The 138,992-nt window shown below is 35.4% G+C and overlaps 14 protein-coding genes and 1 long non-coding RNA gene across 24 annotated transcripts; 7 read left to right on the forward strand and 8 right to left on the reverse strand.

Annotated features, from left to right (window-relative positions):
* Positions 1–4,218: 4,218 nt before the first annotated feature.
* LOC133873425 (G-type lectin S-receptor-like serine/threonine-protein kinase At1g34300) lies at positions 4,219–6,772 on the reverse strand. Its single transcript, XM_062311129.1, has 3 exons — positions 6,568–6,772; positions 5,520–5,881; positions 4,219–4,686 (listed from the first exon to the last, which is right to left on the reverse strand). Exons 1-3 carry the CDS (start codon positions 6,770–6,772, stop codon positions 4,219–4,221), a joined length of 1,035 nt encoding a protein of 344 aa, XP_062167113.1.
* A 15,834-nt stretch (positions 6,773–22,606) lies between these two features.
* LOC133873427 (G-type lectin S-receptor-like serine/threonine-protein kinase LECRK1) lies at positions 22,607–24,040 on the reverse strand. Its single transcript, XM_062311130.1, has one exon. It carries the CDS (start codon positions 24,038–24,040, stop codon positions 22,607–22,609), a length of 1,434 nt encoding a protein of 477 aa, XP_062167114.1.
* Positions 24,041–29,839: 5,799 nt separating this feature from the next.
* Positions 29,840–63,615, reverse strand: LOC133873983 (F-box/LRR-repeat protein At2g42720-like). Of its 8 annotated transcripts, none has more exons than XR_009901190.1 (6): positions 63,116–63,614; positions 61,973–62,121; positions 58,719–59,738; positions 56,965–57,184; positions 55,143–55,321; positions 29,840–29,974 (listed from the first exon to the last, which is right to left on the reverse strand). XR_009901190.1 is itself a non-coding variant. In XM_062311794.1 (6 exons), the coding sequence occupies exons 4-5, from the start codon at positions 59,721–59,723 to the stop codon at positions 56,984–56,986; spliced, it is 1,206 nt and encodes a 401-aa protein (XP_062167778.1). In that variant the 5' UTR covers positions 59,724–59,738; positions 61,973–62,121; positions 63,116–63,283; positions 63,403–63,614; the 3' UTR covers positions 55,136–55,321; positions 56,965–56,983. The 8 variants fall into 8 exon arrangements, 6 of the variants coding, with proteins under 6 accessions (XP_062167778.1, XP_062167779.1, XP_062167780.1 ...); XR_009901191.1 differs by lacking the exon at positions 29,840–29,974 and adding an exon at positions 55,843–55,897 and having other exon boundaries at positions 55,136–55,321; positions 63,116–63,615; XM_062311794.1 differs by lacking the exon at positions 29,840–29,974 and having other exon boundaries at positions 55,136–55,321; positions 63,116–63,283; positions 63,403–63,614.
* LOC133873428 (F-box/LRR-repeat protein At4g14103-like) lies at positions 31,765–34,121 on the reverse strand. Its single transcript, XM_062311131.1, has 3 exons — positions 33,636–34,121; positions 33,113–33,202; positions 31,765–31,965 (listed from the first exon to the last, which is right to left on the reverse strand). Exons 1-3 carry the CDS (start codon positions 34,119–34,121, stop codon positions 31,765–31,767), a joined length of 777 nt encoding a protein of 258 aa, XP_062167115.1.
* LOC133873789 (uncharacterized) lies at positions 37,127–41,331 on the forward strand. Its single transcript, XM_062311554.1, has 5 exons — positions 37,127–37,347; positions 39,391–39,824; positions 39,920–40,022; positions 40,177–40,643; positions 40,713–41,331. The coding sequence occupies exons 2-5, from the start codon at positions 39,393–39,395 to the stop codon at positions 40,953–40,955; spliced, it is 1,245 nt and encodes a 414-aa protein (XP_062167538.1). The 5' UTR covers positions 37,127–37,347; positions 39,391–39,392; the 3' UTR covers positions 40,956–41,331.
* Positions 47,065–47,805, reverse strand: LOC133873429 (F-box/LRR-repeat protein 25-like). Its single transcript, XM_062311133.1, has one exon. The coding sequence runs from the start codon at positions 47,803–47,805 to the stop codon at positions 47,065–47,067; it is 741 nt and encodes a 246-aa protein (XP_062167117.1).
* Positions 63,616–63,713: 98 nt separating the features above from the next.
* Positions 63,714–70,020, forward strand: LOC133873430 (uncharacterized). Its single transcript, XM_062311134.1, has 7 exons — positions 63,714–63,934; positions 65,525–65,840; positions 65,917–66,019; positions 66,138–66,482; positions 67,586–67,680; positions 67,748–67,892; positions 69,890–70,020. The coding sequence occupies exons 2-7, from the start codon at positions 65,550–65,552 to the stop codon at positions 70,018–70,020; spliced, it is 1,110 nt and encodes a 369-aa protein (XP_062167118.1). The 5' UTR covers positions 63,714–63,934; positions 65,525–65,549.
* Positions 70,021–71,260: 1,240 nt separating this feature from the next.
* On the reverse strand, positions 71,261–75,307 carry LOC133873147 (ferritin-3, chloroplastic-like). The gene is made up of 8 exons (XM_062310876.1): positions 74,837–75,307; positions 73,582–73,665; positions 73,434–73,494; positions 73,203–73,290; positions 72,327–72,388; positions 72,162–72,227; positions 71,653–71,716; positions 71,261–71,554 (listed from the first exon to the last, which is right to left on the reverse strand). Exons 1-8 carry the CDS (start codon positions 75,193–75,195, stop codon positions 71,502–71,504), a joined length of 837 nt encoding a protein of 278 aa, XP_062166860.1. The 5' UTR covers positions 75,196–75,307; the 3' UTR covers positions 71,261–71,501.
* Positions 75,308–80,488: 5,181 nt separating this feature from the next.
* Positions 80,489–83,642, forward strand: LOC133872384 (uncharacterized). The gene is made up of 2 exons (XM_062309883.1): positions 80,489–81,392; positions 83,174–83,642. Exons 1-2 carry the CDS (start codon positions 80,619–80,621, stop codon positions 83,369–83,371), a joined length of 972 nt encoding a protein of 323 aa, XP_062165867.1. The 5' UTR covers positions 80,489–80,618; the 3' UTR covers positions 83,372–83,642.
* A 1,210-nt stretch (positions 83,643–84,852) lies between these two features.
* LOC133873665 (uncharacterized protein At5g01610-like) lies at positions 84,853–88,305 on the reverse strand. The gene is made up of 3 exons (XM_062311403.1): positions 88,089–88,305; positions 85,750–85,804; positions 84,853–85,395 (listed from the first exon to the last, which is right to left on the reverse strand). The coding sequence occupies exons 1-3, from the start codon at positions 88,173–88,175 to the stop codon at positions 85,025–85,027; spliced, it is 513 nt and encodes a 170-aa protein (XP_062167387.1). The 5' UTR covers positions 88,176–88,305; the 3' UTR covers positions 84,853–85,024.
* A 6,819-nt stretch (positions 88,306–95,124) lies between these two features.
* Positions 95,125–96,232, forward strand: LOC133872816 (abscisic acid receptor PYL4-like). Its single transcript, XM_062310431.1, has one exon. The coding sequence runs from the start codon at positions 95,396–95,398 to the stop codon at positions 96,032–96,034; it is 639 nt and encodes a 212-aa protein (XP_062166415.1). The 5' UTR covers positions 95,125–95,395; the 3' UTR covers positions 96,035–96,232.
* Positions 96,233–104,508: 8,276 nt separating this feature from the next.
* Positions 104,509–107,823, forward strand: LOC133872817 (protein trichome birefringence-like 34). The gene is made up of 5 exons (XM_062310432.1): positions 104,509–104,990; positions 105,124–105,295; positions 105,874–106,070; positions 106,569–106,730; positions 107,438–107,823. Exons 1-5 carry the CDS (start codon positions 104,650–104,652, stop codon positions 107,778–107,780), a joined length of 1,215 nt encoding a protein of 404 aa, XP_062166416.1. The 5' UTR covers positions 104,509–104,649; the 3' UTR covers positions 107,781–107,823.
* A 2,096-nt stretch (positions 107,824–109,919) lies between these two features.
* Positions 109,920–113,111, forward strand: LOC133874308 (protein trichome birefringence-like 35). The gene is made up of 6 exons (XM_062312203.1): positions 109,920–110,263; positions 110,427–110,706; positions 110,910–111,081; positions 111,575–111,771; positions 111,862–112,014; positions 112,584–113,111. The coding sequence occupies exons 1-6, from the start codon at positions 110,071–110,073 to the stop codon at positions 112,912–112,914; spliced, it is 1,326 nt and encodes a 441-aa protein (XP_062168187.1). The 5' UTR covers positions 109,920–110,070; the 3' UTR covers positions 112,915–113,111.
* A 1,287-nt stretch (positions 113,112–114,398) lies between these two features.
* On the reverse strand, positions 114,399–121,761 carry LOC133872230 (protein BREAST CANCER SUSCEPTIBILITY 2 homolog B-like). 3 transcript variants are annotated; one of them, XM_062309679.1, is made up of 20 exons: positions 121,566–121,761; positions 121,336–121,470; positions 119,784–120,833; positions 119,576–119,700; positions 119,301–119,434; positions 118,858–118,980; positions 118,580–118,777; positions 118,416–118,497; positions 118,262–118,312; positions 118,089–118,164; positions 117,836–117,947; positions 117,676–117,747; positions 117,128–117,323; positions 116,868–117,050; positions 116,442–116,584; positions 116,302–116,364; positions 115,975–116,185; positions 115,125–115,292; positions 114,943–115,029; positions 114,399–114,839 (listed from the first exon to the last, which is right to left on the reverse strand). In XM_062309679.1, exons 1-19 carry the CDS (start codon positions 121,714–121,716, stop codon positions 114,973–114,975), a joined length of 3,330 nt encoding a protein of 1,109 aa, XP_062165663.1. In that variant the 5' UTR covers positions 121,717–121,761; the 3' UTR covers positions 114,399–114,839; positions 114,943–114,972. The 3 variants fall into 3 exon arrangements, with proteins under 3 accessions (XP_062165663.1, XP_062165662.1, XP_062165664.1); XM_062309678.1 differs by having other exon boundaries at positions 119,301–119,455; XM_062309680.1 differs by lacking the exons at positions 114,399–114,839; positions 114,943–115,029; positions 115,125–115,292 and having other exon boundaries at positions 116,025–116,185; positions 116,442–116,517; positions 119,301–119,455.
* Positions 121,762–137,372: 15,611 nt separating this feature from the next.
* On the forward strand, positions 137,373–137,843 carry LOC133872389 (uncharacterized). The gene is made up of 2 exons (XR_009901013.1): positions 137,373–137,606; positions 137,718–137,843. It is a non-coding gene; the product is annotated as an uncharacterized LOC133872389 (long non-coding RNA).
* Positions 137,844–138,992: the final 1,149 nt, after the last annotated feature.

The raw sequence follows: 138,992 nt of genomic DNA on the forward strand, positions 1-138,992 counted from the left end.
CTCTGCTGCTCCTCAGATTCCCTGCCAGATATGTGGCAAACTCAACCATCTCGCACTAGATTGCTTCCATAGGATGGACTACTCCTTCCAAGGAAGACGACCTCCTTCTCAGCTACAAGCCATGGTAGCTCAATCCAACTTAGCCTATGAAGACCAAGAATGGTATGCAGACAGTGCTGCCAATGCTCACATCACCCATGACTTGGAGAATCTTCATATTCAGCAACCTTTCCAGCACACTGATGCCGTTGGAGTTGGAAATGGCACTGCCCTTGCTATAGCAAACTCTGGTTCTACTACTCTTCACTCCTCTCACACTAAATTTCACCTCAACAATCTGTTGCACTGTCCCCAAGCTGCTGCTAATCTTGTTTCCATTCAGCGATTTTGTCTTGACAATGCTTGTTATTTCATCTTAAATGCCACTCATTATTACATCATTGATTTGCAGACTCAAACAATTCTGCTGGAAGGGAAGAGTGAGAATGGCATGTACCCTCTTCGGCTTGGGAGAAAGTCTCATGAAGGCAGCAAAGGCTTCACAGCTTTGTTAGGAATAAAAGCCAACTCCTTAGTGTGGCATTTGAGATTAGGACACCCCTCCTCTGAAATTGTAACCCGAGTGATTAAAGAAAATAAGTTGCCTTTTTCTTCTCTTGAATTGAATAAAAGCTCTCCTGATTTGCATACAATTATATGTGCCTCTTGTCAATTGGGAAAGGGAAAGAAACAGCCTTTTCTTGCATCTAATCGAGTCTCTGAATTTCCCCTTCAACTTATCCACACTGACCTATGGACCTCTCCCATTCCTTCTATGACTGGTTTCAAATATTATGTAGCTTTTATTGATGATTACTCAAGGTTTACCTGGATTTATCCTCTGCACCATAAGTCAGAAACATTTGACATCTTCACTAAATTCAAACTTTTAGTAGAAAACCAGTTCTCTAGCAAAATCAAACAGTTACAATCCGATGGAGGAGGTGAATATACCTCCCTCCAATTCCAGCAATTCTTAACTCAGCATGGTATCAATTTCAGAAAATCCTGTCCTTATACCTCTCCTCAAAATGGTCTAGCCGAGAGAAAGCTCAGACACATACTAGAAACTGGACTGACTCTCTTAGCCCATGCCCATCTTTCAAATCAGTATTGGGTCGATGCATTCTTCACTGCTGTGTACACCATTAATAGGCTCCCCACTGCTGTCCTCAATCATATCTCTCCCTATGAGAAGCTGTACCATACACCACCAAACTATCAAAAGTTCAAAGTTTTTGGCTGCCCCTGTTATCCTTTATTGCGCCCCTATGGCCTTCACAAATTAGATTTTCGATCCAAACCCTGTATGTTTCTAGGATATCAATATGCAGGTTATAAATGTCTGGACCCCGTGACAAACAAAGCTTACCTCTCTCGCCATGTTGTGTTTGATGAGACTTCCTTCCCTGCCAAGGATCCGGCTGCCTCACTTCTACCTTCTCAACTCTCTTCTCAAGGTAAATCTGCTACTTCACTTATTTCTCCATCATTGTTACCAACTGTCTTATTACCTGCTACTGCCTTGCCTAACACGATCTCTAACCCATCTCCTGTTCCCTCACTGCCAGCCCCGTCCACTACCTCAAGTCCCTTACCAATCACCATCACTTCTACCAGCAGCTCATCCTTTCCTGATCCACTACTTCCTGTCTCTCCTCCCAATTCCCCACCCTCTGCCTCTCCCCCTATCCTCTCTTCCTTACCTGAGACTACCTCTCATTCTCTTTGTTCCCATGCTTCCGATTCTGTCACCCTGCCAACAGTCCATCCTCTTCCTGCCCTTTCACAGCCATCCTCTCCTTTAGCTACCTCTCAGAATGCTCCCCCTCTTTCATCTCATCCTATGACTACTCGATCTCATACCGGGTCCCTCAAGCCCACCCAATTCCCCGATTTTAAACTCTACCACACCAAATATCCCTTTTTGAGCTATCATTCTCTTCTTCCTGATACTGAACCTTCCTGCTACAGCAAGGCTGCCTCTGACCCTCGATGGCAAGCTGCCATGGCTGCTGAATATGATGCTCTCCTCTCAAATGGTACCTGGACACTCTGTCCTCGCCCTGCAAATCAACATGTCATCCATAATAAGTGGGTTTACAAGATTAAAAGGAAAGCGGATGGATCGGTTGAAAGATTTAAAGCTCGACTTGTTGCCAAAGGCTTTGAACAACAAGCTGGGATTGATTACACAGAGACTTTTAGTCCTGTTATCAAACCAGCTACCATTAGACTCCTCCTTGCTTTGGCAGTCACATTTGATTGGCCCATTCGGCAACTAGATATTTCTAATGCCTTCCTTCATGGCTCCTTGAATGAAGAAGTGTATATGGAACAGCCTCAGGGCTTTGTAGCTAAGGCGAATTCTGCTCTGGTATGTCGACTTCACAAAGCTCTATATGGCCTCAAACAAGCCCCTAGAGCTTGGTACACTTGGCTGCCTCAATTCCTGTTGGACCTTGGCTTTTCTGCCTCTCTTGTGGACACCTCATTGTTCACTCACATCTCTGGTTCTATCAAGCTTTTTCTCCTTATATATGTTGATGATATCATTGTAACAGGTACTCACCCTCACCTCATTCGGTTTCTCATCACCCGCAAGCAGAGGGAGTTTCTTGTCAAGGACTTGGGACCCTTGAGTTATTTTCTGGGCATTCAAGTCGCCCGGACTTCTGCTGGCCTTCATCTATGCCAGTCTAAATATGTTGCTGAAATCCTTGCTAAGACGCGTATGACTGATGCCAAGCCTGCCATATCTCCCTGTGCTTCCGGCTCCAAACTCTCCAAGTTTGATGGTGAGCCGTTGCAGGACTTCTCTGAATACCGCAGCATCGTGGGAGCACTACAATATTGCACCTTAACTCGACCTGATATTGCTTACTCAGTGAATCGGCTTTGTCAACACCTGCATCACCCTACTTCTGTCCACTGGTCTGCTGCCAAGCGTGTCTTGCGTTTCCTCAAAGATACAGTTGATCATGGCCTCCGTTTTTCAAAAACCAACATGAACCTACATGCTTTCTGTGACTCAGACTGGGCTGGATGTCCCGATGATAGGCGCTCCACCTCCGGTTTTGCTGTGTTTCTTGGTAATTGTCTCCTCTCTTGGAGTGCCAAGAAACAACCTGTGGTGTCTCGGTCTAGCACTGAGGCCGAGTACCGGTCTCTTGCCATTGCCACGGCTGAACTATACTGGCTGTGTATGCTTTTCTGTGAACTCCATATCCCTCTCCGCACTGCTCCTGTTATTTGGTGTGACAATGTGAGTGCCCTTGCTCTTGCTTCCAATCCGGTGTATCATGCCCGCACTAAGGACATTGAGGTGGATTATCATTTTGTGCGTGAAAAGGTCCTCAACCGTGATGTTTCTCTGGCTTTCATCTCTACCGACGACCAAATTGCTGATATTTTCACTAAGGGTCTTTCTACTGCTCGATTTCATGTTCTTAAATCCAAGCTGAAGGTGGATTCTTCCCCCTTCACCTTGCGGGGGGATGTTAAACCTACTGTAGCAGCTACCACTGAGGAAGCAGCTGTCACACACCTGGCTGCTCATGAAGCAGCAATTGCACACGTAGCCCCCAAGGTGGAAGCATGCATGGCATCAGCCTTGACTACCAATAAGGCAACAACAACAGAATTGGTTGAGCACCAATCTGCTGTCACCAACTATGGAAACAATCCCTCGCTCTCTGTCAGCCTTGATGACAATATTCAGCCAGATCCTACTGAAAGTGCAGCCACCAATTATGCAGTATATCACGCAAATGTGCGTGCTCCCAAAGGCACACATGAAAGGCAAGTGGCATGCAAACAAGTCATGCAATCTGCTCAGTATGGAAATATGCAGACACAAGGCAAGCCAATATGGAGACAGCTTGCACACGGCCCTGCAGTGCTCTCTAAGCATGCGACATCACAGCCAATTCATCCCCACCAACTCATAAGGAAAACTATTGACAGAAATCAATTATGATTATGTATATCAATTCTGATTAATTTGACAATCAGAATTGAACTTACCTTTTCTGAGTTCTATGTAGATTATTATATATTGATGTAACCTTGTATAGCAAATTAATCAAGAAAACAATTCTACAATTCTTTGTTTCTTTTACCTTCCAACATAAGGAGAACCTTTTTCATTGATGGGCGGCATGAGGGCTCATTCATAATTCACCAAAGTCCAACTTTAGCCATTCTCTCCAATTGTGTCTTGTCAACCTCTTCATTATTAACTAGTTTACCTAGCTCTCCAGCCTCAAAGCATTGGTATGCCCATTGTTCAAGAATAGCTTCTTCCTTCGGAAGATTATGATCCACACTCTTTCGACAGCATATAATTTCCAAGAGCACAATTCCAAAGCTGTAAACATCTACTTTGATTGTCACGGGCAAATTTCGAAACCACTCTGGAGCAACATATCCCTTTGTCCCTCTAATGTCTGTAAAGGCTCTGCTTTGATCAACCTTCAACAACTTTGCCAATCCGAAGTCGGATATTTTTGGGACTCTGTTTTCATCCATGAGTTTGTTCTGGGGTTTTATGTCGCAATGAATGATTTGTGGCTCACACTCTTCATGGAGATAAACTAGTCCTCTCGATATATGGCAAGCGATTTCTATAGTAAAAAGATGATGTTGCTTTTTCCAAAATAGGAGAAAATTATGCGGATAAAAAAACAAAAAAAAAAACAAAAATGAGAATGGAGTTTAATTAGTTGCAATTTAATTTACCATATGATAGCATAAAAGTTTACATTTTGATTGACAGAAATAGCAGACCAACTCGTTGCGTTGGGAAAGAGGAAGTGAATGAGAAAATTGAAATAGTAGATACAATACGCTGGTTTGTATAATCAAAGGATTCTTTGATGTGTTATTTTTCCAAGCGTTTCTTAACTTATTTGTTCCAATCATTCAACTCGATCCCATGGATTAATTCTAGATAATCCAACTGGCATTTTAATTTTCCATAATAGATCGAACAGACGCCATAACATGACATCATGTGACAAGTGGTTTTGTAAGCATCTTTCCCGCAACTATTGCACTCTTTTTTTTTTTTTTTTTGGCAGTTTGTGCTTCTGTGTTTTATCCTCTCAAATGTAATATGATTTTTAAAATTTTTATTAAATTTGAAATAATTATTATTAATTTTTTTTGATTTTTTTTTAATTTTTAAAACCAACGAGAACAGAGAAACTACAATTTTTTTTTTCTTTTCTATGCGATACAAAGGGGAAGAAATTTCTAATTTAAAGGAAATTTATTGTAATTTAGTCTAATAAGTACCGAGTGTAATTTAGTCAATAGTCAATAAAAATTTATTGTTATTCTACCAACTATTAATATTTAAAAAAATCTAATACAAAAGCAAGTAATGAAACACTGATAATTATGATGTGATCCGATCGATGCTTTTTCTTGGTTTCTTTCGCCAGATTTGTATTTGTAGTGGGTGTAGATGTACCAACCTTGATAAGGGCTAAGGTTGAGTCGGTTTGATTTCTTCTCACAAATCGCAAAGGAAGCTTATGTTTTGCGCAAAGCCCGTCCTTGAACAGTGCAGCTTCACAGTCGCAGTACTCCTGCGAACATGCTTCTCCGCAATTGGCTTGGGATGGCGATTTGAGAACAGCATAAGTACTTTTATTTTCCCATACGGTGTTAGGTGCTACTGGTTCCATGGTGAAATTCCCTTTGCTGCTTTTGCAACTCTCCACAGTGGAATTCCTTCGACAGCCTGAACTCCCATCCTCCTTGTTGACCGGTTCAAATTGAGGAAGACATTTGCAACAAGCTTTTTGATCAATTAAAACACAATATCCATTATCCCCTGTAACGCCCCGCCTTTTACAAAAAGCGTAAGTAAAAATTTCGATTTTCACGTGACATTACGACCTCATCAGAATTATAAATTAACAGCGGAATATCTTTTTTTTCTTAACAATGACACATTAGAGCTGACTGAATAACCTCAATATATAAAATAATAACCTTTGTTCTGATAATATTAATACATCTCAAATAATAACATACGTGCCACAAGCGGCACTTAATAAAGTATTAGTAATACCAAAATATTATAGCATCAGGGACATATAAAAAGAGTTTGACATATGTACATGAAAGGATGAGATAACTTCACAAAAGGGTACCCAACTATAGCGTTTTTTCACTTAAAGGTACTAATGTAGCAAAACGTTCAATCGGGTGTAAGAATTTATCAAAACCATTCAATGTAGGGTATTCCGTCACCCTCCGTTCCAAATCGATGACGGAACCCAAAACACGTGCGTTTCACGTGATATACTTAAGCATTTCTTCCCTTTATGCCCCTCATAGCTCTAATAAAAAACTAAAAACAAAAACCATGCGACCTTCAACCTTTTAACTTGTATTAGAGGACGTCAACCTTCGAGACTCCAACGCCATCAGATTGGCACACATCCAGTGATCATGCTGAAGCCATCCTTGAACTCTCTCATTCCCAGCTCTTCTCGGCCTTGCCAACAAGATTACCGAACTCTGCCTTGCATTTCACCTCCCAAAGCCTCTCTCTCCAACAATGTTCTTCTTCTTCTCTGAGTCGAAGAGAATTCGTATCGAAAACCACGACTATTTCAGTTTCTCTTCTATCAGCTCCCCCAGCAAGGTCCGAAGATGCACTTTCGGATTGGGAGAGAGTGTACCTCCCCATCGACCCCGGCGTTGTCCTGCTCGACATCGCTTTCGTCCTTGACGACTTGAATCACGGTCTCTTTAATTCTTATTTGGCTTCTTTCATTTTGTTCGTGTATCTTCTTTATGACCCTGGCATAACCACATGGCTTATTGTTATTCTACCAACTTAGAGTTGCCAACTATTAATATTTAAAAAAATCTAAACATATTATGACACTAATTGGAATAAACTGAAAAAAAAATTCTCCAAATCAATTTAAATTTAAAATAAATTTGTATGCTTTTCCGGTCCACTTCTCAAAGGCGTCCTTAAAAAAACAAAAAAGAGAATCGCCACATAACTACAGTAACCGTTATTATAGTCACGTGGCCACGCGTGGTAGATGAGAAGAAGCAGCACACGTAATTAGAGTCGGAGGAAATGGTACGTGGAGGGCCCCTTGGTTTCATTTCTTCCATGCATGCACCGTCCCATTGACTCAATTGCATGACTTGGTTTCAAGCAGTAAGCATTTATCTTCATACAAGTTTTCTTCCCATTATTTTCCTGGAATAACACTTGATACTTTAAAGCATTAGCCGTCGGGAGTGCGTCGTCAATACGGGTCTTAAGCTTTTGTTTGGCAAATCTTTCTTTTAGCTCTGTTATTGTTCATCACTATTTCCAAAAAAAAAAAAATTATATTACATTTTTCACTTTTTATTATTATTTAAATAAAAAATAATAATTATAAAACAAAATATTTTCACTTTTTCATACTACTCTTTCTTTTTCTTTTTTCACATCAATTTACATCAAAACTTGATATTTACTCATTAGTCAAGGTATAAATACAATTTAAAACTTCGGTGGAAAAAAATATAAAAGTGAAGACTTTTTTTTTTTTTTTTTTTTTTTTTTTTTTTTTTTTAAAAAAAAAGTGAAGACTTAGGTACTAAAGAGGTTTTAACTACTTGTTTTTAAGCATTATATATTGTGACACCATTTATAATATAAAATAAAATCGAAAGGGCAACCGATAAAGTTGTTAAAACGTAAGGGACAAAAAGGTATTTAAACTTTTTTTTTTTAAAAAAAAAAAAAATTGATTTTTGATCTTATGCATTAGATTTGTATGAGACACATCCTTGAAGATTTTTTCTCACGTAGGCGACACCACTACCACATAGATGACACGTTAGAATAACTTGTCAGCAGTTTACAATTTGGAGGGGTTAAATTGAAGAGGGCTAAAAAAAAAAAAAAAATAATAATAATAATAAAATAAAATAAAATTAGGACGTAAATTTTTTATTTTTGAAAAAATCTATGGGACTTGGGAGGGCCAGGCCCCCCGGCCCATGGCTGGCTCCACCCCCTACTTGTCAGATCATGTTACGTTATCTTCGAGCAAATAAGTCCAGAAACGCATATATGACAGCACATTGATTGGATCCCGTGATTTGAGGAACTACCTGATTTGATTCCATGATTTGAGGAATTGCAGAATACGAATGAGATGCGGCTTGGACAGCTTAATTGGATCCCATGATTTGAGGAATTGCTGAATATGGAGGATGAGGATTGTGACGGCCTTTTTGGCATGTGACATAACATAGGAGAGGATAGGAAAAGAATTTTTAAGTTAATTAAAAGTGATATTAGAGTATTTGTAGCAGCTTTTCAACTATTTTTTAAATAAAGAAAATAAAATTACTTTTTACTTTCCTATCAAAAAATACTCCACAATAGCTTTTCTTCATTTTTTTTTATATTATTAAAATATTATTATTATTTTTTTTTACTTTTACTTTAATTAAAAGTAAGAAAAAGAAAATAAAGTAAGAGAGAGATAATATATTTTGTAAATAAACAATTAAATGGGAAGTGAATCGTGCTTCCTACCCAGGGAAACAAAAAGTTTAGGAAAACTGTTGTGGAGGGGTTTTTGTAACTTTTTTAAAATTTTCCTTAAAACTTAGGGAGTAGACTTCCTTTAGGGAAGCTGTTGTGAATACTCTAAAGTAAAAGGAGAGTGATTCTTGCACTCACAGTGCACAACATGTGCACAATACCAAGACACAATGGAGTGGGGGCCCAATGTGTATAAAAAAAGTGAAAAAAATTTTGTATTGTAGTGAATTTTTTTATTTGAATAGTAATAAAAAATTATTAATGTGATATAAAAAATGAAAAAAAAAAAATTGAAATGCTTTGATGTTGATTGCTTTTAAAAAAAGTGAAAATAAAATTGAAAATTTTTGTGTTGTTTGCCAAACAAGACGGTCATCTTGGCGACTAGCTGCATCATTGTTGCAACGGCATATTATTATCTCTAACAATATACATCTTCAAAAAAACCTACAACCAATTCAACAATATAACATTTCTTCCAATTTTCCTGAATTGTACTCTCTTTACTTTTTTTTTTTTTTTTTTTTTTTTTCAATCCAGAATTACCCAAATAAATGCTCCAAGCGAATATAGTTATATTAATCTCAAATTAACATACTTGGGAAATTGTCCACAAATATCCCATGAAGACAACAAAACGACTCATGGCTACGTACCCATTTACCCAATCCAATAATTTCAATACCATGGATGCATAAACACAGACCAGCAACGAGAAAACTATATCCTTTCGTTTGGTTGCCGAGATAAACATGGAAAAGAAAAAGGAAATGCAAAATTCAACAAAATTGTTTTATTATGATCATTTTAGCGGAGCTTTTGTTTTCTAAACCCCCACATGCTGATAAGTGATATCTAACATTCAAAATTTCATCTCAATTCCCTTCTTGCATTTAAAAAATAAAATAAAAATTATGACGGAAGCTCCTAAGACAGGGCCATTTCATGTCTTCAACTCTTGCAGGATAAACCCAGACCCATGTAACGCACCCCACCACACGGATCACCCGAACCAGTTGGTTTTGTCTTGTTTCCACCAGTAGCTCGAGGCTTGATGTACAGAGCAGCAATGCAGTGTCAACCAAACTTAGATCTAGAAGCAACAGCTCTCTTCCAATCAACTATAACTATAAACAAAACGCAAATCAATACGAAATCGCAGAGACCGAAACAAATAAACATCTTAACGCGCATAAAAAGGAACACAAATAGAAATTTATAGAACCAAACAGACCTGGCACAAAGAGGGAGAGAATGAGAGCGCGAAGTAGACCTGGAATTAAAATTGTAAAGAAAAGAAATGGTGAGGTAAATTTACTGTGAGTAATTAGGAACAATTTTTTTAAAATAAGATCTTTAATGAGTAATGTTAATATTTTTCTTGTTTGTCTTCTTTTTATCGTCTCAAAGTTGACGTGACTTTTAAAATTAACATTAGATCAAAATTCAATAGTGATTCATCCCAAAGTGAACGATAATTTTAAAAGCCACATCAATCTTAAGAGAATAAAAAAAAGACAAAAAAAATTGCTCCTAACATACTCATCTTTAATAGTTGTCTATCTCCACTTGTCCATAATGCCCATATTAGCTTCAAAAACTCCCCGTACGGATGCGCTTATTAGCAATATTCGCATCTGTATCCGCATAACGCAATTATCACCTTTAGGTATCCGCGTCCTTGCAGTTATAGCAGTTATTCAATGTGGTTATTATCCATTATCCACATATGCGGTAATGACCATTTTGAATTAGTTTCAAAATCTATATGGAAGAAGCTTAAATATTACTATATGCAAGCTTAAATAAATATATATTTTTTTTTTTGATAAAAAAAACTTTTATAGCACCAACCAATCCAAAACATCCCAACTAGTTACAAACTACACTCAGGGCAAACACGAGCAACAAGCTCTATAAGCCCTATCATCAATGAAAATCAAGAAACCATAGGCAAACAACCTGCTTAAGCTACACCAAACAAAAACTAAAAAACAACCAACCAACTAGCTAAAGGGAATATTCCAAAGCTGTACAAGCCGTAAATTCTCCTTTGTCCTCTTGAACATTCCCTTCTCCAAAATTCTCGTTTTTACTTCCCATTTAATCTTTGACAGCAAAGCTTCCTCAATTGCAATATTCTTGCTATGAAGAAGAGCGTTCCTCTGCCTCCACAAATTATACACTGCAGCTCCCAAGCACAAAATAAATTAATATTTTACTTGTTACATAATTCATTATTATCAGTTATAGAAGGTCATTGTTTCATATAGTAGTCGAGATTTGGATTACTCAAAAAAAAAAAAATGTAAAATGTAGTGAGATATATATGACTTTGAGATGATAATGAAAAAAAATTTAATATAACTTAAAGATCTTAAACTTATCAAATCTAAAACAACGCCGCTTTAGTGAATATATATATATATATATTAATATCTCTGTGTGTGTGTAAAGGGAATGTGGATGCGGTTATTAACCGCATTTGTATACCTTAAAACCGCATATGCATCCACATATGCGGATAATGGATAATAATTAGATACAAACGGTTATTATCCGCCCATATTTTCACCCCAGCATCATGCCATGCCATGCAAACCAATTCTTGGGACTTGTCTAGACTGCTTTCTACATATTTAAAGACAAATCAACCATTACAATCATTATCGTATAAATCAATAGCAGTTGGCTGAAGAAAAGGGAGTAAATCGAGAAAAAAAATAATAATAATAAAATCAGCATTTCCGTAATTTAGAGCTGGCCACAAGTCACACATTGTTTTCTGGCTTGCCATGTTGCTAGAAGGAAATGATACCGAAGTCAATGGCATCTCATTTTCGTGCCATTTAGAACTTCATATTGTTTTGCATTCCCTTTGGTTTATAAATTGAGATTGTGTTTTGTTGGCATTGCATTATAGGACATGCTAATATGCATGCATAAGGAATATTTTACATTGTCTTTTTCTTAGCCTTTTGGCTTTATGTGTCTCCTGTAATTAATGTTTGAACTTTGATGAACATTGATTCAAGTTTAAAACATGTGTCTTGTGTTAATTCCTTGAGAGCATCTTTATCAAGTTAGCTATTACAAATTTTTCTCTAAAATTTGAAAAACACCTTCAAAAAGTATGCTTCAATAAGCACTTTATTGTTTCTCTAATTTATTTCTTGTCAGAGTCTCACTATAAATTTAGCTCACAAATTGAATTCGCTATTGAGTTTTTTAACATTTTTACTTTCCGTTCGCGCCTTCCGCTTCAATTCCTATTTCTGCAACTGGGTTTGGTGGATCATTTCACCAGAGAAACCGCTGCTTTTGTAGTGGGTTGGAGCCATGGCTGCACATGGATCGGTCCAGAAATCAGAGTAACAGGTCATTCTCTCGCTTGGGCAGTTTTCGGTTTCGGGAGTAGCAAGTTATTTCCTCCAGTATTTTCTCCCTTTCCGTGCTTAATGTCTGACACTATTTCAAATATTGAGTCTTGAATAGCGGGCTAAGCTCGGATGGCTGGCCAAAATAATTGTTTGCACCTAGTTGAATTTAGAACGACTAGCTAGGCCAACTCCTTGAGGTTAATGGTGAAAACCTTTTCTTAAGTTCTACGGCGTTGCCAAAAGTTCAGTATCTTTTGACCCATTTTGTGGAAGAATGTGAAATATTCAGATTCCAACTCCCCAAGCGCCGCTCCTCGTCGGTCTGGAACATTTATTGAAATTTGACATTTTAATAGTCTCAAGAAGAATTAAATAGAGAAGAAGAGTCTTGATACATATCTAGCTCTTGTTATATATGAACTCTTACCCAAGGCTCTTCTTATTTATTAGTTTTTAGCATCATCTTTCGTATATCTCCCTACATCTTAAACCCTCCATTTTGGTCTCTCACACCCTATTTCTCACAAAAAATATAAAATAGAAAAAGCATTAGTTTCCTTACCTCTCAACGAGGGTTGGGAACTGATGCAGGAGGGTCCGAGTCTGATGAAGCTGATTTGTCAGATTGCACAATAAAGGCGCTGAATTACTTGGAGCAGGCGGATCAGCGCAAAATTGGCAAGAAATCGTAATCTGACCTAATTGGGGCAATTTCCGAGTGCGCCGCAGTAATTTGGCCATAACTTTGGCTACGTGTATCCGTTTCGCGCATATGACCCCAATTCGGAAAGCTCTCTTCGGCGCGCACATCGTGGCCACCGAGCTTTGCTCGGTGCGCCTTGTTTCGAGCCCCAAAATCCGCTGTTTTCCTTGTCAAAACCTTAATTTTAGATATTTTTTTCCATTTATGGTAACTTTTCGCTTATTGTTTTGGAGGTGATTCTGAGCCCGATTTGGACCAGATTTTCGACAGAATAATTATTTTATTATGTATTTTGTTTTATTAGGGTTTTCGGGATTTTGCTATTTTTGGCAAAAATTCTCCTAAACCTAATTTTCAGCTATTTAAGCCCGGCTTGTGGGTGTTTTTCGACAATTCATTGTTATTGATCAATTATCAAATTTCAGAGTTTTATCTCTGTTTTGGGGTGAATTTCTTGTTTCTTCCTTGCAAATTACTTACTGATTAGCCTACAGAATAATCGCTATTCTGTTCCGGCGTCAATTGGTATCAGAGCTTCAGCACCTTCCTGAGACGTGGTCTTCATCAGTTCCGATGGCTGGTGGTCGTGGTCGTGGTGGTTGTCGTGGGCAGGTTCCAAATGAGGAAGCTCCGCACCGTGATCGTAGCGTTCAGGACGTGATGATTGAAGATTTGCAGAGGCAAGTTGCAGAATTAACCCAGCGCCTTGCGGTGCAGGAATTCGGCAATCGTGAGATGGAGAACTCCGATTCCGATTCCACCTTCGACAACCCGTATCACAATCCCGTTCCAAACCGGGACCACCGTGGTCGGGAACGTCATCATGGAGCCCTCGGTTTCAAGGTAGACCTGCCCGAGTTTTCTGGCACGTTACAAGCCGAAGGTTTCGTCGATTGGTTGAACGAGATAGAGCGGATTTTTGAGTATAAGGAAGTCCCTGATCGCGACAAGGTGAAACTGGTCGCCATCAAATTAAAGGGTCGAGCATCTGCGTGGTGGGAGCAGTTGAAGCGGTCAAGAGAGAGGCAGGGCAAAGCCAAGATCACCGATTGGGAGAAGATGAAGATCAAGATGAAGAGTCACTTCCTTCCGTTCGGCTACACTCAAACCCTGTTTCAGCGACTTCACTCGTTGAGGCAAGGTATGAGATCAGTGGATGATTACACCGAGGAGTTCTATCAGTTGATCGCGCGGAATGATTTATCGGAGACAGAAGAGCAGATGGTGGCGCGGTATTTGGGAGGATTGCGACAGCCCCTACAAGATGCCCTCAGCCTACACTCGCTGTGGACTGTTTCGGAGGCCTATCAGCGTGCACTTGTCGCAGAGAAGTAGCAGAACAAGCGGCCTGTGGTCAGAAGCGATCAAGGCAACCGCCCAGTTCGGCCCCAAGAATCCCGTCCTGTCCAGCCGCCAACACAGGGTAATCCTAACCCTAATATTAAATGTTATCGATGTGGGGAACAAGGGCATAGGGCAAGTGAATGCAGGAAACCTGCCAGCCAGAAGGGCAAAAACCTCCTGCTTGAGGAAGACATGGTAGATTACACGTATGAGGAGACTGGAGATCCAGTGTATGACGAAGATGGGGATGAAGAGGTGCTGTATGGAGACGGCCAAGAGACTCTCGTCATTCGTAAGAGTCTGCTGACTCCCAAGGGGGACTTTGGAGATGATTGGTTGAGAACCAATATTTTCCATACCACTTGCACGGTGGCCGACAAGGTATGTAAGATGATCATTGATAGTGGCAGTTGCGAGAACGTAGTGTCTGATGAGGCTGTCCAGAAATTGCAATTGAAGACCGAACATCATCCTAAGCCATACAAGCTGTCGTGGCTCAGCAAAGGAAGTGAGGTAAAAGTAGATAGACGATGCATAGTATCTTTTTCTGTAGGCAAGAAGTATTTTGACAATGCTTGGTGTGATGTAGTAGCTATGGACGCTTGTCATATACTATTAGGCAGGCCTTGGCAGTACGATCGCAATGTGGTGCATGATGGCAGGAAGAATACCTATTCCCTTAGCATCAAAGGGAAGAAGATTGTGTTAGCACCTCGTCGGGATGGAGCCAATCCTACCCAAGTAGCCGATAATACTAACCTGCTTTCTTTGTCCAGGTTCTTAGTCGAAGTTGAGCGTGAAGACAGAATTTATGCGTTACTGCCTTGTGGGAATAGTGCAGTGGACGAGGCTCCAGAATTACCACCAGAAGTGCAGCGGCTGCTATCAGAATTTTCTGACCTCATGCCAGAAGATTTTCCTCCCGGACTACCACCGATGCGAGACATCCAGCATCAGATTGACCTGATTCCTGGGTCGATTTTGCCGAATAGGCCAGCCTATCGCCTCAGTCCCAAGGAAGCGGAAGAGTTGCAACGGCAAGTGGTAGAGTTGCTAGAGCGGGGCTACATCCGTGAGAGTATGAGTCCATGTGCTGTTCCTGCCCTGTTGGTACCAAAGAAAGATGGTTCATGGCGCATGTGCGTTGATAGCAGAGCCATCAACCGGATCACCGTAAAATACCGGTTCCCAATTCCTCGCTTGGATGATATGTTGGATCAATTAGCCGGTTCTCGGGTCTTCTCCAAAATTGATCTTAAAAGCGGCTACCACCAGATTAGAATAAGGCCTGGAGATGAGTGGAAGACGGCGTTCAAGACGCAGCATGGATTGTACGAGTGGTTGGTGATGCCTTTTGGGTTGTCCAATGCACCCAGTACTTTTATGAGGTTCATGCATCAGGTTTTGCGGCCTTTTATGGGGAAGTTCGTCGTGGTGTACTTCGACGATATCCTCATCTATAGTCCCACTTGGACATCACATTTTGAGCACCTCCGTGCTGTTTTCAGTACGTTGAGAACAGAACGCCTCTTCGTTAATCGAAAGAAGTGTTCTTTCTTCACTACTTCGGTAACCTTTCTTGGTTTTGTTGTATCTACTGATGGTGTCCATGCAGATCAATCCAAGATAGATGCCGTTTTGGAGTGGCCCCAGCCAAAGACCCTACACGACGTGAGGAGTTTCCATGGGTTGGCGTCCTTTTACCGCCGATTCATCAGGAATTTCAGCACCCTGATTGCTCCCATCACAGAGTGCCTCAAGGGTCGTGAGTTCCAGTGGTCTGAGGAGGCAGAGATCAGTTTCCAACTGGTCAAGCAGAAGATGACCGAGGCACCAGTTTTGGCACTCCCTGACTTTGAGAAGGTGTTCGAATTAAACTGCGACGCATCTGGAGTTGGCATTGGAGGCGTCCTCAGTCAGGAGGGGCGTCCCATAGCTTTTTTCAGTGAGAAGCTATCAGGATCAAAGAAGAATTACTCCACCTACGACCTGGAGTTTTATGCCATCGTTCAGTCTCTGAAGCATTGGCGTCACTATCTAGTCCACAAGGAGTTTATCCTTATTACCGATCATGAGGCTCTGAAGTACATCAATGGTCAACACAAGCTGAGTAGGCGACACGCCAAGTGGGTGGCATACTTACAGGAATTTACCTTTGCACTAAGGCACCAAGCGGGAAGTCTGAACCGAGTCGCAGATGCCCTGAGTCGTTGTACGATGCTTCTCACCACCATGAGTACTAGAGTCGCAGGGTTTGAAGCTTTCACTGACATGTATGCAGCAGACCCTTCCTTTGGGAAGATCATTCAGGAGGTAACAGATGGTCATCGTTCTGATTTCATTTTGCATAATGGTTATCTGTTTCGTGGGTTACAATTGTGCATTCCAGATTGTTCACTGAGGCAACAGATTATTAGTGAACTTCATAATGAGGGCCACTTCGGGCGGGACAAGACGTTGGCTCTTATCTCTTCTGACTACTATTGGCCCAAGTTAACTAGTGACGTGGCTCACTTTGTGGAGCGTTGTTATGTGTGTCAGAAGTCCAAGGGTGTCCTCACCAATGCGGGCTTGTACACCCCATTACCAGTTCCTGACGCTCCGTGGCTCGATGTCAGCATGGACTTTGTGTTGGGCTTGCCCCGTACCCAACTGACCTGCGATTCCATTTTGGTTGTGGTTGATAGGTTTTCCAAGATGGCCCATTTCGTAGCTTGCAGGAAGACCATGGATGCTGTTCGGATCGCCCATCTCTACTTTAGGGAGATTGTGCGTCTTCATGGTGTCCCTCGATCTATCACTTCAGATCGGGATACCAAATTTATTAGTAGTTTTTGGAGGAGCTTATGGGGAAAACTGGGGACAAAGTTGAACTTCAGTAGTGCCTACCACCCGCAGACAGATGGCCAGACAGAAGTGGTGAACCGGAGTTTGGGCAACCTCTTGCGGTGTTTGGCAGGGACTAAGCCAAAGCAGTGGGATTTGGCCCTACCTCAGGCAGAGTTTGCCTACAACAGGTCGAGGAGCAGGACCACAGGGATGAGCCCATTCGAGATTGTCTATGGTCAGAATCCATCCGGAGTATTGGACTTGGCTCCTGTTCCACGTGTCGGTCGCTTGAATCCTAAGGCAGATGAGCTGGCCGACCATCTTCGGGGCATCCATGAGCAGGTAAAACTGGCCATTCAGGAGAGCAATGACAAGTACAAGGCTCGAGCGGACCACCATCGTCGTCAGGTACTTTTTGATGTTGGTGATTTTGTTTGGACAGTGTTAACTCGTGATCGGTTCCCTGTTGGCGAGTATAATAAGCTTAAGGAGCGGAAGATCGGGCCCTGTGAAATATTGCAGAAGATCAATGACAACGCCTACCGGTTGCGTCTCCCCAGTCATTTGAAGACCTCTGATGTCTTTAATGTGAAGCACTTAAGTCCTTATTTTGCGGATTCTGATGATATTGCTGTGAACTCGAGGACGAGTTCTTTCCAACCCAGGGTGACTGATGCAGGAGGGTCCGAGTCTGATGAAGCTGATTTGTTAGATTGCACAATAAAGGCGCTGAATTACTTGGAGCAGGCGGATCAGCGCAAAATTGGCAAGAAATCGTAATCTGACCTAATTGGGGCAATTTCCGAGTGCGCCGCAGTAATTTGGCCATAACTTTGGCTACGTGTATCCGTTTCGCGCATATGACCCCAATTCGGAAAGCTCTCTTCGGCGCGCACGTCGTGGTCACCGAGATTTGCTCGGTGCGTCTCGTTTCGAGCCCCAAAATCCGCTGTTTTCCTTGTCAAAACCTTAATTTTAGATATTTTTTGCCATTTATGGTAACTTTTCGCTTATTGTTTTGGAGGTGATTCTGAGCCCGATTTGGATCAGATTTTCGACAGAATAATTATTTTATTATGTATTTCGTTTTATTAGGGTTTTCGGGATTTTGCTATTTTTGGCAAAAATTCTCCTAAACCTAATTTTCAGCTATTTAAGCCCGGCTTGTGGGTGTTTTTCGACAATTCATTGTTATTGATCAATTATCAAATTTCAGAGTTTTATCTCTGTTTTGGGGTGAATTTCTTGTTTCTTCCTTGCAAATTACTTACTGATTAGCCTACAGAATAATCGCTATTCTGTTCCGGCGTCAGGAACCTTGCCGCTTCTATTGAGCTCAAATGGGGCTCGTCTTGTTAACCTAACTGAGTTCGAGGTTAGGCTCTTAACAAGTTGAATTCGAACATATCTTCAAAACTCAAAAACTTGGCTCGATCTCTCAAGTTATGTACTCGAGCCGAGTCTGGCAATCTCATAACAAGCCAGATTTGAATTCACTTTCAAAACTCAAAATTAAACTCGGTTCAAGCTCTAGCTCGAGTCGAGTTCGATCTTTCAAGTTATGTATTCGAGCAAAGTCCGACAATCCCAAACTCAACTCAATTCAAATATAGCTCTTCAAGCACGTCAATATTGGTTGATGTGTTTTTTTAACACGTAACTATTGTGACGTGTCATTTGGATATGTCACTATATATTGACGCATGTTTTATTACATGTCACTAATTGTTGACGTGTGCTTATGCACACGTCACCAAATAGTTTGTTTATAGGGAAAATATATGAGAAGTTCCTGAGTCAACCCGCCAAAAATGAAAAACTCCCTAGGTTTTTCATTTTTCGACAATAAACTCCTTGGGTCATTCAAAATGGCACAAAACTCTCTACCGTCAAATTTTTTTAACTATAGTTAGAAAGAATTTTCAAATTTTTTAAATATTTTTAAAAAATTGTTGATCTGGCCATTTATTTTCATCCAACAACCCACATCATGCCACGTGTCCTATATAATAAAATATTAATAAATAAAAAATATGGGGTGGCCGGCCACCCCCTGGGGCCCCAAGCCATCCCCATAGACCGGTTGGGGGTTGACGTGTTATTTTTGATTTAAGATTTTTTTTATTTAGGTTGACGTGTTAATTTGTAACACGTCACTATTTAATGACGTGTATGTATTAACATGTCAATAAAAATTTAGTGACGTGGCTTATTGACATGTCCTAAATAGTGATGTGCCGAAAAATTGCTACAGTAGACATGCCACTAATCCCAAATTTTTTTTGTAGTGTGGATTCATTGACTTGTAAAAAAAAAAAACTGGATTCATTTACTTATCAAATTTCAAAAGTCAATAGAGGAATTGGTATGTCTTCAAGGAAGCTATATATTATTTTCCATGCAATATTACAAAAGGAAGTTGCATGGATGATAGAGGGAGGGGGGAAGAGGGAGGGGGGAGGGGGACGGTAGGGCCATAGCCCCCCCTCAACTTTTAAGAAGAAGAAAAAAATTTAAGGTAAAAGAAAAAAAAATTATAAGGTTTTTTGCCTATTAGTCCCTAGCAAAAAAAAAATTGGCACGTTGGCCCCTTCCCTTTTATCATCTCTTCAACTAGTTTCGTCTCAAGATTTAGAACGATAACTTCATTGTCAAAACTTTTTTTCTTTAATATTTCATGAGTAGCAACAGACATGTCTGAGAATGGTAACAATGGAAGGAGCTTGACAAAGTTGCATATGTTTTGTTCAAAGTAAATAAAAGGAATTTAGTAAAACAGTATATTGGAAGAAGACTGGTGTAAACTTGAGGAGTCATACACTTGGTAAAGCTCAATTTCCTAAGAATATGTGGCAAAGATAATGTAAAATGGGGATTCATTTCAATATAGTTATATGAGATTAGAAAAGTCTAGAAAAATGAAGACATACGTTTCATTTGTTTTGTGTTGCATTTAGCATAATGTATTTTATGTAGAATATATTGTGTTTTGTATAACAGTTAGTGAGCTATTGTATTAGTTAGAGTGAGCTGTTCTAAAAAAATGAGTAAGAGAATGTTAGCTTCAAGAGTCATGTCATTTAGATAAAGCCTTGCGAGAATGCCGGGAAACACACAATTCATCCAATTGAAATTTCTCAATTTCAGTATAGAAATTGAGACTTTTTTTATTATTTTTTATTTTTCATTTTCTGAATCTTTTGACAGCGGTTTTCTTTACATTTTTTTTTCAAAAAAATTTCTTTTTAATTTTGCTTATTGATTTTTAATTTGAAGGGAATAATAAAAATATAAAAACTGGGTTATTTTTAATTTACTTAAAATTTGGCTTTATATATATATACACTTTAACCCCTACTATTAAAATGTCTTACTCTATCCTTGGCTACATGTGTTATATGGATTTTTGCTATCTGAAAGAAGAAAAGTTTCCTTAAGGGGAAAGGAAAAGTGGATTCCCACGGTCCCACCTTTGTAGAAGGGAATTTACACTTCCTGCAAAAGTCAGGTGGGAGGGAATCTACATTCCCTGGAACAAGAAGGCATAAAAATAAAATAAAAGTGATGCTCTTCAGGTTGTAAATGCAGTAAACTCAAACGAGCATTGTGGGAGCGCGCAGTTATGGTCACTCTTTGTGCATGACATTAAACAAGGCATGTCTTCCATGGAAGAATCTATTTTTCGTCATGTTGTTTGAGGAGCAAATACTATATTACTATTTCCCATGTTTTAGCAAAAGAGGTTTGTACCATGTCACCAATAAATTAATTAAACTTGGTGGCATTCTATTCCACCATGTATTGGTGGTATTATTAATTAGGAAGGAGGAACTTCACCCCCTTTCCTGAATTGCTCATATGAGCCTGAATAAGTTTACAAATTTTCTCAAAAAATAAAAAAAAAGTGCAACCAATTCAAATGCTCCAACAGTGTGTTTTGACTATGCCTAAAGGGATTAAAAAGATGTCAAATTATTGGCCAAACGATAAAAGTTTTTTTGATGTAGCATTTCTATACTTAAGAGATACCCTAACAAAAACAGACAATACAAATACCATTTAAGTAACAAATTAAACATATTTATATTCATGGAAGTAGAGATCGTCAATCACCCAAATATATCGTTCTGACTCAAATATATCGTGGGAGTATAGCGATTGAGGATGAATCCTCCCAAATGTAATATGACTTTTAAAATTAATATTAAATTTGAGATAATTATTATTGAATTTTAATCTATTAGTGATTTTAAAAGCTCACAAGAATCTTCTTTGTAACGCCCTAGATTTTAAGACATAACGTTTTAAATAGAATTTAAGACTCGTGATGATCAATCCACATTTTTAGTTGCTCAATCGACCACTTTTGCTGATCGATCGACTTATTGCTTGATCAATCGCTCAATTGACAATACCTGTCACTCGATCGACATGTCGATCGATAATCACTTTATGTCGATCGATAATCACTTTATGTCGTTCGATCGACATTATTCTGATAAATGCATAATTACGTGCCATCTGTCCTAAATGGTTGTGTGATTAATCATTGCATGCTATGACTCATACAATGACACACACTCGGTAGCTTAGAAATATATTAGACTCTAATAATATTACTGTGTTATTAAATAGACAAACTAATTATTTAAGTGAACTAATTAATAATATTATTAGTATATAATATTTATTATTGGCACAATATTATTTGGTATAATAATATTGTCAGTGATATAATATTATTGAAAACAGTTGACTCACTTAGGTATTTTCTTTTGTATTATTCTTTTCTCTGTACTACTTATTAATACAGGATATGTGGAGGAAGAATGTCAGAATTACCCAGACACTTAGGTGAATCCTGATGGCAATGTTTGAGGCTGGCTTGCCTCTCTTTTAGTGGACTATTATGTTTTAATTTTGGAATGCAATATGTTTATAGATGTTTGTATTTAATAGGTTTTTTCATATATATTGTGTGAACAATGACACTTGTTAATGTATAGTTAAACGATTTCTGAATGAATGTCTAGAAGTATTTCAGTTAGCTCAATGTGTTATGATTCTAAAGTTTTTATGTAAAAATATATTTGATCCGTTGCTAATTTATACTCTAATGACGTCATTGTTGATGTCATAACAATACGTGGAAATTCAAAAAAAAATTCACTTATGCATTTTTGTAAAAGGCGAGTCGTTACACTCTTTCTAACATTACTCATTCCGTACATCTTTATCTTTATCTGGAGCTTGATCTTCACTTGAATCCAATCTTTTACAACGAGATAAGATATAATCGACAAGAACTAGCTGTTGTTCTTTTTGGTTGAAATATAGAACTTGATAAGAAATTTTTTTATTGGAGCGTTACTTCTAGCACACAAATGAAAAACTCAATGCTGCTTACATATACACCAAAACATTGATACAAGATACACAATACTCAAAAGAAAACGTCCAAGACATGCAAACACATTTTAGAGGACACCACTAGAGTCTAGACAAGACTTATTTTTTAAGTTTGGTACAAGTACTGCAAACACATTTTAGAAGACACCAAGAAAGGATGTCGGATTTGGAATATCAAATCCATCTTACATGGTACTTAGAAAGAAGTTGGACTTGGAAGGACTGGAATTAATGTCTACAGTTCCTTCCAACATAAGTAGAACCTTTTTAATTGATGGGCGGAGCGAGGGCTCATTCATAATGCACCAAACTCCAACTTTAGTCGTCATTCCTCGAAACCATCGGTCCCTTTCTCATCTTCGTGTATGCGCGCTTTTTATATGCCGAGACACGATATCTATAAATTGCAATTCCAGAAATCGCCAAGACAACTAATACAAAAGCAAGTAATGAAACACTGATAATTATGATGTGATCCGATCGATGCTTTTTCTTGGGTTCTTTCGGCAGAGTTGTATTTATAGTGGGTGTAGATGTACCAACCTTTACCTTGATAAGGGCTACGGTTGAGTCGGTTTGATTTTTTCTCACAAATCGCAAAGGAAGCATATGTTTTGCGCAAAGCCCGTCCTTGAACAGTGCAGCTTCACAGTCGCAGTCCTGCGAACATGCTTCTCCGCAATTGGCTTGGGATGGCGATTTGAGAACAGAATAACTTTTATTTTCCCATACGGTATGCAGTACTGGTTCCATGGTGAAATTCCCTTTGCTGCTTTTGCAACTCTCCACAGTGGAATTCCTTTGACAGCCTGCACTCCTATCCTCCTTGTTGACCGGTTCAAATTGAGGAAGACATTCGCAACCAACTTGTTGACCATTTAAAACACAATATCCATTATCCCCACATAGACCCATGGGCTTACAGATGTCATCACTTGGAGCAAACCATTTGACAGTCGTCAAAGTTTGATTCATATCGTGGGAGTATAGACGCAAGATCCCATCTGGGTCAATTGTCAATCGGTAGAGAACATCTTTTGTAGGATATCCATCTGTCATATTCCTTATAATAACGCCCGCGCCATTGATCAAATAGAGATGACCATTGTTTTCAAGTTGCAGAACCACGTCACTCTTTTGCCCATCTATACCTTCTCCCCAATAACCATCTTCAATCGTGTTTTGAGTTCCAACTGGGTACATCGCCAGCCTTCCATCTTCTTGCATCAACACCTGAAATTTGCCGGTTGACCTGTTGGCGTCTGAAATACTGGAATACAACGCTTGCCCGTGGGAAAGATTCTGAGTTGGCAAAAAGGTGTCCGTCGGATGATCGAAACTCTGCCATTTCGTCCGATTATCAGAATCAAGGAGAACAAAGTTGCCCGTGTCAAGCATCGACACTGAGGTTGCACCATCCGGAAAACTGGCGAGGGGTGTCTCTGCGCCTTGTGCCGATTGAAGAACCAGTTTTCCATCACTAGTGAAATTCAGTTTAGAATCAGCGGGAACTGGAGGCTTGTCTCGGTCGGCTGTCCAAACGGCGACCGTCTTCTGTGGATGCCCAGCAAGAAAAATGCCGACAGCAAAACCGTTGCCTTGCTTGTAGAATCCAAAGGCGTATAGACCGGAAGGTGATGGCCAAGAAGAGTTGGTGGTTGGTGTCAAGAAAGAGCCTCGCTTTACAAGGGACTGGCCCTGTTGAGCAAAAATAGCGGAGAGAAGAAGAAAAAGGAAGAAGAGAGTCGGCATCATTGGAGAATGGAGAATAGTTGTTCTCTGTTTCCTTTGTATCCCCTTTGGTAACCAAAGAGTGTTACATATATAACATATATACTTCTTAAAAGCGGAAGCTGTAGAGGAAGGCCCCTTGATTTCAATTCTCCCAACCATTTCCAGGAGGTTGCCAAATGTTGAAGGCGACGCCTTAATTATCTGCGGTCCCCTCTCGCATTTAATTTTCAAACTAGGATTGGCGGACAGCAGATGCTAGCTGTTGACTGTTCTCTTCATCCAGATTTTCTTATTGGTTAATTATTTATTTAATTTTTTTAGTGCATTATTTTTGTGGAATTTTTTGTTGAGAAGACTTGAAAGTAGTACCTGAAAGCATTATTAATGGTCGTCGTGAGTTATTTTTTCATTCTTTGATGCGTTATTTTTCATCGCGTTTCTTGACTAATTTGTTCCAATCATTCAACTCGATCCCCATGGATTAATTTTAGATAATCCAACTGGCATTTTAATTTTCCATAATAGATCAAACAGACTTCATAACCTGACATCATGTGACAAGTGATTCTAATGTGTCATCTTTATATGATCGAGGTGCATGGTAGCATGCAAAACAATCATCAAGGGGATAATCATATTATTATTCCACACATAAATGTTAGATTATTGTTGATGACATTTTTTGAGGGAAGACTAAACACGGAGTCCGAGGATATATACATCGGTCACACGAGGTCCGAAGATGAGTCTGTTTGCAAAAGAACAAACTAGGATCAGAGTTGCCGAAGAGTGCCGGCAGAAAATAGCACCGATGGTAAGAATTCTATATATAATTAATTGTTTGCTCAAGCGAAGTAAAGAAAAAACTCCTTAGTAGCACAGAATCCAAAATAACTAGAAAAAACAATATTTTAGATCGAAAGATGCTCTTCTGACCTATACCTACCAGTGAGTGCCAATAGATGGAACACATGCCTATTTATAGGTAGGTCAAAGACTCTCAATTAGAACTGTTACCTTATTTATTCCTCACATCAAGGAATAAGAATCAAATCTAAAATCAATTCAGATTATTTGATTCCACAAAATAAAATCAATAATGAATTCAAATATTTGTTTCCACAAGAATCAAATCAATAATTTAATTCAAAATATTTGATTTCACAAAATAATCTTTAATTAGAATAAATCACTAAACACCGTAATTATATATATTTTATAATCACAGTAAATATATGTGACATACCTTAAATGGAATTTCTTACACTGATGCCTATAATAGACAATACAAATACAATTTAAGTAACAAATTAAATTATTTTGATCTTGATCTTTGCGGGGAATAGTATTTCTATACTTAGAGACCATACAAAAACATATCACAATACAAATACAATTTAAGTATCAAATTAAACATATTTATAGTAATGGAAGTAGAGATTACCAGACACCTAAATATACCGTGGGAGTATAGCGAGGAATAATCCTCTCAAATGTAATTTGATTTTTAAAATTACTATTTAATTTTTTTTTTTTTATCTTTTTGAGATTTTAAAAACCCCCAAGAATAGAGAGATATTTTTTTTTTCTTTTATTTCTTTTCTATTTAAAGGAAATTTCTTGTAATTTAGTCTAATAAGTGCTGAGTGTAATTTAGTCTAATAGTCAATAAAAATTATTGTTATTCTACCAACTTAGAATGCTAAATTTTAATTTTAAAAACAATCCAAACATATTATGACAGTACTTATTGGAATAAACTGAAAAGAAAAAAAAAAAAAAAAATTCTCCGAATCAATTTAAATAATTTAAAAGAAATTTGTATGCTTTTCCGGCCCACTTCTTAAAGGTGGTAAATGAGAATTGAAGGAAATGGTACGTGGAGGGCCCCTTGGTTTCATTTCTTCCATGCACGTACCATTGACTCAATTGCATGACTTAGTTTCAAGCAGTAAGCATTTCTTCCATGAGAAGGAGCAGCATATACGTAACTACAGTCGGAGGAAATTAATGGTACGTGGAGGGCCCCTTGGTTTCATTTCTTCCATGCATGCACCGTACCATTGACTCAATTGCATGACTTGGTTTCAAGCAGTACGAAAGCATTTATCTTCGTACAAATTGTCTTCCCATTATTTTCCTGGAATAACACTTTATACTTGAAGGCATTAATTGGTCGTCGGGAGTGCGTCGTCAATACGGCTCTTAAGCTTTGTTTGGCAAATCTTTCAATCTGCTTCCCATTATTTTCCTGGAATATGACTTAGATAGTTGAAAGCAATGGTCGTCGGGACTCGGGAGTGCGTCGTCAATACGTACGGGTCTTAAGCTTTGTTTGGCAAATCTTTCTTTTAGCTCTGTTATTGTTCATCACCATTTCTCAAAAAGATCAACAACAAAATATTTGAACTTTTTTTTACTTTCTTTATATCACATCATACACTTATTATTATTCAAATAAAAACATAATTATAAAACAATTTTTTTTTTCCACTTTTTCGTACCACTTTCTCACCTTTTTTTTTATACCAAACATTGTTGCCTTTCCTTTTTGCCCTGCTTAAAGAAGTTGCCAAGAAGTTGCTGAGTTTCAAAGTGGGAACGGGACATAATAATTCTCTTAGGTTTGATGCATGGCACCCAAATGGTAGATTGATTGACACTTACGGTTTTTGGGTTGTCTATGATTCTGGCCTTGGGCTAAATGCATGTGTCTCTACTGTTCTACATGAAGGTTACTGGAATTGGCCTCCTGCTAGATCAGATGATCTGGTGGCTATTCAGGTTAGACTTCCGGATGTTAAAATTGGAGAAGCAGATGTTGCTGTTTAGAAATTCAAGAATGGTGTTTACTCTTGTGGAGAAACTTGGCATTTTCTTAGACCTAAGTTTCCTGTGGTCCCTTAGTGGAAGGTTGTATGGCATCCCATGGCTATTCTCCGGCATGCTTTCATTTTGTGGCTGGTTTTTAGGCGGGCCATTGCAACCAAGGAGAAAATGCGTGGCTGGGGATTTATGGGGCATGCCTTATGTAGGTTCTGTTTTCATGTGCAAGAATAGATTGATCATTTATTTTTCCAATGTGGTTTCAGCCGTTGTATTTGAAGAAACCTTATGGCGGATTGCTTAAGTCCTGGTCCTAATGTTAGCTGAGATGATATTGTGTTGTGGGCTTGTAGTCTTAAGGGTAAGGGGTTGCACACTACTCTTTGCAAGCTTAGTTTGACTGCAGCTGTTTACCACATTTGGAGGTTGACAAATGAGCTTTGTTTTGGAAATTCCTCCTGGACAGAGAAAGCCTCGGTTGCTCGGATCAAATGGGATGTTAGAACTAAGCTGTTGACCCGAAATTCAAGAGATCTGCTCTTGATAGGCAGCTTTCGGCTTTATGGATGTTGTAGCCTTGTTGTAGTTTGACTTTTCATTTTGGTGCTTGTCTTGTTTTGGTTGTCTGATGTAAGGTGTTTTGTGGGTCTTCTCCTTTTTCTGGAGTTGTAATTGTTTTGTGTTTCGTTATAAAAGCTATGATTCATCCACAAGATAAAAATTAAAAAAAGTTTCTTGTAATTTAGTCAATGGCCAAGTGGTTCAAGGGGTATACTACAAAAAACACGACATGCTTTTGTTTTTGTTATTCGATCTATATAAACGACCCAAAAACATGACTTTTACATCGCTTATACATAAACGATATAAACTTAAAAAAAAATGAAATTATTTACCGTTTAAACGACGTTAATTAGAACATTCCCAGCAGCTTTGTCGTCAAATTTTTTTTATTTTTTTATTTAAGGATTCAAACTATTTTTTTTTTCCCTACTTTAATATACTTCTGAATAACTTCCTTTTATCATTCTCTATTCTAATTAAATATAATTTCTTTACTTTTTAATTTTTATTTTTTTTACTTCTTTAATGATTCAGGAGAGAGAAATGTTTTTTTCTTTTCTTTTCCTATTTTAATAATCACAAGGATCACTACAGTGGAACCCTATACTTTGGTTTCTACTGTAGTAATCCTTATGTTTAGGGCTAAATATTTAGGAAGTCCGGTGTGAATGGTTTTTTGTGAATTTTTCTTTTTTTAACATTTTCTCCAAACTTAGGAAAGGGAACCCATATAAAGAATCTACTATGAATACTCTTACTTTTGATAACAGACATCGTTTGAACAATAAACGACAATAAAAAAAAATAAAGTCATTTGTTGTTCAAACGACTTATTTTTTTCAAAACTCGTTGTTTAATAGTGGGGGTGTTTAATTGGTAACATACATATCATTCCCTTCATTTTTATTTTCAATTTTCTAAAAAACTTCAAAACTTCAAAACATTATAACTTTTTTTACTTTTATATCACATTAATAATTTTTTTATTACTATTCAAATGAAAAAAATTTACTACAATACAATTTTTTTATTTTCATTTTTTCATACAAATTCTATATACTTTATATCACGCCAATTACTTCTTGTTACTACTCAAAAAAAAAAAAAAAAACTTAATAATCTTTACCAAACACACCCAATAAACGTAGTGTTTAGGTTGTCATTATTTACTGTTAAACGACGTCACCTTCATGCATGACGTCATTTGAACCACCAAACAATGGTTTTGTTTGGAAATGAACTTGCCATGCCACGATAATGGGCTACAATCATTTTCTATTTTTTTTTTCTCACTTTTTCACATTTTTCAATAACAATTAATATTAAAACATTTCTATTTTTTCTACTTTTTACACCACATTAATAATTTTTTTTATTACTATTTAAATAAAAAAATTCACTACAATACAAAACTTTTTAACTTTTCTATACAATTTTTTTTTTTACTTTATATCACATCATCACTTTTTACTAATTTCAAAATTAACAATTCACTACTCTGTTCTGTACAAGCATTTGCCAAATATACCACGTTATTTCAATTAATGAGAGGGAGGTGCAGGACAAGACTTCCTAGCTACTGCCCTCTCCTAATATGCATTATAGGACATGCTAATTACATGCATTAGGATTCTACATTGTCCTTTTCTTAGCCTTTTGGCTTTGTGTGTCTCCCTGTAATTAATGTTTGAACTTTGATGAACATTAATTTAAGTTTAAAACATGTGTCTTGTGTTAATTCCTTGACCATCTCATTTCACACAATATACCTTCTTTATGTTTGGCGAGTGAGTTTGAATTTAAGAGGTTGTCACATTAGGATTTAGGAACGTCTTGAGCTAAGTATATGTTTTTGGTCTCCCACACACCATTTCTTCCTTCTCTACATCCACAACCGAGGGTTGGGAACCTTGCCGCTCGTGTGGGGCTCATTTTGTTAACCTAACTGACTTCGAGGTTAGGTTCTTAACAAGTTGAATTCGAATATATCTTCAAAACTCAAAAACTTGGCTCGATCTCTCAAGTTATGTACTCGAGCCAAGTCTGTAAATCTCATAACAAGACGAATTCAAATCCACTTTCAAAACTAAAAAACTCAGTTCAAGTTCTAGCTGGAGTTGAGTTCGATCTTCTAAGTTATGTATTCGAGCCGAGTCTAACAGTCCCAAACTCGGCTCAATTCAAATACAGCTCTTCATGCACATCAATTCTTAAAATTTCCAATATTCCGCATTAAATCTAGATCTCTTGACGGACAATGAAGCAATTCACCTAAATTTAAAATAATAATAATAATAAAACAAAAATAAAAAAGGATAATTTCCAGTGATCTATTGTCACGCCCCAAGTGCAAAGCAGAACATGACGCTACTTGGACCCAATTTCACACTAAATTGAAATATTTCCTTCTTCCAACTCTATTTCACCCCAAGAACCAATTATTCATACCACAAACCATTTGTAAACCTCAATTAAAGCTATAAATAAAACCAAAAAAAAAAAAACTTAATAATAAACATACTACCTCATTAAAATACTCTGTAGTGGCCAAATACAATAAACCTCATTAAGATCTATTTCCCCAGCAACATAAACAGGGTCCAAAGAAACAAATAGCTAACACCAAGATATGTTTATTGAAACCTCCACTTCTAATTTAGACTCCAAGAACTCACTCCAACATTAAGCTACCTGAGTATCTCAATTAGATGGATCGCCCGCTTATTCTGAAAAATTTAAAAGAAATAAGGATGAGCTAATAATGCCCAGTAACTAATATCGATAATGGAGTTAAGAGAATTTTAAGTTTCAAACAACATAATGTTTCATATTCCAAATTAATGAGACAAATATCCCATAAAAGGATATTTTTGCAAGAATTTATCGGAGGTCAAATGATGAGATAATCACCGTTATGCCACAAAGACATCATCACTTATCATAGAACCAAGGATAAATTCACAATATGCTCACAAGTTTAATTTTTCCATGTAAACACTCATCAAGAATATTGATAATTTATATTCTCAAAAAACTTTGATAATATCCAATCCTTCAAATAAAATCAAACAATTCGCCATTAAACATAAAGCAATATAACCAAGTGCATAGAAATTTCCACAACGAGTTAAAGAAATATTTGACAACTCAAAAAGAAATTAAATTCTGCACAAGGTTCTCAAAATAATATTCAACCAAAGTATAAATAATTTTTCAGAAATTCCATTAGCTAAGCTACTTACCTCATTCGCAATCAAACAAATCATCCCCCGAAAATTCTAACAATTCACACAGTGCCTAAAATTTTATGACACTTTGTCAAAGCCTGAAAACCAATATTTATTCTAATAACTAAATTTAAAAACAAGAACATCAACACTATGAGTGACAAATTATAACATAACAATAATTTGGCAGCCCCTATATGGCAGCCCCTAGATAACAACAAAACAGTATCAAAATTCCTCCACATATTTTACTAGCGTACATAAATATATGGCTGCCAAACATAAAGACTTAGCCTGGTTTTGAAACCAAGCTACACAACCTCCAATTTCCTTGAATAAATTTATCTCATAAATCTCAACACCACAAGACAAACTTCCACAGCAACAATCGACATTCATCAGCCCCAAACATTATTTGATTACTCCAACAGTCCAAAATAACAGTCTCCCCATTAAAAATTAAAATTACCTCACACTCCACACAAAATAAACTCACGTTCGACACCAACAAATCAATGACTACCTAATAAAAAGAATAACAAATCCTTAGTAGTAAACTAAATCTGAAACAAAATCCTCAACTCAAACTTCTTCCATTTTAACAAAAACTTCAACCCATAGATTATTCCATTCAATAACCAATTACCCATATCAAAATCGAAGGGACAACTCCCTCAAAAAAGTACAAAATAATTTTATTAAAATCAAGAAATGTTCTATTTCATTAAAAAAAAAAATTGTTATTCCTAGGAATAATGGAAAAACTAAACGACAAGAATGGTTATTCCTAGTTTTGACTGCATCCAAATACTAATCTTCTTGTATCTTCTGTAATAAATCTGGTCCAAAATGAACTATTTTAGAGTATTTATTGCAACCATTGACTTTGGAATATGGAAAAGTAGCACCTCCTGGTTGAGGAAACAATCCTTTGAAGGGTACCCAAACAACTTTATATATTCGTGAATATTTTGGAGATTTATAATTCTTCCATTTTTCTGGATGAAATTTCAATGAATTGATTAGAAAGAGTTACAAACTATATTTAAGTGTATGCATTCATGTGATCGTCAGCATGAGAGAGGGAGGGAGAGAGACTGAGGCACCTTTTCTCCGGAATAAGCTTCACATTTGTTGTCGTTCCCACATTTTTATCCAATCCCTCCCAGTTGCCTCGAACCGGGATTGTAACTTAACAGCTCCTTCCAGAAGTAAGGATATGGCTGGAACTAGATCGGCATCAATACTATCTGACGAGATAAAGTTTATATGGAAAGTATGTAAATGCTTCAAAGGAATCGGCATCATGCCTGCCTTAAATAGTGCCTGCAACATTACGAATGTCAATTATTAGAATGATATTTGAACAAATTTCCTTGCAGCGAAACAAGAATAATGAAGATAACAGATTTACATAATCAAAGAAATAACCAGGTATAAGGCAGTTTCTCATAATAGATTTGACTAAGAAAATTGAATGCTTTTTTGATAGGTAATAAGCAAAAAAATATTATTAAAAAGGCTTAAGGGGCTCCTGGCCTAGCATACAGGAAGTATACAAACTAAGAAAATTAAATGCTGGAAGTACATTATTTGATATATTCATTCCAACATATATATAATGGCACATGGATAAATTAAAACGTATATAAGATACTTGCGAAAAATCTCTTTCACATAATTTTTTTTTTCTAATGCTTGGTTGAAAAAATAAAAATTAAACTAAAATCATTTATTAGTTGTTAGACCAGAAAACATTACTGAACTGGGCATGACATAATAGCATAGAAAAGATTGAGATAAGATAAATTGAATAAAACATGATAGTGAGTAATAATTTCACATCTAGTAATTTTGTATAAGCCCAAAGATAAACAAATAGATACAAAATCCAAGTTCTACCAAAAGTATGTTGAAGACAATCTTTATCTTGAGACAATAAGATTAAGATTTACCAAAATGTCCAAGGGCTTTTGACTGCAAAATAGCAAAAGTTCCTAAAACGAAATTTTTAGTAGAGTGGAAAATATGTGCCTTTAAATATCTACTTCTAACACAAAGAGCATGCATCATCACCGTCATAGTGACTTCCTTCTGTAACAAGTATAGACTATTTTCTGTAAGGCCTATCCACAATAGGCTTTTCTTTCAGATGTGTGCTACGAATTCCACATCATCAAATTTCATGGTGTACTCATCAAATACTAGAAATCAAAATCACATTTAAAGATTAAAGGAGTACAAAATTCTTATAGCTGCTTTTTTATTGCTTAAAAAAAAGAAGAAGAAAAAAAGAAAAGAAAAAGAAAACAAACAAAAGGAACCTTTGATTAAAAGGTACTATACCAATAAAAAATGATTAAATTCTTATAGCTGCTTTTTTTTTTTTTTTTTTGGGATGTAGGACCACAAAGTTTTGAAAATAACTCCAGAATAATGACAAACTTCTTTCAGAAATGATGGGGTTGTTTACCTTAAGACACTGCACATGTAGCACTAGTTCTTCAATCCGTTCTAGAATGTGGAAAAACTCCAAGTACGGGGGCCTCCATGAGCTAGAAAGCTGTTCAAGACTTAATGCACAAGAACGTAAACACTTTAAATTCCCCAAAAAACAATTATCTGAAGCAAATCCGCCCCATGTAAAACATTTGAGATGGGGAGTAGTCATTTTTAGTGATCTGCCACCAGAGGGAGTAAATTTCCAGCGTACTATCAATTCCTCAAGTAGCTCCCCAGAGACATTAAGATGGAAGAGGTCATTATGTTCATAACTCCTAATTTCTAGATATTTTAGAGATGAGGACCGGATGTTAATGTTATTAATTCCATTAACGTCATCAAGGCATAACTTATCAAGGGAGTTGCAGGAAGACAAGATCCGTTCCACAAACAGCTCGTCAAGAACTCGAACACGTACGTGTTAGTGATAACGATTGAAGCTTCGTGAACACACTTGAGGATGGCAGTTGGAGAACCCCTCCGTACAAACTCACAGTTAGAAACCTCAACGATTCACAATTCAAAACACAAAGTGGCATTTGAAAAGCTCCTGGAAGAAATATATAGAGGTCAAGATAAAGCACTTCAACATTACACCTTACTGCATCTTGCAACCATGTGAGAAAACGATATTCTTCAGAATGCCAACTAAGAAAAGTCCAGCGAACACAAAACTGCGTCATCTTCATTCCATTGCGTCGAAGCATCAACCTGTCAAGAAAATTCTTAAAGTGAATAAGTTTATAATCCTTGCCTCGATATCGCATGCCATCAAGGGTCAAGGACGGAATAGATATGCATAATTCTTGCCACCACTTGGACACCATGCTCAATCGTGCAATATCTTCCATCATAAGAAATGAGAGGATGTGATGAACAATATGGATCGGAAGATTGCTGATTTTGTCGCTACTCTCTACAAATCTTCCTTTAGATTGGGACAGAGAAGAGCATGCCTCTAGTTTAAGCAACTTTTCCATGATAATAAAATTTTCCTGTTTCACTGAGAGAAATAGAATGATGCATAACTACTTGTAAGGATTAAAAAACTGTAAAACAAAAGCAGCTATCTGTTTTGTAATTTATTATTCTTATATCATCAACAATTCACTACCATTTTTTTTAGTAGTAAGTCGCAAACACATCCAATGAGTTTCAAACTCACAACTTAACCTTCCATCTTGTTCTTATTGACCAAAAGGTGACATTTGATCAGGAGCTCATTGATATCATCAACATCACTACTATTATTTCGTGAAAATTAATGCATTTCTTTACAAATAACAAAAGGAGGTGAAATTAGATATGCTGCCAACGAAAACTCTAAACATAAAATATACGATCTAGATAAAGCATTGGAAATTGATGATGGTCATGTAGATAAAGCAATAAAATATATCATCTAGATAAAGCATTGGAAATTGATCATGCTCATGTAGTAATCAATGCAAAGCGCCTCCTCCACATGGATCAAGTAATACTTCGGCGAACCCAAGGATTTGTTTGCACTCAAGAGGATTCAAACCTTATACTTGATGGAAATGCCACCAAGACCAAGACCCTTACCACTTGAGCCAACCTCTTAGGGTTTGCGGTAACCAATAAAATAAAAAAGCGAGACGATAAATGTTGTGAAGAGATGCACCAATTGTTGGCGCTTTGGTGGTGGGAGAATTCTATTGGTTATATGTCTATAAATAGGCTTGAGCACCTTTGCACGCAGACAACCAAAGAAAACTAAGAAAGATAGCAAGAGAGAAGTGTGTTAAGTCCTCCAAGTTGATTGCTCCACCACCAAGCTTTTATCTTCCTTCAACTACTGTTCAAAATCCTAGTATTGTACCTTTTAATAAGTTAAATAATAGGTTTAATTGACAGCTGTGGGATCTGAACCCACACTTTTTAAGCTTTTATACATCTTTTTTTTTTATGAATAATTGCATAAAAATTAAAAAAAAAATACCCATATCCACCTCAAACCACTACTCAATTGACAATGTCTCCTAATAATAAAAAGAAAAAAAAAACTAAAAAAACTAAAATTATTTAAAAAAAAACTGAAAAAAAAAATGAAATTTTTTTTTAAAAAAATATTATTTAATAGTTTTTTTTTAAAATAAATTTGAGATTTTTTCTAATTTTGTAAAGGGTATTTTTTTCATTGGAGTCATTGACATTTTTTTATAGTTTAGAGAGAGACATTGACACAATTGGTAGTTTGGGAGACTTTGGCAATAAGATGATAGTTTGGAAGGGGTATACGTAATTTTCCCAAAAAATTTAACTAACCATGTTCTATTCCATCACTGGGTAACTAACACAAAGACCGGTACCATTACCACCGGCAAACCACATATAAAGAGGACTGATTCGTGCACAACAAGGTTGTGCGCAAGGGACTTTTCCCACAAACTAATCCATGCTACAATTGTGTCTGCAAAAATAATAATTGTCGTACAACTGCTACTAGTACTAGTGAGTTACACATGGTAGGCACCTAGGATTTCACTCCAAGTGAGATTTATCTTCTTTCCTTTATTTGAGCTCGGGAAACTTTGTGCAAACAACTACCACACAACAAATTAAAAAACTAAAATAGCCACAAAATCATAAAATTACCCTAGGGGTCTAGGGTGTTACAGATATTATTACGGAAGAAACTACATTTTCTTTAAATCTTTTGCTCCCTAGTTTAGTTTGAAAGGTAGACTTGTAGTATGTCACAATTTTTTAATTGGGTGGTAAAACCCATTTATATCAAGTGGCAGTTTGCTCCGTTCATGTAATTGGTGAACAAATTGACGAGGAAATGGAGTAGACGATGAGCGGCCTGACAATGGAGCTGAAGACTTTGAATATGAACAACTCAATGAAAGATCCCATTAATCAATGGCGTTAGGGCTTACAAATAAATTTAGTGAGTTCATTCGACACCATCACTATATTTGAAACAGAAAAACTCATTCTCAACGCAAATTGAACCTCGTCAAGCAGTTTTGGTAACTACATAGCGAGGTATAAGAACTTATGACAAAGAAATGTCTTGATCATTATTGTTGGAAGGTTTATGTATTTCAATTATTATAGTTATTTTTGTGGTTAAAGATCTTCAATGTAAACTTTCTTTATTTGGGACCAATGTAAAGATCTTCAATGTGGTTAAAGGTTTATGTATTTCAACTATGTATTTCAATTATTATAGTTATTTTTGTCCATCTCCATACAAGAAATTAGCCACCATTGAATATTTGGGACCAATGTGATGCCACATATTTAAGGATGAATTTACAAAAGAGATTGGGTAAAAAATTGGCAAGAGATAGATGTGTACTCTATAAAATGAAAAGCAAAGCATTTTATTCGCAAACCAAAATTGGATAAAAAGAAAACCTCAAATGATTCCGATGAAAAAAGCCCTAGATTTTGCAGACTGTGCCGCCGGACCAGGTGTTTTTGTCTTGTTTCCACCGATAGCTCGGAGCTTGATGTGCAGAGCAGCAACGCAGTGTCAACCAAACTTAGATCTAGAAGCACCAGCTCTCACCCAATCAACCAAAACTAAAAACAAAACACAAATCAACACCAAATCGCAGAGACAAAACAAATAAATTTGTCTGACAAGAGGCAAATTTACTGTTGCACTACTGAAACTGCTGCAGGGGGCATTTTGAGCTCACTCGATAAAAATTTGGCTAAAAATGGGTTTTGCCGAGCTCAATAGGAACGTGGATGACGGTGGGAACGGTGAGAATATCAGATCTGAAGGAAAACAGAGAGGGATACGAGCCTGCGAGGTGGCGACGGTGACAAGTGCGCCGAGAGAAACGCTAGACAACGGTCGTGGGCTTCGGTCTTCACGGCCAGGGAAGAGTGGAGGAAGACTGAAATTGATTCCGCGTCGTGAGCGGGATTTTTAAAACAAATTTGGGCATTTTTTTTTTTTTAATAGAAAAAAATTTGGGGATTTATCAGCCTCAATTCGTTGGCCGTTGGATCATATAATCCAACGGCTCACTGGAAACACTACTTTTTTTTCCAGAGCCATTTGGGAAACCCACTTGCAACGGGGGGCTCTGAGGCTTAAACCCACAGGGGGTTTTCTCGCTCGTCCTCTTCCCAACCGATCTTTGCGCTCGTCTTTTCTGCGAGAGTGCTCGTATCGTATCCTAGCCGTCTCAAGCATACCTATTCAACTACAGTCTACAGGTTCAATTTTTTACACTAATTCTCTTGCACACAGACGCATGGTTATCTGAGTGGTCATTTTTTTGTTGCTTGATGTCATTGGGAATTTTAGTTTTTGGTCTGTAATTTAGTTATGGGGTCTGATTTATGATTTGTGAATTGTGATGTTATGTACAAAATGGCTGTTGGTATTGGTTGTTTGATTTGTATTCTGGTTGGTTTTGCCAGGTTATGTTTTTCTGGCTTCTTTTGGTTTGTTGGTGTTGTTTCTACAGTTTTTCTTTTGCTGTAGAGATTGCTTGTTCTGTTGTTTAGGCAGCTGTCTTGACTAGCCTTTTGGGTAACTTTGCATGCGTCTTGGATAAGCGTTGAAAACATACAATGTTTACTGTGTGTTTAATCATGCATTGTTTTATTTTTTTGATGAAAGAAAACTTTTATAACTGGAACACATCTACACTAAGGTAGAAAACAAACTCGACCTCCAGTAAAACTGGAACTCATCATCTACACCAAGGTAGAAAACAACCTCTACCAACACCAAATTCTGTAGCAAACAACCTACAGAAAAAGAGCCTATACTGCAGAAGCAAAAGAGATCGAGGCTACAACAAACTCAATTTAAGACCTATACACGACCAAGCATACAAAATTACACCAAAATCTTCCTTGTCAGGTATATGCCATACGGCTTTAACTCTTCATTAACAACTGAAACTATAAATCTTCCTCTTGCCATAATTCTAGCTTGAATCTCATATCTAATTCTATCCACAATAACTTCCTGTGTTTTAGGAGTTTTTTTTTATAAGTAATAGGACCAATCTCATTGAACGCGTGAGGCGTCCGTAAGTACACAAGAAGTATACAAAAGGAACAACCTAATTAGAAAGAGCAAAACGAAAAAGAAAATCACTAAAACTAATTGACAAAGGAGACACATACGCCGCCGTCGAGTAGTTTTTGGCAGAATTGGTGTTTGGGAGAAGTTTTTGGTGGAAGCCGAAATCTGAAATTGGTTTTCGGGATGTTCGTTTTCTATTTTACGCACTGCCTAGCAAAAACTCTTCACCCAAAAATAGCATAAACTACAAATTTAAAACCAAACATCTTTGTTTTTAAAATCCAACGAAGACCTGATGCTAAAATGATGCATGATTCAAGTGGGGGCCAAGTATAATTTTACATAAGAAACAGTTTAAGGTGGTGGGGCGAAATAGTTATTTTGATAGAACTATAAGGAGGCCAACAGTGAGTTCCAAGCAGATATCAAAGGAAAAGAATAGCACAATGGTCTTATCCATTTCCTATGCTGCTATAGGAAAACTGGAAGAACAAAATGTTGTGGGTGTGTTGAAACAGAGAACACCTACAACTTTCCTTGAGTGTTTGAAGTGGCATTGAATACTAGTGAGAGATTGTCAGTAAGAGGGAAAGGGGAATTGGAGAGGAGGGAAGAGTGGAGAATGTGAGAATTTGCATTGTTGTTGTATTTTGGCCAAAACCTGAAAACTCCGTCATCCTACCATGCCCAAAAAATTTACAAACTCCAAGTATTCCTTAAATAAAGTTATTGTGAGAATTTGCATTGTTGTTGTATTTTGGCCAAAATCTGAAAACTCCATCATCCTACCATGCCCAAAAAATTTACAAACTCCAAGTATTCCTTAAATAAAGTTATTTCTTGGACTGATTTTCGTGCAATAGTTTTTGCTAGATTGTAAAAACAAATGTATTTGGTTTGCACCTAGCTTTTGTTTAGTTGCTATCCATTGAGACTTTATTTCCGGTTAATTATTGTTGATTTTGTAGGCATGAAAGGCTTTCTTCCTAGGGATGCTTAGAAGTTTGAAAAGACTTGTCGATTTAGGTTTTTGGTTAGAACCATAATCTAAATTTGCAATATATGCTAGGGCAGCTATATATATGGCTGGGTTTTTTCTAGGCTGAATTTTTATGGATTAGTTTTTGTTTTATTTTATTTTATTTGCTTATCATTTAATTTTTGTTTAATGATATCCATGAACCTGTGTTATTCTCGGTTAATTATTGTAAATTTTTTAGGTATGTACGGTTTTCTGCCTTCAGATACTTGTCTTCTCCGAGATTTTGTATACCCATTGGTTCGTCGCGAACCAATTTTATTTTCTCATCCATTTGTTCACCAATTACATGATAAAAGCGAACTGCCACTTGATATAATTGAGATGAGAAGGAGATTCCGATGTTCGGACCAGCTTAAGTACTACTTCGTGATGCCAGAAGGGCCTCCGGTTGGTAGAGAGAATGCGATAGAGAGCATAGGAAGTAAAAGGTTTTGGAGTAAAACAGGTGATGAATTCCATATCCGTGAATCGGGATATTCATATGGGAAGGCAACTATGTACACGTACATAAATGGAGAAAGTGCCACCAGTTGGTGTATGGTTATATGTCACGTAGATCCACAGGGAGTGCTGAAATGTGGTTCGGTTGAATTGGGATTGCATCAAGTTGAGGTATAAATTGTTTTCGAGTTAATTATTAATATATAAGATAATTGTTGTTCATTATGGGTATGCTTGTATTTAAATTTAATTATGTCTATACATAGTTACGGTGGAAAGCTATCAAAATTTTTTCAAAACGTCTACATTTCAACATTTTCAAACGGGTGCCCCGAGCACGATCGCCACCACCACCATCAGCACTATCAGGTAATAAGGCACCGCTGCATTGTTGGCTCCGGAACAATAATCTGAAGTTGCTTGGGTGGTTGTTTACATGGTCTGAATTTTTTCTATGGCTGAATTTTTGTTTAGCATCCACGAACTTGTCCTACTTTCAATTAATTATTGTTAATTTGTTTAGGTATGCACGCATTTGTGCCTTCAGATGTTTGTCTTCTTCGAGATTTTGTATACCCCGTGGTTCGTCATGAGCGGAATTTATTTCCTCATCCATTTGTTCACCATTTACACGATCGAAGCGAATTGCCCGTTGATATAGATGAGATGAGAAGGCAATTCCAAATTTTGGACCATCGTTTCTGTGATAAGTACTACTTTGTGATGCTTGAAGGGCCTCCAACAGGTGAAAAGAATGCCATAGAGATTGGAGGAACTAAAGTATTTTGGAAAAAAATTAGGGAAGAACAGCCTATCCATGACCGTACATATTTTATTGGATATTTTTATGGGGAGGCATATGGGTATGGTACTATCTATACATGCATACGTGGAGAAAGGGAGATCGGTTGGTATATGGCTATATATCGCGTAAATCTTTCTAGAGTGCTAAAATGTGGGCCACGGCAATTGGGATTGAATCAAATTGAGGTATGATTAATTAAGATAATTGTTATTATAGGCATACTTGAACTTATATTTATTTCTTTTTATATATAGTCTCGATGGGTAGCTGTCAGGATTTTTCCGAAAGATGAATTTATGATAGTTTCCAATCCTGCGCCCCTCCTTGGACTGGCTCCACCCGCACCACCAGGTGATGAGTTACCACCACCACCACCACCACCACCGTCACCACCAGCATCAACAGGTAATAGGCGCAACCGTCACCAACCACCAGCATCATTAGGCAATAAGCGCAACCGGTACGAACTACGATCCACCAGCATAATCAGGCAATAAGACACTACTATTATTGTCGTCATCAGTATCATCACCAGCAAAGAATAAGCACAGCTATATGGGGTATCATGATTAAGATTGCATTTCTTGCTATTAAAAGAAATTGATAAAAATTAGGAGATTAAAAGAATTTACTTTTAGTAACCCTTTGTTCATTAGGGTTTTACGAGTTTTTATGTTATTAAGGATCCTTATTTATTAAGGATTATGAGTCTTTATTTAATTTTATTAGGATTTTCTACTAATCTTAACAATTAGGATTTGGAATTTTATTAAGGATCCTTATTTAATTTAATTTTAAAGGTGCCTTGTGTATGATTTTTTGTAATGACCAGATGGTGCCTCAACATTAAATGTACTTTTAAGGTTTTACTTATCTGACTTCTCTACCCTTTCTGTGTGTTTTTGTTTGTGTTGTGATATTTGATCAGCAAAAAATAATAATTAATTTACATGATATCTCATACAATTATTCACACTATGAGGCATTTAAACCCAAGCACAGATTTGAAATAAAATGAGGAATTTTTATTTTTATTTTTCTTTTTTTTAAAAAAAAAAAAAAAAAAAAAAATTACAGTGTCATTGCATGAGTGAGTGAGTCACCCAATGAACACGATATTCTCTTATTCTACCATTTTATCATATACCAACTTCAGATGTACTCTTAAACAGAGCTAGTAGATATGACGTGAATCATGTAATCTCAATAATTAGATTAAATTTTATTTATTTTTATAGTTTATTTTACTGGGGATCAAGTAGATCTAACCGTTTGATCTACTAATGCATCCCGTGATCTATATCACGATTGTATGATTATGACTATTCAAAAATAATGATTATGATATCCTTAGAGGGCCCACTGCCACGTACATGTGAGTGCCCGTTGAGCGTGTGATTTCGATGTTTTGCACCATATTAGAGTATATATATATATATAAGTGCATACACCAAAACATTGCTTACTTTAGTCTTTAAAGCAATAACATTGTGTAAATTGGACTCTATAAATTTTTTTTTTTTTGACATGTCCAACAAGAGGAGGTAGGGAGAATTCGAACTAGTGACATCTGTTTCATGAGGCGTGGTCCCTAACCAATTGAGTTACACCTTGAAAATTGGACTCTATAAATTATTGTGTCACAATACTATTCTTAATTCTACTATTTGATCCGGAGTTCAACAAACAAGTTCAAATAGCTCAAATTCTCTTTAGATGAAGATTTTGGTCACAAGTTCATAAATAAAATAAATATCAAATAAATCAACCATGGGTATCGCCTGATCCCACCACAGAGCAGTTTGAAAAAGCCAAACCTCAACTCCATTGTTAAGACTTAAGTGGTTTAAACTTGCGGCTTGTAGGGATATTATTTCGTTAGGACTGAAGTTTGAAACTTTCTTAAGTGTTACCTCTCTCTTGGCCCCACCCAAGGAAAGTTCGCAGTTCAAGGGTCATTCATGTGGCGTGGAGTATTAAGTCAGAGATTAAACTAGTGGATCGTTAGACCCATCTAAATGTGGGTTATCTCAAGGTATTGTCCGGCACATGGTTAAAACTGGGATACTTTTAAAAAAAAAAAAAAAAAAAAAAAAAAAAAAAAAAAAGACCTCCATTGTTAAGAAGACAAAATTCTCAAAACCAGTTCTTAGAAATCACAATCTACATTCCTGAGAAATATTGATGACATTACTTCAATCACTAGAAAATACACCGGAAGAAATGAAGTTTAAAGAGATAGACAATGTCATCTCATGGTGTGAATCATTTTAAGTTTTGATTAATTAAATAATCAAATTTACTATTTCGTATTAAATTAATATATATATATATATATATATTTTAAGAAATGCTATCTTTATTTTAACATTTACAAAGAAAGTTTTATTAAGATAATATGGAGTTTATTCATTGGAGTAGGACAAGTTTTTGGTGGAAGCCGAAATTTGAAATTGGTTTTCGGGATGTTCGTTTATACTTTAGTTGCAGGTTTTGCGGATATAGATATTGACAAGTCCACCTAGCGTTTGGGATGCTATGATTGAAGCATATCGCGACGATCATAAGTCACGGACTCATGGGTAGTTCGTATTTTGGGATATTTTATTTATGGCTCGTGTCTTAGGTGGCACATGTATTTGTTGAGCCTGTATTTTGGTACGTAATTAGTGTAATGTGTTTTATAAGCCTTAAATAGATGAACTTGTAAATGGCTCTTGTTGTTGATAACAGTTATGTATTATATGTAATTCTGCTATTGATATGTGTTCCGTTGTACATTGATATTTTATATTCTGCTGTGTTAGATGTAACTCTGAATATCAGGTACATGTTATAGAACATGTACGTTATGTTGGCTGAGCGACAAGTAGTCGTGTCACTGTAAAGATCCGTTTGTATTTTTTTTTTTTTTTTTTTTTAAAAAAAGGGGTCGTCACAATTATGGGTATGCTTAATTGTAATTAAATTTAATTATATATGTCTATACATAGTTACGGTGGAAAGTACATCTCAACATTTTCAATTGGGTGCCCCGAGCAGCTTCGCCACCGCCACCTTTAGCATTATCAGATAATATTTTACAATGAAAAACATTTTACATCGAAACAAATAGCAGAGCATTAGTATACACACACTTGTCCTCCTCTCAATTAATTATTGTTGATTTGTTTAGGTATGCACGCATTTGTGCCTTCAGATGTTTGTCTTCTTCGAGATTTTGTATACGCCTTGGTTCGTCGTGAACGTAATTTATTTCCTCATTCATTTGTTCACCAATTACACAATTGAAGCGAATTGCCCGTTGATATAGATGAGATGAGAAGGCGATTCCAAATTTTGGACCATCGTTTCTGTTATAAGTACCACTTTGTGATGCTTGAAGGGCCTCCAACTGGTGAAAAGAATGCCATAGAGATTGGAGGAACTAAAGTATTTTGGAAAAAAAAATAAAAATTAGGAAAGAACAGCCTATCCATCATAGCTTGAATGTTTTTACATATGTAGATTTTTTAAAATTATTCTTTATTTGTCTCTTTTAGGGATTTTCTTATATATTTTCCGTGTATGAAGGTCGTTGTACCCCTTTGCGCTTTTTCTATAAATTGCAATTACTTATAAAAAATAAAAAACATATTTAAAGTGCCTTGTGTATGATTATTTGTAATGACCAGATGGTACCTCAACATTAAATGTACTTTTCATGTAAAAAAAAAAAACATTAAATGTACTTTTAAGGTTTTACTTATCTAATTTCTCTACCCTTTATGGCTTTCTTTGTGTTTTTGTTTTTTTTTAATTTTTGTTTGTATTGTGATATTTGATCAGCAAAAAATAATAATTAGTTTACATGATATCTCGTACAATTATTCACACTATGAGGCATTTAAACCCAAGCACAGATTTGAAATAAAATGAGGAACTTTTTTTTTTTTTTTTTTTAAAAAAAAAGATATATTATTATGGAGTCATTGCATAAGTGAGTCAGTCACCCAAAGAACACGATATTCTTTTATCCTACCTTTTTATCATATACCAACTTCTGAGGCACTCTTAAATAGAGCCAACAGATATGACGTGAATCACATAATCTCAATTATTAGATTAAATTTTATTTATTTTTATTGTTGATTTTACTGCTTACGCATCCCGTGATCTATATCACATTACCAGATTGTATGATTATGACTTTCAAACAGAGAAATAATTATTGTACAACTTTTGACACAACAATTGTACAACTCCAATTACTTTTTTTTTCAAACTAATCATTGAATTTGTTTTCCTGCATGTGAGTCTAAATATCAAATGGTTTATCTTAAAAAAAATTGTTAGAGTTATGCAAGAGTTGTACGAAAATTGTAAACGTATCATATTTCATTCAAAAATAATGATTATGATATCCTTAAGAGGGCCCACTGCCACGCACATGCAAGTGTCCGTGAGTGTGTGATTTCGATGTTTCGCACCGTATTAGAGCATATATATATATATATATATAAAAGCTTCTAATATCCGGAGTCGCAGTAGACCCTTCTTTGCGACAATTTGTCACCTATCCTCCGCTCTCTCATTATGTTAACTATGTGTGAAGGGTCGGTCTTATGGTGAGACAAATGATGGTCAGAAAAATGTATTTGGTTATTCCTAGTTTTGACTGCATCCTACTACTAATCTTCTTTTATCTGCTGTAATAAATCTGGTCCAAAATGAACTATTTTAGAGTATTTATTGCAACCATTGACTCCGGAATATGGAAAAGTGGCATCTCCTTGTTGAGGAAACACTCCTTTGAAGGGTACCCAAACGACTTTATTCGTGAATATTTTGGAGATTTATAATTCTTCCATTTTTCTAGATGAAATTTCAATGAATTGATTAGAAAGAGTTACAAACTATATATATTTAAGTGTATGCATTCATGTGCTGGTGAGCATGAGAGAGAGAGAGAGAGAGAGAGAGAGGCACTTTTTCTCTGGAATAAGCTTCACATTTGTTGTCGTTCCCACATTTTTATCCAATCCCTCCCAGTTGCCTCGAACCGGGATTGTAACTTAACAGCTCCTTCCAGAAGTAAGGATATGGCTGGAACTAGATCGGCATCAATACTATCTGAAGAGATAAATTTTATATGCAAAGTATGTAAATGCTTCAAAGGAATCGGCATCATGCCTGCCTTAAATAGTGCCTGCAACATTACGAATGTCAATATATTATTAGAATGATATTTGAACAAATTTCCTTGCAGCGAAACAAGAATAATGAAGATAACAGATTTACATAATCAAAGAAATAACCAGGTATAAGGCAGTTTCTCATAATAGATTTGACTGAGAAAATTGAATGCTTTTTTGATAGACAATAAGCAAAAAAAATATTATTAAAAAGGCTTAAGGGGCTCCTGGCCTATCTAGCATACAGGAAGTATACAAACTAAGAAAATTAAATGCTGGAAGCACATTATTTGATATATTCATTCCAACATATATATAATGGCACATGGATAAATTAAAACTTATATAAGATACTTGCGAAAAATCTCTTTCACATACTTTTTTTTTTTTCTAATGCTTGGTTGAAAAAATAAAATTAAACTAAAAACATTTATTAGTTGTTAGGCCAGAAAACATTACTGAACTGGGGATGACATAATAGCATAGAAAAGATTGAGGAGAATAAAAGATGATAGTGAGTAATAATTTCACATCTTGTAATTTCGTACAAGCCCAAAGATAAACAAATAGATACAAAATCCAAGTTCTACCAAAAGTATGTTGAAGACAATCTTTATCTTGAGACAACAAGATTGAGATTTACCAAAATGTCCGAGGGCTTTTGACTGCAAAATAGCAAAAGTTCCTAAAACGAACTTTTTAATAGAGTGGAAAATATGTGCCTCTAAGTATCTACTTCTAACACAAAGAGAATGCATCATGTGACTTCCTTCTGTAACAAGCATAGACTATTTTCTGTAAGGCCTATCCACAATAGGCTTTTCTTGCAGATGTGTGCGTGCTACGAATTCCACATCATCAAATTTCATGGCGTAGTCATCAAATACTTGAAATCAAAATCACATTTAAAGATTAAAGGAGTTCAAAATTCTTATAGCTGCTTTTTTATTGCTTAAAAAAATAATAAAAAATAAATAAAAAATAAAAAGAAAGAAAAAGGAACCTTTGATTAAAAGGGTACTATACCAATAAAAAATGATTAAAAGGCACTGAGTTTTTTTTTTTTTTTTTTTTTTTTTTTTGGGGATGTAGGACCACAAAGTTTTGAAAATAACTCCAGAATAATGACAAACTTCTTTCAGAAATGATGGGGTTGTTTACCTTAAGACACTGCACATGTATCACTAGTTCTTCGATCCGTTCTAGAATGTGGAAAAACTCCAAGTACGGTGGCCTCCATGAGCTAGAAAGCTGTTCAAGACTTAATGCACAAGAACGTAAACACTTTAACTTCCCCAAAAAACAGTTATCTGAAGCAAATCCGCCCCATGTAAAACATTTGAGATGGGGAGTAGTCATTTTTAGTGATCTGCCACCAGAGAGAGTAAATTTCCAGCGTACTATCAACTCCTCTAGTAGCTCCCCATAGACATTAAGATCGATGGAAGAGGTCATTATGTTCATAACTCCTAATTTCTAGATATTTTAGAGATGAGGACCGGATGTTAATGTTCTTAATCCCATTAACGTCATTAAGGCATAACTTATCAAGGGAGTTGCAGGAAGACAAGATCTGTTCCACAAAAAGCTCGTCAAGAACTCGAACACGTGTTAGTGATAACGATTGAAGCTTTGTGAACACACTTGAGGATGGCAGTTGGAGAACCCCTCCGTACAAACTCACTGTTAGAAACCTCAACGATTCACAATTCAAAACACAAAGTGGCATTTTTTGAAAAGCTCCTGGAAGAAATATATAGAGGTCAAGATAAAGCACTTCAACATTACACCTTACTGCATCTTGCAACCATGTGAGAAAACGATATTCTTCAGAATACCAACTAAGAAAAGTCCAGCATACACGAAACTGCGTCATCTTCATTCCATTGCGTCGAAGCATCAACCTGTCAAGAAAATTCTTGAAGTGAATTAGTTTATAATCCTTGCCTCGATATCGCATGCCGTCAAGGGTCAAGGAAGGAATAGATATGCATAATTTTTGCCACCACTTGGACACCATGCTCAATCGTGCAATATCTTCCATCATAAGAAATGAGAGGATGTGATGAGCAATATGGATCGGAAGATTGCTGATTTTGTCGCTACTCTCTACAAATCTTCCTTTAGATTGAGACAGAGAAGAGCATGCCTCTAGTTTAAGCAGCTTTTCCATGATAATAAAATTTTCCTGTTTCACTGAGAGAAATAGAATGATACATAACTACTTGTAAGGATTAAAAAAATGTAAAACAAAAGCAGCTATCTGTTTTGTAATCTATTGCTCTTATATCATCAACAATTCATTAGCATTTTTTTTAGTAGTAAGTCACAAACACATCCAATGAGTTTCAAACTCACAACTTAACCTTCCATCTTGTTCTTATCGACCAAAAGGTGACATTTGATTAGGAGCTCATTGATATCATCAACATCACTACTATTATTTCGTGAAAATTAATGCATTTCTTTACAAATAACAAAAGGAGGTGAAATTAGATATGCTGCCAACGAAAACTCTAAACATAAAATATACGATCTAGATAAAGCATTGGAAATTGATGATGGTCATGTAGATAAAGCAATAAAATATATCATCTAGATAAAGCATTGGAAATTGATCATGCTCATGTAGTAATCAATGCAAAGCGCCCCCTCCACATGGATCGAGTAATACTTCGGCGAACCCGAGGATTTGTTTGCACTCAAGAGGATTCAAACCTTATACTTGATGGAAATGCCACCAAGACCAAGACCAAGACCCCTACCACTTGAGCCAACCTCTTAGGGTTTGCGGTAACCAATAAAATAAAAAAGCGAGACGATAAATGTGGTGAAGAGATGCACCAATTGTTGGCGCTTTGGTGGTGGGAGAATTCTATTGGTTATATGTCTATAAATAGGCTTGAGCACCTTTGCACGCAGACAACCAAAGAAAACTAAGAAAGATAGCAAGAGAGAAGTGTGTTAAGTCCTCCAAGTTGATTGCTCCACCACCAAGCTTTTATCTTCCTTCAACTACTGTTCAAAATCCTAGTATTGTACCTTTTAATAAGTTAAATAATAGGTTTAATTGACAGCTGTGGGATCTGAACCCACACTTTTTAAGCTTTTATACATCTTTTTTTTTTTTATGAATAATTGCATAAAAATTAGAAAAAATACACATATCCACCTCAAACCACTACTCAATTGACAACGTCTCCTAATAATAAAAAGAAAAAAAGAAAAAAAAACTAAAATTATTTAAAAAAAAAAACTAAAATTATTTAAAAAAAACTGAAAAAAAAAATGAAATTTTTTTTAAAAAAATATTATTTAATAGTTTTTTTTTTAAATAAATTTGAGATTTTTTCTAATTTTGTAAAGGGTATTTTTTTTCATAGGAGACATTGACATTTTTTTATAGTTTAGAGAGAGACATTGACACAATTGATAGTTCAAGAGACTTTGGCAATAAGATGATAATTTGGAAGGGGTATACGTAATTTTCCCAAAAAATTAAACTAACCTTGTTCTATTCCATCACTGGGTAACTAACACAAAGACCGGTACCATTACCACCGGCAAACCACATATAAAGAGGACTGATTCGTGCACAACAAGGTTGTGCGCAAGGGACTTTTCCCACAAACTAATCCATGCTACAATTGTGTCTGCAAAAATAATAATTGTCGTACGACTACTACTAGTACTAGTGAGTTACACATGGTAGGCACCTAGGATTTCACTCCAAGTGAGATTTATCTTCTTTCCTTTATTTGAGCTCGGGAAACTTTGTGCAAACAACTACCACACAACAAATTAAAAAACTAAAATAGCCACAAAATCATAAAATTACCCTAGGGGTCTAGGGTGTTACATATATTATTACGGAAGAAACTACATTTTCTTTAAAGCTTTTGCTCTCTAGTTTAGTCTGAAAGGTAGACTTGTAGTATGTCACAATTTTTTAATTGGGTGGTAAAACCCATCTATATCAAGTGGCAGTTTGCTCCGTTCATGTAATTGGTGAACAAATTGACGAGGAAATGGAGTAGACGATGAGCGGCCTAACAATGGAGCTAAAGACTTAGAACATGAACAACTCAATGAAAGATCCCATTAACCAATGACGTTAGGGCTTACAACTAAATTTAGTGAGTTCATTTGACACCATCACTATATTAGAAATAGAAAAACTCATTCTCAACTCAAATTGAACCTCGTCAAGCAGTTTTGGCAACTACATAGCAAGGTATAAGAACTTATGATGAAGAAATGTCTTGATCATTATTGTTGGAAGGTTTATGTATTTCAATTATTATAGTTATTTTTGGGGTTAAAGCTCTTCAATGTAAACTTTCTTTATTTTATAGAAATATAAAAGAAGAAGTCAGAGAGAGATCTCCATCTTAAGAATGTAAAATTAATACTCCCAAAAGCCAAGTACTTATAGTTGATAAAACATACCTCTTTCAAATGCTGCCGAAGCTGTTGGATTGTGGGCTTTTGTAAACCCTATAATAATCTATATTGACTTTGAATCTCCACGAGTATTTCACAAATTCCAGATCGAGGTTGCACTTGCCATCATGATCATACAACCTGCCTTCAATGGCCTGTGTAGCAAAATAGTATTATACATCAATATCCTTTTGACAACAACAAATGTTCCTAGCGTGCTCATCAAAGAGATGGCCAAAATACTACAATTTTTTTTTGATCAATGAATCTCTGGTATCTTGTTTTTCAAAACCGTACTGAATATACATCTTCAAAAAACCTACAAACAATATAACTTTTATTCCAATCTTCCTGAATTTTACTCTTTTTATCCAGACTTACCCAAATAAAATGCTGCAAGCGAATATAGCTAGAATTCATCTTAGGAAATTGTCCACAAATAATCCCATGAAGACAACAAAACTACTTATGGCTACCCATTTACCAAATATCCCATTAACTTACTTATGGCTACCCATTTACCAAATCCAATAATTTCAAGCTAAGACCATAGATGCATAAAAACGGACCAGCACCCACAAAACTATCCCTATCTATTAAGGATTACGAATCTTTATTTAATTTTATTAGGATTTTCTACTAATCTTAACAATTAGGATTTGGAATTTCCTCCTATTTCTAAGATTAGTTCTTCTAACATATTTAAAGGTGCCTTGTGTATGATTATTTGTAATGACCAGAAGGTGCCTCAACATTAAATGTACTTTTAAGGTTTTACTTATCTGACTTCTCTACCCTTTCTGTGTGTTTTTGTTTTCATAATTTTTGTTTGTGTTGTGATATTTGATCAGCAAAAAATAATAATTAATTTACGTGATATCTCATACAATTATTCGCACTATGAGGCATTTAAACCCAAGCACAGATTTGAAATATAATGAGGAAGTTTTTTTTGAAAAAAAAAATTACGGAGTCATTGCATGAGTGAATCAGTCACCCAATGAACGTGATATTCTCTTATCCTACCATTTTATCATATACCAACTTTCGATGCACTCTTAAATAATAAATAGAGCTAGCAGATATGACATGAATCATGTAATTTCAATTATTAGATTAAATTTTATTTATTTTTATAGTTTATTTTACTGGGGATCAAGTAGATCTAACTGTTTGATCTACTTACGCATCCCGTGATCTATATCACATTACCAAATTATATGATTATGACTATTCAAAAATAATGATTATGATATCCTTAGAGGGCCCACTACCACGTACATGTGAGTGCCCGTGAGCGTGTGATTTCACCAAAATATTGCTTACTTTAGTCTCTAGAGCAATAACAATGTGTAAATTGGACTCTATAAATTCCTTTTTCTTTTTCTTTTTTTCTTTTTTTTTGACATGTCCACATAAGAGGGGAGGAGGAATTCGAACTAGTGACCTCCGCTTTATGAAGCGTGGTCCCAGCCGATTGAGTTATCCCTTGGAGACTGGACTCTATAAATTTTGGTGTCACAATATTATTCTTAATTCTACTATTTGATCTGAAGTTCAACAAACAAGTTCAAATTGCTCAAATTCTCTTTAGATGGAGATTTTGGCCACAAGTTCATAAATAAAATAAATATCAAATAAATCGACCGTGGGTATAGCCTGATCCCACCACAAAGCAGCTTGAAAAAGCAAAACTTCAGTGCAAACTCCATTGTTAAGACTTAAGTGGTTTAAGCTTGTAGCTTCTAGGGATATTATTTCATTACGACTGGAGTTTGAAACTTCTTAAGTGCTACCTCTTTCTTAGCCTCACCCAAGGGAAGTTCGTAGTTCAAGGCTCAATATTTCAAGTGGCGTGGAGTATTGAGTCTGAGATTAGATTGGTGGATCGTTAGACCCATTTAAATATGGGTTATCTCAAGGTATTGTTTGGCTCATAGTTACTGTAATAATAATAAAAAATTAAAAAATTAAAAAAAAAATAAATAAATAAAAAACGACTCCATTGTTAAGACGACAAAATTCTCAAAACCAGTTCTTGGAAATCACAATCGACATTCCTGAGAAATATTGATGACATTACTTCAATCACTAGAAAATACACCGAAAGAAATGAACTTTAAAGAGATAGACAATGTCATCTCATGGTGTGAATGGTTTTCAGTTTTGATTAATTAAATAATCAAATTTACTATTTCGAATTAAATTAATTTTTTTTTTTTAAAGAAATGCTACATATATTTAAATTTTCACAAAGAAAGTCTTACTAAGATAATGTGAAGCTTATTCATTGGTACTCATAACATTTCTTTTTATTAATTGTTTTGATTATCTCTGATTACTAAGTTTCATATCAATTAGTAAGGTTCTTATTCTAAAAGTGGTACATATAGAATTTCTGGTTTTTTCTTTTTTTTCTTTTTCTTTTTTTGTGGGGAATAGTGATAATTTAACATCACATCGCAACAAAGGTTCTGCCCTCCCATTTAATTACCATTTTCCATCGGTTTAAATTTTTTAAATTAGTGGTGATTTATCGCTGAACAACGTGAATATATATATATATATATATATATAGTTTTTCACTGCAGCAGGAGGGTTGAGGAAAGGCTTCAAGAGTTTGGATGCTTAAAAACTTGGTTGTGCTTTAACGTATGTCAACTATTTCAACCTGTTTTCCCTTTTTTATTTTTTCTAAACACGAATCTGCTTTTTGAGCCATCATCTATTCATCTAAACCCACGGAATGCTTGCCTTTGATCCTTATCCAGTGAAACAGGTTGAAGTAGGCTCTCACATGCATATCATGAAGTAATTTTCCATCTTCATGTAACGGCATGAAGTTGCTGCAGGTGGCATTTTGAGCTCACTCGATAAAAATTTGGCTAAAAATGGGTTTTGCCGAGCTCAATAAGAACGTGGATGATGATGGGAACGGCGAGAATATCAGATCTGAAGGAAAACAGAGAGGGATGCGAGCCTGCGAGGTGGCGACGGTGACAAGTGCGCCGAGAGAAACGCTAGACAACGGTCATGGGCTTCGGTCTTCACGGCAAGGGAAGAGAAGAGGAAGACTCAAATTGATTCCGCGGCGTGAGCGGGATTTTTTTTTTATTAATACTTTAAAAAATTTTGCGATTTGATTTTCAATGTTTTCGTTTGTTTTGTTTTAAAGTTTAGAGTTAAATACCTTTTTTTTTTTTTTTTTTTTTTACATTTTCTCCAAACTTAGGAAAGGGAAACCATATAAAGAATCTACTATGAATACTCTTACTTTTGATAACAGACATCGTTTGAACAATAAACGACAATAAAAAATAAAAAAAAAAATAAAGTCATTTATTGTTCAAACAACTTATTTTTTTCAAAACTCATTGTTTAATAGTGGGGGTGTTTAATTGGTAACATACATATCATTCCCTTCATTTTTATTTTCAATTTTCTTAAAAACAATAAACTTCAAAACATTCTAACTTTTTTTACTTTTATATCACATTAATAATTTTTTTATTACTATTTAAATAAAAAAATTTACTACAATACAATTTTTTTTTTTTTTTTCATACAAATTCTATATACTTTATATCACACCAATCACTTCTTGTTACTACTCAAAAAAAAAAAAAAAAAAAAAAAAAAAAAAAAAAACTTAATAATCTTTACCAAACACACCCAGTAAACGTAGTGTTTAGGTTGTCATTATTTACTGTTAAACGACGTCACCTTCATGCATGACGTCATTTGAACCACCAAACAATGGTTTTGTTTGGAAATGAACTTGCTATGCCACGATAATGGGCTACAATCATTTTCTATTTTTTTTTTCTCACTTTTTCACATTTTTCAATAACAATTAACATCAAAACATTTTTATTTTTTCTACTTTTTACACCACATTAATAATTTTTTATTACTATTTAAATAAAAAAAATTCACTACAATACAAAACTTTTTAACTTTTCTATACAAATTTTATTTACTTTATAACGCATCATCACTTTTTACTAATTTTAAAATTAACGATTCACTACTCTGTTCTGTACCAGCATTTGCCAAATATACCACGTTATTTCAATTAATGAGAGGGAGGTGCAGGACAAGACTTCCTAGCTACTGCCCTCTCCTAATATGCATTATAGGACATGCTAATTACATGCATTAGGATTCTACATTGTCCTTTTCTTAGCCTTTTGGCTTTGTGTGTCTCCCTGTAATTAATGTTTAAACTTTGATGAACATTAATTTAAGTTTAAAACATGTGTCTTGTGTTAATTCCTTGACCATCTCATTTCACACAATATTCCTTCTTTATGATTGGCAAGTGAGTTTGAATTTAAGAGGTTGTCACGTTAGGATTTAGGAACGTCTTGAGCTAAGTATATGTTTTTGGTCTCCCACACACCATTTCTTCCTTCTCTACATCCACAACCGAGGGTTGGGAACCTTGCCGCTCGTGTGGGGCTCATTTTGTTAACCTAACCGAGTTCGAGGTTAGGTTCTTAACAAGTTAAAATTTGGCTCGATCTCTCAAGTTATGTACTCGAGTCAAGTCTGTAAATCTCATAACAAGACGAATTCAAATCCACTTTCAAAACTAAAAAACTCAGTTCAAGTTCTAGCTGGAGTTGAGTTCGATCTTCTAAGTTATGTATTCGAGCCGAGTCTAACAGTCCCAAACTCGGCTCAATTCAAATACAGCTCTTCATGCACATCAATTCTTAGAATTTCTAATATTCCGCATTAAATCTAGATCTCTTGACAGACAATGAAGCAATCACCTAAATTTAAAATAATAATAATAATAATAAAACAAAAATAAAAAAGGATGATTTCCAGTGATCTATTGTCACGCCCCAAGTGCAAAGCAGAACATGACGTCTACTTAGACCCAATTTCACACTAAATTGAAATATTTCCTTCTTCCAACTCTATTTCACCCCAAGAACCAATTATTCATACCACAAACCATTTGTAAACCTCAATTAAAGCTATAAATAAAACCAAAAAAAAAAAAAAACTTAATAATAAACATACTACCTCATTAAAATACTCTGTAGTACAATAAACTAGAAATTCAAATTCTTCTCTAAGATCTATTTCCCCAGCAACATAAACAGGGTCCAAAGAAACAAATAGCTAACACCAAGATATGTTTATTGAAACCTCCACTTCTAATTTAGACTCCAAGAATTCACTCCAACATTAAGCTACCTGAGTATCTCAATTAGATGGATCGCCCGCTTATTCTGAAAAATTTAAAAGAAATAAGGATGAGCTAATAATGCCCAGTAAGTAATATCGATAATGGAGTTAAGAGAATTTTAAGTTTCAAACAACATAATGTTTCATATTCCAAATTAATGAGAGCAAACAAATATCCCATAAAAGGATATTTTTGCAAGAATTTATCCGAGGTCACATGATGAGATAATCACCGTTATGCCACAAAGACATCATCACTTATCATAGAACCAAGGATAAATTCACAATATGCTCACAAGTTTAATTTTTCCATGTAAACACTCATCAAGAATATTGATAATTTATATTCTCAAAAAACTTTGATAATATCCAATCCTTCAAATAAAATCAAACAATTCGCCATTAAACATAAAGCAATATAACCAAGTGCATAGAAATTTCCACAACGAGTTAAAGAAATATTTGACAACTCAAAAAGAAATTAAATTCTGCACAAGGTTCTCAAAATAATATTCAACCAAAGTATAAATAATTTTTCAGAAATTCCATTAGCTAAGCTACTTACCTCATTCGCAATCAAACAAATCATCCTCCGAAAATTCTAACAATTCACTCAGTGCCTAAAATTTTATGACACTTTGTCAAAGCCTGAAAACCAATATTTATTCTAATAACTAAATTTAAAAACAAGAACATCAACACTATGAGTGACAAATTATAACATAACAATAATTATCCCTTATCTTATAGAGCCTAAAACTCATCCTACTAGCAACGCTATATGGCAGCCCCTAGATAACAACAAAACAGTATCAAAATTCCTCCACATATTTTACTAGCGTACATAAATATATGGCTGCCAAACATAAAGACTTAGCCTGGTTTTGAAACCAAGCTACACAACCTCCAATTTCCTTGAATAAATTTATCTCATAAATCTCAACACCACAAGACAAACTTCCACAGCAACAATCGACATTCATCAGCTCCAAACATTATTTGATTACTCCAACTGTCCAAAATAACAGTCTCCCCATTAAAAATTAAAATTACCGCACACTCCACACAAAATAAACTCACGTTCGACACCAACAAATCAATGACTACCTAATAAAAAGAATAACAAATCCTTAGTAGTAAACTAAATCTGAAACAAAATCCTCAACTCAAACTTCTTCCATTTTAACAAAAACTTCAACCCATAGATTATTCCATTCAATAACCAATTACCCATATCAAAATCGAAGAGACAACTCCCTCAAAAAAGTACAAAATAATTTTATTAAAATCAAGAAATGTTCTATTTCATTAAAAAAAAAAAATGGTTATTCCTAGGAATAATGGAAAAACTAAACGACAAGAATGGTTATTCCTAGTTTTGACTGCATCCTACTACTAATCTTCTTGTATCTTCTGTAATAAATCTGGTCCAAAATGAACTATTTTAGAGTATTTATTGCAACCATTGACTTTGGAATATGGAAAAGTAGCACCTCCTGGTTGAGGAAACAATCCTTTGAAGGGTACCCAAACGACTTTATTTGTGAATATTTTGGAGATTTATAATTCTTCCATTTTTCTGGATGAAATTTCAATGAATTGATTAGAAAGAGTTACAAACTATATTTAAGTGTATGCATTCATGTGATCGTCAGCATGAGAGAGAGAGGGAGAGAGACTGAGGCACCTTTTCTCCGGGATAAGCTTCACATTTGTTGTCGTTCCCACATTTTTATCCAATCCCTCCCAGTTGCCTCGAACCGGGATTGTAACTTAACAGCTCCTTCCAGAAGTAAGGATATGGCTGGAAGTAGATCGGCATCAATACCATCTGACGAGATAAAGTTTATATGCAAAGTATGTAAATGCTTCAAAGGAATCGGCATCATGCCTGCCTTAAATAGTGCCTGCAACATTACGAATGTCAATTATTAGAATGATATTTGAAAAAATTTCCTTGCAGCGAAACAAGAATAATGAAGATAATAGATTTACATAATCAAAGAAATAACCAGGTATAAGGCAGTTTCTCATAATAGATTTGACTAAGAAAATTGAATGCTTTTTTGATAGGTAATAAGCAAAAAAATATTATTAAAAAGGCTTAAGGGGATCCTGGCCTAGCATACAGGAAGTATACAAATTAAGAAAATTAAATGCTGGAAGTACATTATTTGATATATTCATTCCAACATATATATAATCGCACATGGATAAATTAAAACGTATATAAGATACTTGCGAAAAATCTCTTTCACATAATTTTTTTTTCTAATGCTTGGTTGAAAAAATAAAATTAGAAAAAATAAAATTAAACTAAAACCATTTATTAGTTGTTAGGCCAGAAAACATTACTGAACTGGGCATGACATAATAGCATAGAAAAGATTGAGGAGATAAGATAAATTAAATAAAACATGATAGTGAGTAATAATTTCACATCTAGTAATTTTGTATAAGCCCAAAGATAAACAAATAGATACAAAATCCAAGCTCTACCAAAAGAATGTTGAAGACAATCTTTATCTTCAGACAACAAGATTTAGATTTACCAAAATGTCCGAGGGCTTTTGACTGCAAAATAGCAAAAGTTCCTAAAACGAAATTTTAAGTAGAGTGGAAAATATGTGCCTTTAAATATCTACTTCTAACACAGAGCATGCATCATCACCGTCATGGTGACTTCCTTCTGTAACAAGTATAGACTATTTTCTGTAAGGCCTATCCACAATAGGCTTTTCTTTCAGATGTGTGCTACGAATTCCACATCATCAAATTTCATGGTGTACTCATCAAATACTAGAAATTTTTTTTTGATAGGTAATAAGTAGGTCTTATTAAAAGCGTAAGGCGCCCCTCAATACACCGGCAGTATACAAGAGAACGCACCTAGCTAGAAAGAGAAAAACGAACAAGAAATTCATCAAAGGTAAACGACAACGGTGACACAAAAGCCACCGTCCAAAGATACAAAGTATGAAAAAAAGAAGCTAAAATTTCCTCCAATGATCTCTCCAAGTCCTCAAAACACCTATCATTTCTTTCCTTCCAAACACACCAGAGAATGCATGTTGGCACCATCTTCCAGATAACAGCACTCCTTTGCCTCCCAGCCGTCCACCAACACTCAAACAAGTCAAGGACTCTTAGAGGCATAACCCAAGACAGCCCAAAACGAGAAAAAATAGCACATTTAAAGATTAAAGGAGTACAAAATTCTTATAGCTACTTTTTTATTGCTTAAAAAAAAGAAGAAAAAAAGAAAAGAAAAAGAAAACAAACAAAAGGAACCTTTGATTAAAAGGTACTATACCAATAAAAAATGATTAAATTCTTATAGCTGCTTTTTTTTTTTTTTTTTTGGGGATGTAGGACCACAAAGTTTTGAAAATAACTCCAGAATAATGACAAACTTCTTTCAGAAATGATGGGGTTGTTTACCTTAAGACACTGCACATGTAGCACTAGTTCTTCAATCCGTTCTAGAATGTGGAAAAACTCCAAGTACGGGGGCCTCCATGAGCTAGAAAGCTGTTCAAGACTTAATGCACAAGAACGTAAACACTTTAAATTCCCCAAAAAACAGTTATCTGAAGCAAATCCGCCCCATGTAAAACATTTGAGATGGGGAGTAGTCATTTTTAGTGATCTGCCACCAGAGGGAGTAAATTTCCAGCGTACTATCAATTCCTCAAGTAGCTCCCCAGAGACATTAAGATGGAAGAGGTCATTATGTTCATAACTCCTAATTTCTAGATATTTTAGAGATGAGGACCGGATGTTAATGTTATTAATCCCATTAACGTCATCAAGGCATAACTTATCAAGGGAGTTGCAGGAAGACAAGATCCGTTCCACAAAAAGCTCGTCAAGAACTCGAACACGTGTTAGTGATAACGATTGAAGCTTCGTGAACACACTTGAGGATGGCAGTTGGAGAACCCCTCCGTACAAACTCACAGTTAGAAACCTCAACGATTCACAATTCAAAACACAAAGTGGCATTTGAAAAGCTCCTGGAAGAAATATATAGAGGTCAAGATAAAGCACTTCAACATTACACCTTACTGCATCTTGCAACCATGTGAGAAAACGATATTCTTCGGAATGCCAACTAAGAAAAGTCCAGCGAACGCAAAACTGCGTCATCTTCATTCCATTGCGTCGAAGCATCAACCTGTCAAGAAAATTCTTAAAGTGAATTAGTTTATAATCCTTGCCTCGATATCGCATGCCATCAAGGGTCAAGGACGGAATAGATATGCATAATTCTTGCCACCACTTGGACACCATGCTCAATCGTGCAATATCTTCCATCATAAGAAATGAGAGGATGTGATGAACAATATGGATCGGAAGATTGCTGATTTTGTCGCTACTCTCTACAAATCTTCCTTTAGATTGGGACAGAGAAGAGCATGCCTTTAGTTTAAGCAACTTTTCCATGATAATAAAATTTTCCTGTTTCATTGAGAGAAATAGAATGATACATAACTACTTGTAAGGATTAAAAAAATGTAAAACAAAAGCAGCTATCTGTTTTGTAATTTATTGTTCTTATATCATCAACAATTCACTACCATTTTTTTTAGTAGTAAGTCGCAAACACATCCAATGAGTTTCAAACTCACAACTAAACCTTCCATCTTGTTCTTATTGACCAAAAGGTGACATTTGATTAGGAGCTCATTGATATCATCAACATCACTACTATTATTTCATGAAAATTAATGCATTTCTTTACAAATAACAAAAGGAGGTGAAATTAGATATGCTGCCAACGAAAACTCCAAACATAAAATATACGATCTAGATAAAGCATTGGAAATTGATGATGGTCATGTAGATAAAGCAATAAAATATATCATCTAGATAAAGCATTGGAAATTGATCATGCTCATGTAGTAATCAATGCAAAGCGCCCCCTCCACATGGATCGAGTAATACTTCGGCGAACCCAAGGATCTGTTTGCACTCAAGAGGATTCAAACCTTATACTTGATGGAAATGCCACCAAGACCAAGACCCCTACCACTTGAGCCAACCTCTTAGGGTTTGCGGTAACCAATAAAATAAAAAAGCGAGACGATAAATGTGGTGAAGAGATGCACCAATTGTTGGCGCTTTGGTGGTGGGAGAATTCTATTGGTTATATGTCTATAAATAGGCTTGAGCACCTTTGCACGCAGACAACCAAAGAAAACTAAGAAAGATAGCAAGAGAGAAGTGTGTTAAGTCCTCCAAGTTGATTGCTCCACCACCAAGCTTTTATCTTCCTTCAACTACTGTTCAAAATCCTAGTATTGTACCTTTTAATAAGTTAAATAATAGGTTTAATTGACAGCTGTGGGATCTGAACCCACACTTTTTAAGCTTTTATACATCTTTTTTTTTTTATGAATAATTGCATAAAAATTAGAAAAAATACACATATCCACCTCAAACCACTACTCAATTGACAATGTCTCCTAATAATAAAAAGAAAAAAAAAAAAAAAAAAAAAAAAAAAAAAAAAAAAACTAAAATTATTTAAAAAAAAATGAAATTTTTTTTAAAAAAAATATTATTTAATAGTTTTTTTTTAAAATAAATTTGAGATTTTTTCTAATTTTGTAAAGGGTATTTTTTTCATAGGAGACATTGACATTTTTTTATAGTTTAGAGAAAGACATTGACACAATTGGTAGTTCAGGAGACTTTGGCAATAAGATGATAGTTTGGAAGGGGTATACGTAATTTTCCCAAAAAATTAAACTAACCTTGTTCTATTCCATCACTGGGTAACTAACACAAAGACCGGTACCATTACCACCGGCAAACCACATATAAAGAGGACTGATTCGTGCACAACAAGGTTGTGCGCAAGGGACTTTTCCCACAAACTAATCCATGCTACAATTGTGTCTGCAAAAATAATAATTGTCGTACGACTACTACTAGTACTAGTGAGTTACACATGGTAGGCACCTAGGATTTCACTCCAAGTGAGATTTATCTTCTTTCCTTTATTTGAGCTCGAGAAACTTTGTGCAAACAACTACCACACAACAAATTAAAAAACTAAAATAGCCACAAAATCATAAAATTACCCTAGGGGTCTAGGGTGTTACAGATATTATTACGGAAGAAACTACATTTTCTTTAAAGCTTTTGCTCTCTAGTTTAGCCTGAAAGGTAGACTTGTAGTATGTCACAATTTTTTAATTGGGTGGTAAAACCCATCTATATCAAGTGGCAGTTTGCTCCGTTCATGTAATTGGTGAACAAATTGACGAGGAAATGGAGTAGACGATGAGCGGCCTAACAATGGAGCTAAAGACTTAGAACATGAACAACTCAATGAAAGATCCCATTAACCAATGACGTTAGGGCTTACAACTAAATTTAGTGAGTTCATTTGACACCATCACTATATTAGAAATAGAAAAACTCATTCTCAACTCAAATTGAACCTCGTCAAGCAGTTTGGCAACTACATAGCAAGGTATAAGAACTTATGATGAAGAAATGTCTTGATCATTATTGTTGGAAGGTTTATGTATTTCAATTATTATAGTTATTTTTGGGGTTAAAGCTCTTCAATGTAAACTTTCTTTATTTTATAGAAATATAAAAGAAGAAGTCAGAGAGAGATCTCCATCTTAAGAATGTAAAATACTCCCAAAAGCCAAGTACTAATAGTTGATAAAACATACCTCTTTCAAATGCTGCCGAAGCTGTTGGATTGTGGGCTTTTGTAAACCCTATAATAATCTATATTGACTTTGAATCTCCACGAGTATTTCACAAATTCCAGATCGAGGTTGCACTTGCCATGATGATCATACAACCTGCCTTCAATGGCCTGTGTAGCAAAATAGTATTATACATCAATATCCTTTTGACAACAACAAATGTTCCTAGCGTGCGCATCAAAGAGATGGCCAAAATACTACAATTTTTTTTTGATCAATGAATCTCTGGTATCTTGTTTTTCAAAACCGTACTGAATATACATCTTCAAAAAACCTACAAACAATATAACTTTTATTCCAATCTTCCTGAATTTTACTCTTTTTATCCAGACTTACCCAAATAAAATGCTGCAAGCGAATATAGCTAGAATTCATCTTAGGAAATTGTCCACAAATAATCCCATGAAGACAACAAAACTACTTATGGCTACCCATTTACCAAATATCCCATTAACTTACTTATGGCTACCCCATTTACCAAATCCAATAATATCAAGACCATAGATGCATAAAAACGGACCAGCACCCACAAAACTATACCCTTTTGTTTGGTTGCTGAGAAAACCATGGAAAAGAAAAATGAAGTTGAAAATTTCATCTCAATTCCTTTCTTGCATTTTCCCAGCAAAGAAACATAATCCCAGGATTTCTTTAAACCGAACACTCATACCCCACTGTAATTCACCGAACAAACAATATTACTAATCAAAATCAGTAACTGCCCTGAACCCAGAAATGAAAAGACATAACCAATACAGAGTAAAATTATTGTACCAAACATTCATAAGGGAAAAAGCTATCAACGTTAACGTCGAAATATGTTACCTGGTTCCAGCAGAGGTTGCGTGAGACTTAACCACTACAGTCTACAAGATAGAGGGAGATTGAAGAAAAATGTTTGGTTTCTATTTTTTCTCATCTTTTGTCCATCTCCATACAAGAAATTAGCCACCATTGAATATTTGGGACCAATGTGATGCCACATATTTAAGGATGAATTTACAAAAGAGATTGGGTTAAAAATTGGCAAGAGATAGATGTGTACTCTTTTAAATGAAAAGCAAAGCATTTTATTCGCAAAGCAAAATTGGATAAAAAGAAAACCTCAAATGATTCTGATGAAAAAAGCCCTAGATTTTGCAGACTGTGCCCCCGGACCAGGTGTTTTTGTCTTGTTTCCACCGATAGCTCGGAGCTTGATGTGCAGAGCAGCAACGCAGTGTCAACCAAACTTAGATCTAGAAGCACCAGCTCTCACCCAATCAACCAAAACTAAAAACAAAACACAAATCAACACCAAATCGCAGAGACAAAACAAATAAATTTGTCTGACAAGAGGCAAATTTACTGTTGCACTACTGAAACTGCTGCAGGGGGCATTTTGAGCTCACTCGATAAAAATTTGGCTAAAAATGGGTTTTGCCGAGCTCAATAGGAACGTGGATGACGGTGGGAACGGTGAGAATATCAGATCTGAAGGAAAACAGAGAGGGATACGAGCCTGCGAGGTGGCGACGGTGACAAGTGCGCCGAGAGAAACGCTAGACAACGGTCGTGGGCTTCGGTCTTCACGGCCAGGGAAGAGTGGAGGAAGACTGAAATTGATTCCGCGTCGTGAGCGGGATTTTTAAAACAAATTTGGGGATTTTTTATTTTTTTTTAATAGAAAAAAATTTGGGGATTTATCAGCCTCAATTCGTTGGCCGTTGGATCATATAATCCAACGGCTCACTGGAAACACTACTTTTTTTTCCAGAGCCATTTGGGAAACCCACTTGCAACGGGGGGCTCTGAGGCTTAAACCCACAGGGGGTTTTCTCGCTCGTCCTCTTCCCAACCGATCTTTGCCCTCGTCTTTTCTGCGAGAGTGCTCGTATCGTATCCTAGCCGTCTCAAGCATACCTATTCAACTACAGTCTACAGGTTCAATTTTTTACTCTCATTCTCTTGCACACAGACGCATGGTTATCTGAGTGGGCATTTTTTTGTTGCTTGATGTCATTGGGAATTTTAGTTTTTGGTCTGTAATTTAGTTATGGGGTCTGATTTATGATTTGTGAATTGTGATGTTATGTACAAAATGGCTGTTGGTATTGGTTGTTTGATTTGTATTCTGGTTGTTTTTGCCAGGTTATGTTTTTCTGGCTTCTTTTGGTTTGTTGGTGTTGTTTCTACAGTTTTTCTTTTGCTGTAGAGATTGCTTGTTCTGGTGTTTAGGCAGCTGTCTTGACTAGCCTTTTGGGTAACTTTGCATGCTTCTTGGATAAGCTTTGAAAACATACAATGTTTACTGTGTGTTTAATCATGCATTGTTTTATTTTTTTGATGAAAGAAAACTTTTATAACTGGAACACATCTACACTAAGGTAGAAAACAAACTCGACCTCCAGTAAAACTGGAACTCATCATCTACACCAAGGTAGAAAACAACCTCTACCAACACCAAATTCTGTAGCAAACAACCTACAGAAAAAGAGCCTATACTGCAGAAGCAAAAGAGATCGCGGCTACAACAAACTCAATTTAAGACCTATACACGACCAAGCATACAAAATTACACCAAAATCTTCCTTGTCAGGTATATGCCATACGGCTTAACTCTTCATTAACAACTGAAACTTTAAATCTTCCTTTTGCCATAATTCTAGCTTGAATCTCACATCTAATTCTATCCATAATAACTTCCTATGTTTTAGGAGTTTTTTTTTTTTTTTTTTAAGTAATAAGACCAATCCCATTGAAAGCGTGAGGCGCCCTAAGTACACAAGAAGTATGCAAAAGCAACAACCTAATTAGAAAGAGCAAAACAAAAAAGAAAATTATTAAAACTAATCGACAGAGGAGACACATACGCCGCTGTCGAGTGGTTTTTGACAGAATCGGTGTTTGGGACAAGTTTTTGGTGGAAGCCGAAATCTGAAATTGGTTTTCAGGATGCTCATTTCTATTTTATGCTCTGCCTAGCAAAAACTCTTCACCCAAAAATAGCATAAACTACAAATTTAAAACCAAACATCTTTGTTTTCAAAATCTAACGAAGGCCTGATACTAAAATGATGCATGATTCAAGCGGGAGCCAAGTATAATTTAACATAAGAAACAGTTTAAGGTGGTGGTGCGAAATATATAGTTATTTTGATAGAACTATAAGGAGGCCGACAGTGAGTTCCCAGCAGATATCAAAGGAAAAGAATAGCACAATGGTCTTATCCAATTCCTATGCTGCTATAGGAAAACTGGAAGAACAAAATGTTGTGGGTGTGTTGAAACAGAGAACACCGACAACTGTCCTTGAGTGTTTGAAGCGGCATTGAATACTAACAAGAGATTTAATTTTTGTTTAATGACATCCATGAAACTGTGTTATTCTCGGTTAATTATTATGAAATTTTTAGGTATGGATGGCTTTCTGCCTTCAGATACTTGTCTTCTCCGAGATTTTGTATACCCATTGGTTCGTCGCGAACCAAAATTATTTTCTCATCCATTTTTTCACCAATTACATGATAAAAGCGAACTGCCACTCGATATAATTGAGATGAGAAGGAGATTCCGATGTTCGGACCAGCTTAAGTACTACTTCGTGATGCCAGAAGGGCCTCCAGTTGGTAGAGAGAATGCGATAGAGATCATAGGAAGTAAAAGGTTTTGGAGTAAAACTGGTGATGAATTTCATATCCGTGAATCGGGATATTCATATGGGAAGGCAACTATGTACACGTACATAAATGGAGAAAGTGCCACCAGTTGGTGTATGGTTATATATCACGTAGATACACAGGGAGTGCTGAAATGTGGTTCGGTTGAATTGGGATTGCATCAAGTTGAGGTATAAATTGTTTTCGAGTTAATTATTGTTCATTATGGGTATGTTTGTAATTGAATTTAATTATGTCTATACATAGTTACGGTGGAAAGCTATCAATATTTTTTCAAAACTTCTACATCTCAACATTTTCAAACGGGTGCCCCGAGCAGCATCGCCACCACCACCATCATCATTATCAGGTAATAAGGCACCACCGCATTGTTAAAAATATTTTATGTCAAAACAAATAACAGAGCATTAGTATCCACGCACGAACTTGTCCTACTTTCAATTAATTATTGTTAATTATTTGTTTAGGTATGCATGCATTTGTGCCTTCAGATGTTTGTCTTCTTCGAGATTTTGTATACCCCGTGGTTCGTCGTGAACGGAGCTTATTTCCTCATCCATTTGTTCACCAATTACACGATCGAAGCGAATTGCCCGTTGATATAGATGAGATGAGAAGGCGATTCCAAATTTTGGACCATCGTTTCTGTGATAAGTACTACTTTGTGATGCTTGAAAGGCCTCCAACTGGTGAAAAGAATGCCATAGAGATTGGAGGAACTAAAGTATTTTGGAAAAAAATTAGGAAAGAACAGCCTATCCATGACCGTACATATTTTATTGGATTCTTTTATGGCGAGGCATATGGATATGGTACTATCTTTTTTTTTTTTGAAACAAATAGCATATGCTATTATCAAATCTGCAAAGTACATCATGAGTAAAAGGACAAGAGCCCTTAAACTCTAAGCCAGAAGGATCTGGCTTAAAAACAGCTGCATACGCAGAAACATCAGACCTTATTAGAATTACATTTGAGCCTCTCTTACATTAACGCACACTCTCAAATAAAAGAGGGCCGATCTAGCATCAAGCCAACTAAAATTCCAATAAAATCTGAGTAATACACAAGCAGACTGTACATGAAGAAACAAGAGAATAAACAACACAAACAGACAGAAAGCCACTAAAATCAAGCTGCCAGCAGTAGAAGCAGGGCCTGAAACCGCCGGAGACGGCGGCGCGTGACCCACACGGGCCGTCACCGATGCCACCCAGCCGCAGATCAGCCACCGTAGCCCCCAGCCCCACCGTGCCCGGCCAGAAAGATGCGGAGCGTGGCTGTCAAGCGCGCCAAAGAGCAAAGAGCTCTCTGGCGCGTGCAGACCACGCGCCGGACGCTGACGACCTGCGTGACTAGGGCAACCGGCAAAAGGAGCGGACGACGTCGGGTAACGCAGCTAAGGGGCGCGTGTCTTTAAGAAAGCGACGGGATTGAGTAGATCTGGCACCAAATGTCGAAGAAAATAGTTGAAGAAAAGGCCATAACCGCCGATGAAAAAACACGAACAGCCACCACATTTCAAGCGGGACTCCTTGATTTAGCATTCCTGCCTGAGACGAAAAGAAAAGAGAAGCAGAAACAAAAAAACACAAGCAAAAGCCACCATAGCCTCGAAAGGCCAGGGGAAAGATAACCACCACCGGCTCGACCGGGGGGAACATCACCTCCACAGCCCAAAGGCTGGGAGAAAGTCAAGCCTCCACTGAGAAAACTCAGGGAGGAGAGCAAAAAAACCTTAGTCCATGTGGACTAAGGGGCACAAACGAGCCGGGGGGAGTGAGGCGGCCTCCCTCCCCCGGCAACAACAAGTTCTTATTTTTGGGGGGCTCTGGGCAGAACGAGAGAGAGAGATGGCAGTACGGCCTCAAGCGAAAATCTGGATATGGTACTATCTATACATACATACGTGAAGAAAGGGAGATCGGTTGGTATATGACTATATATCGCGTAAATCTTTCTAGAGTGCTAAAATGTGGCCCATGGCAATTGGGATTGAATCAAATTGAGGTATGATTAATTAAGATAATTGTTATTATAGGTATACTAGAACTTACATTTATTTCTTTTTATATAGTCTCGCTGGGTAGCTGTCAGGATTTTTTCAAAAGATGCATCTATGATTTTTTCCAATCCTGCTCCCCTCCCTGGATCAGCTCCACCCGCACCACCAAGTGATGAGTTACCACCACCACCACCACCGTCACCACCAGCATTAACAGGCAATAGGTGCAACCGTCACCACCCACTAATATTATCAGGCAATAAGTGCAATCGGTACGAACTACGATCCACTAGCATAATCAAGCAATAAGACACCACTATTATTATTGTCATCAATATCATCACCAAAAAAGAATAAGCACAGCTATATGGGGTATCATGATTAAGATTGCATTTCTTGCTATTAAAAGAAATTGATAAAAATTAGGGGATTAAAAGAATTTACTTTTAGTAACCCTTTGTCCATTAGGTTTTACGAGTTTTTATGTATTATTAAGAATCCTTATCTATTAAGGATTATGAGTCTTTATTTAATTTTATTAGAATTTTCTACTAATCTTAACAATTAGGATTTGGAATTTCCTCCCATTTCTAAGATTATTTAAAGGTGCCTTGTGTATGATTATTTGTAATGACTAGATGGTGCCTCAACATTAAATGTACTTCTTTTAAGGTTTTACTTATCTAAGGCACCTAACATTTAATTTCTCTACCCTTTCAGTGTGTTTTTGTTTTTGTTTTTTTTTTTTTTTTTTTTTGTGTTGTTGTGATATTTGATGAGCAAAAAATAATAATTAATGTACATGATATCTCATACAATAATTCACCCTATGAGTCATTTAAACCCAAGCACAGATTTGAAATAAAATGAGGAATTTTTTTTTTTTTTTTAAATGTGGTTTTTATAGTAAAATTGTGGTTTTTACTGGGGATCAAGTTGATCTAACCATTTGATCTACTTTAGATGCATCTCGTGATCTATATCAAATTACTAGATTGTGATCTATATCAAATTACTAGATTGTATGATTATGACTATTAAAAAATAATGATTACAATATAATCTCTCCGATGCTTCATACTAAGTCCTTAGAGGGCCTACTGCCACGTATATGCGAGTGCCCATGAGCGTGTGATTTTGATGTTCCGCACCATATTAGAGCATACACCAAAATATTACTTATTTTAGAGCAATAACATTGTGTAAATTGGACTTTATCAATTCTGGTGTCACAATATTATTCTTCTACTATTTAATTCAGAGTTCGACAAATAAACAAGTTCCAATTGCTCAAATTCTCTTTAGATGGAGATTTTGGCCACAAGTTCATAAATAAAATAAATATCAAATAAATCGACCGTGGGTATAGCCCGATCCCACCACAGAGCAGCTTGAAAAGGCTAAAACTCAGTGCAAACTCCAATGTTAAATTGTTTAAACTTGCGTCTTCTAGGAATATTATTTCTTGAGGATTAGAGTTCGAAACTTCTTACGTGCTACCTCTCTCTTGAGTCTTGGCCCCACCCAAGCGAAGTCCGTGGAGTATTGACCATCCCATTTAAATACCATTTTCCATTAATTTAAATTTTTGAAATTAATGGTACTGATTTATCGCTGAATTAACAACGTGAATACATAATTTTTCACTGCAGCAGTAGGGTTGAGGAAAGGCTTGAAGAGGCTGAATGTCTCCATGCATTGGATGCTTAAAAACTTGGTTGTGCATTGTATGTCAACTATTTCAAACTGTTTTCCTTTTTTTTCTTTTCAACACGAATCTGCTTTTTGAGCCATCATCTGGACCCCATGAACCCACGGAATGCTTGCCATTGATCCTTATCCAGTGAAACAGGTTGAAGTAGGCTCTCACACATATCATGAAGTAATTTTCCATCTTGATGTAACAGCATGTTCTTGTTGATGGGAAGGTTAACTACAACTTGTTACCGTGCACAATAATGATGAATACTATGGAATCAAAAATAGAGTATGAAAAAATCAAGATACAGATTTACGTGATTCGACAATATGCATACGTAACTTATATGGACGTATTATGGAAAACCCCACTTCGCTCCGCTCTGTTCCGACAAATAGCCTCTATAGTAGCATTTCTCATTACTCTTTACGCCTGAGAGAATATGAATCAGTTGTTCTAATATGACTGATAAGACGTAGCCTTCTGGTTCTGCTTAATTTCATGCGTATGTGCAGTTCAACTATTTGTCTATGAACTTTTGGAGTACTGCCTTTTGTTTATCCTGAAGAAGACAAACTCTCTCGCATGGAATGCGGGATTAGGAGAAGATGTTCACCGGTTAGTTTATGGAACTGGTGGATTTTGATCGTGGTTCAATGTATTTTAGAAGTAAATATTCTGTTATGGGGTTCAAACTAAGGTGAAAAACCCAGAGCTGGTGAGATGTCATGGGAGGCAGTTGAAGATTACACCAAAAACAGTTGCAGTGCACATGCTTCAACACTCCTGCTAGGCGCTAGCAGTGGCTGCTGGAAGAATAAGCACACTTTGAAAGCGATACAATTAGAATCCGATTACTCTAGTTGTCATTCTTTGATTTGACTAATGACATTATTTATCTTGTCATGAATGGACAAGAGAGAGGTGCAGACAAACACCAAGGCACTGAAAGAAAAAGCAACCAACCGTTTGACCGGGGCCCCATCATACCTTCTACGAATGCTTAGAAAATGAGAATCTTTTGTGAGAGGCATGAATGGGAAAGGCCAAGTCCAAAAGGACCTCTCCTACTCAATGCCCATCTCTACCGTAAACCCACCAGTTTGTTTGTCCTATCATTCGAATACACGAAGGCTGTCTGTCTTTAAGCATGTTGCTTTGTGCTTTGTCGGCTGCAGCTTGTTGTTTTGCTTTTAGCGTTAGTTTAATTATTAGTTAGGGAAGTTAAGATATCGGTGAGAATGAAAATATATAATGGAAGGAAGGAAGGAGCAACCATGTGAAGATGGAGGAGAGCTGGAGGGGCTTTCTGTGCTTCAAGGGCTTCAAGCCCTCACTTCTATTCCCAACCAAGTGCATATTTCTCAAAGTTACTTCACACCTCAGGCTCAAGGCCAAAGGTAAGTAAGACTTTTACAAGATGATAGGAATTGCAGTAGAAGTCCTGAATTCGAATTTCGAATTTTGTTCACGTATTGGGCCACACTTATTCGGTGATTTAACTTCTTAAACTTCATATATATACTCTCTCATGGAAATAATGGCAGGGAATAGGCAAGGGCTTGTGAGTCTCTACAAGGACATGGAGTCTTGTGGGGAATATGCAGACATACGAGTGATGTGGGAGATAGTTCACTCTTCTTGTCCTGCAAATGACTGCACTGTAAAGAGAAGCAAGAGGTCTTATTGGAGATTTTGTTTTTCGTCAACTTGAACCATGCATGTTCTTCGCTTTCAGAGAACTGGTCTTAAGGTGAACTTGATCACAGGCTAGTCTTAAGCATACCATTTTGTTATGTAAATATAAGCTTCTGAGCGTAGACTGTAATTTGGTTTGGACTTCCATTGATCCAACAGAATGCTTAGGCATCAAATCCCTCCACACATATCAGACAAAGGATAAGTTTATTACAATATTGTTAATACAAGACAGCTGAGATATTTGTGTGTCACTGATAAGATTCATGTCTTCTGCTGTAACAAGTTCTTATTATTCTCTCTGATTTTGCACTCTAATCATCCTTAATTACCTAAATAAGCACACATATTTATGCAAATAAACCCATCCCAGAACTTCAGCAGCAACAAGCAGATTGTAACCAAGAACAAAAACAACACTGTAATTCATCAAAATGCAGCATCACCCTCATGGAGGAGCATCTGATCAAAGTGCCACACTCCTGCAAGGCACCAAACAACACTTAGAGCCCAAAAAACTAAAAAGAAAGGGATTGGAGTTAGAAGAGAAGGAAAGCAGTCTTTGAAATATGAATCATACCGTGGCCTTTGCCAACCATCCTCAATTGAGCAACATATTCTGCTATCTTCTTAATGGCTTCAACCTATTAAATAATTAAGTCAATTAATTGATTCAGTCACACTAAAAAAGCCCACCATAAAAAAATGAGCGTATATGTAAGACGCCTTTCCTTCATTTTGTTGTTACTTTTGGTTGTGTTTTCTTTTTTTATTGGACAGAACAAGACAAATAATCTTTCATAGGACATGTTAGACATCCATCCTCTAACAATCTCCATACAACTAAGTTTCAAATCTACCATTGGATTTGTGAGACCCAATATAGGTCCACAAATCCAATTATGTTGTGAATTTGAAAATGAGATGGGTAGGGGATGGATTTGTATCATTTCTCATCTTTCATTGGCATAATTTATGAGAAAAAGAAAAGCAGAGATATGTCAAAGATACGAGATTTTGTGTTTTCTTATTTTCTTCGTCCTACAAATCGTGCCATGCTAAGAAGAAAAAGATGAACTCGAGGTTCACCTGCTCTGCTAGAAACTCCCTCTCAATGAATTCTGTCATTTGAGGATCATTGTTACGGCCTGCCACCTGTTGTTCATAAAAAAACAGAGTGAATATATTCCCTCGGAAGCACTAGTGTAAACATTAACTTGATTCGGAAGTCAGAAAAAAGTGAAGATGTATTACACTGTGCAAGCTCAGAAGTTTCTCGTTCGTTAACTTCTCCAAAGACAATGCTAATTCCATAGCTGAACCAAGAACCAAGAGGGCCACCAAAGTTATTGGAATGAGTAAATTAATGCTCAGAATATAAACACCACAATGCAGTAGAAAGTCGAACAAACAATGAAAAAATAGCTGATTTGGCAAATTCTTTAGGAAATAGAAGAAGAAATTGCAGAAAAGGTTGAGACTCCCACATGTATTCGTTTTTCTTTTTGATAATTGATCAATTTCATCGAAACCCAAAAGAAAAGTTAAATATACAGGCCTATATATGTCACCAGATACCCAAATTCGACTGTCAAAACCAACTAAAGCCACATGCATTTCTTACACATCTATCTGCATGATGGTCTACTTGTTAAATCTTCGCTGATCCCAAAACTAAAGCTAATAAAAAAATGATGACTTTTATAATTTAATAAATATGCAAACACTCCTTAGCTCTCACGTATACGCTTAAACTTCTTCCTAGCACGTGAAATATTTAACTAAAATGAAAGATATGTTAAAGATTCAACTCACAACACAAACATCTCAATGAAGACACTGAAAACTCATTCATAGTTGAAGATAATAATAACTAACCAATTGAAAAATTCTCTTAATACATTAAATACAAAACGTTAGAAGATGTATAGTGAAACAGAAGATGAATAGTTATAACCATTCATAATTGTACTAGAATTTGTATGGTTCGATAGTAGTTTTAACTATCAAAGCAATGATCCCATAAGATTGATGCATGGGGAGAAATATGTAATTCTAATAAAAGTTATATACTGTCAAGATCACAGAGTTTCTGGCAAGACAACATGGAGAGGTGATCGGGAAACTTACCATACAAGGCATCTCCCTTCTCTTCATGCTCGAACTCTGAGGGGGGATTTATTATACAGTGTAGTGTTACTTTTCCTCCTCGTTTGTTCTAATTATAATTGGAGTACTATTAGATATTCCAGCAAAAGGAAATATTACATTATAAAAATTAAAAAAAAAAAAACCCTTTATCTTGATGATGAGGGAATCATAGAAGGAGTAAGACATTTGATATTAAAAAAAAAAAAAAACCTGATATTCCATCAGCTTTTCAGCATGCTCTCTTTCTTCTTCACTTGACTCCTTGAAGAACCTGTAGATTGCAAGAAGACCATACATTAATTCATAGGATTGTAGCAATAAGCCATAAGATGGGGTGGAAGTTTTGTTGTGAGGTTACTTGGCGAGGCCCTTGCAGGCAATGTTGTCCCTGTCGAAGTAGGCAAACATGGCATGGTACACATAAGACACGTTGTATTCCACGCTGTAACCAAAGGAACACAAGACGTGAGTAAAAAGAGTGATTTAATTTGTATAAATAAAAGTACTAACGATACAGAAATGTTGGGATAACAACAACAATAACAACAATTATTAGTGATTTAGTGTGATATTGTTGGTCGAAATTAAGGGTGGCAATTCGTGTTATTGTGTCAGGTTTGGATCATGTCGAAGCATGAGTATAAAATTATATAAATCAATTCTAACTCGACTTATTTAATAAAATGGGTCAGACCCCTCAACTCAATCTCACCAATTTCATGTTAATTGGGTTTATGTGTAGTTTAGAAGTTGTGTAAAAAATTGTCAACTCTATGTCACGTGTCGAGACATAGGTATATATATAAGGCTATGTAGGTCAACTCTAAGCCGACTCATTTAATTAAATGGGCAAAACTTATCAACCTTAACCTGTTAATTTTGTATTTGATTAAAATCAAATTATCAGGTTGTATCAAAAATTAACATTCCACTATAAATTCATTAATTTAAACTTTTAAAGTTAAAAATAGTATATATATATATACATATTAGCATGTTAATGAGTACCATCCCAAATACTTTTCTTGTCAAAAAGTTTGACAAGATCTATGCTTGTCAACATACTGTATATAAAAAACACTTAAAATATATGTTGAATTACCGGTGGTTCTAAAACTTAAATTAATAAAAAAAAAAAATAGTAAATTTAATAATTCAATTAATATCACTCATGTGCCTAAACAATGAAATAAATTATCATGTTAATGAGTACCATCCCAAATACTTATCTTGTCAAAAAGTTTGACAAGATATATGCTTGTCAACAAGTTTGGCAACATACTGTATATAAAAAACATTTAAAATATATGTTGAATTACCGGTGGTACTAAAACTTAAATTAATAAAAAAAAAAATAGTAAATTTAATAATTCAATTAATATCACTCATGTGCCTAAACAATGAAATAAATTATCTTTCTTTTATTTTTTTTCCGTTGATGTGGTATTATCGATTATCAATTTATTTTTAAATAATATTAATTAAAAAAAATAAAATCAATAGTGAGTTGACAACCCCACATCAACCAAACCTAATTAAATAGAAAATAGTAAATTTAATGTTTAATTAATAAAACAACAATAAGGAAGAGCAAGAAGGAAAAAATTACGCACTTGATCTGCTCATTGATCGCCGCTTCAGACTCCTTGGAGTACCCCTGCCGAGCAAGCGAAACTCGAGGGGAGACCGGGACAACAAAAGCATCCTTCTTGAGCTCTTCAAATGGCTCAAACAACACTCCAGTTAGAGGTGTCCCAACGATCTTGTTTGTTGCAGAAACAACGAGTAATTTGTCACTTCTTCGTTGCCTAAATCTCATAGAAATAGTGGAAGAGAAAGCATAGTTCAAGAAAGAATTAGAAGAAGAAGATGACAGGGCAGTTGAGAACAGAAATGGGCTTCTATGACTATGGGTATCCCCTTTCATGGGTGAAAGAGGAAAGGCTGAAACTGAAATGGGTCTGAGAAACATTGTCAATATATATATATATATATATATACGCAGAAAATTGAGAATTTCAAAAAACAGAGAGCTTGGAAGTTGAAGAAGAAGATGAAGAAGAAGAATGGGTAGCTGAAGTGATCGTCAATGTGCGGGTATACGCGTATAAATAGCGTTGGCGGGGGACCAGTACACGTCTTCTAAGATGGACAGGGTTTTTTGGGACCGTCGGATCAATACACTCGTGGATGGTTATAGTTGGAACACGTGGACAGGCGTGTGGAGAGGCGTGTGGAGAACCCGTGGTCTTATCCATTGCTCGTGGAATCTAACGAAATATCCCGCCCACGTTGCAATCCTAACTTCCCCAAAGTCAGGCTTTCTTCGAGCAATTTTTGACTCGGTCGGGTTGGCAAAGATCCTTTTCACACTCATTTTATACATATTTATATATATATATATATATACACACACCACGTATTTTAAATAACTTTATTTAAAAAAATAATAATTAATATGATAAAGAAGTATAAAAAATAATATTAATACTGTCGATTAGTTTAAACTTATTAATAATATTGAGTATATACTTGTCAGTGTAAAAAACGATTGAATCCCATAATAAAAAGTTGTAACGAGTTAGAGTAATTAATATAGTATAATTCAGCTTAAATTTATAGGTTTAATTAAAGTTTTGGCTTGAATGATATCCTAACATACCATTTTATAATCTCACGGAAAGCCGACTCACTAAGGCTTTAATCTTCAAATAAATGTTTGTTTTTATTCTCATATACATTTATGTCTATCTCCATATAAATGATGTGCAAATCCACGTACCATTGAATTTGTGCATCAATCTTTGTTTTTTTTTTTTTTAAAATGGATAAAAAATGTGTAGGAAAATGATACCAAACACATATCTAATCTCTTTCGAATATAACTCCATTTGGGAAATGGAATTTGGATATATATATATATCACATAACTCAATGGTTGAGTTTTCGGACTCTCACCCATCCTTTTTAACTAAACAATTTATATTTTATCGTCTTAATATTCATTATCTCTAAAAATATATTTAGTTTTCTAAAAATTATATTAATATCTCGATAAAAGTTAAAATATATGATTGAAATAATAATTAATAATTTAAAAATGCCCTTATAGGATTACCTTAAAATTTAAAATATCTCAATTTTAGAATAATGTGATAAAAATAAATATGTCACAATCTGCCAGCAGAGGTTGGACTAGTTAACATTAATTATTTGTCTTTAGTAAGGCTAACACGTACATCGATAAATACATGAAGCAGACATTTTCTCAGCCGTTGCCTTCGCTAGAAAATTTTTTCTAGAGAGCTCGTGAAAATTGGGCTCGTTATTTGCCGACCCACAAAACATGTGAAATAATTGGGCCCAGTACGGGCCACGTAAACCCGGCCCAAATTGCCCAAACAAACAATCTGTTTTGTTTGAACTCAAATGGAAATGAATATCAGTTTAGATTAGATTTCACATGGTTGATAGTTCTTTCCTACTTGCCCTGCATTGATCTTCCTTTCTTTTAGTATTGAAAAAAGATATAGTTTGAGTTTATGCAAAATTAAAATAGATAAAAAGTAAAGCAAATGAAAAACAATTGTATTGTTATTACTTGATGGGACATTTTATCATACATTAATATTTTAACATGATAATAGCCTAGAATTGGGGCTATTAAAATTGATATTTATCATTATACATATATTTTTTAAAATGTATGTAAAAATTACATGTTTTAAAGATAAATATTAGTTCTTTCACAACTATTACTCTCAAATAATTAATAAAATAACTTTTTGAGACTAAGTTGAGGAAAACTCCGTCTTGTTTAGACCACTTGCTTTTTTTATTTATTTATTCCTTTTTTTAATTTCTAGTTTCATGTTTGTTTCACTGGTTTTCCTCCTTATTAACTTGGACCTTTACTTTGCACATATATATATATATATATATATACTTTCTCTTGCTATACTATATTCCGAATATAGGAAAAAGAAAAGAAAAAAAGAGGGTGACCATCCCTAAATCATATAAGAGTAATTTTTTTTCCTTAAATTCTCTCAATTCTATTTTCTCTCTATGAGTACATTATTTACTTAATTATTGGAGACTCCCCACAGGTCGTGATCAGCCACTTTGGTGGTTGTTTTATATAGTGCAAGTGGCTCGTCGACCAATTCGACCATGCAAAAATCTGATGCAAGAGAAAATCAGGCATGAGATTTGAATATTATTTACCAAATAAGATCAGCTCCGAGAATGAAAAGAATCTTACAAAATATTTGAATATTATTTTTAGAATAATATATTTTACTTTATGCATGTACAAGAGTTTTACTTTGTTTTCAAGTTTACGGTTATTTTTTGTATTTTTATTAATTTCTTTTTCTCAAAGTATTCTGCTGGTTAAATACTTCGGTTTGTATTATTTTAGCAATCAAGTTTGAAATTATCAATTAAATTTTAAATCTTTTAGAATTATTTATCTATTTCTGAATTACTTTTTTTTGTTTTCAATTTATAATTTTGCTACTTTCAAAACAATCTTAGTTCTGTCCGGCCCCAAATCTCTTTTGCAATTGGCACCGTCGGTTGGAGCGAACTGGAAAGAATAAATATCACTAACAGTAACAGGGACCGGGTAGTGCAACCAATTACGAAAGGAATCTAGCTAGCCACTCAAAAGAAGTTGGACTTGGGGTTTAGTCGGCCATCAAGCAAAGGTGATGGAGAACCCTTCGTTGTTGTTATATGAGGACAGTGTATTCCTCTAAAAAGAAATATCATCAGGACAGTGCAGCTCTTTGTCAATGACTTTCACTCATAAAAGCAAGCTTCTCTCGATCTCTTTTATGATGTTGAAACTGTTGAGTGGTTTTGGGTCTCTCTCAACTCTAAAAGTTAGTTCATGAGATGACGCTTTCTCTCATACTTATAAACTGACCAACCAATTCCTTCCACAACTGATGCAGTCTCAACTCCAAAAGTTAGTTCATGAGATGACGCTTTCCCTCATAATTATAAACTGACCACCCAACTCCTTCCACAACCGATGCAGGAGAAATCCTAACAATTACCGTTAACTTTTTGAATGTGTGTGTGTGAAAAATATTCTTGTACAACAGTATTGTACAATCTATGTACAATACAAGACACATGGAGTGAAACTCATGTGGTAGGAATTAATTCCACCCAAAACTTCTCGTATATATATATATATAAGATGCTCCATTGATGGGGCTTGTGGACACCATGCGTTGATGACCACATGATGTTGGGAAGGCATCCTCAAATTCAGATATTATATATTGCTTAATTTAGTTGCCAAACGTCTGTGAGAGGGATAGATAGAGCCTCATGCGCTATGGGGTTCGTGGATAGCACACGGCCTTCCCACCATGGGGCTTCACTTTAAACGATAATAAGGTAAGAATTGTTTGGCTGCAAGTAGAACCTAGCTAGTTGCCAAAGTGTCATGTCATACAATAGATAGGTTTGTATTATATACAAATATTATATTTTTCGGGTCAAATTTGTGATTTTCTTAAAGATCTTAGTTGGGTAATGGGCTGGTAACCCACACGCCTAAAGCTCAAAATTAACCGGCCTGTCAATTTATTCGAGTTCATCTTGCATGCCTAAAAGAGAATTAATTTCGAAGCCATTATAGTATTACATTGACATTAAAATTGTTGTATTGGCCACGAGTTGTGATACGAGTCTAATTATTAGGGCAAGGTGTGCTTCAATCAAGCAGAACGTGAGATAAGTCACACATATGGAATGTGGATCATGGTACAAAAACCGACGAGAAACGGTTGTATATAGGCTACTACAAAAGATACATAAGTGATCACAATAAGGTAAAAAAGACTTTTGGCTCTTGCTCAAAATTCTGTGTCTAAATATTTTCCTACCTTCATACTCTAAACACTTCATTGAGTTAAGTATTGGAGTTATCTCCGGCCAGTACTTTTCGGAAGGTTCTATTGCTTATCATTGTTCTCTTTTACGAGTATAAATTGATTGGTGTTTGACACGAGAAAAACTGTTAAGAATCTTAAATCCAGAAGTCTCTTCTAACTAGGTTTGGCAATTCGTGCATTCGGGTCAGGTTCGTGTCAACCTGACCGACCCGATTACATAAACGGGTTCGACGCGAACCCGACTCTATTATTAATCGGGTTGTGACACGTGACCCGAACATGACCCGATAAACACGACTAATAATCGTGTAACTCATTAACCCGACACGATCCGACATCAATTTCACATGTTTCAAGTTTCAACCTTCAATTTTAGTTTTTACCTTCATGTCTTTAATTGCCGGTTTCTTTCTTTGATATTTCTTTTCTTTCTTTATTTTCCACTCAGTTCATAATTGATCAATACTGGTGCGAACCATGCCTTGAGTAGCACTAGCATCCACAATATCAGAGGAGCAAACAAAGTTTCGTTTGTGAGGCCGTGGGTTTTTAACAAGAAAATAAGGCGTGCACGACAAAGGCATAGTCATTCGAGAAGAGGCTTTGGCTGGGACTCCAAAAATGTCGGTGTCTTCTATGGCCACTCCGCAGTTGCAGAGCTCCGGAATGCTCTCCAGCGAGCAGTTTCTCCATCTCTTCAACCGCTTCACATTTTTCGCTTCCCAGCTCGGAATGCTCTCCAACAGACCATGCTCTCAAGGCATACTAATTCGACGACCGACTGCCTTTTTTTTCTTTTTTTTTTAAACATAACCGGGTCAGAATCGTGCCTGGCGGGTCAACCCGCCAGACCCGAACCCGATTACAGTAAACCCTAACCCAATTTTTTTGTGTTGGGTTTGCGGGTCGTGTCAAAAATTGTCAACCCTACTTCTAGCCTTCAATTTTTATTTTTATTTTATTTTTTAAAAAAAAAAAAAAGGAAGAAAGATGAATATAGCCTTCAATTATATGCCTTGAAATGTGTGAAGTACTTCTTGAAACTAGATTAAATAAAAAAAAATTCAAATTATTATATAAAATTAACATATATTTTTAAAATATGTAATTTTCACGTGTAATATGTTAATCCTATTAAAAGATGGACAAAGATTATAAGAATCAGGATTTGTTAGTTTATGTCAGCTAGATCTTCTTCTAATTCTCTCATCCTCTTTTATTATTATTTTTTTTTTTCCTTCGCTAGAAATAGGAAAAAAGAAAAAAAAAACAAAAACAATGAAAGCTCTATATCCTCCACATCTCTAAAACTCCTCCACAATATTAATCAAAAAACAAAACTCTACCACAATAATTCGTGTATGGAGACAACCCATTTCAATTCAATCCGAAAGCGATTCCCAAACCCCAATGATTCACACTCGCTTTTAAATCCCAACGCCAATACCACCTCTCCACTACCAGTCTACCACCCACTACAATGGCCACAGACGCCTCCCCGAAATTCCTGGGCGTGCCGAAATCCCCGGACTTCCATACCGAAATATCGGTATCGCCGCCCACGACCCACGACGGCCTAGAGTTCTGGCAGTTCATGATTGCCGGTTCCGTGGCGGGCTCCGTCGAGCACATGGCAATGTTTCCGGTCGATACTCTGAAAACCCGAATGCAGGCCATCGGTGGGTCTTGCGCTATTGCACCGGTTGGTGTCCGGCAAGCCCTCGGCTCCATTTTGAAGGTCGAGGGCCCTGCTGGACTCTATCGCGGTATTGGGGCAATGGGGCTCGGCGCAGGACCGGCCCATGCCGTGTACTTTTCTGTCTATGAGCTCTGCAAAGAGGCCTTTTCGGGTGGGAACCCGAATAACTCGGCTGCACACGCCGTCTCGGGGGTTTTCGCGACGGTGGCAAGCGATGCCGTGATAACGCCGTTGGATATGGTGAAGCAGAGGTTGCAGCTGAAGAGTAGTCCTTACAAGGGTGTGGGTGACTGCGTGAAGAGGGTATTGTTGGAGGAGGGAATCGGAGCTTTCTACGCGTCGTATCGGACTACGGTGGTGATGAATGCTCCGTTCACGGCGGTTCATTTCGCGACCTATGAGGCGGCGAAGAGAGGGTTAATGGAGGTTTCGCCGGAGAGTGCTGGGGATGATGAGAGGTTGATTGTTCATGCCACCGCTGGAGCTGTTGCTGGGGCTTTGGCTGCCGCGGTGACAACTCCACTTGATGTTGTCAAAACTCAGTTGCAGTGCCAGGTATACTGCCTAGATACTGGTCGTGTTTAATATGATGTACGTGCCAAGTTGTCACTTGGAGGCTCCTATTATTTATCTCCCGATTCTCCCCGATAGATTCTCAACTTTTTATTCATTGGTCGAAAGGCTAGAGCCTAGACAAAACAATTTTGCTGCCCAATTCGGATAAGTAATGGAAAGAGTTTATATGAAACTTATTTATTCGAACGGTCCATCCTCCTATTCAGACAAATGAGCCTTACAGGACTCTCAAACAAGTTTCGGGCTGTCCAGCTTCGTGTTCGAACAAATTAACGGGTCACTCTCTCGCGTTTACTTAGCTATTTGTTGTAAAAATGTTGCAGGTGCTCTTTGGAGTAGCTATAACTTGATCCTAGCCCTATCGGCCGGGGTTTCAGTTGCATCAGTGAGTGGGTAGCAATAATACTAAGATAATCAACGATGCCCCTGTGTTCGATCTCAGGGGAGCTACTCCACACCTACCCTTTGCTACCGGACCACTCACACACGGTGGTTATCTATGCCTACTTATTATACAGGTTTCCAGTTCTGGCATGTGGGGGATGAGAGTCGAACTCAGTGTTTATGTGAAGTAGGTGTACGTGAAGTATCCATCGATCGTAGATGATGTTACAGTAATTAGAAATACACGAAAGCATTGACTGACATAATTCTAGCTAGTGAGTTAGTATATTCTTCTCCAACGTGTTAGCAGTTTGTACATAGTAGTGTTTAATTAGTGTATCAACTTGTTCTCTTTTTTGCTTTTAATTTTAGTCAGCAGTGGGGGAGAAAAAGTATTTTTTTGAAGCAAATGGTGAAGTACAGGTATTGTTCATAATGATGTTAATTTGGACATCTTTGTATATATTGTAAGCAAAACCAACGCCTTGGAACAACAACTTAGCTCAGGCATGCAGCATACATAGTCAAATTTTCAGTCAGGTCAGGCTGGGAATTGGGAGTAGCAGGGGTTAGGTTGAGTGCATTAAGTCGTTTCGGGCTTGGAACTCAAGTCCAACGAGAAATCCAATACATGGAATGCAAAGGCAAATATATATATGTGACGATTAGTGCCCCATATGAGTTAAATGTAATTTTAACCATGTTATATAAGGTTTTGGTACCCTCACCTTGCAAGCCAAAATTATATATTCAAAATTTATACCATTTGGTATTAGAGTCAGCCACCACGTCGAATATATATACTATGTATGGATCAAGTAATAGAGGGGGCAACTATAGCCTAGTTATTTTCATATTATGAATGAACATAGTGTTAAGCTATTGAATATTGATAAGTGAGTAAAACTATCAAAAGAGAAAAAGATACTATCAGGTCAGTGTACGTCGATAGAGTAGACCATCGTTGATATTGGCTGTAGAGCGTGGTAGTATGTTACGATTCCAAATGTACATCACATATAAGTTAAGTACAATCTTAATCATGTGCATATAAATTTTTTGGGTTTCTCTCTTTACAAGTCTACAGTGACAAGGCAAGAAATCCATTCATGAGAAATGAGATGTACTATTCCATTAGATAAGATTCTCGGGCATGCTGGCTCTACGTACCAACATAGATCTTTCTAAATCCCAAATTTCCCTCCCATTACTACATTTTTATATATATGGCTTGCTGCACCTTGCACACTGTGCATGCTGGCTGGATTAGTTCTTACCTTGTTAACTTCCATTACACACACCTCTCTCTCCCTCTCTCTCTCTCTCAACTGATGCCATTATTGTATGATCTCAAGGTTTCTCTTCTGATTGCACAGGGCGTCTGTGGTTGTGATAGATTTTCAAGCAGTTCGATTGGGGACGTTGTCCAAAGCATCGTGAGAAAGGATGGATATCGTGGGCTTGTCAGAGGATGGATACCCAGGATGCTCTTCCATGCACCTGCTGCTGCAATCTGCTGGTCTACTTACGAAGCTTCAAAAACCTTTTTTCAACAGCTCAGTGGCAGCAACTGAAAGTATTTGAGTCACACAAACCCAGCCATTGTCCATATTAGTGGTGCTGGTAGTTCACACTTCACAGGGGAAGCATTGGGATCAAATACTTTTCATAATTAATATATCATTGGGTGGGAATTATAATGGTGGTTGTATTCCACTCTCTTGCTCTATTTTCCATGAGCTGTGAAAGTTCTAAACAATTGCCCCAACGTTACGTTAATTTTTGAGGTTGACATATTGTTGGGTCATATTTGGTCTAGAAATATTAAGCAGCTTTTTACTTGTACTTTTTAGTTGTGATGCCACATATAAAAGTTAAATGGTTTTAAGTATTTTATAAGTTATTTGTTAATGCTTTTGCTTTTTTTTTTTTTTTTTTTTTTTTTGCTACAAAGCAAAAAGATGTCCTAAAATGCACCACCAAGAGAGCTCGTTTCTTGTACAAAGAAATCCTTCACTAGCTAGTACATGGCATTTTGTCATTACAGTCTACTGTTTTCTTATCTACTAAAATTTATGGAAAAAATATACAAATTTTCCTCAAACTACCACTCAATTATAAATTTCCTTTCAAACTACCTATCGTGTCAATGTCCCCCCTCAAACTACTAAAAAATGTCAATATGCTCCTAAGAAAAAACAAAAATGATCCTAAATTTTTTTGAATAAAAGAAAAATGTCCATAAAATTGGAAAAAAAAAAAAAAAAAAAAAAAAAAATTTGCTAGTTTAAGGAGAACATTGTCAATGAGGTAGCTTTAAGAGGTTATGTGTACCTTTTCCAAAATTTATCCAAAAAGAATGGTAATCTTACAACTCTTTTAAAAGTTGTTAACATATATGTCAGCATGTAATTGGAGGGTGTTAATTTTTTTTAGTGGTTGACATAGCTCCACTATATTCTGCATTTGATTGAATGATGCATTATATTAAAGACAAAATCATATTTAGTCCTTTAGATTTTCAATTTATTTGGATTTAATCCTTGAATTTTTAATTTCAAGAATATAATCCTTAAATTTTGCATGCCCAAGTTTTAACGGTTTGTCCACATTCCATCATTTTTACCTTATTTAAATTACATCTTACTAAAATCATGTTAAAATTAATAACTATATATTTATCAGATAACTTGAGTAACATTTATTATTAGAATAGATCATTATTAAAAATAAAATAAAAAAAAATAAAAAATAAAAAAAACTTTTATATTGAATAAACTAATGCGAGTATTTTAGAGATATAAGCGGGAGAAGGGTTACAATTCACCATTTTTAACATCTCTAATTCCAGAGCTCATTTGTTAAAGATTTGAAACCTCATTTTCTTTGAGGACATTCAACAACTGAAAATTGGGTCAGATATGTTGCACGCGAATAATAAAGGGGCCAAGAAGCACCAGTGGTCTGGAGGGAGAAATAGTCTCCTGCCACGGTCTAAGCACAAGAACAATAGCCTGTTTGTCTTCATGGTCCAAACAGGGGCATTTCTACAATCTAAAATAAATTTTCTACATCTACAGGAAACATTTAAAATTTGATTCAATCATTCAACTGGTCTTCGTACTTACATTAGTCAATCATGGAAGAGGCAAAGCAAACTGGTCCAAGCATTAAAATTTAAAGGTGTGTTACAGCTTATAAACATATTACCTCACAAGCGCCCAGCTTTAGAACTTATCTACACTTACACCATCTCTAAGAACCTCATAAGCCTCTCTACTCCTGGTTTTCTTCATCCCAGCCGTGAAATGCAACTTTGATCCGTCAGATGAGATACAAGTCACTTTTACCCATATCATCACCTTTGTCTTTATCCCCTCTACGTCAACTAGCTTTCCTTTCTCCAGATACCCTGTAACAGTGGTGGAAAAACGCAAGACAGATGAGTCCTTGTAGCCCACTTCACAAACTGCCGGTATGAAGACTGTGAGCTTTCCTGTCTCCTCATTGAACTCATAGTTGGTGGCATCACGTGGGAAGATCCCCGCTGCCATGTCATACTCCTTTAGCAGCTCTGGCAATGGCTTTTGCATTTTTCCTGCACACAAAACATTGATTATACTGTTGGAGGACTCTGCAATAATAAGAGACACAGGATACAATAGGAATCAGATATTCTGCTATCAAAAGTGAATAACTTATTCTTGTATTTCCTAATCTGACCTATGGAACTCCATCAATGTCAGATCACACTTTTTTCATCTTTGAGGTTCTAAACTTGTTACAATTCCCAAGAAAGAGAATCTGGTTTGAGTCTATAAATACCCCCCATCCCGCCGGTGAAGTTTTAAATTTCACAGAATATATTTTTGGATTAAGAAATGAACAAAAAAATAATCTTTCACATGAAAAATAATATCGAAAAGTAAAACAATATGTTAAAAACACAAACCTTTGAGTTTATTAACCAACCATTTGGCTCCACCTTCGATACTGGTAGACAATGACTGATTACAGTGGAAAATATGTCAGTAAGAATTACATGTCAAATTTATCAAGCATCAATAGTAAAGTGCAAAAGTAGGAGGCTATATGTGCATGGCCAAATCTTCACATGCACTATTGATATATGTAAACAAATTTTTGGGTAAATTATTTCATCCATACGTGGTTTTGGTCGAGTTTAAGTTGCCAACTAGTGATTTAAAATATTACACTTTACCCGCATATGGTCACATCCTTAAATTAATTTTCAGCCCCAAATTGTTAAAATTTATATGAGTAATCACAAGCCCAAAAATAAATAAATAAATAAAAAGGACCCTAAAACATAATGGCAATCTCCTTACAGCATGAATACATAAAACTTGTGAAGCAAAAGCAAATACAATTAGACCTCACACCATAAAGTATAACTTCTTAAACCAAAGGTTGGCAATTGGAACTCAACCCAAACCACATGTGGATGAAGCTGAATCTCCCCCAATTACTTTTTTCAGCAGGGGTTAATATAGATATAGTAAAAAATGTTGGCATGGAAATGAAAATGTCTTTAACTAAAACTTTGACATAAGTGCATATCAATCTGGATAACATTTTAAAGATAGAAATTTTCAAGCTCCAACTCAGTTGATTGAAGCTAATGTATTTTTTCCTTCTCCTGTTTGGTGTACTACAGTCCTCTTCTACTATCTTAAAAACTTCTTATGCTGCTAAAGAAACCGCAAACTGATTCACTCATCATTTTTTTTTTATTTGGTCAAACAAGCAAATGATCACATTCAGCATTATTTTCATTAATAGAAAAGCAGAAGTTGTATTCTTCTACATTTTTTTTTTGATAAATAATGTTAAAAACTCTGCAAACATAACACGACTCGGGCTATGATGAGCCAAGACCCATACAAATAAAGTATTAAGTACATTTCGACGTAACTCCAACACCGGCATTTCTACGTCTTCAAAATGCCAAGTATTCCTTTTACGCCAAAGACCCCACGTGACACATAAGGGAACCTGCTTCCAAATTTGCTGAACTTGACGACCCAACGAATTGCCCAACTACTCAACAAATCCAGCACCCGTCGCGGCATGACCCACTCCACCCCAAACAAACTATAAAAAATAAAATTAAATAAAAAACTCCATATATCCTGTGCAACATCACAGTGAAGTAAGAGGTGGTCAATGGATTCCCCACTCTTCTTGCACATACAACATCACTCAACCACCACTATATACACCTCTGCATATTGTCATGCGTCAAGATCTATCCTAAAGGTGTTGTCCACACAAAAAAGACACCTGCGACGGAACCTTAACACGCCAAATATCCTTCCAAGGAAAACAGAAAACCTCTTGACTAGCTAAGGCTTTATAGAATGACTACACTTCAAAATGCCCCCTCTTAGAGAGACTCCAAACTAACCTGTCAACCGCTCCATGCCTACATGAAAATAATAACTTTCACATTCCTAAGCACATGGATGCAACAACATGACAAGCTTTCTACTTTCCCTGCCTCGGACCTTCATCAGCATATGGTGTGCGAGGAGATTGCCCAGCCACTAATCAGAATGCATTTTTCACATTCAACCCTAGTGCAAAATTATGGTGAATCGCTCACTTCATTTCAGTCCCACATTGATCACCTAATTTTGAAACTCTATTTAAAGTGATACAAGAAGTTGAAGACTATTTAGTAACAAAATAAGACACTCCAAGACTCCGAGCTCCTAACTATTACAAAAATTAAAACACAAACTTGCAAACCCCTACGGCAAGCAACAGAATCAATACCTCATCCAATAAGCTACACCCTCATTCTCAGTAAGCACAATGGAGCTTAGAATTCCAAAAATAGAAGAAATCTAGCAACTTATGAAGATACGGGACTGAAATATATTAATCAACAATTTTTGCATTGACAAAAATTAAATGTAAACAGCACTTACGCAGGAAAAAAAAGGAAGTAAATGTGTTCGTTTCATTGTGACAAATACATTTATTTATCAAATTACGTTAATTTAATTACTATTCGATCCGATTTAAATCCATATTTATCAACTAAACAGATCAATTATTGATCCAAAGCTTAACATCCATTTTCCTAAAACCGAAATCATAAAAACCCTAATTTGATGACAGCTTCAAGATATAAAGAAACAGCGTTTTCATAAATGATAACAATTAACAGACATTAAACAATACAACGAAACAATTTCATTCTGAGATTAATATATATATATATGTAGAGAGAGAGAGAGAGAGAGAGAGAGAGAAAGATCGAACGCTGATATCATCGCCGGCGGATTTGAACTCCTTGCTAGCCCTATTGCTGAACCAGTACGAGCCGACCTTGTTCAGCATCTGATCCATGCCGTTGATTGAGCGAAGGATTACTCTGATCTCTCTCTCTCTCTCTCTCTCTCTCTATGAGCGAAGAGATGAAAGAGAGGAAACTCTGTCGGGAAGGAGGGTCGTCTGGTTTTTTCTCTGCAACGACTCAGAAATTCTCACCGCTTATTTTCTTCGTCTGAGCCAATCAGAGATTGCCATGTCAATATTATCTTTTTAGTTTTTTTTTTTTTTGTAATATATCTTTTTAGTTTTTGAACCTTTGAATTTACGAATTTACGAATTTAGTAATTTACGGATTCGGTAGTGGCTGTGAGGATTTGACTCTCGATTTTATCGTTTCGCTGTTTAATTTTGAGTATTTTTCCTTTTTTTTTCCTTTTTTTTTTTTCCATATCTTATTAACTTATATGTTAGATTGATAAAATTATGAATATACAAGAAATTAGGAGGGGCGAGGGTCATGCATTTAACTCTCTCTGTTTTGAAATTTATATAGCTTTTTACGATTTATTTATTAGCTTATGCCTAATGTTTAAAAGGTCGTGACATTTATCATTATTTTGGCATTATAAATACACATTTTTTTTATTTTTTATTTGTTATTTACATATTCGGCATTTTTTATTTGGATTTGTTGCCAGAGAGTCTCCTTCTTCTGCTGAACCTTTTTTTTTTTTCTTTTATTTTATAAATACATTCAAAGAAACAAGAGAATACAATAAAAGGACCTTAAATTTTTGTTCATTAACATTTTTCTCATTTAATGAATGATGTACCGGAAAGAAAGAAATAAATTTAATCTTTGAAATTATCACAAAAAATCTAATATTAAATTTCAATCCGACTGCTCTATCATCGTCAATCTATTAGTTGACTTTAGAAAATAAATAAATTAAAGTAAAAACTTTTTGCTTTTTGTTTTATTTTATAGTATCAATATGTTTTCTACGACGTAAACTTATTTTTTTTTTATTAAATATCTTATTGGTACTTGAATTTTAAACGTTTTTAAATTTAGTATCTGAGTTTTCATTTGTATCATAGGTAGTACCTGAGTTAATGATAAAAACTTATTTTGTACTTTTGTTAGATTTTTTGTCCAAATTTTAACGGTTCGCCACGTGTCAACTGCTGAGATTGACATGTGGCACTATATAAAAAAATAAAAATAAAAATAAATATCTTTAAAAAATAATTTTTTTTTTAAAAAAAAAAAAAAAAAAGATGAGTCATCCCCTTGGCCAAAATGAACCACATGGCAAAAAAAAAAAAAAAATATGGGTTTTGGCCCTTAGGGGCAGCCGAACCACCCCCATGGGCCAAAACCCATCAATTTTTTTATTTTTTTATTTCTGCGATAGGGTAGCCAAACCACCCCCCACCCCATAGCCACCCTTCTTTTTTTTCTTTATTTTTTTATTTTTTAAAGATTTTTATTTTATTATTTTTTTATACATAATGCCACATGTCAACCTCAACAATTGACACGTGGCAAACCGTTAATATTCGGACGAAAAATTTAACATAGGTACCAAATGAATTTTTTTCCCCTAACTCAAATATCACCTATGATTTAAATGAAAACTCAAATAATAAATTTAAAAACGCTTAAAATTCAAGTATCAATAGAGTATTTAACCCTTTTTTTTTTTTTTTTTTTGGATTAATTAGTGCATAGAATTTTGACAGACGACTAATCTCTTTCCTTTCCCCGTGAACTTCGTTGGTTCGGTAGGGTTTCGAAAGCTAGTGCCATGGAATGAAAAGCATTCAATCACAGCTTCTATGAAAAGAGAATTGTGAATTTAGTTCCTTCACTCGTTTTCCCAAACAAAAGTCAAAAGAAGACTATGCAAGTCACGTGTATAACTTACTCTTAAAAATTGATGTACAAAAAAATGGTGTTTAAGAACTTATATATATATTGTTAAAAACTTAAAATTATATATACTCAAAGTCATGTGGATTGTAGGATACGTGGAATCGTAATATATCACCACGTTAGGGGTGTAAATTCGGCCGGTAACCGGTAACTAGAAAACCCCAAAACCAGTTTGGTACTCGGTTAAAAATAACCAATTATTGGCTACCCAAGCACTTAGATATATTGAAAATATCACTCTTTAATGATCATTATTCCATGGTAAACTAATCTCAAGCACTTTCTAGGAAAACATAGTTTTTTCTTTCAATAATCTGGGAAAAAAACAAATGAACAAGTAGAAAGCACTAAGCAGTAGCAAAATAGCCCCCCCCCCCCCCCCCAAAAAAAAAAAAACAAAACAAAACAAATGTGCAGCAACAATATGTTTTTTGGGCATATTTTATTTTAGCTAAAATAGGCCAAAAATCTAATTTTTAAAAATTTTAGTATTTGGTCCGGATAATCGGGTACTAATCGGGATAGCTAGTTAACCACCAGATATTACAAACCCGGTTAACTAGCTACTTGATTACCTGAGCCTGTTGGCAATTTCACCCCTACACCACGCTCTGTAGCCGACCTACTCTATCGACATTGACCCGATGGTAAACTTTCTCTTTTGACAATTTCGATTTTTTTACTACAGCTTATAGGCCGTCTCCTCTATGACTCGACCACAAGGCGCAACATATTTGATCTCATGCTCGATATATATGGTAGCTGCCTCTAATACCAAATGAACAAGCCTCAAGTAAAACTCAGTCTTGAAAACCAACTTGCAAGTAAAAATAGCTTATATATTCATAGTTAATTAAGATTGTTCTTAAGCCATGTAGGACACTCAAAATCGCAACAAAAAACTACCTAGAAAAAATTGTTAAGCATATAGGTAGATTTTAACCCCCCCCCCCCCCAAAAAAAAAAATAAAAAAAATTGCAAAACTGGCCCTTGTGATTTGGAGTTTTGACAAATAACTTCATAGATTTAAAAAATTGATTAAACGCACCCTAGCCTGGAGTAAGAAAAAAGAAAAGAAAAGTTAATACTTTAACAATTAGACCCATAAAAACAGGGTGGAGCCACTTGAGGCTTTGGGGGCCTAGCCCCCACAATCCCCAAGTTTTCCCCCAAAAAAATAAATAATAAATAATAAAAATTAAAAGTTTACTCCTATTTTTATTTTTATTTTAAATTTTTGGCCTCCCAATTATTATTATTATTATTATTATTATTTTAATTTGATCTCCCAAATTATAAAAGCTAGCTCCGCCATGCATAAAAACATGATCCGGCAGAGGGGCTGTATGTACATATGCAGTTGACCTGTTAAATTGCACATATATATATATATGTGGACTACTCTTGTTCAGGTTTTTATAATCTTAGACACAACTGACAATTAATGAATACATCTGTTCATAGACAACTCTTGTTCAGGTTCTTTTTATCCAAAAAACATAATATATTGTCAAATAGCAGAGTGTACGTACGCACACAGCTGGTTCTGCAGAATCAGCAGACATATTCTACTCTCTTTAACCTTTGAGTTTCTTCTATAATGCATTGAATTGTCAATTGTGTACGTATTATATACACAATTGGATTTCAATATAGAAAAGACAAAGAGGTACGTACTCAACCTTTGGATGTGCTTTTCTCTGATACATTACTAATTAATTTTCTTAGAGCACTTTTAGTAGACTCACCAAAACATCAATATAGCTTTTTAGTTATTTTGGTAGGCTAATTTAAATAAGGGATAACTTCACAAAAAGATATCGAATTATATGCCGTTTTGAAATAAGGGTTTTGAAATAGCAAATTTTTCAAATTGGGATATCCATATTTCCAAACGTCTCACTTAAGGGTACTCTATTAGGATTTGCTGTTAAATCTTAACGGAGTACCCAAAATACCCATTTCTTTTTAGGAAAGAATAAAAAAAAATTGTTAGGATTTAAGTGTTGGTCAGAATTAAACGGAATTTGCAAAAATATCATGCTTAAATCTTTGAAAATTTATATATATATATATATATATATATATATATATATATATATATATATATATATATATATATATATATTTAAAAAAAAAAACACAGGAGTATTTTGAAAATTTTGGCATGATTTAACAGCAAATCCTAATAGAGTACCCTTAAGTGAGACGTTTGGAAACGTGGATACTCCAATTTGAGACGTTTGCTAGTTCAGTATCATTACCTCAAAACGGCGTATAATTCGATACCATTTTACGACGTTATCCCTTTAAATAAAATAGTGATAATAGATATATAGTTAAAATTATGAAGCTACTAAGGGTGTTTTAAAAAAGTATATGGCTAAAATAAAGAAAAATGTGAGGTTATTAAAAATGCTCTTGATTAATTTTCCTTTATATGAAAATGACACTTGCCAATCACAATCCTGAGAAAGTTTAGCATCGGATTCAAAGATGCACCTCTTTTGAATTTCCCCTAGCTGTGTTCTTTGTCTTATGAAACTGAAATTATTCCCACGTTGCTTCTGATCATCTCTTATCAGTTGAGAATAATTTTCATATTCAGCTTTGATTTAGTTTTCTTGTAGGTCCATCATGCATCAATTCCGATCTTATTTGGTCTACCTTGCCTTAGCTTGTTTACAATTCAATAAAATAATTTTTTCTTTTTTTTCATATTAATTTCTTATAATTTTGAGAATTTTCTAAAATTATAGAAGAATTTCTGAGTTGTTGTGTACGTTTATCGATCGATTCTACTTTTCACTACGCCACGCTGCTATCACATTCCACATGGTATATGGAAGTTGGGTCGGGCAGGATGCGGGCCAAACCCTAGTATGATTATTTATTACCAAGACTTTGAGGTGGTTTTAAAATAGTATTAATTATACACCTCTTGCATTTCTCTCTCTCTCTCTCTCTATATACATCTCATTTTACATATTTAATTATTAACAATAATTAAAGAATCAAAACCACATTCACAAGAAGATATGCATCAAACAATATTTTATTTTTTAACAATGAGGACCGTTGTTGTAGCCTTTTAAAATGTCAAGTGGAAGATGATCACAAATGTTTAAATCTCAAGTGGAAGGAAGATGGTGATACATATATTTATCAAGCACAGAGAAGTAGGTGAAGTTTAAAGGAAACGACACTAAAAAAGACAAGTCATTTGGAAATGTTGGAAGGGAAAATCTAAAGTGATGAGCACTCCTCCATACAAAAATAAATTAAAAAAGAAGAAAAGAAGAAAAGAAGAAGAAGAAGATTTCGATGGTTCAATTCCCAGCTGAAGGCAGGTGTGAGTAGGCCCCGGACCAGAGACCCACTGGCATGAATCAAACACGTTGTATCATGTGCCCAATGGTCACGCTTTGGCCCCCAGTGCTTGGACCAGAAAAAAGGGGCTCTCGTTAAAGAAGAGAAGGATCATGTGTTGATAGAGAAATTTGAAAGGCTTAGTGGTCCTCAGGTTGTAAGAAATATAGTACCACTAACAGCATTAGATAAATAAAAGAAGGAAGAAAAATGTCCGAGGTACTACTCTTTTACAATTTATTAACATGTGGCAACAGATAATAAAATGGTTGTAATTGTAGTGTTATTCATTGAAAAATTCTTACTTGGGGGTATTTTAGTTTTTACTACAATTTTCATACAAATTAATGTAGAAGTTCATAATTAGTAAAATAATTAAGAGTATATGGTTAACAAGTCGATCACTAATTAATTAAATTAACAAGTTAATTTTTTTCCTAATCTTTTTATTAATTATGGAGTGCCACATGAGTTTGTTAAAAAAAATTAGTAAAAATTATAGTACAATAACAACACTCTTACTCATTTTTATTCGACCGCGATCCTACTTTGCTTACGTGCAATTCTAAAATATATATATATAATTTTTTTAAAAAAAACCAATTATAAAATTCACTCATTTATCCACCAATATCTTACTCTATTAATGTGTCGGTCTTTATTAACAAAATTTTAAAAATTGATTAATATCGAGATAATTGTGGATACAAGCGTGGTTTGAAGAATAATTGAAAAAAAAAAACAGTTGATTTGGCGGGGCATGAAAGGAGTGATGCTACATATTATTTTTGTGTTTTTTTTTTAGTCCCTTTAAAATTGATGTGATTTTTAAAATTATAATTGAATTTATGATAAATTACTATTAAATTTTAATTTAATAATAATTTTAAGAGCCACGTTAATTTTAAAATGATAAAAAAAAAAATACAAAAATAATATGTACGTAGCATTATTGGCACGGAAGAGAGCATGCGTCAATGGGCAAGTAGAGGATAAATAACGGAAGAAAAAGTGGAAGTAATTGAAATGTGGGAAAGGGAAATGGTCCAATTTGTCTTCGTTCAGATTTGTCTTTGTGAATCAACTGCGTAAATTTAAATCCTTATCTCATCAAGTTGATCGTCCATTTGCCAGTCTTTTTGGGAGCAGTTCTGCCATATGGACCTTTTTGTCCCCAAATATTACCAAGGGTGCCACTTCAGTTGGTGAGGGATTTTGGGATACCAAATGACGCAAAAACCCCTACAGCTTGCAAGAGCAAAAACATGGTAGTTTACCAGTTTATGTTTGTGTTTTTTTTTTTTTTTCCTTTTTTGTTTTTTTGAAAATAAAATATTAAAAAACAACTCAAAATACGAAACAATTTTTGTAAATCTGTATTTCGACAAAACAAGTATTTAACAAGAACGGTTTACATTGCATTTTCGGGAGAGTAAGAAGAAAACGGGAGTGCAAATTTCCCTTATTTTACTCAAGACGGATCAAAATTGCAAATATCACATATACAATTCGGGTCGGGGTTAGTATCCCATAAAACATTATTGGAAAATAAATTATGCACCAAAGTTAATAATCTAAAAAACCTCAATTTTGTCTACAGAGTGGACTGTAATTTACTCCAATAAAAAGCCAGGGTCACCCTTGTAATTGAACACAGCCCCACTAGCTAGTAGCTTCTATTTTATCATCCCACATGAACCTTAATTTAACGCTTTTCTGTATATCTTCTGCAAATCCAACTAACCCCCTCTCCCTCTCATTTCCCACTGTAAAGATCTGCCGGAGCCACCACCTCTGGGAAGAGTTGGAAAGCGACTAGCCCAACTCTCCTCGCGGCCCACCCTCTCTCTCCTCTCTCTCTCTCTCTCTCTCTCTATATATATATGTAGTTATATACACAATACGTTATACCCAGCTCCACAGATATATATACAACGCCAAAAGTGAACATCTGAACCCCCATCAACCCAAAAAGATCGTCCAAAAATGCTTTCAAGCCCTCCTCCTCCCAAATCCTCACTCCTACTCCACAGAATCAACGCCACACCCACCAACACCGCCACGAAGTGCGTCCACAACGAGTGGTTCCCTCTCACCTGCGCCACCCAAGTGCCGGACACCGTGGCGCGCCACCACACGCACGCGGTGGGGCCCAATCAGTGCTGCTCCGCCGTGGTGCAGGATATCGCCGCACCGGTCAACACCGTCTGGTCCGTGGTGCGCCGCTTCGACAACCCCCAGGCCTACAAGCACTTCGTCAAGAGCTGCAACGTCATCGTAGGCGACGGCGACGTGGGCACCCTCCGCGAGGTCCGCGTCGTCTCGGGCCTCCCCGCGGCGCGTAGCACCGAGCGCCTCGAGATTCTCGACGAAGAGCGCCACGTCATCAGCTTCAGCGTCGTCGGTGGCGACCACCGCCTCGCCAACTACCGGTCGGTGACCACCCTCCACCCGTCACCCGCGGGCAACGGCACCGTCGTGATCGAGTCCTACGTGGTCGATGTGCCGCCCGGGAACACCAGGGAGGACACTTCAGTGTTCGTCGACACCATCGTTCGGTGCAACCTTCAGTCACTGACTCAGATCGCCGAGAACTTGGGCCGACTCGACAAGTCGTCGTCGTAAAGAGTAAATTTTCCTCATATTATAAATATTAATACACCGTCCTTTTTTTTCTTTTTTTTTTTGTGATTATCCGATGTGGGTTTGCCAATTGAAACATCCAGTTAACGTCATAGCCGCACTAGTTCGATCTCATCTCACTTTTGCTGCATATTTTTCTGTGTAATACAATAATAATATTGTTTGAGAGTTATGACATAATGCCTCCACTAGTCCCTGTTCTTTCGCTGTTTTTTATAATGTGGTTGATACGGCCGCTACAGCGTATGTATATATTATCAATTATAATATAGATTTTAAAACGAAAAGAAAAGAAGGAAAAGAAAGATTACAGTGACAGTGTGAAAATGGAGGCATATTTGGGGGTTCAGACGGAGACGGTACGATTCCACAGTGTCGGTCAGAACTGAGAAATCAGATTGATCGGATAGAACTTAGAAGACCAACAAAAATGGAAGGAGGACTCTTCTTCTTTTTGAATAATAAAAGTTGGTGGTCACGTGCATTCCAAGTTTCCCACGTGAAACAGCCGGTCCGAGCGTATACCCTCATGAAGTTAGCGCGTCTATGACGACGGCGGTGATGCGACCATTTTTCGCCCATACATTTTTTTTTTTCGATTTTCCACAACTTCATAACCCATTTGATAAAATAAATAATTAATAGAGTAAGACAAAACTGTAAATATCTAAATATGTTACGATGGTAGGAAGGATTAAGGTTTTTAACTAAGTCAGCACATTTAATGGTTAGGACTTTTGAATCATTGGTTAAGCCTCCAATAATATAAATTGGTATAAGAATAGGAACACGTTATGCCTACTTATAGTCACAAAAGAGATTACTTGTAAGTTGGAGTAAAATGTATTATTATTAAGTATGAATATAATGTTAAGCTATTCAATATTAATAAGTGATTGAAGCCGGCAACCAAAAGAGAGAAATGCTTATCATTGAGTCACCGTACTATCAATAGAGTCGGTTGCTTTATGTAAACATTAGATTCAAAAGCGTGAAAAAATGTCACAATTTTAAGTGTTAATGGTTTAACCAATTCAATATTTAATCAAGGATTAAGCTTTTAACAAAATGAGTCTCATATACGCGAATTATCTTGTCAGTTTGTAAACGTAACAAGCTGATATAACAGTTTACGTGACAAAGACTTTTATAAAATCTATATTATCTCTAGCTAGCAGCACAAAACCAGCAGTAGCATAGTCGCCTTAGGAACTCCTTATGCTTATATTCATGCACGCACATGGTGTGGCAACTTTGTTCCTCCAAACGTTTTTAAAAAAGAGAGAGGAATGAAAGTTTTGTGGGGGCTTTTGGTGGAGCCAGGAAGTTTCTGGGGGTGAGGTATGCATGGGGGGGTTTGGACGGATGTTGAATTAAAAAACACTCAAAAATAACGTGATGGGAATCATCAACAACAGCTAGCTGCGCGGCTGCAACTTGGACTTTTGAAAGCTCAATCAACTAGCTGTTAAAGAAAAATGCAAGTTGCAGCTTCTTTTGTCTTCTCCATCTCTTTCTCCCTCTACCTCTATCTCTTCGATATGTTTTTAAAGAAAGAAATGCAACTTGCATGCGCTCTCTCTCTCTCTCTTCGTGAATGCTGGGTCTTGAATGGGACGGTTTCTGCAAGTTGGTATGCAAGTGGGGGGTGGGGGGCGCGAAGAGTCTGCTTTTAATGATCCCCGTGTCCTGTGTTGTCTACTTTTGAATGCGTTCACGCCACCCTTACCGTCTCTCTCTCTCTCTGTGAAAACTTTTCGAGACGATTATCTAAACCGTGCAAAACGTCTATGCTTACTGTTGACAATGTATGGGACAAAATTGTTGAAAGACCTCTACGCGTTGACTGTACTCGTTCGAATTTGGAATAAATGTAAGACCCGTTTTTTGGTTGGTGGAAATTTTAAACAATGAATGCTAGAGGTTTTTCTTTCTTTCTTTTTTTTTTCTTTTTTTTTTTTATTAATGTTCTTCGCGTGTGTATCTGAAATGACATAAATGTAATAAAAAAAATTATATTTATATCCTTCTGAATGACATGAATGAAATTTTTTAAATTTTTTATTACATTTATGTCATAGCTTTCAATAGATACCAAAAAAATATTAGAATGAGCTTTAACATTCCTCATTATAGATCGTTCTTTATAGTATAAAAAATAATTTAGAAATTTATGAGATAGACCAAAATAACAATTAAGTTTTTTAAAGTTTTTATTACAATTATGTCATAGCTTCCAATAGACATCAAAAAAATACTAGAAGGAGCTTTAGCATTCCTCATTATAAATCGTTCTTTATAGTATAAAAAATAATTTAGAAATTTATGAGATAGACCAAAATAACAATTTAGTCCACGCAGTCAAATTCTATTAAAACACTTGACGGATTCTGTTAGTGTGCCATGTTAGTACTAATAAAATGATGACAAATATCATTTTTAATTTATATATATAAAATAAATAAATAAAAAAGGAAATGAGGTGGCTTGCAGGACTGGTAGCCACTCATTTTCTTTTCTTTTTGTAAATTAATTTTTTAATTTAAAATTTATATATATATATATATATATATATATATATTTTAAAGTGACACATGTCATTATTTTAGTGGTGCTATCGTGGCACACTAACGGAATCTGTTAAGTGTTTTGACAGAATTTAACTGTATGGACTAAATTGTTATTTTGGTCTATTTCGATGACTACTAAATTATTTTTTATACTACAAAAAGTGCATGCGGCTAGTTGGGGGCCTATTCGCCTTTTGAATCAAACAAAGTAAGTAGTGGATATTCATCCCAATTTTTTAGATACGTTTTATTTTATTTTATTTTTTTTAATTATATGGTTAAAAAATTGCATTCATGTCTGCCTTGCATGTTTATTTTCCCTTATTTTAATTGTAAGAACAAAATACAATATATGCCACTAAAAGATATACATACACTACCAAAAAAAAAAAAAAATGCAAATTCTGGACGGTTTAAATGCAGAAAAACCATTCCAGACGGTTTTAAACCGTCTAGGATATGATGTCGCTAAATGAATTTCTAGACGGTTTGGGCAAAACCGTCCGGAATTCCAGACAGTTTGACCCAAACCGTCCAGAAAATTTTGGACGGTTTTGCCCAAAACCGTCTAGACTTCATTATTTTTATATATAAAAAAAAATTCATGTTTCGATTTATTTCCTTTTGTTTTATATATTAATATCATTAATTAATATCCATTATCTCTCTCGTTGGTTTTTTTTTTTTTCATCGCCGACATGCTCTGGTTTTTTTCAACTTCCTCTGCTGCCTTCTCCGGCATGCTCTGGAGTGTCGAGACCAACTACAAATCCCTTCAAGTTCAACATTACGACCGAAAATCTGAAAACCCTAATTTCGACCATTTCGCCATGGACCCGGAGATCGCGAAGACCTAGGAAGAGCGGAGGCGTATGGAGCAGCAACTGGCTTCCTTGACCTCCGTCACCTTCGACACCGACCTATATGGCGGCAATGACCGCGAGGCCTACGTCACGTCCATCCCCGTCAACGAGGATGATAAGAACATCGATACCATGGACAACGAGGTCGCCGGTGATTTCGGAGAGCACTGCTCCACTGCGATGCAGAGAGTCGCCAAGACCGTGGACGCATATCTGGGCGAGATCGCCACCTAGTGAGAAGGATCAGAGAGACGAGAGAGAGAAGAGAGATTTGGGGAGAAGAGAGCTAGTTTTGGGGGAAGAAGAAGACTGAGAGATCAGAGAGAGCGAGAGAGAGAGAGAGAGAGAGAGAGATGGTTCTGATTTTGGTTGGGAAATAAATCTGACGGACGTGGTGAAATAAGAGGTATCACGCGGATTGATGACATGGCGTGGGAAAAAAAAATTCCAAACGATTTTAACTAAACCGTCTGGAAATAAAATTTATCGACGGTTTTAAAAAAAAACCGCCTATAAATTTATAGACGGTTTAGTTAAAACCGTCTGGAATTTTATAGATGGTTTAATCAAACCGTCCATAATAAATTTTTTTCAAACGGTTTCAAAAAAACCATCTGCAAATTTTATTTTCTAGACGGTTTCTAAAACCTTCCATAAATGTCTTTTTTTTTTTGTAGTGATATCAGGCTACCAGCTGATGTATTACGCTACATGCTTGAGTTATATTATTTTCATATATTTTTCAAGACTTTTAATTTTGTAGTAAAACTTTGATATATTCATGGTGTGTACGGGCAACCAAAATTGACCTTATCACTGAATACAATGACATGAAAAATAACAAGTAAACCTACTGGGATACTTCCAACTGGTTCAGCACACTTTATAGACAATATTAATTATGACCAACAATAATTAGATGAATTTCAGGAATTCATAAATAAGAAACTCCAGTATATATATACTTGCTAAACCATTCATTATTCTATGTTTGAGGTCACCATACAAATTCGAGTGATCACACCGTTGTTGTCATGCGATCATGGCAATTAGGGACGGAATTAGGATTTAATGTTCAGAAGAGTCAAAATATGAATAAAAGATCGAATCTATTTTTGATAAGGGGCGAAACTTAATTTTTAAGCCTAAAAATTCTTTTATACATATATATAACATAAAAAAAAAATTAAAAGAAAATTTGGAAACCAAGGCCATGGCTCCTCTTGGTCTATACGTAGTTCCATCCTTTCCAGGAGCCCAAGACTGTACCTTACTAGTGAAGGATATTTAAGAAAGGTCGTACCTATCCTTGGATCGATGACACCTGGCTAGATCTATATAGAGGAAATAAATACTCTGGATAAGCAAAGGAAGACAACAAGTATTCTAGATACATATATTCTATAGCTCCATACCCTAGTGCTATTGCATTCCCATTTTCATCACAGAAAAACCCTTATTAACTTAAGCATCAAAAGTATCCCAACTGACACTCCTAGCATGTCTTCGAGCTAACTTTGCATTTTCCTCTTGCATGCATTCTTGATCTGTTGGAAAATATAAACATGTGGAGCTACAGCAAGTTGAAGAAAGAAGAAAATAAAAAATTGTATAGAAAGAACATTGGACAGTAAGGCGAATGTAAATCTGTCTCTTAGACAAATATTGCTTCCCACTTAAACAATAAGTTCTGCAAAAGGGAATACAACAATTTTTGTCCTCAGGATACAATACTACCCAAATGTAGTGTGCAGATTGCAAATTCTAAACAGTACTCTGAATCTCGAAATTCTGTAACAGCAGAAAATATAAAAAAGAAGATAAGAAAAAGAAGTGTCAAATCTGCTGGAACAATATAGTTTTTATTTGAAAAAAAAAACTCATAATCAGTTTACAGCAGTTTCTAACTGTTGAAAAAACAATTTATGATTGTTGAAAATACAGTTAGAAAATATAGTTTTTGACAGTTTAGAAAACAGTTACGTATTTAAAAAATATTACTGTGCGACGACCAGTGCTTCACACTGGGGTGACGCAACTGGCACAACTAGAACATATATACTCAAAATCTTATTTAGTATAGAGAAATGATTCCTACACTAATTTCTCACAACAGCTCCACAACAAGCTGACGTGGCTGGTAATATTTTATTATTTTTTTTGTTCTGTTTTCTTTTCTTTTTGTAAAAAAATAATAAAATATTACCAGCCACGTTAGCTTGTTGTAGAGCTGTTGTGAGAAATGAGTGTAGTGATAATTTCTCTTTAGTATAAGAGCTTGATAAATGCTTATAAAGCACAAAAAATACTCATAGCTTTTCAATGTGGGACAAAGAATAATAAAAAGAAATAGAGGGAAATTTAAATATTCAAATTTAAGATAAACTTAAAATTTCATATTTTCAAATTAGAGATAAACTTGGATTTTCATGAAATAATTTTCAACATGATCTAAGGCTACTCGTGCAATCAATTGCATCAACAACAATTGCACTCGTAAATATGAGGCCAATCTCACGGGGAGGCTGGGTTGGCCGAACCACCTTTCTTTTTTCTTTTTTCTTTTTATCATTTGGATGATTCGACCACTCCCAACTCGGTTATTGAAAGTTACTAAACCACCACTTTTGGCCACTAGAATAGCTGTATTTGCTTTACTACAAAGTTAATTTGAACAATTAAAACTTGACCCAATTTTAAGTGGGATACATTTTTGTTAGACAGAATAATGAAGCAGAGTGTTAGGACAGTTTTTAGTGCGGTGTGAACTGTATGTTCTTCGATGTTCTTTGCGATTCTCAAGAATACTGCAAAACAACTAAAATTAAGAAACCCTTCTAGGGGTTTCGCTCTGATGCCTAAATTAGTTTTTGAGATAAAAGTGTGCTCAATGCATAAAATAATCAGTATGTCGTTTATACCTAGGGTATAAGCCTAATTAAAAGCAAAAAAAGTGGAGTCAAATCTAAATTAGGTTTACTATTTCCGTTTAAATTAGGAGTGTTTGGAGTTTGATTTGTTCTGAGAATCCTATCACCATTCAACTGTGAGTTGAACTGTTGATCAAATTCTTCAAGAAGTCTTTATTGAATTCAGATTGAAATTATTACCCTAATTCGACCAGGAGTATGATTATTCACAACACTAAGGAAACAAGAAGACATGGTATTGAAGGACACCAACATATTCACAAGCAATCGGGCAAATGCCATCATTTTTTGGGTTCAAATCCATGACCGTTAGGGTTTGAGACTCTTCAGTTTTTTGAGGCTCCTTTACTCCAACGAACATGGATGAAGAGATGCCAACAACTCTAACCAATAGAACAGCTCATGAGGTCTAAGTTACGGATTTGGTTAACCCATATACCCCTTGCCATTGACTTATTTCGTTTAATCCATTATCCAAATATGAATCTAAAAGTGTAAATAACGTTAATATTAAGGTATGTCAATATCGGTCAGGGACGAGTCAGGGGGTTAATTATGGCCCATGATTTTGAAATTTTTCATTAACATATATATATATATATATATATATATATATATATGGGCTTCAGATCATGAATAACGCGATGATATATATATATATATATATATATATATATATATATATATATATATATATATATATATATACACCAAAAGAACACTAGGAGATGCTAGCTCTAACATTTCTCTATAATTAAAAAATTAAAAAAATTATATTTATGTCTTTTTAGATAATATAGATGTAATTTTTTTGATTAAAAAAATTACATCTATATCATTCCAGATATACACCGGGAGAACACCAGGAGATCTTTAGCATTCCTTATATATATATATTTTACGTATTGGGGAGGTTGGGGTGGCCGAACCACCTTTCTTTTCTTCTTTTTTTCTTTTTATTTTAATCATTTGGATGATTCGTTCACTCCTAACTCCGTTATTGAAAGTTGCTGAACCACCACTTTTGGCCACTAGAATAGCTGTATTTGGTTTACTACAAAGTTAATTTGAACAATTAAAACTTGACCCAATTTTAAGTGGGATACGTTTTTGTTAGACAGAATAATGAAGCTGAGTGTTAGGACAGTTTTCGATGCGGTGTGAATTGTACGTTCTTCGATGTTCTTTGCGATTCTCAAGAATACTGCAAAACAACTAAAATTAAGAAACCCTTCTAGGGGTTTCGCTCTGATGCCTAAATTAGTTTTTGAGAGAAAAGTGTGTTCAATGCATAAAATAATCAGTATGTCGTTTATACTAGGGGTATAAGTTTAATTAAAGGCAAAAAAGGTGGAGTCAAATCTAAATTAGGTTTACTATTTCCGTTTAAACTAGGAATGCCTGGAGTTTGATCTGTTCTGGGAATCCTATCACCGGCCATTCAAAATTCTTTATTAAACCCAGATTGAAATTATTACCCTAATTCGACCAAGAGTATGATTATTCACAACACTGAGGAAACAAGAAGACATGGGATTGAAGGACACCAACATATTCACAAGCAATCGGGCAAATGCCATCATTTTTTGGGTTCAAATCCATGACCGTTAGGGTTTGAGACTCTTCAGTTTTTTGAGGCTCCTTTACTCCAACGAACATGGATGTAGAGATGCCAACAACTCTAACCAATAGAACAGCTCATGAGGTCTAAGTTACGGATTTGGTTATGGCCTAATTCACCCATATAGCCCTTGCCATTGACTTATTTCGTTTTATCCATTATAAAATAACGTTGATATTAAGGTATGTCAATATCGGTCAGGGACGAGTCAGGGGGTTAATTATGGCCCATGATTTTGAAATTTTTCATTAACATATAAATATATATTTGGGCTTCAGATCATGAATAGCGCGATGATATATATATATACAGTACACCAAAAGGACACTAGGAATGGTAGCTCTAACATTCTTTTATATATATGACCCTTTTTCTCCCTTTTATCCACAGTACGGCGAGCAGACCCTTTTTCTCCTGGCGATAGTGCTATTTTGGTCATATATAGTGCGTGCAATTTAAACCAACTATTGCTTTCAGCAAACTACCCAAAACTGAAATTCCACTACTCCTAATTCATGAAAAGTGATTCTCACCTACCGCTAGAAACTTCAAAAAGGACGAAGCTAGCATAGAATCCCCACACACGGAGAATTAAGGAGAAGTTGATAGATCAATGGCGAAGAAAACCCAAATGGTTGTTGGAACGTGGGGAATCAGAAGCAGCGTCCATTCCCTTATCGGCCTCCTCCTCACCCTCCTAATCATCACCGCCGTTTATCTTACCCAAGACAGTACTGGACGGCCATCGGAAGACAGAACCTGCAGCGGCGATGATTCATTGTCGCACTGCAATTTGTTTTCAGGCAAGTGGGTGTTTGATAACCAAACTTACCCTCTGTACAAGGAGAACCAGTGCACATTCATGTCTGATCAGTTGGCTTGTGGGAAGTTTGGGAGAAAAGACTTGAGCTATCAGAACTGGAGGTGGCAACCTCACCAGTGCAACCTTCCTAGGTATCTATACACATACATATATACAACAAATGATGATGATGATGATGATGTTTATATATATGTTTAAAGATGTGTTTTGTCTGTGTTTTTGAGCTTTTTGTGGACGTTTTTTCTATGTTAATATATAAGCTAGGTTCAATGCCACAGCGTTGCTGGAGAGACTGAGGAACAAGAGGCTTGTGTTTGTTGGAGATTCCCTGAATAGGGGCCAGTGGGTGTCCATGGTTTGCCTGGTTGATTCATCGATCCCTCCAACGCTTAAATCAATGAACGGCAATGGCTCACTAGTCTCCTTTAAGGCCATTGTGAGTATTTCATATATATATTTCCCCTAATATATTTGCTGCCGCTATAAAGTTGAAGACGTGCATGCACGTAGGGCTATGAATTTAGGGATGCCCGAGAAATAGGCATCGTATTGACTATAATTGTCTTCTTAACTTGGATAGATATCCACCAAATTTAACTATTCAGATCGTAATTCGGACAGTAAATAAGAGATAATTTTAATGAGAATTACTTGTTCAAACATGTCTTGAGCAGTCCATTCACCTGCTTGAACATGTGAGTTGTATATTAACTTTTTCATATTTTTTGTCTGAATTACTAATAACTGGACCCTAGCCTCTTGACATACCCCCAAAGTCAATGAAGAAAATCCATTGACAGACATATGTCAATTAACAGAGCATATAATTTTTGTGAGAATTATGTGTTTTAAGGATGAATACTAATAATTTAATCGACTGACAATTCAGTTTGAAGAAAAACTTCATTAATATTAGTTGGAACAACTAGTTCCGTAATTGCCAAACTTGTTGCTTTTCAAAGTGTTGTAAATTAATTATACTAGAGAAGCTAATAGTTAGCTAATCCAATGAAGGAATACAATGCATCGATTGAGTTCTACTGGGCTCCGTTGCTAGTGGAATCGAACTCCGACCATCCAGTGAACCACCGGTTACCAGATCGGATTGTGAGAGTGAAGGCAATTGAGAAGCATGCTAGGCATTGGACCGACGCAGACATACTCGTGTTTGATTCCTACCTCTGGTGGAGAAGGCCCCAAATGAATGTCTTGTGAGTAAAATACATTACAAATTAAAATCCAACAATTAGCAGCTCCATCACCACCAATTTGTTTGGTTTTGTGATTTGAAAATGAATTTTTTTAAAACACAATTTAGGGTTTGGTAAAATCAAGTTTTTTAAGACGCATACTTTTGCATGTGATTTAAAAACACAAATTTTTCTACATTTTCAAAACGTAATTTTTTAATAACATACTTTCAAATGATCAATATATTTTTTACGGATTTAATTTAAAATTACACTTTTGCCAAAAAAAAAAAAATTTACAATGCTAAAGCCACTCTAAATAGAGCAATACTAAAAATTATACTTATCTCATTTTGCTAATCTGCCAATGCTAAGAAGTCCTCCATTACAACATTGAGATAAAAGTGATCTGTTCATTGCATTAATCCTTTTAGTATTGTCATTTGATTTGTTGGAACCACCATTGACTTATTAACCTAATTAATTATCTTGATTTTTGATATGGCAATTAATGATTAGGTGGGGATCATTCGAAAGCCCTCATGATGCGATTTACAAAAAGGTAGAGATGCTGCGGGTCTATGAGATGGCTATGAGGACATGGTCTGATTGGTTGGAAGTCCACGTTAATAGAACCAAGACCCAATTGTTTTTTGTTAGCATGTCACCAACTCATGAAAGGTATCTCCACTAATACCAAATCATCCAAAATTATCCATTACTTTTTTTGTCAACAAATTAATGGTGCATTAGTAATATATATATATATATATATAGAGAGAGAGAGAGAGAGAGGGAAAGAGAGACACGAAACTAAAAATTTTTTTGGTTTCAAATCAATGTGATAATCTATACGATACTTACTATGTAAACCACTAAACAGCTAAAATATTAATTGTTTAGTGCATGACATGGTAAATCTCACATGGACTGAGATGTCAAATTGCAATGGACTTGTAGTAAAAAAAGATGTGGCCATGTTGTCAATAACTTTGTTTTCTCTTCTCAAGTTAAAGACATAAACAAAAATCTTAAAATACAAAACTCTTCTCAAAACACGAAAACTCTCTTCACATATAATCACATCAGAATACTTTTTGAAACTAAAAACACAAAACAAACACCCCCAAAACTACATTGACAAACTTACTTTGTAATACCTCTTGCAGCATATATATATATATATATATATATACTTATACACCAAAAAAAAAAAGAAAAGAAAAGAAAAAAAAAGGAAAGAATCCCAACCCAAATAATGTTTTATAAATTGTCTTGTACTCTTGTTCATGTTTTTCTCTTGGGATCGAAAAAGGTTGTCAATATCAGTGACTGTTAAAAATAAAATTTACAGTCGAGATTTATATATATATATATATATATTTCAGGGGTAAAGATTGGGGTGGGGGTGAAAATTGTTACACAGAAACAGAGCTAGTTTCAAGAGAGGGGTACTGGGGAAGCGATTCGGATCCAAAAATGATGCGGGTGGTTGAAACCGTGCTCGATGAATTGAAAACGAGAGGAGTGAATGTGCAAATGCTTAACATCACGCAGCTGTCAGAATACAGAAAAGAAGGCCATCCATCCATCTACAGGAAGCAGTGGGAGCGGCTAACCGAAGACCAAATATCTGATCCCAGCAATTATGCAGACTGTATACATTGGTGCCTCCCCGGAGTGCCTGATGTCTGGAACGAGTTCCTCTATGCTTATATTGTTCATCAATGACGATACTCCAATTCGAAATAAAATTCATCACAGGTTTCTACTCTTTTTTTTTTTCATTTAAGGTATATTTATAATTTACGTTTTAAGTACAGTTAACATATGACGTGTCAAATGAGAACCATGTGGCATTAATTAATTGGTCTAACATGACATATATCGTTAATTATTTGAACAATAGGTTGACGGAATGAAATGTTTAAAACGGGAGAAAAAACCAAAAGACATGCATAACCGTTGAAATTGAAAATGTATAGACTAATTAAATCTCTATTTACTAGTTAATTTATTCCTGAATGTATTACTATATGGCTTCAATTTGAGTTTGTTTATCAATCAAACCTTAAAGGGTGACTCAAGTTTAACTTGATTTTTAAATAAATAAATATAAATAAACTATTCTAGCTGAACTCAAACTAATTATGAATACCTTTGCTACCATTCTCTTCATTTTAACATTGAACGGTCTAGATTGGATTTTATAGTTCTAATGGTGGGATTTGACTTTGTTGTTGTAAGAGTAACTACATGAGATCGAGATTTTTTTTCTTTCAAGTTTTCCATAAGAGAACTAGCAACGTACAACTTCCCTGTAACCTCTTCCCTTTCTTAAATATAGAAAAAAATTTCAAAAAAAAAAAAGACCACAAAAAGTCACCTACAACAGCTTCCTTAAATATTGAGAATACTACAGTGCTATCCAATATGAGAATAGATAAGGAACTTGTATTATGTAAAAAAAATAATATTTAATAATATAGAGAAAGATATGGAAAGCTATTGTGGAATGTATTTGGATAAGAGAGTTAAAAGTAATTTTGTTTCCTAAATTTAAAAAAAAAAAAAAATCAGAAAGAAGCTGCTGCTAGTACTTTAAGTAAGAGATAGTTAAACTAAATTCTAATTGAAAAAATTATAAAAAAATCTCACTTAATTTGTTATTAGAGCACATAAACCAATTCCATTATCAACTCCTTAATAGTGGATATGTTATCGGATAATAAATATATTGTTATATCATTGGAAATTTTAAAATGAGGTGATATTATGAATAAAGTACATTTTAAAGTCATATATGGAAAACTTGTACCCTTTTATTCTTGTGGAAAATTTAATAATGATGGACTGCCTCTATATATGGTAAATTGAAACCAAATTATATTATTTTGAGTATCAGAAAGAAAGCGATAATTCATTTGAATCTGGAGTAGGCCATATTGGAATTATGTTTAAATCCTATCTGGACCATAAATTAGAGGTGGGACCGACATCAAGCAAACTTTCCTAAGTATATATATATATAGTACAATTACAGCTGGGACATTCTGAGCAATCAGACAGCCCCAACAAAATCAATGATCCAGCTAATCATGACAAGGCAAAGTTCATAATAATATTCTTTATTACTACTCTATTATGATTAATTTTGTCAAATGCAATCAGGCCCAATGATCAAAATTCAGTATATTTTCCAGATAATTCTCTGTTAGAGTTAATAAAATTTGATTACTTTTAAACTAAATTATTTATATTTTATTATTATATAATCACTCATTCACAAATCTTGTGTGGGAGTCTAATAACTTTCATTTTCGTCTCATAAAACAACTATTTTGTTCTGCTAACAAATTCAAGGGAAATGACCTATGGCATGTCGTTTAAAGGATTAGAGTGTGTGCTAAATGTATAACTTAATAAGATGCAATAGATTTAAAATTTATAAATTATGTTTGATATACCATATGTTCACTAGGCCAACCTAGGTCAAGGATGCGAATCCGGTACTTGATGGTTTGGACCGAAATGATCATGCCCAAAGTACGTACACCGAACAGACTATAGAAGTCAGCACAACAGTTACTTAAAGAATGCTAAGAGTATAAGGCAAAGATTCAAAGAATAACTATCATTTGTTTCATTTAAGTTGCCAGCAAGAAGAATAGGCGACCATTCTAGATACGATTAGATAACCATTTTAGCTAAATTTAATTGTGCAATCAACTATATCATATCATCAATGTTTAAACATTGTGATAATAAAATATGTATTATTATTTTAAATATTAATTAAAATTGTTTATCCTGCAAAAATGTAAAAAATCTAATAGAAAATGTAGAGATTCTAAGGCAAGCCCAATGGGACGGGAAGCACCCAATCCTGGTCTTAAGTCTCGCGGTAAATCCAAACCCTTTCATGTTCTTTGCTTTAGTCAAAACCTCTGACGAGAGACCAGAGAGGGAGACAGAGAGAGTCTCGGATTTGCTTGCTTTTTAGCAAATTCGTAGTTCTTTTATGATGCAGCGGTGGAGCAGAAAGAAAACCCACTTTCCTTTGCTGGTGGTTCTCTTACTAGTCTTCATAGTTTTTACAGTCCTCTACAGCGAACGTAGCATCCAGCGAATCCAAGAAAACCCGGACCATGTTCATCATCATCAAGAAGCTTCGGTCACATATGTTAAGCCAAATCGTTTAAACCCAGGTCAAGGTACACAAGTTCATAGCGCTAGGGATCTGGGTCTACTTTACTCTGTTTTTTTTTTTTTTTTTTTGTCGGTTTGCTTTTGAATTCTGGGTTAATTTCTTTACTTGGGTGTCTTTGATTCGTGGTTTTGGTTTGATGGGTGTTGGTTGGTTTTCTTGAATTGTAGAGGTTTTGGATAGATTCAGTAAGTGCAACTCCACGAGGGAATATAGTGGTCGGAGAATTGCATGGGTTGACCGTCGCGCGGTGACGGGTCAACGGCGAGTGGCTTCGCAGAGCTGTGATGTGTTCTCGGGCAAATGGGTGTTTGATAATACTTCTCATCCGCTGTATAATGAGTCGGAGTGTCCGTATATGTCGGACCAATTAGCGTGTCACAAGCATGGGAGGTCTGATTTGGGGTACCAGTACTGGAGATGGCAACCCCACAACTGCAATTTGAAGAGGTGATTTTCTGTCTTTCTTTTGCTTCTGACTTTTGAGCAAAATCAATATTTTTGAATTCCATAGAATCTGATGTTCACAAATAAGTGCTACGTTGCTAATGTAGTGTAAAAAATGGTATATAGTTCAATGTGAAGTTCTGAGTTTCCTTTTAATTGGGATAATTGATTTGTTTTTTTTTTCTTTATTTGGGCTTGTTTTGTAGATGGAGTGTGACTGAAATGTGGGAGAAGTTGAGAGGGAAAAGGCTAATGTTTGTGGGGGATTCTCTTAACAGAGGGCAATGGATATCAATGTTGTGTTTGTTACAGTCAGTGATTCCGGCAAATAAGAGATCCATCACGCCAAATGCTCCTCTTACCATTTTCAGAGCAGAGGTAAGCTAGGTCCCGTCCAAGAGGCTGGAGTAAAAGTATTAGTCATTTGATTGTCTGTGTAACAAGGGAGGAAAAACGTGCCTGCATATGCTTGCAAGAGTTAGCTCGAATGGTTGACTCCTTTGGTTAATAGTATGAGATTGGCCATTTGAGTCCTCACTCAACCTATATATGGTTCTTGTGGGTGGGTTAATGTATCTGGGGTTTTCCCGACCAACAATGATGGATCACAAAATGACTCTGCCTTGAAAGAGTTCCACGTCATTAAAAAAAAGTGCCAGCATATGTTGTTGATAAAGTTCTTTATGGACATTTTAAGTAGGTGATAACCAACAACAGACATGAATTTGGGGGGGGGGGGGGGGGGGGGGGGGGGGGGGAGATGTTGAGTTGTGCTTGCTTATGGGTGGGGTAAGGTTAAGACTACCAAAAATATATATATTGAGAATTTTATATTGTTGTTCTTCATTGTTATATCTTGTGTCAATCGCAGGAGTATAATGCAACTGTGGAATTTCTCTGGGCCCCGTTACTTGTTGAATCTAATTCTGATGACCCTGTGAATCACAGATCGGATGAACGGATAATCCGTCCTGATTCAATCCTTAAGCATGCATCGCAGTGGGAGCATGCTGACATACTAGTTTTCAACACATACTTGTGGTGGCGACAAGGCCCGGTTAAGCTGTTGTAAGTATAATAATAATACCAACCTGGTTTCTGACTAGGAAAAAATGAGTTATATATATGTATTTATCGTCGTCTTCGTATTTTTCGCAGATGGAGCACTGACAAAAATGGGGTTTGTGAAGAATTAGATGGGCTGGGAGCCATGGAATTGGCCATGGGGGCATGGGCAGACTGGGTGGCTTCTAAAGTTGATCCCCTCAAGAAGCGAGTCTTTTTTGTTACCATGTCCCCGACGCATCTCTGGTGAGTGCCAAAAGCCTTTTTATCCCATCATTTAGATATACCATCTCTAATGTTAATTTTCAATTTCCTTTCAGTTTAGGCACCAGACATGCAACCAATGTCAACTATTGGATTGTTTCTTCTGTCCACTATTACATCCCTAATTTAAACTCATAAAAGATTTTGAGCTAGCATGTTTTAGGACTTTTTTGTGTTTAAAGCTGGATTTAGGAGCATTGATGCTCAATTGGTTATAAAATGTGTAGGCTTTTCAAGGAAAAATGAACGACCATTAGGGGTTGGGAGATGTTTTAGGACTCTAGATAAACTTAGAATACTGAAATTAAAATCAGAGTTGGCCATTAAGCCAATAGGATTAGGTCATTTGTCAATATTACATCCCTAATTTAAATTCGTAAAAGATTTTGAGCTAGCATGTTTTAGGAGTTTTTTGTGTTTAAAGCTGGATTTAGGAGCAAAAATTAAAATCAGAGTTGGCCATTAAGCCAATAGGATTAGGTCATTTGTCAATATCTCAACATTTGCCTGTAATCCACTCAATAAATTTTGAAAAATTAAATTGTGCTCAGGAGTCGAGAATGGGAACCAGGAAGTGAAGGCAATTGCTATAATGAGAAAAACCCAATAGATTTGGAAGGCTACTGGGGAAGTGGTTCCGACTTGCCTACAATGAGCGTGGTGGAGAAGGTCCTCAGTAGGTTAAGTTCAAAGGTTTCAGTTCTCAATATTACTCAACTCTCGGAGTATCGGAAAGACGGCCACCCTTCGATCTACCGCAAGTTTTGGGAGACACTGAGGCCACAACAACTGTCGAACCCTGCAAGTTACTCTGATTGCATACATTGGTGCTTGCCTGGTGTACCTGATGTGTGGAATGAGTTACTATTCCATTTTTTGTAAAAAATATATGTATACTAGAAAGGTCTTCTTAGTTGGTTTCATATAGAGAATTAACAATGGAAGAGGGGATTTTGAGTTTTGATCCTGCCAACGCCAATGTGTTGATGCTTCCATTCTTAAGGGAAGTGGTTGCTTGTAACAAGATATTCGGTTAATTTGTTCGGTCCAAATATTAAAGATTAAGATTTCGGCTCCAATTGGTAATGCGTTTTAGAGATTGATTTTTGTTTGAAAAAGTATTCTAATGTGACATAAAATTAGTTTTGAGTGTTTTGTATCGTTGACGTTTATGTTTTGAAAACAGATCTTTCTTTAGGTTTTAACAAACAAAGTGGAACTTTGCTCTTACTAATAACCAGCATGAAATTAACCCACCATTTGAATGCAGACTCATTGGGCGCCACCACAAAACAAATGGTGAATTGCCTGTTTCAAAATTAAATTATATTGAGTTAATCTTCGTTGGATAGATTAATTCTAGTGTGGACCAAATGATTTTAATCTTGTGACTCATTAAAATATTCTTTTTATTTACACTAGTATTCGTATCTGAAGGTGTTTAACAGTTGAATCTAAGATTTAAGCAATATTTAATAGGTTCATTTGATAAAACCTTCTTATAATCTTGTGACTCATAATATTCCACCCATCATCTGTGATATTGTTCGTAGAGAATGTATTGTCTCTGTTATCAAAAAGATTTGAATCTTGTTTCAAAAAAAAAAAAAAGACAAAAATCTTCTCAAAAAAACATTAAAAGAAGCCATTTACTTTTATACGCATGGATTTAAATTTATGCTGAGCAAAAAAACATAGATTTAGATTTACATGTAACAGTAAATAATCTTATCATATGACATGCGGTTCACAGCATAACATATTTAAAAGAAAAATATTTGAGGACATTACTAATTTTATTATAGCCCCGCAAATTGATGTGACACTCATCTTAGTGGTGTATCAATTACTTAAAAAAACCTGAAATTAATGTAACACCATTCCCCTATTCGTACCTACAAAATAAAAATAAAATGAGTCTTCTTTCAATCAAATTTATTAAACTGATATTTGTCTTTAAAGTTAATAGGATCAACCGAGCATATGATTCTCGAATAGAGATCCATAACAATTTTGCTGTCCAAATTGCTAATAATTCGGACAGCAAATGTGAGAACTAATATGGGACTTACCTGCCTAAGCAAATTTTGGGCTACTCACCCATCTGTTTGGGCATATGAGCGCCATAGAAATTCTCACATTTGTTGTCCAAATTGTTAGCAATTCGAACAGCAAATTGTTAAGGATCCATATCCATGATTCTCATATGCTTTAAGAACAAATATTCAATTTAATAGACTGAGTTAGAAGAATTTCTTCCAACCCAGTTCTAAGGAAAACTTTGTCCAAAATCGTAAAACTGGTAGATCAATCAAACATTGTTACTTTATCATTATATTTACAGATTGCTCATTGACTCTTAGTAATTGTGGAAAAGGACCAACCTCAGCCCTCCAGCAATTTAGTATTCACTGCTTCCTCCAGAGTCCAGCCCTTCCCTCCACCCAGAAAGGTAAAAGCAGCAAAATTGCTTACAGAATGTTTAACAAAATTGTATTTGTAACGGTCATAACTATACATGCTCAATCAGCCAAAACCTCTAAAATGATGGTAATTGGCTCAAAACTGAAGATGCTCACACTACTTTCTTCCCTGCATACATAGTGCCACATTTATAGATTCTTCTGTGCTAATCAAAATTTGGAGATAAAGACATGCGAAAAGAAACTAAAGTTTCTTTCATCGATAGTTTTAGAGTTCAAGCGCAAAGTAGAGGCGGACATTCTAACCAGGAACCAGATTGTGCCACCAAATGATGCTTTTCAAGCATTCTGGATGATGGGCTCGCCATATCCATTCACTTTGCCCTGGAATTAGCAGCAAAGGGAGATATTGAGATTAGAATAAATAGCCTATTGGGGCTAGATATCCCCTCATCGATCTCAAATAAAACAAACAGGAGAGACTTACTCGTCAGTTTAGATCAGCTACATTTATAATCTAGCTTTTACAATCACCAATAATAAATAAAACTTTCTCCCTAAGCTTATCAATACTCTGCAAAAAAGTGAAACAAGTGCAAAAGTTTATTAAACAGCAGACAACATGCAGCAAATGCTATCAATATGATATCAAAGTCACAAAATGCACACCAAGCTAGAGATCTTTGCCCATCTTTGAGCAAAGGCAGCTGCATTTTTTAGGTGAGCACAATGGGAAGGATCAAAATTCAGAAAGTAGATTGAATTCTCTGTAGCTTCTGCTACCCAAAGATGATTCAATTGGTCCTTCGCTCTCTTGATAAGATTACAAAAGCCAACCTGCAATGTGGAAGCTAGAACTGTCATTAACTATAGCGCTTTTTCTTTTGGGGGGCTGGATTGACTTATTTAGTTTTTTTGTGGAAGATTTGTGTTGGAGAAGGGACAAGATATGCATCTTTAGATCAAAAGTGTATCACGCAGGAATCTACCATTTGTATGATTCTTTGATAAATTTCTGAAACAATTAAAAATCACCGAACTAACGTCTAAGACCAACAATTCAAGGCAACGATAAAGAATCCCGGAAGCTTATACCAAGTAAAACATGAAAGCAGTAGTTAGAAGTGACGCAATTAGCATGGTGCAGAAAAGGGCTACAACATGTGTAGTAAACTTACATGTCCTGGGTAAGATATTCTTCCAAAACAAGGTATTATTGTATTAGTCTTTCAATAGATGGTAATCTAGAACTGGAGTCAATTGCGTTCTTATTTAGTTATCATATTGTGGATTGTCTCAGTTATGGAGCAATCAGTCATTTCATTCATTTAGTCATATTTAAGGTGTATAATTTATGAGAGAACAAAGGAAGAAGGCATTTCCTTCCGTTGAATTGAATCAAATCTTCCCATGAGAGCTCCTATTCCTTCATTTCTCAAAGTGATCTCTGATGATTGCATCATTTGATAAAGATAAATGCCACTCTTGGAGGTGACTGAAACGAACAGGATATACTCACAGTGGATCCCACGAGATTAGAGTTGATTGGTGCAAACGAACCATCATTAATATATGGAGTGCAGAAGCTGATGGCAAGTAAAGAATTGGATAATTCTTCTGGCTGTGACTCAGAAATGGAGCCATCTGTCACAAACACCCACTGTTTCTTTTGGTGAGGAGCTGTAAAAACCTCCCCCACATGCACAATGACCGCAGCTACATCAAACTCACTGAATAAACCAAACAACTATTATTGAGTTTATAACTTTTCTCTCTTTACTACTAGAAGGGAAAATGGAGCAAAAGCAAAAACGTCATAGCAGAAAGGATGAGATTTGAAATTCACCTGGAAAGAGGAACTTCACCCAAATTTGACAACAATACTGGTTTGCGAGGATTGTGGAACGGCCTACAGAAGATATCTATGAGCTAGATTCGATTAATATTCTTAATTTTTTGTAATAAGAAAGTTAAATGGAAACTTACTTAAAGTGTTCGGTTGCTTGGGAAGATAAAGGCTGCCATTTGGTAGTGGATCCTCTTGCTTGCAAATATAGGGTATCTGCATCAGAATTAAACGGTACAAGTCCAGAAATAGCATAAGCCTGCCCCTCAACCAGCTCATGTTGCTGTCACAGTAGTAAGTAGATTAATTATAATGCTTATAAAACACACTACATAACATTCATGATAAGCATACAGAGACGGTAATGAGAGAGAGAGAGAGAGAGAGAGAGAAACAAATTCGTCATATTGGCCTGGCAGGCTTGACTACACACATGTATGAATACACGTGGGGGTTGGGGCATTGAGCGTAGAGGAGAGAGAAAAGGGGGTAGGGGAGGAGGGGGAATGTGCGAACTAGATGTAAAGAAGGGTCCAAGGAAAGCAGAACAACACAATTGGATTCACCTGCTTCTCTGTTGGGTTCCAGATTGTTATCAAGCCTTCTTTAGGGATGTCCTTTCCATGACCCATTTTCTTAGTTAATCCAACTATCCTCACCCTCATAAATGGGGTGACTTCTCTCTCACCTAAGCCAGCATCTTTAAAAGCTTTCTCAATTGCTTTGTCCATGTTTGCCTGCCTGTTTGCCTAAGTTCAGACTAGCCATAGTTAATGACCTCATTCTAAATTTGGACTTTCAGTCAAGCAAAGAATCTAAAGCCCACCTCTAGTTTTGCTTGATAAGTGGTAAAAGAAGTTAGTTGCTCCGGACTCATCTCTGCCATTAATACTTCAGGTTCTGCAGCTGTCTCAAGTATCTTTAAAAGTTTTGCTCCTTCACTGTCATTGTCATCATAATTATGTGAACCTTTTATGTCTCTTTGAAACTCGGAAATGATGCCCTCTACAACAGTAGATCGCCTGCAGCCAAACAAAAATCATTAAAAAAAAATTGTAACAAAGCCATGTTGAATGTCTAAGGCCATTGCTGTAGAATTGGAGGTCCTTTTGCATCATTAACAGGAAAACCATCTCACAAACTGGCTGATAGTATCAGTATGCTTTAGTCCTTTTATGATCAGAAAAGGTGTGATAAGATGCATGGTTACTGAACATACATCAATAAGGAAGGCCAAAGAACTACTGAAGTAGATAAATATTTAAAACTTTAAGTAGACCATGAAATCTACTAATGGATTGAGCACACAATCAATGAATATTTTCAAGAAGTAAACAATATAAAATTCGCTTGATATGGAAGAATAGAGGTCACCTTTGATTGTACAATTGCACCATTTTACTCTCCATCCTCTCTGATCTCACAATAGACCCTTCATTACCTAACCTAGATGAAAGCAACAGGAATGACTTTCATCATACAGAACACAGTATCGATTGAAGAAAAACTTCAAAAAAAAAAAAATTCAAACTACCTTTCTTTATAGAGGACAGGGTATATCCGACTGACTCCTACTAAAGTCCGGGGGACTGGACCCCCATTACACTTAATGCACCTAAATGCTAAAGGAGAACAAACACCTTTACCTGTGGAAATATATTCGAGGGCCATGCATTATAAGGCAAGAAGAACAAAAATCTATATATATCTTAATGCCATATAAAACTGGAAAAAATAAAATAAAAAAATAAAAAAAAATTCCTGTATACAACCCAAATAGTGCTTACAGAATCCCAGTCTATCAGCCCAGTGAGCTCTATATGTCCCATTTCCATGCAATAGCAAACTAACTGTCCTTGACACCTGACACCAAAGCAAAAACCTCAGACAAACCTCCGAAGACAGAAAGTCAACTTTTCGAACAATTCAAGTTCAACAAAAAAATAAAACCAGTAAGAACCTCAAGGGATGAAACAGGCCCAACCCAGCCACATAATCCTGCTCCCCAGATCTGCACAGGACAAAATAAACTGTAAGCAAGAGACAATTCTAAAGGAAATGTTCTGCTCAAAGAAGGGCAGGAAAAAAAAAAATCAAAGAAATGAACATATTACCCGAAGTTTCTGTCCCACAAACAGTTTTCCAGCAACAAGGTGCTTCGACAGTGGTACATCCAAAACAGCATCCATTGCATACCTGTAAAACAAGATCTTTCTACAGGCCAAAAAACTTTAAATATAGTGTAAGCATCACAACATGTATCTAGGCATTTACTTACCACCCGTCAGTTAGTTCAACTTTTGTTGTGTTACTACATTCATCCCCAATTACTTCCATGGAAGAAGTCTCATTCTTTAGGTCACAATTTGAACAAATAGCTGAAATGCATAGAACCATCATTGAAGAAGGTGATGCATCCCCTTCCAGAATTCTCTTGATTGCAGAACGATGGCCATGATTGACTTCTCTTTCATATCTACGTAAATGCATACAAATTGTTCTCATGGAAGTCTTATTCACCCAGGACTAAACATACAACTAATGATAATTACATACCTATACTTCAATTCCTCGAGCACGTTGGACACTGTCAAAAATTTTCCAGCAGCTTCAGTGGCATAGCATCTCTCATAGCATGCTAGTTTCCAAACAATCCACTTGTAGTGATTTATGACCCACCTAGATATATATTATGCAAAATGCGAAACAAAAGATCAGATGCAGAATACAAATTATCTAAATTAATAGAAAAGCATAAATAACCACACTGCTGAAGAGCCCTGAACAATAAACAGCACAGAAGTTCCAGTTTTCACAACAACCACATTCAAGGGGCTGCCCAACTCAACCAATCCTATTTAATAATTACATGGGCAGGCCAACTCTATCTCAAGTTGATGATACTCTAGTTAATATTGTAACTAAAGTTTGCATAGATCGTATAGAGTATCTGTAAACCGAGAAGCAATGTAACTTTAAAAATATAATAGAGAATTTACTCTTTTGAAGCATATTGTATGGATGCTCCAGATTGAGCCAATATGTGGAAAAAAGCTTCTGGTCCAATGCAATTTAAGCCAGACTCGTCATGAAACATGTACTTCTCTGCATTGGTTGATTTAATGCATCTGACCTGGTCTGACAAAAGCTCCAACTATATTCATTTGTGTTAGAACTGAATATATTCTAACAATTTGGATGTGTAAAATGGTGTCATTGCCAAAAGCAAAAGAAACTTCAAGAGGGAAAACAACAGTACTGATAGTCTACGTACCGTATTCTGGTGTAATGGAGGTGCTTTAAAATATTCATTGACACACATTCTTGGAATCTGAAACGGGTATCGTGTGGAAATTCTTTTTTTGCAACATGAGTGTTCAGATGGTAAAGTAGATAAACCTGATGGAACATGTAGCTTAATTGAGGAAGCATATAACCAACAAAAACACAAAACTCTTTCAAAAGACATGTATGAAATTTACCATTAGGAACTAGTGGAACATTCTTATTCAACGGGGTGGAGAATTTGGAACTGCGGGGCTTTTTGAACGGAGAAACAGAACTCTTTCCAAGTATTCTCTTTACATTAGCCACTTGTCCATTATTTGTGCAAGCTGTGCCAATGGTATTTGTAATATCAACCAATGGTCTGGCTGGTGACCGTCCAAGTGGACTAATCCTTGAACTGATACCATTAGCCAAAGAATTTTTTGCTGCTGTATTAGGATCACCTTGCCTGTCACTTAAACGCTTCTCTAGAGAAGATGCATTAGTATTTAACCTACAAACATTGTCATAATGAACAGCATCAAATTCTTTGATCAAGTTATTCCCTGAAATAATATGTTCTGACTTGACTGACAACTGCACTTGATTAGAAGATGATCGCAACGGGGTTACAAAACTTTTTGACGTATTTTTGTTGTATGCCATTTCCTCACTAGAAAAGGGAGTGCAAGGATCATTTCCCTCATTTGACAAAATATCATTGAATCTTGTCTCCTTTGAAAATGAAAAAACTGAATCATCTGCATCCTCTTCATTCAAGAAAGTTCCCAATTCCGGGTCACCAAGAAGGCTCCTAGCACGTTTCAGTGCATCACTGGAGACAGAAATAGATCTTCCACCTGCCGTGTGGAACTTGATTGGAGGTGGTTTAAGAGCTGAACTCTGCATTTCAGGTTGCATCAGGTTTGGATTTGCCTGATTCTTCAATCGGCTTCCTGCTGAACCTGACATGGAAGTTAACAAAGGCCTCGGAACTGATGTACCATCCTTAATATCACAATTGTTCACACAGTCTCCCATTTCTGAATTGGATAGACTTTTCCATCCAAATGGTCCATTGGGATTATACGGCTTCACTGAATGTTGAAGACCTTGAAAAATACTATTATCATTATCTTCTTCCAATCCCAACAATGTTTTAGCTCTAACCAGACCGTCTGAAGATATATTGACAATTTTCCCAGAGCCCGTCTGGAAGAGAGAATTTGAGGAACCACATCCATTATCTCTAGCTAGCACTTGGCCTGCACAACATTCTATGAGGTAATAAAAGTTGTCTCCAAAAGACCATGATAAGACTACTTGGTTGTATCAATAAAACAACGCCGTTCTCTTTGATCATAAATAAACTACACTGAAAAAAGAACATACAATCGAGTTTCATATTCACTATTATTTTCGCTTTCAATAAGGGAAAAATTCAACTAATTTCAAGTCTTTAAAATTTTTTATTATTTTTTTTATAATTAAGTCTTTAAATAAACTTTTGGGGATGCAATCAAGTCATGTCTTTCACTTTCTTAAGAACCACACAGCCACAAAATGTTAGCCCCAATAGTTTCGTTCCCCTCACATCCCTCAGCTTTCTTGGTAAACAAACAGACTATAATTCAAGAAAATAGTAACATAACCAACCAACTAATTATCAAATTTCTTATATATTACTATCAAAATTGATACCACCAAGGACCTTATGCTATATCCCAAAATCAGAGAAATTCCCCAAATTCTGAGAGTAGTGCGTACCTGTATCGTCGCCGAGAATAGATAATGCCTTGGCTATCGAAGACTGCTTCACCCCAACCGGTTTTCCCAACCCAGTTCGGAACAACGGAGAAACCCCAACGCCTTCGTCGCGATTCTCCAGAAGCTTCGAACACCCTGTGGCGAACCAAATCAAAATCTAGAGCACAAATTAAGCAACAAAAAACTAGGTTGAGAGAGAGAGAGAGAGAGAGAGAGAGAGAGAGAAATGCCTTGGAGAACAAGATCGGACATGGAAGGTAGACGAGAGCTGCCGTTTGGTGAATCAAAATTTTCGTCGTCGGGCTTGATTTGGAGGTCTCGATCGGAGATTTCCCACTGGACACCGTTGTCGGCGTTGGAGAATATCTCCCACGTAGACATTCTCCGGCGTCGGGTGGTTTTTAGAATTGTAAATAGGAATTTTTGTGAAGGATACAAACAGTGAAAGGTTGCTTTGGCTTTCTTTTGTTTTCAACTAAAGAAACGTTTTTTTTAAAAGAAAAAAAATTATATTTCGAGAAGGCGGGAAAGTTGAAATTGATGGAGGGGAATTTGGATCCATACACCCTGCCCAAACTACGTGATTTAAAGTGATCAATAGAAGTGCAAACTTCGGTGCACATTATGTGGCACAATGGGCCGCAGCTCGATTTTTGTCAAGCAGCATTCCCACCATTCCCTCATCAACTTCTTCCACTACTACTCAGTTTGTCAGTATTGCGCATGGTCCAGATCTGAATAACTCTGTTGTTTAGGAATTATTTTCGTATGTTCTTTCCTTTGCTTGTACTTTTCAGTCGCATCTAAAAAAAAAAAAAAAAAAAAAAAAAAAAAAAAAAAAAAAAGACCGTCTCAAATTCGGACAAATTTGATAAATTTTATATAAATGGTCGTGAGAAACTACTTATTAAAAGTGAATAAGTAATGTGGTTATTAATTGCTAATAACCAATAACCATTAATAACTGCCAACAACAGTTAATTGAATAACCGAAAAATAAAAAATAACCGCAACCGAATAACCGGATATTCTGGTTATGATAGGTTTTAAGAAACAGATTAATAACCTTGTAACCAGTAACAAGTAATCGCTTTATATATATATTACAAATAAAAAAAATGTAAATAATTAAAAGGAAAAAATACAATTTAGCTCTCCAAACTACCAATCATTCTCCGGATAACCCCCTGAACTACTAAGACTTGGACTCTGGCCTCTCAAACTACCAAAACCTTTGAAAAATGGCAATTTTTGGCAAAATATCCCCATAATACCCCTCCCACTTGTCATTTTTCAATTAAAAATTCAAAAAAAAAATCAAATTTAAAAAATAATTATAAATAAATAAATAAACTAAAATTTTATTTCTTTTTTTTATATATTTTTTTTTAAAAAAAAAAATTTGTAGGTGTTTGAGGTGGCGTTATTTCCCAACCACGGCCCGATCTTCCTAACACTTCTTCGGTCACTATCCGTTTCCAACGCCATGATGACCGATTTTATAGCTCGGCTCCGCGAGTTCTGATTCGCAATCATCAGCTCGCTGGTCTCAGCTAAGCTCAAGCTCGCCCTGCTCTAAAAAATATCCTTCATCTAAGAGAAAACTTTGTGATCCTTAAACCCCAGGTAGCTATTAACTAACATTTTGAATTCCAAAAATCACAGAGAAGAAAATGGATACGAACATCGACAAAGAAGCTCAAAACCGTTGATTTATCTGTCAAAAACCAATCGAGATCTTCCACAACGATGATATACTTGCTCGTCGTTTGTAACAAAACAAAAAATTCAAATTGGAATCGTTTATAATCTTTTAAAGATCAATATCATAGACATCGAATGATAGGAAATTAGCTATGTCTGGGTTCGGAGAGGTGGGAACAAGTTCGCTGAGGCTGCAGGCATGCATCGTGCCCAACGACGATACTGGAAAGAAGTAATACGCCCTCTGCTCGATCGCAATATTTTTAAATATATATTTAGTTTTTATTCTTTTTTATTTTTTGAGTTTTTTTATTTTTTTTATTTTATTGTTATTTAATTGAAAAACGACACGTGGTAGGAGTATTATGGGAATATTTCGTCAAAATTTGCATTTTTCAAAGGTTTTGGTAGTTTGAGGGGTCAAAGTTCAAGCCTTGGTAATTCGAAAAAATATCCAAAGAATGATTGGTAATTTTGAGAGCTAAATTGTATTTTTTTCTCTAATTAAAAATATATAACATAATTATAAGTTTATCTTCTTTTATGCTTCTCTTCTAGTAGTAATATTAAAAAGATTATTATATAATTCTTGAATCAAATATTTGAACTCCCGCGTTACAACATGAAGCTCGACAGCTCCGATCTAGAGACACAAATCCAACACAAATATGGGTCTTGAAACTTGAAAGCACGAAGCTGTGCGGTGCTCGTGAGAAACCTTGTCTGCAAGGCAAAATGACAATGTCTTCATCGTCTTGGACTCTTGGTTGGAAACTTCGGCAAAAAAGCCCCAACACAAATTCTCAAGGCTTTAGAAAAATAAAACCCACGTTAATAATTGAATATGACCTTTCGTCCCTCTTCCATTTAATTATTTTCCCTGATTTTGGATTTGTTTGTTAGATTTTTTTTACAATCATTTTATTTAATCTATGGACTTGATTGTGAGCTCATTAAAATGAATGAATAGTAAATGAAATTATGCACGTCCAATAGGCATTTACTATTTAGCATTAAATCTTGAATGGTTAAATATTGAATTAAAAAATAATTAACAAAGTATGAAAACCGGTTTTTAATAACCGAATAACCGACGGCTAATAATAACCGTGTACCCCGGTTGCGATTGCAACTGCGGTCATGAGAAAATAACCGCAACTGCAACTGCAACTGCAACCGATTGTACACCCCCTACCACTTATGAGATTTATTTGATCGGATAAGTGATTGCCTAATTTTTATTTTGTCAGATGGGTCTCAGAAGCGGTCTCTCATAATCACATGTCCGAATTCTCTCAAATTCGAACAAATAATTTGAAAGGATTCTAATCCGCTAGGAAGTGGGGGTAAGGCTTTTTGTCCAAACAAGCGGGTGAGCCTCTTGCTCTGCTTGGTAGATTTCATCGGCAAGAGAAAATTTGTATGAGACTCATTTGTGGTAATTGAGTAGCTCAAAATTTATTTAGATATATCTCATATAAGTTCTTTCATAATTATTGCATAAATTACTAAAAATTGTTTGATATCTCAATCCGTAAAAGAGATATCAAGGATCTCAAGTTCAATTATAAGAATACTAGAGATCCTCAAATATAAAATGGATTTGGATTTATGGGAGGACACATAAGATTGAAATCCTTTGAAATCAGACCGTCCAAATTTTATTGAAATTCAAACAGTCAAAAGAGAATGAGTTGTGGGGCCTATCGGTTGTGGGGAGCCTAGGGTGTGGAGCTTGGATAAGTGGGTTTTGCAACTTTCTCTCTCTCTAACAAGGGAATAACTTTTATTATATTCTGAGATCCAAATGGTCAAACATTGTAATTAGGGTTAACAACAAAACATAAATTAAAAAACAAAAACCACAAACTAAAACAACACTGACTGGCAAAGAGCATTGGGAGTCGCCGGTGACGGCATGTGTATACCATGTGCCTTCACCAGAGGACCCCTAACCGGCTATCAGATGAACCATCAAATCTCCCGGAATCCATCGACCGCAAACTGGAGGAGATGAAGAGTTAACACGCGCCGGTGAGAAAGGAACACTTGCTGGCGCGTGCACACCACATTCTTGTGTACGGACAGTCAGGAAAAACAAGCCTAGTTGCAATAGAGGCGGAGGACGACGACAAACACCTTGGAGGGGGCGCATGACAAGCATAGAATGACGGTGAATCATAGATCTAGCTTCAAAGAACGGCTTGAAAACCGAGCTTGACACCTTACCTAAATAAACCCAACAGTAAATTGAAGCCCACAAACTCCAAATCCTCATAAGGATTAGAGAAAATCACCTTCACCTCTTGGTTTCACAAAGAGCCACCGAGAATGAAGAAAACCAGCAACCCACGACACAGTACCTGCCTGAAACAAAATAATGACAAAAAGCAAAGAATAAAACCGAAAAGCAAAGCAGGGGGTTGAGAAGCAAGTCCTCTCCCCCCACAACCAAGAACTGAAAAGAAACTTGGCGGGTAGTGTTTTCTCTTATAGAGATGCAGAGAGCAGAGAATATAGGTGATGTAATGTTTTGTTTACAACTTTCTTTCTTATACGGCTCAAATTTCAATAAATTTAGATAGCCTGATTTATGAGATTCTCATCCAAAAACCAAAGTGTGAGGGACCATAGGAGACACGATGCGGTCACAAGTACCCAACTCTTTTTGGGGCACTCTGGGCTGATGTGGGCCAAAATGTTATGGGCTGATGTATATGGGAACGGGCCAAAATGTTATGGGCTGATGTGGGCCAAAATGTTATGGGCTGATGTACAGTAAGATTTGATAACAAGAATTAAGATTCTTTATTATTAGGTTGTTCAAAAACATGTTTACGAACAATAAAAAACATGCCACCTATACCACTTACACGTGGAATAAGATTTTTTTTTTTGTTATTAGGTTGTTCAAATAAAATAAAAATTTAAACAGGCTAAAAGAGAGAAATTGTAGAATTCAACTGCTCCCAAGCCCCGACAGAGTTCATCATTTTAAAGATTCTCAAAACAGGTGAGTCTAACCACCCTTTCTCTTCTGCTGCTGCCCAAATTCATGTAAAATTCGATTACATGGATGATGGAACCCATAAGGACGGCTTGAGTAGAGAGGTCCATTGAAACCAATGGGCAGCCGGTGCACCATATAATCATGCCCTTGCAAAATGATAGGGCGTCTGATTCTGTTTTGGCATTGGGTGCATTCGTCATATCGCAACAAGATCAATACATTGTCTTCATGCTGGCTGCGGGTCCACCATAGCTATGATGATCGCATTTGCACAAGAAACGGGATACGCCATGTCCCCGATTTTAGGACCCATGATTTTTTTTTTATATATTTTGGTGAATAAAATTCTTGTCGCCTAATACTAAAAACATTCGCATGAAGACTATAAAGGCAATAGTTAAAAGAGTAATGATTATATATATATATATATATATATATATATATATATATATATATATATATATATATTTTCCCTGGGCAAATACAATAAAAAAAACAAAGCAAACCAAAATACAGAAAAAGAAAAAGAAAAAGAAAAAAAAAAAAAAAGAGACTAGGGGTTTTATGTCACTAAATGAGAATTAAAATAACAGAGAGAAAAGACAAAATATAAAAGTATTCACTTCAATCGGTAGAGGCAATTCATGTAATAAAATTGTGCGTAAGCCAAACAGAACAGTGATAAATCTATTTTTTAAAAGAATCAAATAAAAATAAAATTCAAGAGCAGATAAGTTTAAGAACATCTTCAACAACTTTTTTATAGCCTATTTTTGTTTATACATATAAAAGAAATATATAAAAAAAAAATTACAAAAAATCACCCGCAAAAATACAACATCTTAAAGTTGCCTATGTATAAAAATATTATTGAGATCCTCTGCTGGTGTAAGATTTAATGGTTATAATTAATTGATTGATATATGTTGGAAACTTGCCCAATGACAAGTCATTTTCATTGTACCCTAAGATAGTTTACAACAAACAGTACTTCATAATAAGCAATAATCATTATTGTCATGTTGCATTCATGTAACTTGGACGTACATATGCATGCATCATTCGCACATGAAAGAGGTCAATTCTAGATCGATTTAACCCACAAGTTATTTTATTTTATTTTTTATTTTTTTGATAAGAACCCACGAGTTATTAATTTGTAGACCAAATAATAGGGTTTTAAAAATAGGGTTTTCTTTTTTAAGAATAATAATAAGTAGGCACAATTTTTTTATTTATTTTTTTATTTATTTATTTTTTATAAGTTAAGAGTGAAAAAAGAGATCAATAAAGGGGGATAGGATTCTTTGCACAATCTAGCCAAATGGATAACCAAAGCGGGGAAGAGACTTGAATGCTTTCTTGAGTAGGAATGAGAGACAACTTATTTTATCGTATTTTGGGTATAGAAATTTGTATTTATGTAAACTTTTCTAATTTTTCAAGACGAAAGGATTACAAGATTGGAGCAGAGAACTTCCTATCTCTAGAATTGCTGATTCGACAATGTCAATTGCTATCAATTGGTTTTAACAGCTCCATCAAACTAAGTTTTAATGATTTTTTGAATTTTTGCAGCCAATTGAGTCTCAATTAAGTTTTAAATTCATCCTCCTTTCAATGCCCTGTGGATGTAAGTTTGTTCTTTTTCTTTCTCTAATTCAAAGTTGAATATTCAAGACTATTATTTTTTTTTTTGAAAGACGGTTAAAATATTAATTAAAATAATTAAATTCATCATTTTTCTTAATGAAGTTAAAGTTTCTACAGTTTTTTGAGATTATGTGCCATATATAATATTTCGGTATTTCCACCGTTTTGCCTTAAAAAAAAAAAGAAAAAGAAAAAGAAAAAGAAAGAGAAAGAGAAGGTTACGAGTTAAATGAAATCCATATGAACGGTTTGGGCGGTGTAGTCGAGGAGTAATGCTACACATTATCCCCTTGTCCTCTTTTTGTCCTCCCAAAATTGATGTGACTCTTAAAATTACCATTAAATTTTTGATATATCACTCTTAGATTTTGGTCCAATGGTAATTTTAAAAGTCACATTAATTTTAAAAGAACAAAGAAACGATGTGTAGCATTACTCGTAGTCGAGACAACATGTAACCATCATTCCTTCGTAAATGAAAGGACGTCTGATCCGGTTTTGTCGTGCCGCGGACCCACCGTAGCATGATGGTCACATTTACACAGGAACGTGATATATACCAGATCTCTGCTTTGACTTTTTGACATTTTGCCATTTTTGGTCACCTGATTTGTTCGGTCATTTAAGTATGTATTTTTTTAATAATATTAACAGAAGACATAGAGGTAATTTAAATTTTTTTAAAAAAAAATATTATATTTCTCTCATGCTAAAACACACGTGACAAATTCTTTCACTTAATTTTGAGGAAAAATCTATCCCCTTTTTTATAGCATTGATATATTGTGTTTTGTGAACAAAATGTTCCTTTGCAATTGGTTGTTTGAATTAGCAACCCCAAAGAGAGGGGAGAATGATGAAATGGAGAGGGTCTAGTTATTGTATTTAGGACGGATAAAATGGTCTAAAAAATAAAATGACCATTTTATTTCTCATAAATGTACTATTTGGCTCCTCTTTATTTCATTTACAATAATGTACGACTCACATACGGGTGAAAATGTGAATACGGATCCATAAAATGCGGTTATTACTTTTAGGTATCCGTATTATGCGATTACTATCCATATGAGGTAATATGCATTTTGGATTATTATCTAAATCTATATACAATATTAAATAATGCGGTTATTACTATATGTAAGCTTAAATAAATTAAGATTTTACTTGTTACACAGTTCACGATTATCAACTATAAAAGGTCATTGTCTCATAGAGTAATCGAAACAATAAATGTAATGAGGTATGACTTTGATATGATAGTAAAAAAAATCTAATATAACCTAAAGGTCCTAAACTTAACTAAATTCAAAACGACCTCATTTTAATAAATTTAATTAAATATATATAAAATATATAAATGGAATATAGATGCGGTTATTAACTGCATGTGCATATCTTAAAATCGCATCCGCATCTACACGTGCGGATAATGAATAGCGGATGCGGACGGTTATTATTCACTCTCATTTTCACCCCTAGATCTTCCTACGTACTCAAGGTAAGTGAGCTCTACAGCGAATTAGGATTCACAACAAATTTTTATAATTTGAACAACAATTATAAAAGAGCTCGTACGAGATATATCTGCAATTTATTTAGACACCTAAATCTCAAATGAAAAGCCTCTTACGTACTTTATGGGTATCCATCGCTCTGCAACTCCTTTACGTGAGACTGTCTAAATTGCACACAATCGCAAAAGATCTCGACCACTATTTTGGTGGCGGGGTGTGAGCAGCTGAGACAAAACTGTACCCACGAGTGGATCTTGTGGGGGGCCCTGATGTTTATTGGCAAACATCGGGCCCCCCATTGGCGCCGATTTCCTCACAAAGACTGGACCCAACCCTCCCTGGTTGATTAGGGCTCATTCGGCCACATACTCGCCGTTCAATCTTTGTGGTTAACAATTATGCACCCTAATCTTATTTTATATTTGTATTAGTTAGCTTTTCAAGTTGGTCCAATTGAAAACAAGAAGGTGAAACATTTCTTTCATCCAACGTGCCACTGGAAAAATGAGACATGTGCAATATATTTATATATTCTTGTATGGGATCCTACATACAGAATATAATACATAATAAGATTAAAAAAGATACCACTTAAACATGTAGGGAGATAAAGTAACACCCTTGGCTCAAAGAATTTGGATCCTCTCCATTTCTCTTCATTTAATTATAAGGTAGGGAGATAATTGTCTTTTTATATTTCATAAAAATGTAAAAAGACAACTATATCCTTTATTCTCCATTTGAAATGGAAAGGATCCTGTTCCTGGCCCAAGAGGGCCAGAGTTGTTAACGTTAAAGCCTCCTGGCGTAAAGTTACTTGTTAGAGCATCTTTAATAATAGTAGTTAAAGTAGCTATTAAAAAAGAGAGTTTTAGCTACTGCTTTTTCCATGCTCTGTCCAATAAATTCTCTATTCTACTATTTATTTTCTTTATATATTATTTTGTGTGGAAAAAAGTGAAATAAATAGGAAAAGAGAGTGTGAGAAGAAGGAAATGAAGATAGATAAAATAATAAAAAATTATTTGTAGTGTGAATAGTAAATAAGCTCTTCTGCCTATTTACTATTCATCTACACTAGAATGAAAAATTCTATTCTGCCTATTCTGATGGAGGTGAAAAATGGCTCACTATTATAAGCAATTTGCCTATTAAACGCTCATGTTTACAACTCACATAAAATACATTTTTGAACGATGTGAACTCTTCTTTTGTGAAATTGTGTGATGTATAAAAGAAAATGGTTAATTGTATCTTGTGACATAGTACTTCGTGTACGAATGAAGACTATGAGCTACTATTATATGGGCTATCCTAATGGTCAAGAAATTTACATTTATGTTTGGTTTTGAATTTAATAGTTTACAAGCGATCGGTATAACCGCGTTAGTTAAAATAATTGCACCATTAGTGGTGTGAACCACCCAGGATTTAAATATAGTTGGGTCAATACTCAATAGGCAGTAGCAATGACAATATGCAGCAACATCGGCGCACCAATGTTGTACTTCTGGCCCCTCATGACAATGTCAACCATACAAAGAAGAGGTTAAGAGCTTTAGTAGATTATATATAATTAAACTATGACATGTCCACTTTAAATATCATATATTATACCTATAATGCATCATCATGATATTCTAGTCGTTTAAACATAGGATTACTCCCACTTCACATATATACTAAATACACAGGGCTTTTTAACGTCATTTATTTTAAGAATTTTACTGACTTAGACATTGGAGATTTCTTTCATCGGCTCATTCCAACCGACCTGTAGACCTTTATTATTTAAGCTTTTGTAGGCAAATCGTAAGTGGGAGTAGTTCAACCGATTTCGATTCTATCATACATATATATTTCAACAGATTTATATAATCATGTGCACATAGAATATAGAACAAGATAATATAAAAAATATCACTTAATATAATTTTCATGTGGTTTCTATTTATTAAGGGTCCAAATATGTTATCTTAATTTACCATAAATGGTAAGCATCATAATCATAGGATAATTGGAATACTCCCCTTAAAAATTGGTGGATCTGGCCTTGGACCATTTTATTTGAAAATCAATTTGTGTTTTTTTTCTTTTTTTCTTTTTGAAGAAATAATGATTCTCATTAATTATAAAGATGAAACTTGCTCAGCAAATACAATAGTCTGGATGTAAGAAGGGCATTCCTCCATCCACGATTCATCTAGTTGAAAAGAAAGAGCACACTTAGTCAATGTATGGGCTGCATAGAAAATCAATTTGTGTTTAATGAGGGAAGCGAAAGCTTTTTATGACATTTGAAATCACATTCCGCAAAATGTATTATAGAGTCGTCCATGTAATTATGTAAATAAAGCGACGTTATTGCACCCAACAAAAGTTACATGTTTTCTTTGGCATAACATTAGAAGCTATAGTTTCAAACTGATTTTTATGCTAGTTGGCAAACAAGCAAAACGTACCGTTCAATTATCACTAATATAGTCACCAATATCATTATAACCCATTGTTGCCATGATCGCAACCATCACTATTATCACTATCATCATTTATATCACCTCCATCACTAAAACTATCATTATTATCATAAAATAATTGTCAGTATTTATCATTATCATTGAATTATTATAATACCTCAGCTTCTTAATCTCTGAATAGACTCATTCTAATAATATAAATTCAAATCGGCATAATTGTAAGTTATATGGATTTAATTTCATCACTTTGAAAGATTTTAACTTATAAAAAAAAATATTTTCCTAATAATGTTTTATCATCTACAATGTAACAATGCCGCAATGATCATTTTTAAATAAGAAACTTTTAAGGTTTTGTTTAAAAAATAAGAAGCACATTTATGGATAAGAATCGGCTGCAATGTGCTCACTAAATTCAAGCCAATTAGGACTACACCTGCCCTCTATGAGGATATCTTGATATTGGGAAATGCTTGTTGGGGGATGTTTTACCGTCCTCCAACCGGCTGTTTTAATTAAAAATAATATTTTTTTATCGAAAAGAGGGGGTAGGGGACGGTAAAACGTCCCCCCGCCAATCAGGCCTCATTGATATTAAATTGTGTAACTTTTACAAATATTTGAACAATGTAAGAGAGGGGGCACTTACCCCGAACAATTAATAATGCAATATCCACCTACTCTGAACAAATAACCAACCATATGAGTTTTGCCAAAAGGCCTAATGACAAGATATCTAAATCCCTTAAATATATAAATTATAGTGTAGTAGTGTATAGGTCTTCAGTAATTTGGACAGTAAAATTAATATAGCTCTTCCGAATAATTTATATAAACTTTATATAAACTCTTTTATATTTTTTATTTTAATCGATAAGAATTTAGACATTGCTTTAAAAAAAAAAAAAAAAAAGCCAAAAAAAACAGCCAATATTTTCCAACTTCTTTTGGAAAACAAGTAATCAATCCGCAGTTGAAATGGAGGCAAGCGTACGACGAGTCTAGGCCGTCAGATGTTCGGCTAAGTTTAATCTGACGGACAGGAACTCCCTACGAATTGTCTATGACTATTAGTGCGTCATGTAGCAGTAGGGCAGGTCCCGTCATGACTTTTCAGCATCACGACTCCCGAGTATGATGGCCAGGTAAAATACGATTTGACCAAAATGCCCTCAAAGTACGGAGCCACATTTTGTTTTGCCCTTTGGATACATGCAGGAGGCACGTCGTAAAGTCGTAAAGTTGCAAATACATCATCAATCAAGGGAGTGAACCCTGGGGGGGCATTTAGGGAAGAATATGCCTCGATAATCGTGAAGGACTCTGAAACCCTGGTCTTCTACTAAGGGGCATGTACTCCTAAAAGAGGAGTCTCGGGAGGCGGAAAGGAACGACTCAGTGCCCTGCAATTTCCGAGGCACCCCTCCGAATCAGTGGAGAGCCGCTTCTTTTCTTGTTTGGTCAAGGGGTAGGGTTGCTTGGAATCATTGATGATTTGATGAGATTGGGATTTTCCTTTGAAATTAGGAACCACCACCTTTTTTAAGACTAGGGCCTTGTTTGAAATCCCCATTCCCATTCCCCTTCCCTCTCCTTCCCTTCACTTCTTCCAAAAAATATCAATTTCAAAATATTCTTACTTTTTTCACTTTTTATATCACATCAACACTTTTTTTTATTACTTTTTAAATAAAAAATTCACTATAATACAAATTTTTCTCACTTTTTCATATAAATTATTTCAACTTTATATCACATCAATCATATTTTTTAATCATTAAAAAAAAATTCCAAGGGAAAGGGAAAGGGAAAGGGGATTTTAATCGGATATTCGCATCCCCTACAATTTATTAGATTTTTTCTTGTCGTTAGGTATTACAATCGGCTATAATTATTTATTCTAAATAGTTATAAGAGGTTGTTTGTGAGATTTATTTGACCCAATAAATAATTAGATATTAATTTTTATTTAATTAAGTAAATTTTATAAGTGATATTTTATAATCATCTATACAAATCGATTGCAATTCAAATAAATAGTTGTTATTATTGTGAGAAAGAGATCTCAACAATTTTGTTATACAAATTATTAACAATTTATCTGAATAAATCTCGAGTAATTGGCACATTTGCCCGGATGTATAGCTTCGATAAAAAAAAAAAAAATCTTGTATAAACTATAGATATATATATATATATATATATATATATATATATATATATATATATATATATATAATTTTACATTTGTAATGTAAAGTTGATGTGCCAAACACACCCTAATGGCTTTGTTTGATAAAAAGTTGTCTTTTTCCATTTTCTTTTTTTATTTTCAAACAAAAACAATAACAAAAAATCTAAAACTTAAATATGCATAGAACTTTCGAAACAACTTTCATCTATCACATCATAACGTTTTATTTTATTTTTTATTTTTTTAAAAAAAGAAAATCTAAGAAGTATTAAGAAACCAAGGCATTGGGTATAGTTTGTTGGATTTATGGTTCCTTTGCAAAATTTGAAGAACGATGTTAAGAATGGGTTGTTTAGTGTTTGTTATGGTTCATTATTGTAAAAAGGAAAGAGTATTGTGCTCCAATTATAATGTCAATTATACATTGAAAGGCTTCCTCCCTATGGACTTGTTCGTCCATAAAAGAAAACGTTTATTTGGCATGGTTTACTCTATTTGCCTCTTTTGACTGTTATAAAAACTAAAGATGTGGAACTACCGAAAATTGAAGAAAGAAGAAAAATAAAATCTGCATAGAAAGAACACTGGACAGTAAGGCGAATGTAAATCTGTCTCGTAGACAAATATTGCCTCTCATTTAAACAATAAGTTTTGCAAAAGGGAATACAAAAATGTTGTCCTCAGGATACAATACTGCCCGAATGTAGTGTGCAGATCGCAAATTCTGAACACTATTTTGAATTTAGAAATTATGTAACAGCAGTTTTAATACAGTTTCTAACTGTTGAAAACACAGTTTCTGACTGTTGAAAAAGGAGTTAAAAAATATAGTTTATGACAATTACGTATTTGAAAATATTACTGTTAGAAAATCAGTTGTAAAGAGCGTCATCTTCTAGTTTCACCTTTGGATGTCTTAACTCCATGACAAAAGTTACACCCCTCAAAGCCGCCGTAGATATATCATTTATTTATATCCCCCTTTTGTGTATGGGAGGAGTCTTCCTTATTTATTTATATATATATATATATATATATATATATATATATATATATATATATATATATATATATATATATATATATATATTTGTTATTACTTTTTCATGAGCATATAACATTTTCTACATTAGATATCACAATAGTCTTATTACTGGGACCTCATTCCTATCTCATCGACTCTCCGGGAATTAGGGTAAGTGTGGTTAAAAAGAGAGTCAAACACCTTATAAAGAAAAAAACACTCCCATCATGACCATTTTATTTTATCACTATAAGCATTATAGATACTGATCATATATTATAGTTTTTTCTTCAACTTGTTTATGAAATTATAGTTTTTTCTTCAAGTTGTTTATGAAATGTAAGTATTATGCTCCTTTTTAAAAAAAAAATAAAGATAAAAGATTATAAATCAGTGCTCTACGTGTCACCCCATATCCCATTTGAGTTCCCTTAAAACTCACGTGACTTTTAAAATATCTACTAAAATTATGAAATAGTGATTTATTATAAATTTAATAGTAATTTTAAAAGACACATCAATTTTTTATAGTCACAAACAAGACTTGAGATAAAATTTAGAATTACTCAAAATTATAACACCCTAATCGATCATTTTCCATGTAATTAAAGCATGAGATTGGGCTCCTTCTACTACTATATATAAACAAGTAGCATCATTTTATCTGATTTTTAAACTCTCCATTAGGAATGTGTCACAGTCTACTAGCAAAGTTATTGCATGGGTCCCCGCTAATATGGTAATGATGGACTTTTTTTTCCTTATATGGTCATAGTAATGGTGTGAAGGTACGAGAGTTAAAGTCTATTTGGTGGATGTCATTATCATAAATAAATCACTTCCCATTTTGACGAATTCTCCGGTTGACACCAATTAAGCAATCCGGAAAAAATGATTTGATTTGATTTGATTTGATTTGATTTTATTAAATATTTCGAGTATTATATATATACTTTTTATTATAAGTTATTTATAAATTTATTTGTCAGTTTATATGAGTTTCACATGGTCAAAATTTATAAAAAAAATTTAATTATTTAGAGAATAACATGGTAAGTAATACGTGGTTTGTTATATTAATTTATTTAGTGGATCTCTTTTTTTTTTTTTTTTTTTTTCTTCAAACAAATAAAAAAATAAATGAAATAATATATACTAACTTAAACATATCAATGTAGGATGAGTTGGACAGTACTAGGAGTACAGAGATGTACAATTCATCATTTCTCAAAACTATAATTAATATACCTAAATTATTGTTTAGGACATAATTTTCAAATCTCTAATGGAATCTGACATCGAATTTTATAGCGCCAAGGAGCTAGATCATGTAGAGAGTTTGACATTTATATATGCATGTTGATGCAATTTGGTATTTCTAATGAAGCAATAGCTTTCTTAGGATAATAATCTCTTTTAATTTACAAAAAATAAAATCAAATTGTAGATCAATGTTCAATAATGTTTTAATTAATAAGAGAGTTCATGATAAGTGAAATGCAAATGATCTTATCATGGATCTGCCCATTTGAAATTGAAGTGGTTGAGATACACCATGAATCATTAACCCAAAGATTAATGAAAAAAAGAGAAGTAATCATGAAGCAAAAGAAAGGAAGAATTTCTTATACCATCAAATAGAAGGAGGCCCACAAAAATCTAAAAGATAGAGAGGGGGAACCTTCCTCTTATTAGAGTTGTAATGTCATCATTTCGTGACCCAAAATACCTCAAATCTATCATTTTTCTATTTTTTTTTTTGCCTTTTTTGTTTTCTTTTTTCTTTTTCTTTTTGGTCATTTTAAATATTTTAGTTGTGAAAGTGGAACAATGCAACTTTAATGGTAGCTTAAAAAAATTGTAAAAATTGAAACATTAAGGTTACATTTGGGATACAGAATGATTATTTCATTAAAAAAAAAAAGAAAAAACATCTTTTATTAAAAATGAAAGAAGATTTTGAAATAGAATAACCCTAATTTTATTTCATTTCATATTTTTATATTTTCTATAAATATATATATATATATATATATTTTTAACAAAATAGTTATTGGGCGTACAAAGATAACCTAAAAATAAATTACAAATAAGATAGTAGTAGAAAGGGTAGGTAATGGACAAAGTTGTAATATTGAAAATAAAGACGGTCCCTTGTGAGGAAAAGACTTGGATACATAGAAGTGCAGTGCAGTGTATGGTGTATGGTAAACGTAGTCGGCAAGGGCATTAAAAAGACAGCCTACGCAGAATTGCACGTAAGAAAAACAAACGCACCCACCCACTCAATGACTCACCCACCCTCACACAGTCGCACTCACATTGTCAAATCAGCAGCATTTATAGTCAAGCTTTCCATGGCTACAGGAGAATTGTCTGCGTTTAGCCACGTTCCCTTCGATCTCTGCTTCTATAAATGCTACTTCTCTTCTCAAACCCTTCTCCAACCATTAAAATAAAGAGCTTCAAGGCTCCTCCCAACGTTGCCGATGTAAAAGCAGGGAAGAGTCTGTTAAGCTCAGGAGGGATAGCGCCATGGACGTACGGCCTTGGGCTATTTTGTTGATGGGGTTTTATTCCTCGATCTGTAGCGCTATCCATCCTGAGTTTCACCGGTTCTTCTTGCTCTCTCTCTCTCTCTCTCTGGCGCGCGCAGTTTCATCTAAGAAAACCAGGAATGCTCTTCATGTGGGTATGCAATGTTACTCCATTCACATCACCATTATTTTTTTGTTTTAATGTACGATGCCTTTCTGTTTTTGCGAAGCAATTAATGTACTGGTTTGGTCGTTTTCCTTTCTAGAAAAATTAAAAGCATACAGAAGAAGAAGAGGAGGAGGAGGAGATAGATCGGAGTTGCCTCCAGTCTCGAGACGAAATGAGATATGGGATTTGTGCTTGAAATCGATCAATAAACTCTTTATATTTATTTCCTATGTTATAGTTATATATATATATATATATATCATGAAACATTATTTACACTAGTATTATATATAATAATTTTAAATAGTAATGCCATACATTAATATCCTTGTATCATCTTTGAATTACCTCCAAAGTTGATGTGACATGGTATTAAAAAAAAAAAAAAAAAAATCAATTTTCATGCATCATGGAGGACCACGCATATAGGTGTGGGGGTGATACAAGAGTGAAGTACATGGACGGAAGAGGGGGGATCCGTACAGGCCACGGGCTTCCAAACTTTTAAGAACAAAAAATTTTAAGGTAAAATAAAATAAAATTATCCTCCTAGCTACTAGCAATAAATTTTTTTGCCTCTGGGCTCCGTTTATGGCAATGAATAGTTCTTTCATATTTCACTTGAAATAAAAATATTCTATATTTAATTTGAGTGGGTGAAAAATCATGATTTTTATGTGCATTTTAAAAAATATATATGAAAATTATGATTGAAAATGTAATTAAGTGGAAACATTTTCAAATGATAAACTAGTTTAATAGATTAAATTGAAATAACTTTTTTATTTCATGTCCACTAATTATTATTAAAAAAAAAAAGAGGAAATTTGTCCATTTTAATATATATATTATGGGTAAAACCTTTGCTTTTTGGCATGCATATAGTCTCCGGTCTCCATCTAGTGATGTGTGATCATCACTATCTTGAATTTTATTGACGATTTATTTGAATGCCTAAATGGCCTGCGTTGGAAATAAATTTGGATCGAGTTACATCATAATCGAGTAAAGAAAATATTACTTTAAACTTCAGTTAACCCTCTTAATTGTCACTGAATTTATAATTTTTTTTTTTCAAATTTTAAGAATTTTCAAATTAGTATATTTATTTTTTAATTTTTTAAAATTTTGTAATCGTTAAGATTTTCCATTTGATTCTCTCAAATTCATAAAATATTCTTACTCTTTTAAATATATATAAAATTTCAAAGAATCAGAAGTAAGCATTTTTACAAATATCGTTAAAGTTGGATTAACGTCCAAATCATTGCAACTTTTTTTTTTTTTTTTTTTTCTAAAATAAATTTATTTTGAAAATTTTAACACATCTTCTGTAGGATTTAACGAAAGGATGAAGTTAACAAAATTGAAA

This window comes from Alnus glutinosa, chromosome 7, assembly GCF_958979055.1.
Source record: "Alnus glutinosa chromosome 7, dhAlnGlut1.1, whole genome shotgun sequence".
Lineage (NCBI taxonomy): Eukaryota > Viridiplantae > Streptophyta > Magnoliopsida > Fagales > Betulaceae > Alnus > Alnus glutinosa.

Bases quoted from the DNA above. Each gene is read 5' to 3' on its own strand.
- LOC133873425 (XM_062311129.1), bottom strand. From the start codon at position 6,772: ATGTCGAGCAGGACAACGCCGGGGTCGATGGGGAGGTACACTCTCTCC. The intron at 5,882-6,567 runs GTAATCTTGTTG...GGGGCGTTACAG, and splicing joins GAAATGCAAGGCAGAGTTCG to GGGATAATGGATATTGTGTT. The intron at 4,687-5,519 runs GTTGGTACATCT...TTTTGGAAAAAG, and splicing joins CAACCTTAGCCCTTATCAAG to CAACATCATCTTTTTACTAT.
- LOC133873427 (XM_062311130.1), bottom strand. From the start codon at position 24,040: ATGCCGACTCTCTTCTTCCTTTTTCTTCTTCTCTCCGCTATTTTTGCT.
- LOC133873428 (XM_062311131.1), bottom strand. From the start codon at position 34,121: ATGGAAAAGTTGCTTAAACTAGAGGCATGCTCTTCTCTGTCCCAATCT. The intron at 33,203-33,635 runs GTGAGTTTGTAC...AGTCTTGAACAG, and splicing joins AATCGTTGAGGTTTCTAACT to CTTTCTAGCTCATGGAGGCC. The intron at 31,966-33,112 runs GTAAACAACCCC...GTAATGTTGCAG, and splicing joins TACATGTGCAGTGTCTTAAG to GCACTATTTAAGGCAGGCAT.
- LOC133873789 (XM_062311554.1), top strand. From the start codon at position 39,393: ATGTACGGTTTTCTGCCTTCAGATACTTGTCTTCTCCGAGATTTTGTA. The intron at 40,023-40,176 runs GTAATAAGGCAC...TAATTTGTTTAG, and splicing joins ACCACCATCAGCACTATCAG to GTATGCACGCATTTGTGCCT. The intron at 40,644-40,712 runs GTATGATTAATT...TTTTATATATAG, and splicing joins TGGGATTGAATCAAATTGAG to TCTCGATGGGTAGCTGTCAG.
- LOC133873429 (XM_062311133.1), bottom strand. From the start codon at position 47,805: ATGGAAAAGCTGCTTAAACTAGAGGCATGCTCTTCTCTGTCTCAATCT.
- LOC133873983 (XM_062311794.1), bottom strand. From the start codon at position 59,723: ATGGAAAAGTTGCTTAAACTAAAGGCATGCTCTTCTCTGTCCCAATCT. The intron at 57,185-58,718 runs GTAAACAACCCC...GTAATGTTGCAG, and splicing joins TACATGTGCAGTGTCTTAAG to GCACTATTTAAGGCAGGCAT.
- LOC133873430 (XM_062311134.1), top strand. From the start codon at position 65,550: ATGAGAAGGAGATTCCGATGTTCGGACCAGCTTAAGTACTACTTCGTG. The intron at 66,020-66,137 runs GTAATAAGGCAC...TTATTTGTTTAG, and splicing joins ACCACCATCATCATTATCAG to GTATGCATGCATTTGTGCCT. The intron at 67,893-69,889 runs GCAATAGGTGCA...GCGTATGTGCAG, and splicing joins GTCACCACCAGCATTAACAG to TTCAACTATTTGTCTATGAA.
- LOC133873147 (XM_062310876.1), bottom strand. From the start codon at position 75,195: ATGTTTCTCAGACCCATTTCAGTTTCAGCCTTTCCTCTTTCACCCATG. The intron at 73,291-73,433 runs GTTTTTTTTTTT...AATTATAATTAG, and splicing joins AAAAGCTGATGGAATATCAG to AACAAACGAGGAGGAAAAGT. The intron at 72,228-72,326 runs GTAATACATCTT...TATGAACAACAG, and splicing joins AACTTCTGAGCTTGCACAGT to GTGGCAGGCCGTAACAATGA.
- LOC133872384 (XM_062309883.1), top strand. From the start codon at position 80,619: ATGGCCACAGACGCCTCCCCGAAATTCCTGGGCGTGCCGAAATCCCCG. The intron at 81,393-83,173 runs GTATACTGCCTA...CTGATTGCACAG, and splicing joins AAACTCAGTTGCAGTGCCAG to GGCGTCTGTGGTTGTGATAG.
- LOC133873665 (XM_062311403.1), bottom strand. From the start codon at position 88,175: ATGGATCAGATGCTGAACAAGGTCGGCTCGTACTGGTTCAGCAATAGG. The intron at 85,805-88,088 runs GTTCGATCTTTC...CACTGTAATCAG, and splicing joins CCGCCGGCGATGATATCAGC to TCATTGTCTACCAGTATCGA. The intron at 85,396-85,749 runs GTTTGTGTTTTT...TTTTGTGTGCAG, and splicing joins GTTGGTTAATAAACTCAAAG to GAAAAATGCAAAAGCCATTG.
- LOC133872816 (XM_062310431.1), top strand. From the start codon at position 95,396: ATGCTTTCAAGCCCTCCTCCTCCCAAATCCTCACTCCTACTCCACAGA.
- LOC133872817 (XM_062310432.1), top strand. From the start codon at position 104,650: ATGGCGAAGAAAACCCAAATGGTTGTTGGAACGTGGGGAATCAGAAGC. The intron at 105,296-105,873 runs GTGAGTATTTCA...AATCCAATGAAG, and splicing joins TAGTCTCCTTTAAGGCCATT to GAATACAATGCATCGATTGA. The intron at 106,071-106,568 runs GTGAGTAAAATA...ATTAATGATTAG, and splicing joins AGGCCCCAAATGAATGTCTT to GTGGGGATCATTCGAAAGCC.
- LOC133874308 (XM_062312203.1), top strand. From the start codon at position 110,071: ATGATGCAGCGGTGGAGCAGAAAGAAAACCCACTTTCCTTTGCTGGTG. The intron at 110,264-110,426 runs GTACACAAGTTC...CTTGAATTGTAG, and splicing joins TCGTTTAAACCCAGGTCAAG to AGGTTTTGGATAGATTCAGT. The intron at 112,015-112,583 runs GTGAGTGCCAAA...AATTGTGCTCAG, and splicing joins ATGTCCCCGACGCATCTCTG to GAGTCGAGAATGGGAACCAG.
- LOC133872230 (XM_062309678.1), bottom strand. From the start codon at position 121,716: ATGTCTACGTGGGAGATATTCTCCAACGCCGACAACGGTGTCCAGTGG. The intron at 118,313-118,415 runs GTAATATGTTCA...TGTCCTGTGCAG, and splicing joins TTGTGGGACAGAAACTTCGG to ATCTGGGGAGCAGGATTATG. The intron at 116,186-116,301 runs GTGAATTTCAAA...TGGTTTATTCAG, and splicing joins GGTGAAGTTCCTCTTTCCAG to TGAGTTTGATGTAGCTGCGG.